Raw genomic sequence first — 144,179 nt, forward strand, 5'->3', positions numbered from 1 at the left:
ATTCTCATTGAAGATATTAGTTAAACCATGAATGAACACATGGGATTTTGAAACGAAAAAATAACTGAAATCATGTTTTATATTCTTCAGAATGGCCAGTCTTTGTTCTTCGAATGAAAACATGAGGTCGTCACCTGAAATGGAGTAAAGCACACATAAATATATCTAATTTACAGAGTAAATCAAAAGCAATTTAGCAGTTTTTTTTATTTTTTTCATCCCTGGCTCTAAATGTTGCATGCATATTGGACACACACTGATAACACTGTCTGTGTGTTGCGTTTGACCCCTGCCTTGTGCTGCTGTATGAGCTTGTGATGGCACTGTAACAGCTGTGGGGGCTATTCTTTCAGCTGCGGCTGCTGTGGATCCAGACACCCCTTAAGTGTGAAGGGGTGTCTGGAGGGAGGGAGAGAGAGGGAGAGAGAGGGAGGAAGGGAGAGAAGTAGGGAGAGGGAGAGAGAGAGAGAGAGAGAAGAGAGAGAGGAAGAGAGAGGGAGAGAGAGGGGGAGAGAGGGAGAGAGAAGGAGGGAGAGGGAGGGAGAGGGGGAGAGAGGGAGAGAGAGGGAGAGAAGGGGAGAGAGGAAGAGAGAGGGAGAGAGAGGGAGAGAGAGGGAGAGTGGGGGGAGAGAGAGGGAGAGAAGGAGGGAGAGAGAGAGAGAGAGAGAGAGGGAGAGTGAGGGGGAGACAGAGGAAGAGAGGGAGAGAGAGGAAGAGAGAGGGAGAGGGAGAGAGAGGAAGAGAGAGGGAGAGAAGGAGGGAGAGAGAGGGAGAGGGAGAGTGAGGGGGAGACAGAGGAAGAGAGGGAGAGAGAGGAAGAGAGAGGGAGAGTGAGGGGGAGACAGAGGAAGAAAGGGAGAGAGAGGAAGAGAGAGGGAGAGAGAGAGGGAGAGAAGGAGGGAGAGGGACATAGAGAGAGAGGGAGAGAGAGAGGGAGGGAGAGAGAGGGAGAGAGAGGGAGGGAGAGAGAGAAGAAGAGAGAGAGGGAGGGATGAAGAGAGAGGAAGGAGAGATGGAAAGGGAGGGAGGTGGAGAGAGTGTCCCACACAGAGAGAGAGAGAGACAGAGAGGGAGAGAGAAAGACACACAGAGAGAGAGAGAGAGAGAGAGAGAGAGAGAGGAGAGAGAGAGAGAGAGAGAGAGAGAGAGTATGGACAGTATGTGAAAGACCCTGTAATTAGAATTTCTTACTGTGCACACTGCAGCAATGAACACCTCTTAAGAATACCCCACGGCTTTTATCTACTACTATTACGCCTACTACTACTACTGCAACCACAACTAATAATACCAAAGCAGTGCTTTTTTTCAATAATTGACTCCCTGTATGTGTAATTGTAAAACATGTGAAATGGTTTGTGGTGCCTGCATATCCTCACTGCAGATTCATTGTGAGGTTAGTTTTTTGGAGCTGGATTGAGGCATTATTAGCACTTAAATACAACTTTAAATAGTGCCTTCTCTCAAGTGCTTTCTGAAACCCCATTCCGGTAGTCCATCACACAAAATGGCCCCAGAATTCCTGCGGCACACTGCGCTCAGTTATTTGTTTGAGTTTCTGGGCTGATTCAGATTTATGCGCGCAGGTCCCCAGGTCTGTGTCACGGAGGTTGATTAATCCTGACTGGGCTGGACTCCGCTGATGTATTTTACCACACGTGTGCCGGGGATCGGGGAACATTTAAAGTGCTAACCTTTCCCCTGTGAATGTGCGCCTTTTAGTTTGAGGACTGTAAAAAGGCCCTGTCCAAATATGTCAAAACACGGCGTGAAAAAGGTCCACACAAATTGTTTTGGAGTAATGTAAGTGGGATCTGTCGGCATGAACACTGGTCTCACCTTTACCAAAACAGCTCTCTAACTGTGTGGGTTAAGAGTGTTGAAAGAGATGAAGTCAAAAGTTGAAATGCTCAGCATATGGGTTATTACAATTAGCCTAACAATACAGGTACATTCTTATGTCGATTAATGATCACAGGTCTGGCCCAATGGTTTTACTAATGAGGCAGAGCTGAGTTCATTGCAATACTGCGTAGATACAGACGGTGTCAGGTCATAGGAGGGGGGCGTGGCTCCGTCGAGGGGGAAAATACAATCTTCTTGGAAACACAGTTTTTCCCAGTTTTTAGCCATTTTCTGTTACTTCTGTAACTTATTTATCACATCAAAATCGGGTGTACTGTATATGGATATATATTCGCAGCAGATCGTTCAGTAGAAGCGAAAAAACGGCAGTCGTAGCTAGCACTAGTTAGCGTTCGCATTAGCACGCTGCTAACATGTAGCATCATGATAGCATTCTCCATTATTTATGTATCTATGGGCTGTTGAACCACATTCCTCCTCCCCATGTCTTTTTATCTTTATTTAGTGGAAAACTATGTTCATAATTCAGCATTTGTTAAAGTAGTTTTTGAATAATTACAGAAAGTTTAGATTTTTCTCCAAATTGTTTCCCCCTTAACTGTTTTCAAACATGACCATATATGGGTGAATCCAGAGATGCCGTCTGTATCTAAATGCTGTAATACATATAGATATTCTTATACACATTTTCTTAATTTTATTAGGCAAAATATTTCATACCATAAGAATTGTTGAACCGAACATACACACAGTCTTGCTACAAAGGAGAACAAGCCACTTAAACATGGGTTTTACAAATTGTGCTCATATACTTTAGCATTAACAGCTGTACGTATTAATATTGTATTGTTATTGTAGCCAACTAATTATTTAACATAACCAAAGAGCTCGTGTGTCTAGTTACAGCTTCATGAGAGACTTGTGGCTGTGAAGCTGGTGTATGTAGGACATGTAGACGGCTTAGCGTATCTGTCAACGTGGAGGCATTTTATTTGGTGTTTCTGACATCCCATAATCCCCCTGGATCAATGTACACGCAGCTGATATAAACGGGCAGGAGCGAGTCGTGGCTGTGGATTGAAACATACAGTGTCTTGTGCCCACAGAAATAGCCTACTCATGATCAACTTTTAAATGCAGCGCAGTCCAAAAGGGACATTTTGAAATGATGTACAGAAAACGAGGTTTGTTAAGACTGTATGTTATGAAACTGCATTGCAATTGGATAATAAATAATTCATGCAATTTTAAACACAGAAGGAAGAGGTTTGGGCACAAAGCCTAAAATTGGATTTATATGTTTAATTTAATGTCTCAACTGCTATTTTAAGTAATCCATCGGCATAAACTAAAGCACTGGCAAACGAGCCTAACTCATCTGCTATAGGCTTGCAGTGTACAATCATTTCTATGTCTAAAAAGCAAGAAGGTACCTCATTTTCGTAGCATTGCGTTTTCTCTAAATGCCAGGCACAGATGGGGCTGTGAGACATATTCCCCGAGAGGCACTTTGACCTTTTCCTGAAGCTCCTTACAGCAGCGTCTCGCACTTTCATTCAAGCCAATCCCCCAAACATGTCATGGAGCAGACCGCGCAAAAAAGGGAGAACGTGCCATTTCGGAAGTGGAAATTAACTCGCGGCCACCGAAAAGTACAGTTTATGCACCTACTTCGCCTCTGGGCTGCACTCTTTCCAGATGGACTTCCTTCATGGTTCAAAGGCCAGCCACACTTTATTGAGCACAAATCCTTGGGGTGTCTGACTGGGTAAATTCATTCACCATAGATTCATATATATCAGGCTTTTCCAAAGAGGAGGAATTGGACTCAGTTCTGTTCATTTTACCTGGGGGCAGACATCCGCTGTTTTTGAGGACCCGAAGCGCTCATAAAAGGTGACAATGTGGAAAACAGTTGGCAATATTAGGAAGCAATTGTATAAAACAGTAATCACAGTTATTAACATCAATGTTTCTCAGTCTGCTGTTTGAGAATGTCACTTTTGAACTAGTTGATTTGTTATTTAAATTTTGAAGACCTTATGGCCCTGTCTGGAAAGAATATTAACTAAACTATGATGATGTCTCAGTATGCTGTGTCATCGTTTTCACTGAGGTTGTATTTGAACAAACTCCGAATGAGCTCACAGTTGGTTTCCAGGATCATGGAGGACATGTGAGGCTTCTAGGGTTCTCCATGGCTTTTTGATAATATCAATATGTGTCATGGTTTTCATCCAGTAGATCGGCAAGGTTGACGGAAATTTTAGCGATTTCTCCATCAAAGATGGCTCCTATTCACACAAACCTACTCAGATTGAAGCCACCTCTTTAACACAGACCCAGCCCTTTTCAAAACATTCACCTACGGAAACAGGTGAATGTTATTATAGAGTGAAAATAATGTGGTGCTGATAAGAAACTTGTGTCCTACTGTATATTGAACGGTTTGCCCCATAGTAATCCAATGACAATCCACTCCTACAACACTATGAACAATGAAACAAGTTACTTTGTCAGACATGCAGAAAATATAGTGGTAAAATCATTTCGATCATACCAATCCAATAAGTCAATCAAACCTATGAACCATGAACAGAGCTGCTGTGGACTGTGTGCCCTTTTCACTCCTCAGGTAAAATCAACAAAACTAATCCAGGGTTTTTTTCATGGGCTAATAGTTGGTCACATGTTATCTCATATTCTGAAAGATGTCAGGCCACATCTTAAATTAATTTGGAGAACACTTGAACACAAACACTCTTTTACATTCAAGTGGTGTCAATTTAAAATATAGAGAGGTCTCCATAAACATGCTGAGTCATGTGACTGTGCAGAGTCACATGACTCCAATGGGAAACTGGGACAGAGTTACTGCACTTCATTGCGGTCATTGTGTTATTCAGATGCCACAGGCTCGGCATGTGCCACTCTGTTCCATTGATCCCCTGTGTTAATCCAACAGCACATGTCATTCTCATCCACTCAAGGGGACAAACCTATGCCCTTCCCAGCGCATGCACAGTTGCACACAACTATAATAACAACCGCACTGAATGTTGCTGTTCCTTATTATTACATGACTTGAAGAAATGCAATCATTTTAATCTAAAAAGGGACGTGCTGGTGTTAGGAGCTTGTACATCGATATGAGATCAATGGGCTCCAACAAATATCCATTTGGTTAAACAGCTAATGCACTCATGCCAAATGCATTCTTAACTCTTTTTCACTTTTTGACATTACAACCATTTACCTGGTCTTTCTCCCAGTTCCGCACACAAAACACCTGCCCAAACCCTGATACACTTTACTCAGAATAATCCATGAAGCTCCTCCGAAGTCCAGACACTGTCACCAAACTTATTCTGATCATGTCTGTGGTCAGACTCTCCTCTCTATTAGCATGGCTGTCAGCCAATATTCATTCTCTCTGTTTCATGTCTTCTGTTAAATCCTAGGGTTATTATTAGAATACAGCAACGAGACTCAACAACCTAAATAAGCCTAAAATGTGTTCAAGTTTTATATTTTTGACACATTACTTTTTTAATAATTAAAGTCAATATCAAGTTACATTATTTCACTCTATTGCAAAAAGTCTTCCTCAATGGACCTCGTTGTATTTATTAGTATATCATTGTATACTCTATTCCTATTTTTAGTTTTAGGCTCTTGGCATTGGCCCATATAACAACACTGTACACACACTGTATACAAACTCTGCTTTACCTCATTAACTAGAGGCATCACCATGGAAACACAACAACAAGGTGACACTGTGCCAAAGGGTGAAGCAGCTGACACCTCGAGCAGGCCCATATAGACGTTATGTTGAAGCGCATCCAAGTCATTAAATGTGAGTGTATGCTACTGTTGTGGAAATGATTATTGTGGTATTCGATGTCTTCAGGAAAGCCTCAGTACACAGTAACAAACAATGGCACCAGTATGTGTCATTAGCCCTGGCACTGCAGGCTGTGAATAGCTGCGCAGTATATTTGAATGCCGAAAGGCTTTGCTGTGTCAGGACAGTGGCAGGTAACAGGGACAGCTGCCGCCGCCTCTGACGCACAAATGTCTCTCTGTAGGTCAGAGTTTCACAATTGGTCCCACAGAGCTGAAGCTTATGCAGACTCGTATGTGGAACACACAGTATCGTGCAAAAATAAAATGCCAGAAACATATTACATTTGGTGAATACGTAACACTATATTTCTCGTCATCGTGAAATGTAATGTGTTCAATTCCACATAAATGGCACATTATTGAAACTTGGGATCATGATGAATTCTGGGTACAGAAGAATATAAAAGAACATAGAGCCGCATTTTGTAATAACATTTTCACTTCTTTATGTAATAAAACCACATTTTGTAATAAAGTCCTGCATTTTGTAATATTTTTAAAATTTTGCTTTAATTTATTGTATAATGTGATCAAATGTGCGATAACACTTTATGATGACTACACATTATTAAAGCATTTGTATACATTTATTTGATCATTTCCTCATCATTTGTTTCTCATTTCAAAGAAGCAAAATCTGTCTTTTATTATATTCTGTTTTCTTAAACTTAACCATTTCTGTCCTGAACGTGACCTGAACCTGACCATAACCAGATGCATGGATGGTGCACATTGTCACTATAATCTCTGTTTAGATGCATTTATACATGTTAACAATGGTTAGTCCATCCATCTATCCATCCATTTTCTTCCACTTTTCCGTTTCCGGGTCGTGGGGCGTCTGTTGGAGCTGCCCAAGTCACATTGCACCAGCCCCTTATGGCTCCTCCTGCAGGTGGTGGGTCCATGGAAGGAACAATGGTTAGTAAACTGTGTAAATGTCTTATAAATCATTAATGAAGTATTTAACAAAGCATTACTAACTGCTTGATAGTGTGAAGTGATCAGTTTTATTACAAAATTATTTGAGAGAGTTTATTATCACATTTGAACAGTTATAACATAATGCGGTGTTATTACAAAGTGCAGCTTAACAAGGCACAACTAAACTTGCTGCTTTGGTTTTGGTGCTCTGCTTTAGCTTTACATGTTTTAAGTCATCAAAGCTGCAACGCTTTAGTTCAAGCGACACATTCATAATCAATTCATGATGAACTAATGACGAGTTGGATTTTACTGTAAGTTTATGCAAAGGTTGGTACTCAAGGTCATGAGTTCAATTCCTTAAGTAACTCTGTTAATTCATGAGTATTTGTTCATGTCTCCTGATGAAATCACATTAATTCATGATGGATTATACATGAATTAATGTACCCTTATTATAAAGCGTTACCAGATCATTATACCGGAATGACGAGGAAACTCTCTTCTCACAGCAAGAAGATCCCGTACGGCGGCAGTGGAGCGGGTCGTCTCACGTTGTTGTGTCCTTGGGCAAGACACTTCACCCACTTTGCCTCCAGTGTCTGCGTACATTGGTGTATGAATGAGAGTGTGACTGGGTGAGTGGTTCTTTGCTGTAAAGCGCTTTGAGTGCCTGATATAGGTGGAAAAGCGCTATATTAGTTGAGACCATTTACCACGCTGTTGAAGTTCACACTAAGCTTTCTCCCATGAATCCAAATTCGCAGTTGGCTAATGATCCAATAAAGAACTTTTGACTTGCCTTTTGGACTTCTCTGGATTAGACTCCCACCTTTGGCTGACACGGGGACAAAAGATTGTCACAGGCCTATGGTGAAGTTTAGTGTTTAAACATGGGCCTGTTGTAGATGCACCTACAGTAGCACAGTGCCCTCCTCTTTCTCGTACCTGGCGTCTGAGCTAACAAGAAGTGACACTAAAGATGTTGCTGGTTTCCTCCACGGCCTAAGCAGTCACTCTGCATTAGCACACATGACAGAAGAGCCACGGGAGGAGGTAACTCACCACGAAGTGAAGTCGAGATTGCGCGACCGACGGGAGCTTCAATTCGTGATCAGTGCTTCTATACAGCTGTTTTGGATCTGCTCTGACCCCCTCGCGGTTTGTAATGGGAAAAAGATGTAAATGCAGATATCGTCCGGTGGGGGATCTATTGTAACTGGGAGGAATGCAAATGTTGAATGCAGTTGTGCTGTTAAAATGATGCAGACGATAAGGTTTTGTATGCAGTACACAGCGGTTAATTGTTCCGTTTTTATCTAAAAAAACAAACTTAAGAAACAACATTGTTAAACTGACTTCTATTGTTGCCACACATGAGATTACTACTCCACAAGTATACATATCACAATGTATAATCTACACACAAGAGATTTAGCATATTGTCAAATCTGATTTCAACTCACATATTACTTTAAGCCTGCAACTGCAAATCTCACAGTGGATAGTTTCATTTAAAGATAAGGGTAAGGATTATTTAAAAGATAGGGATATAAAGCATTTGTTTTCTTTGTATCAGGAGTGTTTCCTTAACTCAAGGGCTAGATTTGTCAAAAGTACAGCATCTCACCACGATTAAAGGCCCAGTTTGTCATTGTGAGCTAATAACAACCTTCCCTGTCGTATTACGCGCATACCGATCCTGTATGAACAAATCAAGTGCCTTTGTCTCTCTGCCTCCGGGCTGCGCTCCATGTTGGCTTTCCCCTACTGTTTTCAGGAAGGGATTAGCCAGTTTATTGTGATTAGCTGTGTATTGTGTTTAACTCGGCTGGACTCACTCTTTTCATCATGTCTAATGCCCACAGCACTGCCTCCTATACGGCCCTCGCCTTAACTCCTTCAATAGAATCCGCATCGCAGCAATAACGCCGGCTAATTAGGCCCACAAACGAACACGGTCCACTTGTGCAAATCAAAGAAAAGAATGCAAAGCAAACATAGCGTGCATGCCACTTCACTTTTCCCATACGTATCAGTTTTCCAAACACTGGTAAAGTGTGTAACGACTGCAGAGGTCAGAGGTCGCGCTGACCTACAGGGCCGCATCCTGCCGTGGCATTTTGGGACAGCTCAGATATGTGTAAAAGTCAGAATCCTTCAACAAAGAGGGCTAACGTTACACCCAACACTGGACTCTGACCTTTGAGCAAATGTGAAGAGAGCTTTTGTTTTACCCCAGGGGCACTTCACTTGTCCGGCTACAAGAGCGATCGTCCTCAAGTGTTTTTGTTAAAGAGAACTTGGTTTTCCGATAATCGTGAATAAATAAAACCTATGTTGATGAAGGAATATGTTGTGGCTTTGTGAGTGTATTTTAATTGGAGTTTAGCATGGGTTTACTGTGTTTACCTCCAGTCTTTTTCTTTCATATAAATATACAGGGAATGTTCATGCGCATGTCAAAAATGAAAACCAATGTAAGAGGTTGCAATGATACAATTCAATACAAGGTGAGCTGTATGTCATTCCAAGCTATTGAGAAAAGTGCGTTTGGAACTTGTAAATAGCATATTGCATTTGACAAGAAAGCATCCAACCAGAGCGATTGATCGAGTAAAGAAGTTAAATATCTGAGGCTCCCCTATAAACAAGAGTCCAGAGCCCAGTGAATGCACGGAGACATAAATCCCCATCATGTTTCATGTGGGCAGCAGTCACCTCTGCAAAGGTCGCCTGACATCATTGACTATATTTCTCAACAGAAAACCCATGTCTGTCTTGACTAACTTTGGCCTTTATAACCGCAGATGCATAAGGCATGACATAGTGGCTGTTGGTAGGTTTCCAACGTGGATCGAATGGGGAATACTTCATCACATCATCTGGCTGCCTGTCACCAATCAAAATGCTGATAAGAGTTATTAAACACTGACAAACTACCTCACACCCCAAGCTCCAGGAAGATTTCACATTACTAAATTGCTTGCACTATTTCTTTATTTTGCCGACACCATATTTAGGCGCAATTGAAATGGACTTTGTGTTACGTCAACGGGTCAACGTGTCGGGGATAGTTGGGAATCCTGCGCTGCTCTGAGTGGGGCAGCCTTGAGCCTGGCATCTTCGTCCTGGGCACCGCGCCATGGCTCTAATACTGGAGATGTGAACTCTTGGGAATGTTGGGAAGATCATTGTGGACGGTTTGTTTTTGAGTGGGAAAAAATGGATAGCGGACCAAATTAGACTTGCATGTCGCGAGTAGTTAATTTATAATCCGTAGTAATGGAAGATTCCCACTGTCATCAAGAGGCAGTAAAACATCTGCCATTTAGAAAACGCAGTGACCTCATTCTCCAGGGACAAGGAAGTGTCAAAAGCAGTAGTTTTGTCTGCGATCAGTGTCTGCCATACATTCTGTTACGGACCCCATTCGTTTTAGTATTCAAGGGACTCTGTGCAAATGCAACACAGGCTCAGTATCACCATTGCTGCAGTGGTGGTCCAGATGGGGCCTTTCTGTGTTCTCCTCGTGTCTGCGTAGGTTTCCTCCGGGTGCTCCAGTTTCCACTAACACTAAAAATATGTATAATAGGCCGTGTTAGGGAGAATACTTTGAAATTGTATTTAGTTACAGAATACTGAATACGTGCCTTAAAATGTATTTAGTAACGTATTCCGTTACTTTGTCCAATCAGAGTACTGCATTCTGAATACATAATATTCATGCATTAAAGTGGCGTATGATTAAAAACATGCAGCTGCACTTGTCACACCGCCTGTCATGAACTCATTTGCCACTAATTCAGAATGCATGAAAGCACTTTGCAAATACCCACAGCCCTAAATATATCGGCCCTATTCAAGGATGAAAATACAGTGTTTATTCAATTTAAACAGCGAAAAGCTCTAGTTTAACTCAGGATTTCTCTTCAACAAAGACCACACAAGACAACACATCTGTCACGTCTAAATCGTCGAATTTTAACAAATGTGTACACGCCGTGATGAAGACACTTTTAAAATGGTGTTCACTGACTTGTTCCGATATTGAGCAATTCTAATGTAACATTGAGCCCCTCTCAGGAGGAGAATGTCAAAATGCAGCATGTCACAGTGTTAATCTGTGTGGCAGATGATAGACGCCTCTCTGTCCATCAAAGTGTGACCCGGAGCAGTCTTTAATGAGATCCATCCCCCTGTGCGGCGTCACCTCTCCCCGGGCCGTCTGCCTCCTCCGCTCCTGTCCCCTTCATCTAAGCCTACATGTGTTGTTGTTTTACGTGGAGGAACCGCTGTCGCCTGCCACAGCCAAGTTCAAGTTCAAAACAAAGCTCTCTCCAAATTGTTTTACCAAATTATAATTTTGTTTAGCTGGTGCAATGGGCATGGGAGATGTAATGTAGATTAGTGCATGTTGAGGGTAGACCCATAATACACTGACTGACCAATAATAAAAAGGTCACTCGCTCCAATATTTGGTTGCCTTCAGCTTTGACCGCTTGACCACTGCACAAAGCCTTCTCCACATAAACATATAGGTGTCATAATAATAGGTGCTTAGTGTAAGACAAATTGCCTGATATATCATCTTAAATTGAGTTGAATCGACTAACTTTGGAAACTGCAGAATTCAGTTTTGTGAACCCTTTGCCTCACAACTCTGTCACACACCTGCATTGCTGCTGCAGTCTAGACACAGGAGACAAGAATATGAAGCTCTCAGATGCTACATGACATCTAATGCAGAGATGCAATAGGTTAAGTGGAGTCACATGAGCTGCATTGTGCCAACATGTGCTTGTAAAAAGAGTTATTTAACACACAATAATGTTTCTGTCCATTGATTCATAATGATACTGAAATCAGTAATATAGATTAATAATATTGAGCCTCCGTACAGCTGTGCTACATTTGAATACGGGCTATAATTACCTCATTGTACTGTTGAGTAGAATTTTCCAGCAGAATTTAAGGGTTGGGTTTCATAGCAGCGCAGCGGCCATAGCAGTAGATAAGAAATGTTGAGAAATTAAGCGGCTAATAGTTTCACATTGGAATGACAATGAGATCAGCAGCTTTAGCTTTTCAACAGCGGGGCACAGCTGCTCAAGCAGGGAAAAGTGATTGTTTTATGATCTTGTGACAAAAAAAAGTTGTGTAGTTTAAAGTGAAAGCTGAATAAAATAAAAATAAAAAGTCAAGTGAACTTTACTGAGTTTCATAGAGAAGCGTTTTAATGGGAAAGTGGAGTTCTTCTGAAAGAGTGAGCGAGGACCGAGGGGACAGTTGTGACAACCCTCTGACAACATTTCCACAGTTAATTAGATTTTGAACTAAGCCGCTGTGAGAGACAAAGTATTGAATGGTCCATTGATGTTGTGATACCGTCTGCAGACAACTTAGAGGGGATTCCTCCGAACACAAGTGGAGCTGGTGAGAGACACTGAACACATGCCACTGTGGACGTGACAACATCACTGACATACAAGAGGTATTTGGATTATACACTGTGTTGGGGAGATTACTCTGAAACAGTATTTAGTTACAAAATACTGAATACTTACAATGTATTTTGTAACATTTTTGTTGCTTACTTTCAATCAGAGCACCGACACTATATTCTGAATACTTAGAATACTTTTACAATCATTTGCATTGACGTTATGTATAAATACTGCACATGATTAAACAAAAATAGCCGCTAGAGGAAACATCTGTGGTGAACTTATTTACCACTAACTAGGAACATAAAAAAGCACTTTGCAAATGCAGCGCTGAGGATCACAGCACATGTGAATGAAGCTGGAATTAAAGGAATAAGTTTTCCAACGTTTTCCTTTGACTTTCTTTTCTAAATACCCTCAAAGGAAAGAGTAACTGTACAGGTATAAATTCATGTATTCAATTACCTAACACTGATAATACAGACAATTCAAACAAAGTTCTGTATAATTCTATTTAAAAGACTTTATTCATATTTTGGAAATTACCTATGAAGCAGGAGTAGGTGCATTTACCACAGGTGTAAGAATACAAAGTCGAAACATCCACAAGCTTCAGATATGATTATAGTGGGCTGTTGTACACATATTATCAGACGTTAATTTTGATTTGCTAAAGTCACTCACACTATGTCTAACTCTGGCTAGAGAGTTTGTCAAAATCTGTATATGAGTAAAATGATGTTCTGCTCAAGCACTACCTTATTTCCACTATCACTATCTACAAACTATTGCTCCATGGTGTCCATGAGTCACACTGCAGTTATTACAAAATGTCACACTCTATTATTAGTGTAGTGTAATGTACCAGCAGTAGACACTAACTGCTGGTACTACTACAGCTTCTCTTATTACCTTTAAAGCTACTTCCTCTGCCACCACCACCACTACTACTACCACCACCACCACCACTACTACTAATACTACTACTACTACTACTACTACTACTGCTACTACTACTACTACTACTACTACTACTACTACTACTACAAGTACTTTGGGGCTACAGTGGTACAGATGGTAGAGTGTGTCCTTGACAGTCTTCAGCCTCCAGCGTCTGACACTGGTGTATGAATGAGAGTGGAAATGCATGAATGGATCCTCCATGTAGGTAGCACAGGCTTGAAAGCGCAATACAAGCTTAAGCCACTATTATTATTATTAAAAGCGCTGTGTAAAGAGAGACCATTTACCGTATTTACTACTAAAACAACTACAAAACTATCAACACACTATTGTCACTTTTGAATCAAATTGGTAAATTTGTTTGTCCTGTGTCACCATTTCATCTTGGTCCAAGTTTCCTCACAAAAGAAATATTATGCCCCAGTCCAATGATTCTACTTAAATGTGATTTTTTCTTTATAATTTGATGAATTCAAGAATGTTTGTGTGGGAAGATTTAAACATAAAATTTAGTTTAATAGCTTATATTTTAAGAAATTATACATAACAATAACCGCTGACAGTCATAGTGCTGAAGTTATGGGTAAGGAGTATTTCTCAAAGCTAAAATGGGTACTTAGTGGGAACTACTGCTAAGGAAAACCTTTTGAATGCACTTAAATTTCCCAATTTTCTATTCAGCGTACTGAACTTACTGTGTGGCTGAGGGTGCTGTGTGATCACAATTGTCCAGTGTCGTCTCCCTGTTCGCTCTGGGCCTGTGTGTCTGGGTGCATTCTGCAGCCACCTGTTTGGGGCCTCGTCAGAGCGGGTGCTGACAGGAGGATGAGTCGTGGAGGAGGCCCAGGGGAAAGGGTGAAGGACAGGGGACTCCTTCCACCAATCACAGCCGCTGCCAAACCAGGGTAAATTAAAGACACACATAGTAATTGTATATTTTAAGCACCATACGCGAGAAATGTTGAACCACACACATGCAAGACAGGGATGGGCAAAGAAACATCGTGCACGACTGTGCAACCCAGTTGGCTTGCAAAGTGCTCAAGATACAATGCTGTGTGGCTTATAGGTTAACTGTTGCAATTTGTCTTTATATTATCTATATAGTTCAGCTGAGGCTGTGTATTTTATGTTACAAGCTTGACAACTTTCTCAAAGTGCTACAGTGGGCCATTTCACACTACTCTCCATCGACCACTTAAGGACACACCACCAGGAGACGCAGGGATTCAAACTTCCAAATATGTTGCCTTAGCATAATTAATATACATTTGGCCAATGCAGCAAAACTATTATGATGGTTTAATGGCTTAATGATTTAATGGTCTAGAAGAGTGATGAGAAATCCTGCACCTACTCTATATTAGAATCTTTGTGCTGTGTACTGACAGTAAGTTGTTTTTCCTAAGTCCATAGTCAGATTTTGGCCCTAGCAATGATTTAAAGTCATCATCAGCAGTTGTGTGTGTTAAAAAAAAGCCCAGTCATTTCCTGCTGCCGTCTTCTTCCTCGACCAGGAGCCAGAGATGTGTGGCTGATGCACTGACAGAGCGAGACCCGCTGAGGCCTGGGAAAACTATTACCCAACACCCACCTCCCCAAATGAACCAACCGCCAGCTGACCACAGGTACCAGCAATCCAGGACACCTCCAGCCGCACAGTCATGCAAAATACGAAGCCATTGTTGATGTTCACAGCCCATTTTACAGTGGTGTGGCCTCAATGAGCTGATGTAATGTAATACGGGCTCCCCTGAAGTCAGTAGTGTTGTCGCCCAAACCCAACAAGACTGAATCAGACCAGTGGAGCCGTGCAGGACATTGTCTCTGAAACCTTTAACTCAGTGTTCCACCACAAACAAGCACAACAGGCTACGTCTGAACTGGATTCAAAATGTCTTTCATTCTGACTGGTAAACCTGTGCTATAGATACAGATGGCATCGCGTCATAGAAGGGGGCGTGGCTTTAATCTTTTACGGAAACACAATTTTCCACTCGTGTTTGCCATTGTCTGTTGGAATATGAACTTATTTATCACACATACATAAAATCAAGTGTAAATCGGGCCCGTATGGATATTTTCTCACAGCAGATTGTTCAGTAGAAGTGAAAAAAACGGCAGTCGTAGCTAGCATTAGTTGGCCGTTAGCATTAGCACGATGCTAACATGAAGCATTGTTTTAGCATTCTCCGCTATTTTTGTATTCATGGGCTGTTGAAAGTGGTTCAACAGCCCAAAAATACATAAATAACGGAGAATCGTGCTAATGCTAACGCTAGCCAGCGCTAGCTACGATTACCGTTTATTTGCTCCTACTAAACAAAAAAGAAATATCCATATGGACCCGATTTAAACTTGACTTTATGTGTGATACGTAAGTTCAGATTCCACCAGAAAATGATTAAAAAGAGTGAAAAATTGTGTTTCCCAAAAGATTCTGTTTCCCAAATTATCCTTCTATAGCGAGATGCCGTCTGTATATATTTTATCAACATTAAACTGACAGTTTGACAAGTCTAAATTCCTGTTATGTGTAACATTTTAAAATATTTAGAATTTGACTAAACAGTTGAAAGAATAAATCCTGATGACACCTGGAACAGACCGGTCAACAGGTGTGTCCAAACCTTCTCAGACTTTCAAGTCTCAGAGATCAACTCTTGGTTTTGTTTGCTTCTTTTTATATATTTATTGTCTTTTATCATAACTATCTATCTCCTGGTGTTTATCTTCAATTATTATTACCCCTCCTCCATAGAAGAGGCTCGAGTGCCCCGTAACAGTTTGAGAACCACTGATAAAACGACTTAATCCAAACAACTTTACCGCAGCCTCCTCCTGCCGCCTTCGCCAGCACCATGAGACAAAGTTATGTTATTTCAAAATGGCAGCTGTCCCAGTTTTCATCCCTGTGAAGCCTGAGCTGAGTCAGAATCCGCTTCTGTGACTAAACAACAAATGCAAACACCTCACAACCTGTCAAACAGCAGTCGCCATGGAAAATATGCTGTTTACGAACGTGCATGTGTTCGTAATCAGCGATAGTGAGGCATCGAGAACAAATCATAACCAAGTCTAAATATTTGCATAAATCAAACGTCCAGTTAACAAAATCTGCTTTCATGTTTTCTGACGTATCTTTTACATGCACATGCGGTTTCCTGGACTGAATAACGCCAACAAAAGTAGTCAAATATTCATCCATTTGAGAGTTTGTGTAGTTTGATCTAGAAGCAGCAAATGAGGGTTACTGTGATCCTCGCACAGACATTACTGGTACAAAAACACCCGGGGCTAGAGGTTCGACTAAGTCTGCTCTAAATCAAACTAACAACATATGGATCTTTTGTTAATAACTGTGTAATGGGAGAATAGTCATAATATTTATTGAGGTTAATCGGGAGAACATGTTCTTTAAAGGTGCATTATGGAGCTTTATTAGTGAGTAATTGACCTTTTAATGACCCCGTGGTTGGCATGGCACCTTTGCTTTCCATCACGGTCGCCTCTATCAATCGTTTTTTGGAGTTCCTAGTTCTGGTTTTCACTGCTGACGGACCCTCTCACCAGAAACCCGACGAAACAAACAAAAGGATTGATCCGGAGTGTCGTTCAGGCCACCCTGATTGAAAGCAAAAACGACACGATAAACACCCAAACACTGGGTCAAAAAAAAGTCACTTACGCACAAATATCAAGTTTGTTTCACATTGCATATTAATAAGAGTTAATGACACAGCCTTAGATTAGATGAAGAGACTTGGCGTGTGCGCTCACAGCAGGTGCCCATGAACTCCATATCTGAAGTCTATTAGTTGAGTTTTCCAGCTCAAATACAGGTTTTATTTTCCTCTTGTGAGGTTAGTGTGACTCTACATCCGCACCATTATCTGTTTCCCATTTAAATGCTAATGAGCGTGCTGCCATGACAGGTAAAGCCCTGCAGAATTTCTAATATCTTTTCAAACTAAAAGGTTGCAGCTCCGGGTAGGATGTTCCTCATTAAATCCACTTTAAGCTAAAGCGAAGGCCCGTCAGTGTCCCTGTCCCCCTCTCTCTCCTGTCTCTCTGTCCTCCTCAGTGCTCAGGCAGATGTTTGCACACTTCGCCACCATCAACAGTATTAATTGCTGTCCCCGTGTGGCGCGGCGCGGCGGTGGCGAGGCCTGTCACAGTCTGTTAATAATTACTTTTCGTGGCACAGGAACCACTTATGGCAAAGGTTAGAGTGTAATGAAACTCATACGAGGAAAGGCCTTTGTGTCTTCATTGTGCATCTGTATTGCTGCTGGCACCTGTTTACTTGAAGAGCAGAGTGTTCATTAAATATACTGTATGTGTCAGTGCACATTATGCTGGGGCTGAACTCACTGGATAACTATATGGAAAGTGGCTTCTGCGAACACTTCGCTCTCAGAACGAGGCTCTCTCAATAATGCATGCAGTGTTACCTTCAGGCCGGCCTGGAAAATGGAAACATTTCCAAATGGATAGGTTGAACTTGAAGTCAAACACACATTGTGAAATCCCATCAATTCAAGGAAACTAAATGTTAAAGTGATACAATATGTAACAAATTCCCCAAGAGCATTTGGATTTATACCCAGCATCTCCTCCGCAGAGCACAAAGCCTAACTGGCCGTTTTTCACAGTTGGTCTAAATGTGTTCCCTGTGTCTGGCGCCGGCTCTGATCTCTGCTTCAACGTTTCTGCTTCACATTGTGTTCGATAGCAACAAGAAACTGTGCTGCAGGAAAAGCTGGAAAGCAAGGGGGACTTTTATGAAGCCGCCACTTCACAAAAGCAGGATTCAATAATTGCTGCCTCTTGTCTCACGCAAGTGACAGATGGTAAGGCCACCAGGGGCCTAAAGATGGGAATAATATTGTTGATTAAAAAGAAATATAGGAAACAACATGCAGCTGTTGGCTTCAGGTCAAGAAAGAGAATCTAAATGAAGGGAAACAATACACGGAGTCAGTAAAGAGAGTTGATGACAGGATTAGACTTGGCTCCGAGCGCTCTCTCTGATTGGAAACTGTTTAAACGATCAGAGTTTGTTCAGATTTCTGTGTTTGATTTGTTGTCGGTGGAACTTCATGTTATTATTGGTCAAGTCTGGTCAACAGACATTTCTCAGAACTGAACCACCTGCAAAGTCTGAACACTGTTGAAAATACCAACACCCTCCAAGACGTTCAATTCACTCTGTTATTTCCATATCCAGCCCATACAAATTATAGTTTACAAGCTCACATGGTAATTTCACCACTTACGGCAATGCAACTGTTGTGCCCTGCTCTCCTCTTCCTACTGTGAGCATCAAAGCCATGTGCACATTGTACAGCCTGTTTTGCATAGATTAATTCAACAATTGTCTTTCAGGAACACCATTCTGTCTTCCTTGGATGACTCATACTGTAGGTAATCATTTTGTTTGACATACATTTGAACCTTAGGTAGGCTATGTAGGATTTAAACATTACCTGCGTCAAATATTTATTTCTGCTGAATCATGTTGCCAGATTTATGTGAAAAAACAAATACAAATTTTAGAATTGTGCTGCTACGACTACCTTTTAGTTCTTAAAGTCAGCTTTGCCGACCGCCCCATGCATCCTCTGTAACACTATCTTTTATAAGATGTCCATACGCGTGAATCACAAGGCTTTATGTTCCAATAATGTAATCTGATTGTGCACAGTAACTGGACAGACTGTGTGACACCTAAGCCTCCATGTTTATGATTTATAGAATAATAATAAGCATGCACGGCGGGTGTCAGCTGCCTTGTGCGGTGACTGGATAAAAAGCAAAATAAGCCTGTGTGATCAGGCGAGGGTTTAAGGCCAGATTAAGAGATTTGAGACTCCATTTGCCCATGAATATCTGATGCCAGTGATCCTCGCTGGAGGGTGGCTGAGGTGTTGGGAGGAATCTGGCTCCATGTGTGTGTGTGAGCGACTGTATTTGTGAGATTTTGGACCGGAGTAATAAGACTAGAAAATGGTAAATGGTCTCAACTTATTTAGCGCTTTTCTACCTGAGGCCCGAAGCGCTTTGCAGCAGGAACCAGTCACCCATTCACACTCTCATTCATACACCGATGTACGCAGACACTGGAGGCAAGGTGGGTGAAGTGTCTTGCCCAAGTACACAACGACAGTGTGCACCTGCAGGAGCTGGGATTCGAACCCCTGACATTCCGATCATGAGCCGACCCGCTCTACAAACTTGCAGCAATGCAGAGCCCGAGGACATAGATCTTAACCAAACAGTAGGATTGAGCAGATCAATACAGCACCTTTGTTGATGTGGTATACAAGTGCTCTCTTTGTTCGGTTTGTTAGTTTAGGTCAACGACCAGTTTGCAGTGGTGCTATACTCTTTCCATTTCCGAATGATGGATTGAACAGAGCTCCGGGAGATGTTTAAATCTTGGGAAATCTTTGTATAACTTAACGCTGCTTTAAACTTCTCCACAGCTTTATCCCTGACCTCTCTGGTGTTCCTTGACCTTCATGATGTTGTTTAGTGACCAATGCACTCCGACCACAGCTCTGAGGGCCTTAAAGGAATAGGCCACCGTTTTTACATACTGAGATATGCTCTTACCTCACTTTAGTCTAGTTAATATATCCCCGTCTGGTCTTTGTCCGTGCGCTCTGCCAGGCAAACGGAGCACATACGCAGCCTCTCCCACATGTCACATAGCTCCAAAAAAGCTCACGATAGAAGCTACCAAGCTCTTCCACGTGTTCCCTATTTAAATAAAGTTACGTGAAGTGTTTTCATGCGAAGTATATTTACACAGAAATGTAGCATGTCGATTTTATAAGCAAATAAAAAGGGGAACTATATTGTGAGGCGTAATGATACGAGGAGTAAAACGTCCGCGCAGTAACTCCTAAAGGTTATTGACGGAAGTGAGCGGGGGAAGTCTTTAGGAGTTACTGCGCGGACATTTTACTCCTCGTATCATTACGCCTCACAATATAGTTCCCCTTTTTATTTGCTTATAAAATCGACATGCTACATTTCTGTGTAAATATACTTCGCATGAAAACCCTTCACGTAACTTTATTTAAATAGGGAACACGTGGAAGAGCTTGGTAGCTTCTATCGTGAGCTTTTTTGGAGCTATGTGACATGTGGGAGAGGCTGCGTATGTGCTCCGTTTGCCTGACAGAGCGCACGGACAAAGACCAGACGGGGATATATTAACTAGACTAAAGTGAGGTAAGAGCATATCTCCGTATGTAAAAACGGTGGCCTATTCCTTTAAAGAACAGCTGAAATTATACTGAGAGTAGATTACACACAGGTGGCCATTTTGCTTTCACTTCACAGTTGTCGGTTACTTGTGTGTGAACGTTCAGTAAACAAATCAAAATAAAATCTTTATGTTTAGGGTTGTAAACATGACAAAATGTGCAAAAGTCCAAGGTGTATGAATACTTTCGAGAGGCACTGTAAGTATCACAGTCTATGTTTCCCCTCAGTCCCAATTTTTTTTTTATGCACAGCTGCAAAATCAAAGTGGAGATACAACTTTTTTTTTTAAACTTTTATCTCATCTCGCCATGTTTTAACAACATAATGAGTTGTTCTCGTGCAAACGGAATAGAGAAGTTTTCATGCTGGCCCACATGTTGCTTTCGATCTGATTGCATTTGAAGCCAGCGGACACAGAAAGGCCACGGTTCTCCTTTTCATTGAAGCCGTGCTAGACCAGTGCGTCATCTGTTTGGATTCCTCCACCTTTTTGGAGCTCACCTGCGTAAAGACGACACAATTACGCGGGTTACAGGATCGAAGGCGGGCGCGCGACGCTTGAGGGATGCTAAAAGGTCGTCGTCCTCCCCAGTGGGTGTGTCCACCAGCGTCGCGCGACACTATCCACCTGCACTAGGCGCTCCTCCGCACTCACTCACTCGCTCCCTCCGCGAGCAGCACCGTGTGGCACACTCTCTCTCTCTCTCTCTCTCTCTCCGCGCAGCGACGCGCCTCATCTCAGCCGCAAGTCTTTTGTTTTCTTCTCCCTCTTGAGTGGAAAATACCAAAAGCTCTTGATGCGATTCGGGACATCACTTCAACTTAAGGCGCCTGCGTCAAGTTAATTGAAAATCCGGGCTTTTTTTTTTTTTTTTTTTATTGTTTCCCCCCCTCCTGTGGGATAATCGTGCGAGATCCGAGGCGATACGAGTGCGTGCGGGCTCAGGGGGCTCAAAGGGATCTAAACCTGCTGCTGTGGGCTGGATGCTTTTAAATGTGGACCGGATTTGGATGAACGCACGACGGTCGTAACGCAGAGGTGGGTCATGAGAGATAGTCACTTGGAAAATGTTTATTTGTGGGTGAGAAGTCTAGTAGTTGTGCGTCTGGTGTGCGCGTAAAACGGTGCAGGCTCGCGCTGGGGGAACGCGTGAGCCGAGGGTGCAAAGAGCAGCAGGATGCCCTCCCGATGGATCCCCGAATAAGACCGCCTATTTCACCGATTAAACTTTTAAATGAGGACGCATTGTTCCTCGCCATTCTCACACTCTCGTCGAGCGCGTGGGAGGCTGGTGTCAATGAGCAAAGGAGTAGGAAAATCTCGAGTTTTGTGAAGGAAAGTTTGAGTCCTTTATGTAACGCAGAGCCGCCTGAAGTGATGGCAAGTATAAGGTGGCTGCTGTGTTTTTTTTTATTTTATTTTTTTTATTTCCACGTTTATTTGCCCGTATAAGTGACACGTGGTCCGTGCGCGTGCCAATAACTCCAAAGCTGCAGTCACGCTTTTATTTTGGTTAACGCTCCGCTTTGGAGTTGTGCCCTCGGGGGGGGAGGAGAGGAGGGGGTGCTGCTTTATGTGGGAACTTGATCTTTGCGCCGCTTGACTGACAGTTTGACCTCCTCAGATCTACATTTACAAGCAGATCAGTCCCCATGCGTGGCGAAGGCGCGCGCAAGGACGCACGGACATAGTTTGATTCTCTTTAAAAAAAAAAAGCGTGATGGATGATGGAAGGCAGGATGTTAAACCCCCCCACTCGTGCGCACAGGCCGGGACAGACAGTGGCCATCTTTCGGTTGACAGCCCAGTCATTATTTTGTGGCGAAATGTGTTGATGTTTTGCAGACCTCCTTACGAAATCGAAAGAGAGGCTCAAACAAAGATTTAATTTCAAACATGGTCCTCTCCTTTAAAACATCTCAAATGATATGCCCCCTTCCTGGCTATAGATTGCAGTGTGTGACATGTTATAAAGTAAATTATACATCAACGCTCCAGACTGTAGTTTTCCCTGACAGCTTTCCTCTCTCTCTCTCAGCTCCTTGTCCCTGGTTGTCTTTACAAACGCTGGAACAATGTTGTGGGACCCTCTGTGCTGGCTCCTGGCCCTGCTGGCCCTCTCATCTGCGGCACTGCCCCCCTCCAATGAGCCCATGTCCGCTCCCAGGATCTTCTTGTCCTTCAAAGGTAAGAGTTGACACTTAATTCATGTTGTTGTGGTGCAAATGTGGTGCAACACAGCTAGAAGGTGCCGGTGGAACAGGCCAAATGGAACGGGGTCTTTCTGTGTGGAGTTTGCATGTCCCCCCCCCGTGTCTGCGTGGGTTTCCTCCGGGTACTAAAAACAGGTACAATAGGCCGGGATGAGGCTAGTAATGCACTTCCACTCAATCCAATGTAGTTACTTTAGAATCGTTTCACACAGTTGTATCCAGACGTCGCTACACACTCTTCCAGCTTGATATTTCAGTGTATTTCAATTTGACCACACGTTTTTATTTATTATCACTTGTTTGTGATGCAGTTACTCCGCCGGTGGCCCCAAACCACAAACCACCAGTTGACAATGCATCATAACCTCACACTTCTGACCTTACAACAAATTTCACAATGTGGCCAAAGCAGCATAACCATAAAAAACCTGCTTAATTACTCCTTTGCAATTAGCTGTTATTTTCTGCTTTTGTTTCGAATCGCAGTGTTTTCTATTGCAATGATGTGCTGGTTTGTGCTGAGGGTGCTATTTCAACTAAATGGCATCTGCACCCTTGTGTTGGACAAACATTTTGAGACACACGAGCAAAGGAAATGTCAATATTTGAGGCTCTTTTTTGTCATTTTTAGACGCTTTTCGTGGTGGAGTGTCAATGTTTTCTTTGGTGTCTTAAGCCTAAAGAGTTACAATAGAGGGAAAACATGGTGCTGCATACTTTGTGAGGGTAAATATAGTTTCAGGACAGCGTTGCCTCTGGTATAGACAGCAGACAGTGGAGTTGACCACAAAGGGCTCAGTGAATGGGAGTAAAAGTTGGGACACTGTCATTCATGTTTACCTCAACCACAGGGTAATGTTATGTGCTGACTTTGTAGCTGATTGTCAAACATACTGTATGTGGCATGCCGGGTTGCTTGTTTTTGTTAAGTCAGAAGTTAAACTGGGTTAGTTTGATCATGATTATGATTTTTCTTCTGCATCAACAGTCAAAGTCGTTTTAGTGAGCTTTGTTTCAGATGCAGGCATTTTAGCGCAATTCTCTGGTTTTCTCTGTTTTTATTTGGTGAAATGTGTTTATTTTGTGTTGAATTGAGTTGTGTTTAATTAGCAGTGGAGAACCAGTAAAGTTATATTGCCTTTGCGTTGTGCCACTAGAGGCAATGGAGTATATACTCACTAAGTAATTAATACAGCCGCCTGTGATTGCTATTGCACACTTTGAGTTGATAAGAACGCTAAGAAAGTGGTTCGCTTGTTCACATCACACTGAATCCTGACATGACCTCATCGTAACAGTGGAATAGTTTATTTTCACTTTATTAAGGGCTTTGAAACACATTTAGATATTCTTGGATTACACCCAAAACACGAACACAAAGGATGCCTAAAGCATCACTGAAGTCTGGATAAGTTCATTGGCAGTCATGGAGGCTTGACTCTATTCCAGCTCATTTAAACACGAGAGAATGAATTCTGGACAATGACCAGCATCTGTTTTACTGTTACTCATATGGAATATGTAGAGTATCACTGAGCCAGGAATATGGCTTTTTGTTAACATAGGTGCGTATTTATTTATTTACACACATTACACGCATTTCATTTCTATAACACAGTGTCCAGGGCCTTCCTGTCTGGAATTTGCATTTCCAGCATGTGTCATACCGTAGGTCTCTCTAACCCTATATCACTCAAACAAGTACAACACGGGTCCAGGACAGCTCAAAAACAATTTTCTTAACCTCAGCGCGGCCCTGGAACATAAAAGCAAATAAAATCAAGTAAACAATGATGTGTCATTTGTCTTATGTCGTTCAAAATTGTGAGCAAATTCATCTCTGCACAAAGAACAAGGTGGGCTTAGCTCAGCTGCTGACCACTCCTATATTTACCTTTTTAAATGGGCTCTATAATCACATGCTATTTTAGTTTTGGGGGCTCTGAAAGGTTGTGACCCTTCAAACAGGAGCCAAAGCCCCATTGGAGGTTAACTGCTTGTCAAAGTGTGGGAGAATAGCGGCGTATTAACAACTAATAGCTTGTCAGTGTAACTCCCAGGCACATTTGAAAGCATTTAAGCTGTTTTTTGCTCCCACAATTGGCAAGGTTAACTTTATGAAGGAGCAACAAAGCACAGAAGTCCCCTAATTGGACTAATACTTGGGACAGTTTAACTCCAGGCGTTGAATTCTTGCCTGCTCCTTTATGTCAAAGGCAATGGGTCAACAGTCGTCACGCTTTGACTCAGACATGACATTTCTTTTCTGCAGAAGCAGACATTGCGCTCCTTAATCTGTACAGCTTTGGATTTAAATGCTCAAATATGTCCAGTCCCAGACAATGGGCAAGTTCACGCTGATTATTTTATGAATTACAGTATCTTGTGTCTAGGAAAAGCTCTGACTATGTGGTATTTTAATCTGAGTAGGTGGTCCTGCAGGTCAGAAAGGCACGGTTGGGTTCACCGCGTTTCCGTTGTGTCCTGGAGATTGAAAAGGATGTCAAACAAGTGCAACGAAAGCGTCTTAAAGCAAACTCTCAAAGAACTGGATGCAGTCGCTCGCTTACGCCTGGTAAACATTGTGTTTAAGGAGCTGTAAATTCCTTTATTAAAAACATTGACCAGTCCTCGATCAGTATCTATTTATGGAACCCTTTCCAACACTAACCAAAGTGATAAAACAATATAAACATCAGGGGGGAAGCATGATAAAGCATGAAATCAGGAAAGAATTATGCAAGAAAAGAAATACAAAAGAATACAGTGAAAATAAGTATCACTGTGTTACTGAGTGCTAAACCGCAGTCTGAATACATTTAAGTTTTGTGTCTGGTTTTAAAAATGCAGTCGATCAATCAGTCAATCAATCAGTTAATCAGTCATTTAATTCTTTTGACTTCTTACAGCAGTACTAAGTAACTTGTGCCCCTAGAGGCCATAAGCGCCACTGCAGGTGTTGTGGCATGTTGCGTTTTTTTACTTATTAATTGTCCGTGAGAGTAAATACTACGCTGACAGAAAAGACAAAGGGAGAGAGGGATATTTTACATCCAATTACACAATGGAGAGGGTTTTTTTTTTCACTCAAACTTGGCTGTAAATACTGTGTAAGTGGTGCTAGCCCGCAGTTAGCTTTGCCCGTTAGCCTGTTAGCTTCTTCTTCGTGATTCCATTAGTGTGTATTGGTGACTCCGGATCGGCGGCAGGAAAGTTGCAATTGTGGTTTTCTGGCCAGAGGCACCAGGGGGAGATGAAAGACCCCCCCAATCATCCCATTCACACTTGTATTACCCCCAGCGGGACTACGAAAAGGATTTATTCAAGTAAACAAGACGCTTAGTACTAGTTTAACCCAGCAACATTCATCAATGTGGCAAGAGCAGAGAATACATTTCCAAACAAAGAAAGCACCAGTATTTCCAACAGTCAGCTCACTTTGTAATGGGAAAGCAAGAGGCTGAGCTAAGTGCCTCAAGTCTGGCCAAATCAATGAGCCCTGAGTGGAGCTGTTTGTTGGAGAAGAACCCTGGCTTCTTCACAAATCATTCAGAGACTGAGCAACAGGGAGTCTAGACACACGGAATACAGTCAATCCATTAGGTGCATCCACGTCTTCTTTTATCTACAACATCTCACATAGTTGTCCTATTTGTCTTGGGTGCACGTCTGAAGTTGTGTCATCCGTCATGTGTCGGTGCTTGGATTCCTTCAGCGGCTACTTTAGTATTGGCTTATGTTGATTTCTTTGCCTCACTTTTCAAGCTCTTATAATTCATCATCCTTAAAAAACTCCAGCTGTGCAGGCAACACGGTTTTCCAAAATAAGTAACATGATCTTCAAATGAGCAACGTTTTGCGACGGCTCCAACTCTTAACTTTGCTCAGCCGTGAAGTACAAACAATACTAAACATGGAAGAAATCTGGAAGCAGCTCGTTCTGTCAAATAACCAACATGTGACGTGTTTAAGATTTCATTAAAAATAACAAGACACTTAACAGTTCTGCCGTGTTTTTATTTTACTGCAAGTATCCCACACCTGTTTGCTTGTGCGTTATACTCACCGACGTTGAGTTTAAAGCATTTTTCCAGTGTTTGCAGTTTCCCCGGTTCGTCTCCTGAGATGTTTGTGTTGATGGAAAAGAGAACGGCGCTTCGGTGCATCCCGGCAACCTCTGCTCTGCTGGATCCCGGCTGTCAGAGCGGGATTATTCAGGAGAGGAGAACAGGAGGCGACAGCTCACGGGCTAAATATAGTGTCTCTCCTGTCTACTGTTTTCCTACATGATCTGTCTCTCCTCGTCCTTGGTCGTCTCGCGCTGTACGTGCTGTGCCGCCCGTTGATAAGGGGCCGGCCGAGTGTTCTGGGAGTAGAGCCCCCGGTGTGTGAAGTGAACCATAGGGCGATGTTGTGTCAGCGCACTGGATAAAGAGGGGAAGGCGATGTTCAGCAGGGGTGAATGAGTTCATGGCGTGAGGATATAGGCTTGGCGATGGTGGAACTGGAACTGCACAAAAAATAAGTTATTTTATAAGTTAGACAAAAAAACTAACACAATGATTAGTTTTATCAAAAGAAAAAAGATCAGAAACAATACTTTGATGTCATGAAAATATATGTTTTATTCAGATTACCAATACCGATACTGGGGTTTGAGTATCTGCCGAGATCCGATATTTACCGATACCAAGACACTTTCTTTAAAGTGGCTTTGGCTAAGAATTAAGTCATGTTTTATAGTCATGATGTTACAGATCAATTATCAATTATAGGCTAACTATTGATAAACTAATGATAAACATTTAACAAGGATCACTGGACCTTTCAGCACTAATTATTAGGGCTGAACGATATGGACAAAATTTCATATCTCAATATAATATAATAATATATTCAGATATCCCATTATCAACACGATATTGGTTAGGTGAAAACTAAACATTTTTCAGAAAAAGAAAATCATAATACAAAAGAGTGCAGTTTTATTGATGAAAATCCTCATCGTTTATATCTTGCTTTTTCGATTTTATTATTTTGAATGTTCATATCTCGATCTCGATACGATAATGATTTATCTTTCAGCCCTACTAATTATCCTTGGGTGTATGACAGGCTTGAGGTTACATTAATATAAACAACTCACATAAAGTGATCTGATCATTACAGCGTTAGATCAGTTATTTCTTAAACTGAAATACAAACACTTGGCTTCAGCAGTGGTTATTTTATTGTATTATGCTTCTTTAAGTATTTCTATCTTAGTTTCTGACCCAGCCTTGATTAGTTTTCGTTAGCATTAGAATGCACCCGCTAGCTTTAGCATGCTATTGCTAGCAGATTCTTAGCTTTAAAATGATATATGCAGCATGCCCATATTCACTTAGATTAATAAAGGTGGTTAAAGTTCTGTTTTTAAGGCGTTGAAAGCCAAAACTGGTATCGATTCAGTATTGGATATTTGTAGCGGATACCCGATATCGGATTTTTTCCAGTATCGGCTCCGATATCCGATGCCAGTATCGGATGGGTGCATCCCTAGATTTACCCCCTGACTCTCAGGTCTGACTGGGTTTACAGTTCATGAGATTTAGATTTGATCATAATAACAGGGCTAGTGTATTTATGTACATTGTAAAGTCTTTTTAATATCTCTGGAATTGCAGGCGGTCTTATTTCCTCTCAAACTCCAATGCGGTAATATGGTAATAATGTCTAAATGAACAACATGTGAATAAAAGGCTAATGATTATTTATTGAGTCTGAGCCATTTGGCTGTTGGGCATTTTAATCATAGATTTAATTATTTGTTCTGAGGACGAGCACATTCAGCCCCCAGACTCTGAACAAACTGCATTAAAATTCTAATGAATGCCACTTGTGAACAGCTGTTCCATTTATTTTAGTTTGGTGCATCTGATTTGTTCCTGTAGTGACTGCAGCGCAAAAGTGTCAATTAGAAATCATCTGAGATATTTTACCCCCAGTGAAATAAAATGTTTCTGTTTAATATTGTACCGTTTAAATAATCTAATCTGTGCCAATTTATCCTTGCAAATTGAGGGGCGTAATAAAAAAAGCGAAGAAAAAAACAGTACAAGAAATAGCTTGAAAGACGAAATGATGTGTGTTTGGCGCTAATGAATCAATCACAAATGCATTCATAGTGAAACTGACTTGCAAATTCAGGCTAATGTGTGGTTTTGGCTGTTAAACAATGGACGTCTTGGTGCAGCCTGGTGGGTGTTAATATTTTGTGCTTCAGATCTTAATGTGGCAGGCATGATAAAAATAGTTACACTCGTAATAGCACAATTCAGTGTGTTTTGGTACTTGTGTTTGATTGTAGCCACAAGGGCCGCGGGATTTCGTCAAAGTATCTCATTGCGATGTGTCTGATTTGAAATAAATAAGAGTCTGTTTCAAAGATTAGAGGGGTTTGTTTTGGTTTTTCCCAGGATAAAGCTTGGTGATGAAGCAAACTGGTCACTAAAACTGGAAATCGGGGGAACAACACAGTTTTGCCGGCACTGTCTGTCCTAAAGTGGAAGAGTTTGTGGAGGAAAGTTGCACACGCTGAAGCCACCTGCGGAGGCGTGCGAACATGGCGGAGGACAGTGCACTTGTTGTGGTCTGAAACATGGATTTAATGGATTGTCGAGGGGTGGCTTGCTCAGATCTGGAGTGACAGCGGGCCTTTTAAGATTCATGCTGAGCTTCCTGCGGCTGCGCTGTAGTTTTTTTTTTTTTTTTTGTGGTTTGAAGAGAAGACGCACTGGGGGCACAGATTTGACAGAGCTATAAAAGACTGTGGTGGATTTGGTTGGGTTGCCATAGCAGCATGTACCTGTCACTACCTGTCAAAGGGAAAGGGGGTTCAAATGCTTCTTCACAAAAGACTAGTTTTTGCATCGTCTGTGTCCAAAAATAGCCAATATACACAATTTAATCATGTTTTTAGCCACTTCTTCTATTCTCACAGATTATGTCTCATTATTAGCTTCCATTTCCATGCAGAGCCGACAACTCCAAAGTATGTTCACACCCACATATAAAAAGTATATTGTGAGAAGAACGCTAAATCCTCCTTTGTTAAGAGAATGGTCCATCAAGGCGTTTGTCTTTTTACTAATTTTTACTAATGACAAGTCCCACACACATGGTCTGTCTCGCAGGCAGTAATCAGCCTGCAAGACCCTATCATTTTGCTTACAAATACTGGGTCTTCCCTCGCCTCGGTATACACAACTGCCTGTAGCTCATGATGTGTGAAAATTGTCTTCTAATGATTGCAAAATATATATATAACACAACAAATGTATTTATTTTGTCATATCATGTTTTCCTTTTTTAATAAATAGCAATTGATTGGTGACTTGTAGCTGTATTTATATATTATGTCTTACTGTTCGGATTCAGACCATGAAACATGTTAAAAAAAACATCCTTTGGCACTGACTTTTGAGAGAATACTAAAAATGAACTGCTGTCACTGTGTTCATAATGTGATTCATTTGATTTTGCGTTGTTTTTTCTTCTCTTTTTTCTAAAGAATTATATCGGCTAATATCCCCGTGTCCAACCCTGTGACCCAACAGCGGAAATAATTAAGATACATACATATGGGTCACAAACCCCATTAAGGCTCGGAGACACTGCAGGCAAAACTCATTTTTTTCAGTTTTCAGGTTTTTTGGCCAAATTGGTCTCTGAACATACAAGCTTTCACCCGGAAACAGAAAACACGCCTAATCTTCACAACAACATGTTTAAATATTGCGCCGATTCAATGTTCCCCCATAGACTTATATGGGAGAACACAATTTCAAGGGCCTTTTTCTCAAAACACATTTTTCTGTCATTGTGGCGACACTATGTCCACGTCAGTAGGACCTAAAGACTTCAGATTTTCCAGCCTTGGACTGAACAATATTTGGAAGATTTTTTCAGAGGGATTTTTTATTATCTAATCCCTAAAGCCCCATTTATTGAGTTTTGAATGTAAAAAAAAAGGCTCTGAAAAAGTCTTGGTAACTCATTCATCAATAAAATGAAACCATAAATTTGAATGTAGCTCTATCCATTATTCAGATCTCGTCGTCGCAAAGTATTTTTTTCTCACATTTATGCCAGCAACAGTTTCAAATTGATATCTGTAAATATACATTTATTCCCTATTCACCTGCAGTGTCTCGCCTTAATTGTCATGATGGGGGTCGTGGCTCCAAAGTGTTGAGACCCACTGGTCTAAACTACAGGTTAGCAGACTTCATGTAAGACAGTGTAGTTCTGCTTTTGTTTGAAAGACAACATGTCCTTTATTCAAGTCTTTAAATGACATTGGAATATTTATAATGCACTAATTACAACCTTTCAAATAGAAATGTTAGTTTGTGATTTGGTCTTAAACGTTCGGCCTTGTCTGTCAGAGGTGTCATTACAATCCACCATAGCGTCCCTGGAGGTTCGCTGCTCATGTGGATATTAGGGAAACCCCAGGGTTCAAGGTTAGCTCCACTCGTGTTTACTCTCACAGCTTCATTCATTATCATTTGTCTGTCAGTGTCGGTGTCCCATTACACCAGTGCCAGTGACCTCTGCATGGTCACCATTTTCACCAAAGAGGGGGAGACTTCACCAACCTTGCAGAATGGTTAAGGGAAACCGGGTCAGCTCCTCACTTTCTGAATGGCTCAGGGAAAGTGACCCAGCTTCTTTCTTTTTTTTCATGATTTCAATGGACAAGAATGCTTAAGTGTGTGCTGGTGAGCTTTGGCTAATCACATGTTTGCTGACCTCAATTGCGATTCTCTCGTTGGGTGTTACACATGGCTGCGTTGCAGTTTTCGCGCTGGAGTGCGACGGCAAACTAAAATAAGCCTGTACAAGAATCATTGAAGTTTATGATAACAAATGGACCCAATATTGACCTTTTAACAAAACAAAAAGAACCAAGTCAAGTTGCTCTTCCTGCATGTTTTGGAGAAAAGGCGATATGCTGGGAGTTCGCAGTTAATGCAGCTTTAAGTAGTCTATCCAGCAGGAGAAGGCAGAGGGGGAGAGAGAGTGATGAGGTGAGTGGTGTAAAATGTGCAGGAGTTGCCAGGGCAGACGCGGGCCCGAGCTGTGAGAGTGCTAATGGACTTGAGGGCATCAGTGTCAGGTTAGCTATCTCCACAGCGCCCACTGAGCGCACGCTGCAGGCGCTGGGAATGAGGACAGGGAGGAGCGGGGCCCGCACAAAGCCTCACTGTGGACAAATTGTGTGTCTGTTTCCCATTAGCCGCGTCTGAGTGTCGGATGAGATGGTTTACCTCAGCTGGTGACGGGCCCGCGCAGTGAAGCTCCCCTGCCCCGGCTGTAACCTCCCCGTTGCAAAAACTCATGTTCAAGTCAATGAAATCTGCTGACTGCTCACTCTGATAGTGCTTCGGGGAGGGGGGAGAGAGAGCGAGATCACTTGAACTGAACACTCAAGTTCACAGTGGTAAGAATATTCACCCACTAACCTTGATTTTTAACGCTTTTCCTTCTAAACTGTGCACTTTTTGTAGGAATAGCCTTGTAAAAACCGCCTGTTGCTCTTGGCTAACTTTATACCTCTAGTTCGCCTCGGCGTCATGGTCTGCGAGGTGCACGAAGGAGTAGACATTAGAGGAAAGAGAAGAAATTCCAGTGGTATCTATTATTTTTAATTCCAGTGGTCTACTGTGTCCTGTGCATACAAATCATAGTGGAAGAAGCCCTGTTAGTAATTTGGCTGAGTTGTGCATTTGGACTTGGGCCCAAAATGCATTGCAGGGGCCATACATCTACTTAGTCACGAAACAAAGTGATGCCAAATCTTTAACAAGCGCCGATATTGTTTCTTGTGCGCAATCAAAACTTCTGCAGATCGTGCCTCTGTGCCCGACGGGAAGCAACTGCTCCGTCTGTCATGCCTAAGTGAAGGGTTTAAGTTGTTTGGAGATTTGGACAGAAGCTGAGAGCCTCAAGCGCCCACATCCTCGTGAGACCTCTCAGGTGTGGGGGATTCGGAGTAGTAGCCCGTCAAGCTGCTGTGCGCTTGTATATGTGTGTTGGTGTCGGCCCAAGTCGCTGTCGGTGAGATTACGGGAGAAATGCGGCCTGCGGTTGATCCCGTGGGAGGAAGAACAGCAGAGCCGTCTCGCGTTCACGTTCAGAACTCTGCCACCGTCAGGAAAGTGCAGGGGTCCGTGTGTTTACATGGAGAGCTTAGACTGTAATCAGGGAAGAAGTGTGACTGGATTTCTGATCTTCGAGTTCGGACGAGAATCGCTGGAATCTGACGTTTAGCAAATGTGGAGAAATTGTGTAGGCTCTCAGTCGTACAGGAGTCCATCTTCAGTGAAGGCTCTTGAGTCATCGCCTGTACTCTGTAGTTGAAGTGTCAAACGTTTCGGCTCTCATCCAAAAGGCTTCGTCAGCGAGACTAAAGTTTGCGCTCTGGCTGCAGACTAAATATAGATTACTGGGAGGAGTTTAGCTTGGCTCAGTCCCTCCCCTCTATTCACGGCTACTCTCACCTGTGTTAGAAGAAGAAGAAGAAGAAGATCTTTATTTATATAGCGCCTTTCACAGACATATAGTCACAAAGCGCTTTACATGAGACAGTTGTACATTCACTCCATACTCAGTGGTGGTAAACTACGTTTGTAGCTTCAGTTTCCCCTGGGGGAGACTGTCAGAGGCGCTTTCGCGACTACACACGTCTGTGCCAACGGACCCTCTGACCACCACCATACATTCACTCACACACATCATTCATCCTGGCCTATTGTGCATGTTTTTAGTGGTAGGGGAAACCAGAGTGCCCGGAGGAAACCTACGCAGACACGGGGAGAACATACAACTCCACACAGAAAGGCCCCGTCCCTGGTGGGAATCGAACCCGGACCTTCTAGCTGCGCTACCGTGCCGCCCGAACTAGAACTAGAACTAGAACTAGAACTACAAAGATGTTTAGCTACAGGTGATAGAGGGAAGGGACCTCCTCCCAGTGGTCTATACCTAGTCTGCAGACTGAGCGTAAACTTTAGTGTACTCGACGAAGCCTTTTGGATGAGAGGCGAAAAGTTTGACACTTCAACCACAAAGTACAGACGTGGTTGTACTATGTGGTTGTGTCACTGAAGACGATTCTTCTGAACACAAATATACATGTTCAGGATGTAGAAAATGTAAGAATTCATAATAGAATTTAGAACACATAGGTCGGGTCCGATGACATGCCCATTGAAAAGTATCTATAGTCTCATGCTTATAAAGACTTTTTACATTTTAATTTGTATTTTGACTTTTGCACAAAGTATCTCCGTGTATCTTTTACACTGGCTTTTAATCCAATCACTCCTTGCCTTAACTCTTCTTAGACGACACCAAAGTGCTTCGTACGCCGCACATTCATGCTCTTTCTTTCACATAATTGCTGAAAAATGACCCACAGTTGGATGCTAACACCATCACCGAGCTTGGAGATGTGAACCACTTGATAAAAAGCAAAATCCTCCTTTTCAGATTGATCTAGCCTCAATCGGCTTTGTATTCCCCGTGCTCCATTTAGCCGTGGCCCTAGGCTATAGTGATGCCTCGGCATGAAGGTCAGCTTAGCTTGTGTGGGCGAAAACCCTGTGAACCCCCAAGCCAAGAAGAAGAGCGTCGTGGTGGTGATGGTAAAGAGAGTGGATGGTTGAGGGGGGGGGGTGTATATATCGGCCCCTGTTTTCTGGGTTCATGCACTTATATGGGCGTCCTGCGTGCTGATAATGTTCTGATTGTGGTGGAATGTATTGAAAAGATGCCAAGATTTCCTCCATGCACACACCCTATACACCACACGCCTCCTTCGCCTCCAGGCTTTGTTTTCAGGCCCTATTCGCAGGAAGAGACCCCCGTAGGTGTCTCGAATGGTACGTTGGCAGCGCTCGCAATGCTAACGGCGCTATATGTCTTTGCGCGCATGTGACTGGGTTTCTACTTTTCAGTGGGTTCAGGGGGAAAAAATCCACCTCATTTAGACGTTACTGTTAGCCTATGTTATACTGTGAGTTTTGCAATAACACATGTTGTTATGGTTGAAAAATGTAACTTTTTCTTTATTCATTCCCCAAAAGAAAAACAAAACACGTACTGAATGCACTGTATGTTTGTGTGCATGTGACTGTGTGTGTCTAAATGGGATATGGGGCGCACGGGGCCTCCTCGGTGCCCGTTGTGTGTGTGTGTTGTTGTTGTTGTCGGCTGTCGACGCCTCGCTCATCCGCTTGAATGGACTGTGCAGACTCAATAGAAGAAGGCCGTTTGTGTAGGTCGGGTTCATCATTCATTAACTTCATTCACGTCGCTGGAGGAGCACAGGGGGCGTGGCCTGAACAGCATCAGCAATAGCACCTTTTCTCATCTTTATACATTTTGGTCTATGCTTTGTGTTTGTGTTAAAATGTGAATTAAAGTTGTGGATGGAACAACACATCTCATACTGTATGTAATTGGAAACCAAAAAATATCAGAAATGGTTATTATCAGATGGAGGAGGAGCTATAATCGTATGAACTGCCAGTACTGTATGACTCCAACTGTATCCCAACTATTGTAGATGTGTAAGCAGGCGTGTTCAGCCCGTGTGCGATCTGCAGGGAGATCGTGAAGGCCTGGCCGGTCGTGTATACAGGACCCTGGCCTCTCAAAGAGAAGGTATTCTGCTAAGCTGTCACTGATGAGTATTTATATCAGCAACATTTATCAAAACTAATTTTATTTGATCAAATTATCAATTGTTTGTTGCCATTTTTAGTCAATAATAATAACAACCTTAAAGGGGCTGGAAGCAAGTTCGCCATTTTATACTCACTACTGCCACCTCAGGCCATATGTGTAACTGCACCTTCTATATTAAGCTCGTGCATGACGGCAATTCGGGCCGAAGTGACACTTTTTTGAGTGACCGTACAGGATTTTAGAGGCAGTTGTGGTGAACAGGTCTGAGCTCATTCTACACATTAGGACATGGCTGGAACATGTAGGGGGAGGAAAATACTTAATTGTAACATTTTTAAACTCCTTATAGTCCCTTTAAAGCAGTACTAAGCAACTGTTGCGGTTTTATTTATACTTAATTGTCCATGAAATCATTTTTTTCACTCAAACTTGGTTTAAGTGACGCTAGCCCACAGTTAGCTTTGCCCGTTAGCCTGTTAGCTTCTTCTTTGTGATTCCATTAGTGTGTATTGGGGCCTCCAACCCTGAGGCAGGAAAGTTGCAAGTGTGGTTTTCTGACACCAGCGGGAGATGAATGACCCCCCAATCATCCCATTAGCACTTGTCTTACCCCCAGAAGAACTACGGAAAGAATTTATTAAGGTAAACAACATATTTAGCACTGCTTTAATAAACGTCATCTGTTGTGCCTGTAATTTAAATCTTTAGATCGGGCATTGCCAACAACTTTACGATATCCCGATACAGAGCCTTATATCGCCATAGTTAGTGTGAATATTGTTTTACGTTCGGGAGAAAGCCTGGGGTCAAACAATCATAAACAGATTTTAGAAAATGATCAAAAATGATGAAGGTGCCTCAACACCTAACACAATATTGCTGATTTGACATATTGGGCACTGCTCAAATCACAAGGCCATGCTGTTATTAACAAAACAGAGCTTCAAACAGGTTGAACACGCCAATACAGTCATCAGACTATCTACTGATATATTTTACACACTTTTTACTTGTAATGTTTGTCAGCAGGATGAAACTTCCAAATAACTATGATTTTACTTTTTTTAAATAGCAGTCAAACAAGTCATGTTAAATGGCTTGTTCTGCTGAATTACAATAATGAAGGAGCAGACAGCCTTTCTAAATGCACCAAGGATGCATCAACTCTTGGCACCAATGGCCAGGCACAACATTTTTGTTCAACGGGGTGACAAATGTACTTTTAATGTGCTCGGTTGAATGGAGAATGGAGACACAGGGAACAAAGACGTCTTGTGACTCGCCGAGAATCTCCAAACTATGATGCTTTGTTCGGCCGTAATCACATTGAGAAGTGTAAAAAGCTTAGCACCCATTAGTCTTTGGCTTTGACTGAGCCAGTGTCATTCATAAAGTGGATTTGGGCACGGCGTGAAATTCAGCCTAAATTTATTTGCAGCAGTGTGGCTGGATTATGCTGTCCTATTAAACCATCTAGGCATGATTAATTAGTCACAAACAAGCTTGCAATCAGAGCATAAAGGAGAGGAACTTCCCTTTCAGACGATGCAGACGCTTTTCCCTCTATTTAAATTCATTACCGTGTTCAACCAGGTTTGCTCAGTGTGTTTCAATGCAGCGTTTAAGGAACCAATGCAAATCAGGATTTCAGATTTAATATATAGATTAGATAAAGAAGAAGATTGCACATTGCTATGAGAAATGTCTGATTTGGGATTTTTTCTGTTTCGGTGGAGAAGGTTTGGCCACTAAATTCAAAGCTTTTTGCTGGTTTGTGCAGTTCCTTCACACAGTTTACAAAGGGTGGCGTTTGCTAAGGGACAATTGATTCGCCGGATCGACCATTGAAAGGAAAAGATTAACAATTGGCAACTGTTTTCCTCAAGAAATTTGCAAACACGCCCAAGAATCCTTGCTTCTATATCCCAAAAAAAAACCATGTCTGTTTTGTGACACATTGCTGGAAGTCTTGGGCTTGATTTGAGAGTCACTTTAGGCATTGACGTGACAGTCCACGGTCGGTTCTTTTGTGCTGGGGCTGAAGGAGCGCTGATTGCACACTCACAGATTCTCCAAAACCTCTTATCCAACCCCTGTCACATAAATCAGCGCTTTGCTATCCTCTCTGCTGCGATAAGGCCAACAAAACTTGGACCGATCCACACCGGGAAGGAGCTTCAGAAGTTCACACTCCTTCATACACAACATTATCTGCTCTTCACTCATCACATCTGAGAGGAAGTCCGTTTTTGCAACTCTAAACTGTCAACATCTGATCCACTGCAGATCCTTGGTTGTGATTTGAAACTCCAAAGATGTTGGAATGATGGTTTGATTGCTCTTTATCGCACTTGGCTCAAAACAGCGATCTGCATCTGCACTGAAAAAACGCTGATAATGTGACAGTGAAACGCTGATTTCATAACAGGGAAATTGTTTTGTTTTTTAAAGAGATATTTCAAGACATAGGGCCTCATTTCCTAGTTTTCCAGAGTGTTGTTGATTTCTGGGGATATATATATTTTTTAATTCATGCAGTCCTTATATTTGCAGAGTTTAGTGGTGCTAAGCTAGTGCTAGGCTAGCGCATGTCTATGGTAACTTGTAGCCTGCATTAAAAACAGTCTGATCCAAGCACAGTGCAGCTGAGGCAAATCACTTGTAACACCAGACTACTGATATAAAGGTCTGTGTTGACTGAATATTTTTTAAAATATAACCAATTTGCATTTAAAAGAACTTATATTTGAGCAGCATCAGCTTCCTGGTTGTAAGCTACGCAGCGGCGGAGTGATCTGCTCGGTTAGCGGATCTACAGTAGTTTGTTTACCTGCGGCCGGCGTTACTACACATGGAATTCACAAAGGATCTTTATACAAATTAGATATGGCAACGTTTTTAATGCAGGCTACTAGTTACCATAGACATGTACTAGCCTAGCACTAGCTTAGCACCGCTAAACTCTTCAAATATAAGGACTGCATGAAATAACTAGGAAATGAGGCCCTTTGTCAAAAATCCTGAAATATCCCTTTAAGCCTGGTCAGCCAGTTTTCTTACTCTGTCCAAAGATACATGGACTGGAACCTTTCTCGTGGACTGAATCACAGGACATCGACTAAATCAACAGGCAAAGCACTAAACGCTTTATGTCAGGGAAGTTATTAAGTTTGCCCTGATGCATAATCGGTGTAAATTTGAGGAGGAAATATCTTCCACACTTGAATCACTCAAGTGCGTTACAAGCGTCTGTAATTTAATCAACACCAAACCTGTGGTAGAAATGATTTGCAGGGAACAGGAACCCAGACACTCCTCCTTAAGAACAGAAAGTACGCCTGACTGACTTGCCAGACTTCCAATTTTTAGTATAAAATGCTAGACTTGGCTTGTTGAACTTGGCTCTGTTGATGGATGGATTTTTTAGTAGTTTATGGTTTTTAAGAGCGATGCTTGGCGCACGGGGGATATACTTACTGTTGCATCACCTTTGTTTAACTTCCTGAATAGTCGCTACAACATTGTCTTTGCTTTTCTTAAATCTATTTCAGCAAAGCACAAAGAGCTCGTTGTCTTTTTTTTTTTGGTGTCTTTCCTATGCCCTTCTGCGCACTTGAGCAGTTTGCAAACAGGAAGTCACGCTGCGGGTCATTCAGGATGGCTAGCTTCATGTCGAACTGTGTTTTTTGTTTTGTTTTTTTTAACCAAATTTCATGTCCGTGTCCAAACTGGAACAAATTGCTGCATAATATCAAAACAAAAGTCTATCAATTTGCCAGCAAAACACGTTCAATTCTCCTTCTGACTGGACTGGAGCAGACGTGGACCTATCCCATTACCCTCATGTTCCCACTGACCCCTGTAGTCACGGGTGAGGAAGAGGCCACAGGGTCAGCGAGTGGGACGTCCCATCTGTCTGTCAAGCATAAAGGAGCCAAAGTGAACATGGCCTGGTGTTTTTAAATGGGAGGAACCAGAGCGTCAGTCAGGGATGGGCCACAGAAAGGCCGGGATTAGGAACAAGGCGGAAATATAGGTGTTGCTCCTTAAAAAATCTATTTCATCGGCAATAACCGCCAACAAGTTTGATTGAGAGTTTCTTTTCCATTTTGTTTTTACCCGTTGGTGTATTTGAGCAGCACTCGGCAAGTACGTTTTCAAGTTGCAACAGAATGAACAAGCACACTTTCCGAGTAAGCAATTCTTCAACAGTTGCACTTTATTGTCAGGGGGGATCACACAATACTTTTACTATATTTCCAGCCCAACCCGTACTTTGGTTTTGACACGTCATATGATGTAATTCTTTACGCTGTTGTAGGCACAATAGAGGCTTTTGTTTGATTTGTAATAAATCTACCAACAGCCCGCGATATAAAATGTATCCCAGCCATGAACTAGTAATTATGGAGCTATACTTACTCTTGTTGCATCATATTCTTTTATGGACAGGTCTCAACTCTCCGCGTCGTAGTGGATGCCAATGTTAAAGTTGTGCAGCCGTAGATAATTTAAGACTTTTTAAATGATTGAATGCCTTTTAAGCTGCAAAGATTAATTTCTACCTTTATCGGGACAGACAATAAAGGCTGTCTGTCTATCTTATCATGTTTGGCTTTTACAAATCTTTAGAGATTTGCTGGAGAGAATTAAACGCAACAAATTCTGGGCAATTTAAAATTCACTCAGAGATCAAACCTCATTTTTAGCATTAACCGTCAACTTTCTAATAAACTTTGTCGCTCATAATAAAGTGGCTCTGCTAGTGGTTTCATCATAAACTAAGTAGCTTTAGCACTTTAGCTTATCCTGCTTTGGGAAAACCTCCCAGCTTGCACTTTACATGGCTGAGGCTCCACCAGATACGTTTCCACATTTGCCGGGATTCTCACCCGGCTATAGGAACATAATATTGTTTTTTTGGGCTTCTCCCAGATAATAACAGACAAGGAATTACCCGCAATAACTTGTTAGCCTCTATTTATTTGTTTTTGTTTTAGAAGAGACCGAAAACTGTTTAGCTATTGGCTGCCTAATGTGTTTTTCCTTACACGCAGTTGTTGGTGCAGAGATTTAGAGACTAGAGGTGCTTTAACGAAATTACCCTCGATGCAAAGAACAAGGGGGAGAGGTTAGAGCCGCATGGACCTGTTGGAGTAATGGATGGGGATTACTAAAGGAATGTTTTGTTTCTAAAGAGGTATGAAGAAGGTGTTTTGGGGAACTTTTGACCCTCAAAAGACAGCTATGATCATTTTGGGTCAAGTAATAATGACAAGGTATGCAATAATTGGTTTGAAAGTTACTATATGATTATTTTTCTTATTGCCCCTTATGACTGAAGACAATAAACCAGACCTGAACCAAGGAAAATGTTAAATTGGACGTCCATTCAGAGCACCTTCCTGAAAACTTTGTTGTGTGTCCAAACATGTGAACATGCAGCCCCCCCCCGAAGGTTTTCCTGGTCCCACTTCAGACACATTACATGACATGTCGGGTGACCTGCCACAAGGCGTTAGCTCCTGGGACTTGAACGGAGGATGTGCGCTGACATGTACCTGCGTGGGGGCTGACCCTGGCTTTGTCCCGCTCGGATGGGGGGGGGGTCAAGAGGGGGTGTCTTTGCTGCGGCAGCACATGGGGCAGACATGGGGTTCAGAATGGGGCAAATATAGGGGGCAGATGGGATGCTGGGCGCGGCTCATTAGCGGCTTGTTGTGCGATAACTTCACACATGCGGGTGACTTCAGGACTAACTATGTGGAATAACTGGTCACGGGGGATTAGGGGACGTCACGTCAGAGGCCTGTAATTGACAGCTGCGAGCCTCAGAAGAAGGCACCGTGCACCGCTCAGGACCTATGTTATGTTAGCGTCATCAAGGAGCCACCGCCTCAACCTTTTTGGGAAGTACAATGGTCTAGACAATCTTATGAATGAATTCACTCATCCATCTTTGTTAGAGGGAGCGGGTGGTTTGCAGCACATCCTGGACAAAAGCCGGTTAGTTGCAGGGCAAACATTTGGGGAGCGCGACAAGCATTCACTCTTATTGTCTTACCAAAAGGCAATTTCGATTCTGCTGTTAACCTTCAGTGTTCTTTGGATGGTGGGAGGTAACTGGAGTTCAAGGAGGAGAGCCATGATTGTACAGAGAACAAAAGGGAAAACAAGGCTGTAAAAGTTTACCACCATTTTTCTTTTTTCGTAATTGAGCATGTTTTAGTGTTTTTGGAGGACGCAGAGGTCGGCAGTCACGAAGTAAAGTACTACACTTAAGTAGAGGTTTGAGTGTCTGTACTTTACTTCAGTTGTGTTTTTGTTTGCGTTCTCTTTTGTTTCAAAAATATAATACTTTAAGTTTCTACTCCAGTATACCTCTATAAGTCGTTGGTGTTTTGTTTATTTAAAAGCCTTGAAAATGTGCACTCCAGAACAAGGGGTAGCAGAGCCGTGGGAAGACATGTTAGTTAGGGGGTGCTGAGGGAAAAAATGTACCCCAGAAACGCTTTTTCTGTGCACATTTCCTATTTATTAATATTGCCTGCAGTTCACAAACTATCCACCAGGGGGGTGCTGCAGCGCCCTCAGCACCCTGGGTTCCCACGGCCTTGAGGGGTAGCGATTTTGAGATGCACTGTCAATGCCATTGAGACATGACAAGGAAAGAGCTTTGTCCCCATCGTGTTACTGATCGTGAATTTGGGCACAATTTTTGTGTTTTTCACGCCACTTATGTAAAACAGACTAGGTGCACGATGTGGCTATGCTAGTTCTTCTAAACTGAAGTTGTGAGCGCCAGTACTTCCTGTCTGTATACAATAATTATATTTTCTAAAGACAGTAGATGATCACTTACTGTGTGTTCAAAACTTGATATAGGATGCAACGAGTTCAGATGAGACACCTGTGTTCATAAAGGATGGATAGTTTGTTTCGAAGCTAAAGGCTAACATGCTAGCAAAAAATAATAATAAAAAATAAATACCTTAAAATGTAAAGACTAGACAAGACGATTGTTTTAATGCAGATTAGTTCATATTTGTGCCAATATTTCTATTTTCATAATGCATGAAATTAATGTTAGCCTTAAGCTAGCAGCTAAGACAAACTCTCTTTATAAACGCAGATGTCTCCTCCACTGAAATATTTACATCCTACATCTACCGGGAACACACTGTCCACAGAATCTTTAGAAATATGATTATTCGAACGGGTCTAAGCTAATCTTAATGGAAATTAATCCGGACAGGAAGTACGGCCGCTCAGAGGAACTAGCGTAGCCACATCGTGCAACGAGCCCATTACGTTTCTTCTACACAGCCAATACTTTGGTACTTTCACTTTAATCAAGTACTTTGACCACCACTGCTTAACCGTCTTCAGAATTGACTCAGCTACTATTTTGTAAGTCCATAGTGTATAGTTGCAGTCAGATTGTTGTGCTCTATTTTCAACAGTCCTGCTTCACTGTTCACAATTTCCTTGGAGAGACTGTCATCACTATTTCAATCAAGCGCTCCCGATCCTGAAAGAAACATCCCATACATCATGTCCTTGTTCATTAAACCATGCATCTCCCCCATGTCCCCACTCCCGACTGCCTACACCTGTGGCTGCTAACCCAAAGGGATAGCAAAGCACAAAATGGTATAAAGCGCCTTATCTCATCGGATTGGAATGCAGACGGCGGCTCACAGACACTGGCAGGATCAGACAAGCTGCAAAAAAAAAGGAGGAAGGTGTTGTAGGAAGTTTGCTAATAAATCCACACGGCATTAAGAAGCCATTGAGAGCGAGATGTGGGATAGACAGACATAGATAGAGAGTGAGTGAGGATGTCGTGACAAGGGAAAGGTATGGATGGGGTGAAGAGATGGCGGTTCATGCTATATGTGGGTATTGATGCGGGTCAGTTTCCTCCTCATCACTCATGGCACCGATATGATTATTACAGCCGCAAATCTTGTAGAATATGTAAATAATAAGGTGCCGAAGCATGTTATCTCTCCTTGTCTGGTAAATCAAACCTTGGTGCTAAAAGTTCAGTCTCTCATTCACAACTTGAGAAAATGATTACCTGCATATTTGCGCTTGTAGGATGTACTCCCTCGTCGAAACCTCTGCTTCCTCCTCTGCACGATGCTCACCAGACCATGTTGACTCGTTCTAATAAATCGAAACTTGACTCATTCCCTCATCCCCCGCGGAATATTGCCAAGATAAGAGACAATGGTAACACTTAATGGCAAAGACGGATGATACACATGCGGATAGATAAGCGGTTTCACAATATTTCCTGTGAGTAGCATCATCTAACTTGGCTACTCCTTAAGCCCAAATTTTGCACATTACCAATTCATAATACTAATACACAGGATCAGAATCAATCCTCTTTGCGTCTTATTTGATCTTAACAGTCACGATAATTACTATATTGAAATATAGTTCAATAAATAACAGATAAACGATACACTTTTGGGCTCAATATTTATCATCTGTACATTTATTTGCATTATTCCTTTTTTTTAATACATTATATTTCATGTTCATTGCAGCTTGTGTGGCATTATATGATTATCGACTTTTAGAACAAAGGTTTGCTTTATTTTTATGCTTTAGAGTTGACAGTTTCTAGTATCTTTGTAGTCGATAATATCGTTTATCGTGATATTTTCCTGCCTCAATATATTGAAAAATCAATCAGGGAAATGTGCTATCGTGACAGGCCCATTAACAGACAAATTAAACTGTTTTATTGTAATTATATACCAGTGCAATACCAACCAAGGACGGTGTTGACATTTTCTATCACGCCCGTTTTTTTGTCTCTGCATGAATGACTTAGTTTAAATGATGAAAGCCGTTGTGCCGCTTCTTGCTACTTGGTTGGTACTTCTTCGCCGTTTTCCCAGTTTGCCATCGATTCACACATTATTCTTTTATTTCCAAAGGGAGACATTTGTATTTTATTCGCGCCATCTGTTTGTTTATATTCTAAAACTTTTTCGATGAACATGTAGCATCTGTTTTCTGAACGCACAGCACAAACATGAGTTTTCGTCGATCTACAGTAAGTGCTGGTTTCATTATGTTTACTTTTCCTCATCATTTCCATCGAGTTGCGCAATGTTTTGTATTAAATCCCAGTGTGTGTCTGTTTTTCTTTTCTTTATCCCTCTCTTGATCAGGAAATACAGGGCTCTGGAGGAGGTCTTAGCGTTTTGGCCCCTGTGTCTCGGCTTTATCCACTCTCCACAGCTCCCCTTGTCGTGTGACGAATGGAAGTTTTAGCGCTGTCGGGCTGCCCTCCCCGCGGGGCGCCCTCACTATAGCAGGACTATCTCTAACCGCGCCATTTGCTGTTGCGGTTGAAAAATTACCTCCATGGGGGAACACCCAGAGAGGGGGGATATAGAGGTTGTGGCTCCTGTCCCCAGCGGACGCCGAGTCTACATTTGCTGCTAATGGCATCTCTAAATTTACCCGCTAATTACTGCCCTCACAGCGAGCACCACCGCCAGCCTTTAACCTTGATGGAGACGAAAGTGAAAGGGCATGCTCAGTAAGTCTAGGTGAAGATTTATTATATTTGACTACACGTACCCGCCAGTGTGCCCCTTGTGTCAGTCCCAATTAGAGATGCACCGATCCAGATACCGATACTGGGTGTTTGAGTATCTGCGGATCCCCAATATTTACCGATACCACTTTCTTTAAAGTGGCTTTCTCTGAGTGAAAAATTGACGTGACACTTTTCTCCATTTTAAGATCAATAAAGTCATATTTTATTGTCATGATGTTGCAGATCAATTATCAATTATATCTATTGATAAACTCTTGGATAAACATTTAACAAGGATCATTGGTCTTTTCTAGACTAATTATCCTTGGGTGTATGTCAGGCTTTAGGTTACATAAGATAAACAACTCACATGAAATGATCTGATCATTACAAATATGTTAGATCAGTTATTTCTTAAACTAAAATATAAACACTTGGCTTCAGCAGTGGTTATTTTATTGTATTAAGCATCTTTAGGCATTTCTACCATAGTTTCTGACCCAGACTTGATTAGTTTTTGTTAGCATTAGAGTGCACCCGCTAGCTTTAGCATGCTATTGCTAGTGCGGCATTTTGTGCAGCAATCAAAAATACATTTGGAGAGATTAAAACTAAATCAGAGATTGAATTCTCCAGGTTCTTAGCTTTACAATGACATACAGCATGTCCATATTCACTTAGATTCAGGTGGCAAAAGTTGTGTTTTTATGGCGATGGTATTGGCGATGGTATCGGTTCAGTATCGGATATTTGTAGCCAATACCCAATATATTTTATTTTTTCCAGTATTGGCTTTGATATCTGATACCAGTATTGGATCAGTGCATCCCTAGTCCCAATATTCAATTGCTCAGACGGATAAGGTCTTTTAAAATATATTATTATAACATGACATTATAGCAAACAGATACTAAAGGTTTGGCTTGTTCTCGTCTCACTTTCCTTTTAGCGTTTCTGGCTCAAATCAGCAGGACGCCGTTTTATCGACATCCCGGTTCAAGCACTATGCAAATGCTCAGCGGGGATTACGAGGCAGTGTTGGTGGTGCAGCTGACAGAAAAGGGAGAGTATTTATTTTAAGGTCCGGGGTCAAAGGTGGCTGAGGGAGAGGTGGATTTTCCTCTCATTCACACCCACGTCGCCTCATTATTTAGCTTGTCCCGTAATCCTCCAGCCCAGACCGTCACCGCTGGCCACACCACAGCGCTGCGAGGGCCCGCTGCGAGTGACCGGGGCAGGCTTAACAGAGGCACAATGTCACTCAAATCCCCTGTCCTTGTGCAAAATATTATATCACAAACTCCTTGTACAATAAAAGCGTACATCCTTTTTCTTTCTTTTTTTAAAAATCTTATCTTTGCATTTACTCATTTGCCGGCATTCTCCAAATCTTTTCCAACATCACAAGTGCTTCTTATCTATTGTGTCCACACTTTTGTCCTTTTGTCTCCATTTGTGTCATTTCAGTTTTATGACAGATGCCACTTTTCTTTTGGCCGCCCTGCTCTGCCTTAGATAATCCTGATTATGGAGACGAGCATGAGAGGGGTCAGGTGGAGCTTTCACCCCTTGCGACCTGTAACCTTTCACCTGCGGCTTGGGTCGGCTCCGCTACGCTGCCGAGCTCATGAAGGCAATGCTTCGACCGTCGCGATGAAATCAAGTTATTTTTTACTCGAAGTTGCACCAAAGTCAATGGAGTTCGGTTATTTGTGGCCAGAGGTAGCGTTTGCCCTGAGAGTTGTGTTACTGTCACGATAAAAGCCTTGTCATGTTAAACCAAGGAGCCACTTACGTCCTGCCCCAATGATCACCTAGCCGCACACACCTAAACGACGATATGAACCGAATGAAGGCTTGCGCGGTTTCAAAATAACCCGTGCTGTCGCTTGAAGCAGGGGATCCGCCTTAATTAACCTCTCCTTCCATCCGAAACTGCAGAAATAGCTTCGCCATAATCTGCGGTTTGCGTCTCAGGAAGTGAAGTCAACCTTCTGCTTTTCATTATGCGAGGCTGCGAGGCAGGTGTGTGCGATCAGAAAAAAAAGTAAGACATCCACATACAGTATATACGAAGACGCCGCAGACGCTCGGTATCAAAGGTTAGACAAGTGTGAAGAGGGTTTGAGTGACAGGATCCGCCAGATAAGACTTAGTGCGCTGCCAATTATCCCCCCCTCGACAAACGCTGGTAATAGGGCAAGCAAGATCGATGGCGAGTGGCAATCAAAACAAATTCTGACTACGGTACAGTTTAGAGCCAGCTATGAAGCATTAAACATCATTTCTTTGCAGATGTGGTGGAGTATTGGTGTCTTTGATCAGCTATTGCCGAGGACTATAATCTCAGCGTACGTCCTACTGCTTTATAAGACACGCTGTCAGGGGATGTAAGCTTATACCTATGAATGTGGGCTATTAGGGGAGCAGTGCGTGCATGACTAGAGACAAGCTGCAGCGCCACACCTCTGCTTTATGAGAAGTGAGGACGAGGCAGATTCAGAAGTGGAGACGCATAGGGGAGTGTGCGGGGTTTTCTTGCTTTCTTACGCAGGCACTTACAAATGGATCCCCACGGACCTTTTGTTATCGACTTTGGACTATCACGTCTTAAGCTATATCTGAAAAGAGTGATGTTTCTTATCCCGAAGCGCGTCAGGGGCTCAGTTCATCCACAGATCCGAGGGTCAGCGGTTTGAGTCCCAGCTCTGACCAGGATTCTTGCCACAGCATTGTATGGAGTGAAAGAAAAATGACCAGTGTGGGGCAAGTTAGTTCAAAAATGGAGTATATTCTATATTAGTTACACTAGTTTGAGTTACTCTTGAGTTACTTTTGGCAAAATATAAACTGAAAATAGTAATAGTGCCACAGAGCAAAAGTGCAGTCAGAGATTTCCTTTTCTTTTGCTTTCCCCGTACTCACATGTTTTTTTTTAACTACATTAACTACAGACTGCAGATCTTATACACCAATGTCCAACTTGATTTCTTATGCTGCATTTTATTTGGTGGTAGTTTGGCATTTTTTGTGGAATACATTTAGATGCTCTTGTATGTCAGGTTACTTGAGTAAAAATAATAATACTTCCCACACACTGCCAACCTTGCAAAAATAGCTTATTAAGATTAGGTCAACGTTTCGGTCCTGAGACCTTCATCAGGCAAATTCCCTGATTGCCAAACTCATATACGCTGGGATTATCCCTCATCTCATACGCACCGGCCTCTAGTAATTGATGTAAGTTTCTCTTCAGCTCAAGTTACTTGAAATGTAATGACTAATATATCCCCGTGTTTTGCATAAGTAATATGTTATATTCCTAAGTTACTGAAAAAAGTAATATATTTTTGCAACTCGTTACTTTTGTAATACGTTACACTCAACACTGATAATGACAGCTGTATCGAGCATTGAGAAGTTTGTAGACTCAAGTTTGTAAAGCACAGTACAAGTTAAAAAAAACAAAAAACTGAAACATAAGAACAGACTGAGAGTTAAGTATTTACTGCATCTGTTGTATAAAGCTACATCTATATCACACTTCCATCGCAAGTAACATCAGCACAATTGTCGAACTCCTGCATAAACTTACATAATATCTGTATGTGCAACTGTGTTAGATCCCAGGCCTGAATAAAGGAATGGAGGGTGTCAGGGAGGGCACTTTGAGGGGAAACCTATGTCTTTTTTATTTGCATGCTGCTAAATATTGTAAACTTTTAGGCACCTGATTTGTTGCGGTGACCTCGCAAGAAAAAAGAAAAATAGAACGAAATGCTTTTGATTGACTTATTTGTTTAGAGCTATTGTGTGTGTACGCTACTTTAAAGCCGTAAAGTAAATGTATCTTATTACTTCACATCGCAGCCTTTAACAATGACCTGGAAAATCCCACAACATATACAAAAGCTTATCGTCGCTGGACACCCTTCGGTCACAGAGATCTCCTCAACAGGTGGACGCAGAGGCAGCTCAGTTTACCAGCAGATGTGGGTCAGATTCAGTAAAGACAAAAAAAAAAAGACGTTGGGGTTTGATCCAAGAAAGTCATTGGAGTGAAGACAATCCCAAAGCGGCGAGAGAGAGAGAAGGGGGGGCTTCTGAACTGCATGAGTGCGGGTGGATCTGGCAGCCATTACAAAGGCCTTGTGAGGAGAAACGCAATGATACTCTCCAGATCCTGTTATCCTCATTGACAGACACTTGTGCCATATTATTGCAGTCTTTACCAGCTGCTCGCAAATACAGCCATTTAGCACCGTGTCAAGGCTGGGTTCGCTCGGAAAGTTGTTCCTGGCTCGTCTTCGGCAGCGGTTCTCCAGAGTTCCCACGCCGTTTAAGATCGTCTCTGAATTTAATCAGCTTCTTTTTTTTTTTAACACCAAGACCTACCGATGAATCTACACAAGCCAGAACTAATTCACGTTAAACCAAATCCAAACATTGCAGGTCAGGGCCAAGACTAGACGAAGACTTATGAGAGAATATGGAGTAAATTGATTATCAAGCCCAAAAAAGGGAAGAAACCAAATTAAAGGTGCACTATGCAACTTTTGAAGCGCAATCCCTTCTTCTCGCAGATTGATTTCTGATTTATAACTCTAGTGCAAATTTAGATGAGCTCTTAAAGGTGCACTATGCAACTTTTGAAGTGAAAAAACAAACAAACCTTTGTGTATATGTGACCTTGTAGTGACTCAGTGACTTTATGGGTGCAGCGTGGCACCTTTGCTTTCCCTCACTGTGGCCTGTATGACACTCCAGGATCATTTTTTGTGTGTGTTCTTACCAGAAACTGGCCAGAAACCCCAAAACAATTGATTCTGGAGGATCAAAGACGCCACTGTGAGGGAAAGCAAAGGTGCCACGCTGCACCCATAAAGTCACTGAGTCACTACAAGGTCATGGTCGATCACTGGCATAAATGTGACAAAAAATACATGGCAAGTTTTCTGTTATTTTATCTTTTCATATCAGAACAAGGTGTTTTATACCTAAAAATGCCCCAAATTTCCCATCTTTTCGGCGACAAAATCTGAATAATGGATAGAGCTACATTGAAATTTCTTGTTTCATTTTATTGATAAATGAGCTGCCAAGACTTTTTCAGAGGGGATTTTGGATTTCTTGTTTAGTTTTAAAATAAGCTGTTTTTAGTGGAAAAATTTGTAAAATTTATTTTTCGCCTTATTTTTTGATATTCAAAACTCAATAAATGGGGCTTAGGGATTATGTCAGAAAAATGTGTTTTGAGAAAAAGGCCCTTGAAATTGCATTCTCCCATATAAGTCTATGGGGGAACATTGAATCAGCGCAATATTTAAACATGTTATTGTGAAGATTAGGTATGTTTTCTGTTTCCGGGTGAAAGCTTGTATGTTCAGAGACCAATTTGGCCCAAAACCTGAAAAGTGGAAAAATTGAGTTTTGCCTTATTAAGAGCTCATCTAAATTTGCACGAGAGGTGTAAATCAGAAACTCTGCGAGAAGACGGCATTGCGCTTCTAACAGAGTCGAGCTCGTGCGACAGACTCGTGAGCGCTACCATAGGCCGCCGCAGTTTGAGAACCGTTGCTTTAAAATCTGGGGGAATCCAGGAGCAGCAGGAATGCCTTTGAAGGGATGAGTCGCGGTGCTGACAGCGGGATCAGGAGCTCCGAGGTGGGCTGTTATCATAGCTTCAACCCTTATCTCAACACGCCACCGGCACAAAGTCAAAGAAAATGTGTTTTGGCCTGCCGTGCTTTGGAAATAGTTGACATTTCCCCAGCTTTAATTAAGAAATGGTAATTGTGTTTTATTTGTAAAGTTGAAAGGCTTGGACGTGGACATGTGTGTTAAAAGGATAATTGTAACAGCAATGGTTTCGCAGAGAAAAATGAAATACACTTTCATCTTTTTTTCACAATTATTTCAAATTAGCCAAACCCATAATTGCAGATAATGAGAAACTTCAATCACAATAAACAGGGTAATTATTCTTTTTTGACTTTTTGAAAGGAGAGGCTCCTTTTTGAAAGGAGCCTCTTTATTTGTTTTCCTTTCTTCCAAAAAGAGACGTCTTGTTGTAATTTGCCCGTGATAATGTTATTAAAGCAGACCCCAAAAAACATCTTGCTAAATTATCTGCATCTCTGATCTTTGGTTGACTCAAGGAAACCTCAAGTGCTGGAAAAACAATGCTTTTACAGGGTTCTTGATCAAACACAGGCCAAGCATGACCTCAAACTGCACTACGCATTTGCATAACGCTCATTGCTCAGTGTTTGCTCGTTTTTTATCACAAGCCTTATAAAAATGTAACGACTTTTATCGGGTTTTTTCCAGAGCAAGGGTTAGATTGATGGACTTTGTGGCTGCTAATCTGCGCCCTCCCACCACCACTCAGTCAGACCTCAGACTGAGCGCAAGTGGCAGAAGCATCTCAATCGCAAAACGCACGTCATGGCCAGATAAATTGAGTATCGATCAGACAGTCAGGCTGAAGGACGTGGGGAAGGAGATGCTCGGAAGCCCCGGCGGATAATGTGTTCTGAAGAGTATTTGATTGTAAAGGCGGTGTGTCTGTCAGCTGGTCCGCGCTGTGACATGAGCTGCAGACTCCTGTTCAAAGTGAGAATGTGAGCGCGGAGGTGATAAATGCGGGCCGTCCAGGGGCAAGTCTGGGTCTGAGAGTGTCTGGGGTCTTTGCGATGTCGAGGCCGATGGTGTTGGGTGAGCAGCAAGGGGTTTTCGATGGTGCAAGGTGTAAATGGATTTTTCTCGGAGCCAGAAGTGATGTCAGATATTTGGGGTGGGCGACGTTGTAAAATATATATGTGTTTTTTTTCAGACTTTCTCAGCAACCGGCTAAACATTACACATCACCGGTTGAAATGAATGTGTTGTCAAAACGAGAAAGTTCCCAAATCAGTTATCAATTCTCCGCATGTTAGGCGGTTTATTCGGCCAAAAATCTGGTGTGAAAAGAAGAAATTTCCTAAGGTTGTGCTAACAGATCCACGACATAAATCAAATGTGGAAGTGTGATTTGTAAAGGGAAAATAGCATTACAGTGACTGATGTGTTTGAATGGCTTATCCACCACAGTGCAGTAATGCTCTGGCGTGACAGGAGCGTTTCACAGTTTCTAAGCTTTCTTTCCATGAAGCTTCCTCTTAAGAGTCACATCCACATTTCAACGTGGGCAAGTGGAAAGGATTATGGCGCACTTTGCTTTGGATCAAATACAGTTGTTCATTTTGTCGTGGATATTGTAGGTTGGGTTCATATTCTTGAATCAAGTATGTCACAAGTTCAGATGGAGGGCAATACTTTAGAAATGTCCAAACATAAAATCCATAAATCCCAACGAATTTTCAGACCACATAGCCTTTTCTATAGCAATCAGCATTAGCCATTAAATACTGGCTAATGCTAATTGTTATCAACCACATTTAGAGAATCTACTTTAAATAAGAATTAGTATGTCAAAGTAACATCTGAACCTAATGCTGACGGATGGTGAAAACACAGGCATGAATCAACATGCCATACTTTAAGGGCCTATCTCACCGGCCTGGAGACTAGGTGAAGACTCGAGTTGCCGCTGGTCACAGAGATGTCTCCGAGACGTCCCCTGGCAATAAGGCGAGTCTCCAGGTAGTCTTGGTGAAAACATACAGGTACATACAAGTTCAGCGGAGTCTCCGCATGGTCTCCTGGAGGCCTCTGAGAGGTCTATGTTGTCAAGCTGTTGTGGCAACGTTGCAAGCACTATTTATTGTCTTCAACCAAGGAGATCTCCAAGAGTCGTACTCTTTGAGATCTCTTTGTGTTGTTCACGACACAGCTGCTTGGGACCGCATAGACCTCTGAGACCATGCAGAGACCATGGGGAGACCACATAGAGACTTTTTCAAGTCTCCCCTGAAATTGAACCTGTACGTTTTCATCAAGACTACGTGGTGCCTTATCTCCAGGGGACTCCTGGAGACACCTTCGTGACCAGTGGCAACTGAAGTCTCCAAATAGTCTCCAGGTCGGTGAGATAGGCTCTTAAGGGACTGGTTTCACTCTTCATTTGTATGTGAAGAGAGTCCAGATGCCTGGCAATGGGAGTTTATTTTTATAGTTTATAATGGTATGATGTCACATGTAAACTGCCTTTGATAATCGGCTAATAGTTTGGTTTTGGCCTTGGCGAATAGGGAGTTGGTGTAACATGGGCAGATTCATCAGATCCTTACGCTTTTCTCTGCGAGGACGACTGCAGCTCTCGGGTTGCACTTTCCCAAGCTCAGTCTGAAAACATTAGAGCAGCACGGAGGTAATGGGACAACCAGGAGGAAGGCTGTTTCAACACCCTCCTCACACCTACACTTCTGCTTTTCTCGTTTAAAAACACAGCAAGGATAACTCTGGTGTACAGTAATGGGATATTAAGTCAGTGGCTTACAAGGTGCAATACAAGAGAGGATTATGTCAAAAGTCTCCTTCTGTCATATGAAAAGAATACAATAGGGACCTTATCGCCTGTTATTTCGAAATGGATGTACATTTTTCCAGTCCAGACATAATCCGTCTACTGTATATTAGTGAGGCCAAGTATGGTCCAAATTTGTTCAGTACCAGAGCAGTTGCAACCGTCTAATGTCACATAGTTTTGCTTGAGTTTTGCCCAATTATATGTAGATGCAGTTGCATCTTTCTGTAATTATCCACACGTTAAATCTTACTTACATCAGGAGGAAAGTCATTCTTGGTACGGAACAGAAAGGATTATGGGTGACTGCTCCAAGGCAAAGCAATTTAATTATTTTCATATTTCAACTATAGGAAGCCAACATTGCTTCAAAATGCTGCTGTGCCAGAAACATCAGGATTGCACATCTGATCTTTGTATCTAAAACTTGGCTTTTCTGTGGTCTTTTTCTCTGGTCTTAATAAAATAGTAGAATGTTAGTATTCTGAAATAAACTCTCTTTCTCTAAAGTCTGTTTGAAAATGTTGATGGTACTTTTAACTTACTTTTAGCAAAGCAACTTTTGATTCCAAACTAAGATTCACCAAAGCTCTGATTCATGTTTTGTTTTGTCTTTCTCTTCTTGCAAGGAATCATAAAGTTTGTAAGTAACTCATTAGTTTTGACTTGAGGTGGCATTTTATAACCTGGTCGGTTGGTGACTCGATCCCAGCTTCCACCAGTGCATATTGTCCTGTGTCTTTTGCCAAGACTCTTCATCCACCTTGCCTGTGTGAATGCGTGAGGGTGATAGTGTGATCACAGGTGGTCTCCGTCCGTCAGTAATCAAATACAAAGCTACAAACTAGTGCATCTTAATCAATATTTCTACGTCTCTCCACAGAGCTGAAGTCCACGGGCACAGCTCATCACTTCTCCTTTCTGCTCAACTCCACGGACTATCGGATACTGCGCATGGACGAGGACCACGACCGCATGTATGTGGGCAGCAAAGACTACATCCTCTCTCTCGACCTGCACGACATCAACAAGGAGCCGCTCATTGTAAGAGAAAAACACATTGACACGGTACAATTTCATATATCCATTTCATGGCAAACCACAATCTGTATCTTTTTTTCTCTCCTGTAGATCCACTGGCCTGTAGCTCAGCAGAGGAGGATGGAGTGTGTGCTGTCGGGAAAAGATACCAATGTAAGTACACTGAGAGATATTTTTGGACTTGCACAAGTACAATAACTAGAAGTTTATTTTTCTTTCATTTGAAAACCCATAAGAGTTATAAGAACATCAGGAGATGTCTTTTGGGCTTTAGTATTGAGGATTACTATTCAGCTTTATCTGTGGCTGCTGTTCAACATTGGGATAATGTATTCCCCTGTTACAGTCTGCTTACACATCAACATTGCTCATAATAAACATAATGGTTGTAAAGATGAATGAGGAAGTAATCTTAAACAGAGGTTCTAGAGTTCCACCATCACACTGGAAAATATTTAGGCTTTTCTTCAACTTTAAAAAGCCTTCTTATACTGTATGTCTGTTGATTCAGGCATTGATGATATGGCTGAAATCCCTTTTAAAACAGGCTCGACAACTCACAGTAAACAGAAACACACTTTTGGGTTCTGGCGCACCAGCTGAGATCTCTAATGTAAAACAAGTATTTCATTTTGGGACTACTACAAGCCCAATCAAGGAACTACTTACAAGTCCAATCAATCAAACCAGCTGAAATAAATTTGACTTTGGCAGAGATTGCCTTGTGACAGTGGAAACTTCACCGGTGCACTGTCTTGTTATACAAGCTCTGTTGGATCCTGTGGGACACAGTCACTGATCCAGCCTTAGAAGACGCTACTTAGTTTTGTGGCAAAAAACTGGCTTTTAAGTCAATAATATCTCGCTGGTTCGATTGATTGTTTGATATGGTAACCATTGGTGCCGATTCATGTTTTTCTCAGTGGGTGCCCAGTTAAACTCACCAAATAACATTGGTCTGCTTCAGACTCAATCCCACAACCAACTGCTCTTAAGTCGAGCGCTTTCTTTATTGAGCTAAACAATGGCTAAGCAATACCTCTGTGTTGATGCCACATTTATATATGAATGTACTGCACTGACAGTGCTAGGGCTGAAACGACTAATCGATTAATCGACGACTAATCGATTATTGAAATAGTCGACAACTATTTTAGTAATCGATTAATCGTTTTCTGGTTCACACAGACTCAAATAGAGCAAAAATGACATGAAAATGTAGTAGTTTTGATGAAAACCTACTTTGTCATAGTAAGGGTCTGTAGTGTTTTGTATATTGTAGATTTCATAAATATCCGTCTGTGTCTCGTCCAATCAGAGGCAGAATTAGCGCCAAGAGCCTCCAACAAACATTTACTTTAAGTTTCCTCCATCAACAACTTTATGAGATAATTTTTTTCTTTAAAAATCCAATTTTCCTACACCACTCACAGCCAAGCGATTAATCGATTAATCGTAAAAATATTCGATAGATTAATCGATGACAAAATAATCGTTAGTTGCAGCCCTAGACAGTGCTGGGATGTGAGAAGAGTAGAAAGAGAGACGGCTCTCTTGTGATCACATGGGTGCCTAAAGCTACAGGAACAGTAACTATTGCCTGTGACTTTTTGTGCTGTGATTTGGTTTGCAATCATCTTAACCAATGTTGCTAATGCAGTCATTCACAGCATATTATATTTTCTTGAATTATTGGTGTCTTGACATTGATTGAACATATGTGATGTGTTAATGGGCTTTGGACCAGACGACCCCCTCGGTGCATTGTAAAACTCTGCATTAGAATTCATACAGGAGCAGATTCTCTCACACATTACGAGGTGTGATCAGGCTAATACCTACACTCTCCCTGACAGCACATGATTTGATCCAATCTGTACTCATAATGTCTGTACTTGGTAACCCACTCCGCTCACCACCTCCGGCCACATCGTATTACTCGAGTACATGGGGCTATTTTGGAAGGTCCTGGTTTGAAATTTCACCACGAAAAATAAAAAATTGGCTCGGAGGAAACATGTTGGCAATCCTAGCTGCTCTTTAGGGAATGACAGATGATGACAATTGGAAAGCTATCCAGAAGGAGACGTCGGTTCAGCCAGGGAGGTCAAAGGCAATCATCCCCCGTGTGTGCTCTCTAGAGGGAGGGGCGGGTGCAATGAATAATACAAGACGCACACAAAACACACTATCCCAAAAACCTCTGACCAGGCTGCATCTGTCGCCCCGCTAAGAACTGCCAAAATGACTCCTCTAACCAGCCCCTCCCTCCCCAAAGTCCTGAGCACAATCCTTTTTATGACGGGACACCCCTTTCTTCAACACCAGCTGTCACTATGGTGGACGAATCAGGGAAGGATATCATCAGCTGTAGTACATTTTAGAGAGTTTTAGAAGCGGAGGAGATTGAGAGAGAGAGGGAGGGACCTAAACAGACAGCTGGACAGATAAATAGAGATTATAAAGTTGTTTTTACCAGCGGTTCTTAGAGAGCAAGCTGTTTTTGTGTCCCATATTTGAAAATCCAAATCAGCAATCTCTTAAAAGAAAATTACGTAATTTTTTGTATTAATCCTGTGGGTTTTTATGTCAAAATATCTTTTTTTTTTTCTCAATCTGCTGTTTTCATTTGCAGTGGATTACTTGAGGCTGTTTGTTATTGGGTAGTTATTCATCTCGTTTGTTGCCTCAATTTCCAAGTCACAGTGAATGCCGCTGGTGGCAAAGATGTAGCAAAACAAAAACAAAATGGCAGAACTATAGCTCTCTTGTTTTTCCTTGTCTCTCAAGGTTTTTTTTTTACAATTCAATTGCATTCGATTCAATTTTTTATTTGTCAAACCATGTGAATGATTTGATTATATTTCTCTCATCCTTGGAAAAAAACAGCTCCCACAAAGTGTAAGTAGTTACCAGTCATGGTATTTAGGGTAAATGTGACATGTTATTGTAAATTGTTGTATCAATGGGACCAGGAGACCAAGAGACTCAAGAGAGTCTATGTTTTTGGATTATGTGCTCCAAAGTTGATGCACAGATCAACTACTGACGGACAATAAAGGGCGGGTATATGACTTTAGGGAGGGCTGTGTTTGAAATTGAAATAACACATTATTTGATTGGAAAAGAAGTATATGTCCTAGGGTTTTGTATTTTGTTTGGTTCAGTCCTGAATGATATACCAATAACACTGTAAAACAATGTTATTGTTAATTTTAGTGTTACAAACTTTACCTTGGTGAAATGTCTCCAAATCTCAACACACCAGTACAGATGACTACTTTCTGAAAGCTAGAACAAAAAACTCTTGCACTACTGAGAACTTTCTCTTCTATATTAACAAAATTGCCTTTTAGTCGCTATTATTTTGCATCCAGTCTCTACAATATTAGTGTCAGTTAAATGCACCACAGTGAAACACATATTTCATTGAGTAAGAGGATTTCTCCACACTCGGCCATTTCTCTTCGATCATAATAAAAACATCCTTCACTTCAAGGTCTAAAACCACATTTGTATTTCAGAACAGCATCGGTGTATTTCAGCCTGACCCAAGTGATTTTCTTTTACTGACTCTGACAGGAGTTTGACGAGGGTTTTGCTGAGTCCCACTGCTCGGACTCAGAGGCCTCGCTGCTTTTCTTGGTCTGTCCCGCTCAGTTTGGGTGTTGGGAAACATTGACAGTGTGGTTCTAGTGAGTTGGGAGCCAGAGCCTGAGCTGCCAAAGACAACGGAGGCAGCAGCAGAGTAATAGATGGACTGGAGCAGAGCCAGGCAGCACGCCATTAACCATCAGGGGGCATTACTTTAGAGACAAGACCCCCGTTACCAGTGCATTTTAAACTCAGTGAGAGAAGATTCAATAACAGGGCCGTAGCACAAAGTCTTCAAAGCATAAAGTCAATTCATTGTTTAAAAAGTTAATGTTCTTACTTTTGGTTTGCCCTGCTGAGTTGTTTGCAACCTTGGCTTTTGTAAACTGTAAAATTCTCTGACAAACAACAACAACCTTAGCAAACCCTTACCCAACCTGCTTCCCTGAAGAACATTGTGCATGTCTGTGTTTCAGGGTGAATGTGGAAACTTCATCCGCCTGATCGAGCCATGGAACCGCACTCACCTGTACGTGTGCGGGACAGGCGCCTACAACCCCATCTGCACCTACGTGGACCGCGGGCGCAGGTCTCAGGTAACCGCAGAGACGCACTTTGACCCCTCCTGACCTCTTCATATGAAGCATATCTGTCAATCAATCTCTAGTCAGACAGACTCCGTCTGCCCCTGAGCGCTGCGTCTATTCTTCATTTTCTGCTTCTTGGCTTTCATCGATTTGCTCAACTTCACGGTCTGGAGGTCTATGAACAAAACCCAAGAGCTTTTCCTTTCTGGAGTTCAATTATTGTTGTAAGATTGCAGCCAGTGAGGGACCTAAGTGGCCTATCTCAGAGACACCACTCTTCTCTCACTGTTGAGTTTAGTCCAGACAGTGAATTTCCTGCTAAGACAGTCGTGCTCTTCATGGAACTGTATCGTCTATATTCTTACCCTTCGATATAGAGAAACAATTAGTATTTTTGAATAACGTGCGTGCGCACGTGCGTGCATGCGTGCGTGTGTGTGTGTGTGTGTGTGAACTGTATGGGAACTGCCATTTAACAATGTTGAGAGAGGAACATAATTTAAACATCAGATCACATGGATCATTGTACAATACTGTATCATATAGATCATTTGCACTACAGTAGTTCTTTGGTCAGAGGATGGTTCTACATAAAAGTGTCATATGCAATAATGGTAGTGAGATGGCCTGTTGTTGAAATACATGCATGAAAAACAATACATCCATTCACAGAGTTGGCACAGAAGATGTATAAATAAGCTCGTCTTTGGGTTAGGTCCAGGGGAAAAGTAGGACTAAACAAGGACTTTGGAAACACTACAATTTGTTTCGGTATAGAATATACAGTATTTTTGTCATGCAAGGCTCTAGTGTTATTGCAAAATACTGTGTGTAATACTTTGTGACACATGTAAACTAGCAATCAACTCTCATTGTCCAGAGTGTACCCCACCAAATAGAGTAGTTTAGTTACATACAGGACAGGAATCTGGCACAAAATCTTGACTTGTTATTGCATTTTCATCAATGTCAAAGCCCTAATGGACAATAGTTGTTCTTATTCTCTTTTCCCTTTTGTTTTTACTATATTTACCGTGTAAGAAAAAAGTTTGTTTTACATAAATGTTTCCTTCACACTGCAAGAAACCCAAAGTGCTTTATATTGCATCGATCATTTACTCTGCTGCTGTGGCGAGCTGCTGTTGAAGCCACTGCTGCCTAATGGACTGACAGAGAGAGCTTAGCCCTGACCGAAGACTGACTCCCAGTTTGTGCCAATGGCCTCTCTGACAACCACCGATCACTTACTCACACCCCATGTCCACACTGGCAAGTTGGTAAAGTGTCATGCCCAAGGACACGAGGATATACTTAGGCAAAGGAGCTTCAGCTGAAAATAATACCTCTAAAAAGTGCGCTGCCCTATTTCTAAACAGTCAAAAACACACACCCACATCCGCCCCCTCACCTGTTTACGCCGGCGAGCCTGTAGCATGTCCCGTGCAGAGCCCATCAGCGCTGATAGACTCTCTCATCCATCATCGGCCTTGTTCCCCCGGCCTCCCCGGTCCACTCAGACCGGAGCAGCTGCCGCCCCTGCGCTCGTCCACACTGCGCCTGTTCAGTCTCACCATTCAAATGGACAGCTCGGGTTTCAACGCAAAGGTCAGAGCCCGTCGTGTCATGCGGCTTCTCCCCAAAGGCCCCGAAGCTATGCAACGTCGCAGTGTAAAGATTTATGCCAGTAACAGTAGATGTAAACACAAATCCTCATGAAAGTCTCGGTACAAAATGCTCGGTGGCTAAGTGGTGAATCTGAAGCACGCACGCAGGGGAGCTCATCATATGCTTGTAGAGAAGTCTTAGAGTAGGTGAACATTGTGCATCATCGGGTTTATATCTGCATGTAACATCTCCCCAAATACCCATGCTGTTCATGTCTTATTGTTGAAGTTTCTTTTTCACAGTTGCACGCTTTGCATGACGCCTCCAGCTGTGTTTGCACGACTCTTATCGAACTCTCTCTAAACAATAGCAGCCTTGCTCTTTAATCCTTCCCCTTTCTCATCCATTTTTTTTCTTTCAGTTCAAACATTTTCCTTCTTTCCCAAACACTTTTCTTCGTTCCCCCTCCTTTTTCCGTGGCCATGGTGCACGTCGGGGTAATGTGGCCTTGTTGTGGGATGTCCCGTGTCAGTAACGCCGTGGCCCGCTGTCCCCTGTGTGTGTGTGTGTGTGTGTGTGTGTTTTAGGGCTCCCAGTTCCTACAGCCGTCTCTGTCTGGAGGAAGGACGAGCCGCGCCGCAGACCTCGGCACCACAGCAGAGCCCATGGAGGCCAAGGTGGGCTCAGGGGAGACACGTCGGTCTGGTGCCCACCTGACACTCGTTCCCCTGTCTCCGGGATACTTTGCTCCTTTTTATCTCTCTCTTTCTCTTTTTTTCAACTTTGTACCTGATAAAGAAGACCGTACTTAATTTATAACCAAAGAAAATGAAAGGATAAAAGGATATGCAGAGTTTAGTGGTGCTAGGCTAGTGCTGGGCTAGTGCATGTCTATGGTAACTAGTAGCCTTGCATTAAAAACAGTCTGACCCAAGCACCGTGCACCTGAGGCAAATCACTCCTAACACCAGACGACCCATATAAATGTCTGTGTTGACTGAATTTTTTTTTTTAACACAACCATTTTGCATTTAAAAGAACTTATATTGGAGCAGCATCAGCTTCCTGGCTGTAAGCTACGCAGCGGCGGAGTGATCTGCTAGGCTACCGGATCTACAGTAGTTTGTTTACCTGCGGCCGCCATTGCTGCATGTGGAATTCACAAAGGAGCTTTCTACAAATCCGATATGGCAACGTTTGGAGGACGACCCGATGATTTTGAAGAGGTTTTTAATGCAGGCTGCTAGTTACCATAGACATGCGCTAGCCTAGCACTAGCCTAGCACCACTAAACTCTTCTGGATAACTAGGAAATGTGGCCCTTTGTCAACAATCCTGAAATATCCCTTTAAGGAAATTGCCTCGATCTCTGAAAACCAAGAAATTTAAGTCAATCAGGGATTTTTTTTTTTTTTTGACAAACTTGGATAAATGATGAAAAAGATCCAACAATGGAAAAAAGAAAAGCTTGGCCCAGACGCTCAGCTTGTCTTTCACAGGGAAATAATGAACACAAGGCATTCTTGAACAAATTACTAACATCAAACGCATGCTGAACGAGTGTTGGATTGTCCTCAGCCTTCTTTTCCCGCCTGTGTGATAACTGATGCATTTTCTGTTTTCCTCAGAAGACCTAGGGCCCTGCCAAAGAGCGGTTTAAGTGCCTTTAGGGTCGCACCCTGGCAGTTACTTCCTTCAAGTTAATTATTGATGTACACCAAGAGTGCTTCTATCACTCACGTGCCTTCAATCAACCCCTTTACTCGATTACTGAATTACCAAATTAACAGAAGACAAAGCAACCGTTTTAAAGACATTTCTGATGTTACAGGAGTACATCTTCAGACTTGAACCCGGCAAAGTGGATTCTGGGAAAGGAAAATGCCCGTATGACCCCAAACTCAACAGTGTCTCGGCTTTGATCAGTAAGTACAGCGTCTATACAAGTCTTCACATAGTATTTCGGTGTGCTGTAGGTGTTGCAGTTTGGCTTTATGTGCCCTGAGGCTAAGCAACTTTCCTCTCCTCCATGATGTCACCGTGTGTTTAAAAAGTCTGCAGTAAATTACAACGGAATATGGATAGGTGTTTAATAATAGTGCTGAGGTAATGCAACATGTAAAGGCTTGATCAGTTTAACACTTTTCTAAAGCAGCCTGTAATAGTTCTTCCACTGGCAATGGAAATGTCTTTAGTCGACAGCATCTTAAAGGAACAGGCCACCATTTTTCCATACTGAGATGTTCATACCCGAGCTTAGACGAGTTGATACGTACCTGTCTGGTCTCTGTGTGTGCCCGTGGAAGAGCGTGGTAGCTTCCAGCAACATCTTTGGTCGTTTTGTGTGACTGAGGGCACGCACAAAGACCAGACAGGTACGCATCAACTCGTCTAAGCTCAGGTGAGAACATATTCCAGTATGTAAAAACGGTGGCCTGTTCCTTCAAGTTTTCCTCTACAAAACTTGCAAACACCTAAACCTTTTAAAGAGGGGGTATTATGCTTTTTTCAATCACATAGCACCAGTCTATAGCACACTACAATGATGACCAAACCTTCTGTTGGTCTGTAAATGCAGTAAATTAGAATAACTGCCTTGTATAAAATTGCTCTCTCAAAATGGCTGTAGTGAATGCCTTGAAATAGGCTTCTGTCTCTTTAAGAACCTCTGACTCTTTCCGACACGCCCCCTCCACACGCTGTCTGTGGCATCAGTGGGGAGGGGGTTCTGCTGAGGAGCAGTGGTTGGTTACTCGACTGGTGACGAAAGCTCGGAGGCGTCTCCAGGAGGTGGGGGCGTTCCTAGGAGGACTCAAAGATTACTCAAAAATACGTGAATGTGCCAAGGCAACACTTCAGGCATGTTTTTAATGAGGGAATGACATAATAACATGATGTAAAGCTTGAAAAAGTCGATTTTGCATAATACCCCCCCTTTAAGTTGTTGCTCACCACTTTCAATTTTAGAAGATCTTAATAAATGCTCTTGATACAAATTCATTCATAGTTACTGTCGTCTTATCTGAGCTTAAACGTCCTATCAGTGCAAACAATGAAGGGAGTGTGAAGCTGTCTGTTTAATTGTTACAAAACTCAATTCTTTACAGGGATCCGCTTATATGTTTCACAACTTTCAGGGAACAATACTGTCACTGTGATGTAAACAATAACAACACACAGCTCACAATCGATAAAAATGTTTTAGAATTAGCTGCACAAAGGTATTTTTTCTCAAATGTCTGCTACAATATACTGAGGGACAAACGCTAGTAAGAAATCAGGGAGAGGGCCTGTAAGTATTGCAAATGAGATTTATTTAAAAAAAAGATTGAAGCTAAGGGTGACCTTTTAAACTACAATAAAATGAGGTTATGAAGCCCCGAGTAGAGACAAAATCTTTAACACAATGACACCGTGCGACCTTGCCTTGTCGTGTTGTTGTGCCATTGTTCATTGGGTGGTCTGTTGTCAGTGGATACAGGAGGTCTCACATACTCAGAATTTATATCATTCTCATTGAGCCTGCTGCACCGCTGTAGTATGTGACCACTGACCTGAGCAACATTTTAACCTTTGTTTCCCTTCCTCCTGTTACCTCCTGAGCAAGTGGATTTTCTCTGTCGCCATTATACGCTTGCCTTTTCACGTGGTACTGTTTAAACCGTAGAGTTTAAGTTATGACATTACTGTATTTCTATATGGTGTAGGTTTTGGCAGCCAGTAAACATTATGTCCTTAGAGTGGATTTAAAAGCACTCATGTGTAAGAATGTGAGAGAGTTTTAAAGATTATGACTAACCACTGGATCGTAGCTTCTCCAAAACTGCTTCTCTAGACTATGGTCATCAGGGGAATTACCTCAAAAATGTGTCTAGATACTCGGAAAGGTAGTGGGAAGACTTATTTACTCCCACCCCATTGGTTGAGGTTTGCCAATCCAAGAGGCAAGAAAACAAGATATATATTTTTTATATCTATATTTATTTCATAAACAGTGGGTCAGACCATGTGACATTCTGACAGACAGGTGGGTATATAATCATGTTTACTTCACTCGTAGAGCCAGCTGTTCTTCAGTTCACGCAGTCTGATTGTAACATAACTATGACATAAAGCCAATTGGGAGTTTGTATAACTTTCTCGGCCCCTATTCAGAAATTATGATGATTGTAAGGTCATTAAATAACCACTGCTGTGCGTGCCGGATTTTGTCTCTGAGAGATGAGGCAACTTGAAACCGGCGCTTCAATCATGCTGTATATATATCTTTCTTAACCTGCGAGAGGAATGACTTCACCTCCATGACAACCTCCTGTGTTTTTGTGTTTGTGCGAATGACAGATGGGGAGCTCTACGCCGGCGTCTACATCGATTTCATGGGAACAGACTCGGCCATCTTCCGCACACTGGGCAAGAAGACAGCCATGAGGACCGATCAGTACAATTCCAGATGGCTCAATGGTAAAGGCGCCACTCAGTATCTCTTATGTTGTCCCCTTTAGAATGTGTCCTGCAGAAGCGCCCGTTTTCTAGGAACCAGAGTTATCGGTCTTTCCGGGCTGTTTCACGTGACCCAGTGATCATTCGATACCAAAGCAGAAAATTGCTGATAGCGTGCAGTCCGCAGGGTTGGACAGTGGGGTCAGTGGCCCATAGCTAATTACAGCATGTCAATAATGACACTGAGTGGAGCTTGTAATTGCAAATGAACCGTGGATGTTCAGATGCTAAAATGCTGGTCAGCAACAGTGGAAAGGAACTAGATACTTTAGCTCAAGTGAGGCCAACCAAATTTATTTTCCAGTATCCTTGATTGACATTTTCAGCTGGCAATGTGGATTATTGTTGCAGTGTTACTGGGGGAAATGACTCACATGTTTGAGAGGTCATCTGTCTCAAAAAGAGAAGGTTTGTGGTTCGATACCAGCTTCTATACCGACATATTGTCATTCTGCAAAACACTTCACCCACCTTGTCTCTGTGGGTGAGTTTGTGAGGTGGTGGTTGTGGAGGAGGTGGGAGAGGAGTGGGTTAGATTGACAGCTACGTTTGAGTCAGTTAACCTCAGCTGTGGTTATAAACACAGCTCATCACTACTAAATACAGAGAGTGAATATGTATTGGGCGGCATGGTGGCTGAGTGGTTAGCACACTTGCCTCACACCTATAAAGTCCCGGGTTTGGTGCCTTTCTGGGTAGGAACCACCACTACAAACATGCTGGTCTGGTTGGCCCACTGTGGCAGCGGCTCAGGATAAACCCTACATCTGCTCTATGCAATTTCATTGTACATTTGTATAATGACTAACAAAGCTTCTTCTTATTGTTCACCTTTCATGCTTTGAAAAGTCTTATAAAGCACAATATAAATCATTCTTATAAGAAGTAGAAATAGTCAGTGAATGTTGTAGACGGTGCTTGTCCCAGAGGTGGACATATTCCATAACTTTTTATTTTATTTTATTTTGGCAAGCAACAGTGTTGTTCATTGTTCGTACTTCCAAGAGAAAGTCATTTGTTGCAGTGCTTCAGGGGACTAGATGGAAGTTCACATTTTTATACTTGCTACTGCCACCTCAGGTCTTACGTGGAACTGCAGTATCTATATTAAGCTTGTGTATGACCTTTTGAGTGACAGTGCAGGATTTTAGAGGCAATTGTGGTGAATAGGTCTGGGCTCATTCTACACATTAGGACATGCTGGAGCAAGTACGGGGTGGAAAATACATAATTTTAACATTTTTATACTCTGTCTAGACTCCAGTCCCTTTGAGTGGGCAGTAATAGTAACATTGATAGCAGTAATAGTTTGTCTCTTCCATGTCTGCTTGTTATGCTGATGTAGGGCCATGTCGCCCAATCAATCATAGCATTGTCAGACATGCCGCTATATTGTCTTTACCTCTGACCTCGTTGCCCCCGACAACAGCAGTGATGTGAGAGCAGAAAAGGGGGGACACCTGAGGCCGGCTAATCAGCTGTCCAATCAGTGCGGCACCCTGCCTCCCCCGGTGCACGACTCCTGGATCCTCTTGATTTGGTTTGGCCCCTTTTGGGACTGTGGCCGCCCACCGCTGTGCAGTGTCCTACTAAGCCAGTCAGCTGAAGCATGCTGGGATACCATATTGAGTGAGAGCATTAGAGAGAAAATAATCGTCGCTAGCAGTTCAGAGGATTGTGGTGGTACTTTTTGCAGTTTGAGTTTAAAAACACAACGTTGTAAGGGATTTTTTTCCTTTATTTTTTGGTGATTTGGTTATTATTCTTTGATTCTCTATTACTTGAGTCTTCATTTTTCTTTGAGAGGAGCCACAGACAACCATTCCCTTCATAACTTTCCAACATTTGTACAATTGCAGATACATAGAATTTATGAAGTATGTCCTTAATGACCAAAGTTTATGCATTTACCCAAACTTGACAGAAATTCACTGACTGATGACTCAACGGTTCACATTTCATCCTGTTCAGCTTGTAGAAAAATACAATATAACCACGCCCGCTCCAGCTAAATCTGACTGAGGGTGCATCAGAGTTCGAAAGGGGTTTAAATACAGATTCTCATCATCGTTGGAAATGTTTTCACGATAAGTTGCTGTTGCTTGGAGAGTGATATAAGACGTTTTCCTGCACAAGCTTTATAATTACTCTCAAAAACACATGCATTTCAAAGCTGCTACTTAAATGCATCTTTCTTGTCTCCTCTCTGCAGATCCAACCTTTGTCCATGCCCACCTCATTCCCGACAGCGGAGAGAAAAATGACGACAAACTTTACTTCTTCTTCAGGGAGAAAGCCGCAGAGATGGGCCAGAGTCCGATGACCCAGTCCCGGATCGGCCGAATCTGCCTGGTAATCATTTACATACTGTATCTACATATCTCTGTCATTCTCAAGGAGGTCCCCGTGATCATGTGTAATTGCTATACTTCACCCACTACAATTGCACAGGCTCCAGCATCATCTTTAATGTTTGGGCTCCGACGGCTAAGTTTGGATGTCTTTGTGGTTATTTTTGGTGCTTTTGGATTAGGAGTTAGAGCAGAGCAGTGCCGTTTGTCTACATCTCGGCACAAATAGTTTGTACAGTTTGTTTTTTCCAGATTATTCAGCATTTTCATTTCAAAATGTGGAGCTTTGAAACATATCGGTTGTACAGCACGTGCCTCATTTGAACCCAGTTAACCATCGAAACATTAATTTGGGTATTTGTTAACTTTTAAGTGATAGTCTGTAAGATTACAAAATGAGGTAAATAAACCATCAAGTCCAGAGTATGAGTGGAGCCGCTCCAAAACTCCCTATTTCAGCTGGACGTGGCTGTTTAGACCGGCTTAAAGTGCTGCGGTTGGATTCACACTATTCCAAAAGAGGTCGAGAGCCACTTTAGGTCGACCTAAATAGAACATTTGTGAAAACATCCCAAGTAAGTTTCACATGGAAGTGTATACTCAAGCTTATACAGTAGCCTTTGGCCATAAGCCTATATAATGTATTCTTCTAATTTACTGGTTCTGTTTGAGGTTATGTCATTGTTATGTTCAGTTGCTTTTAATCTGCATACATGCCTTTGTTCTGAATATCAAACTTGAATCAGCAGGGACCAGGGTCTTTCGTGTAGAATAGTATTACATGCACAAGCTTTCCAACAATATGTCAGCTTAACGGATGAACGTATATTGCCTTCGCACGTATCTCATAACACCATTCTCCCGGCTCCTCGGTTTGACTTTCCTGCGTGTGTTACTCGATTCTCACATCCATTTTCCCTCTCGCAAATACCGCCACATCGCCCGCAAAGCCAAATGCATTTCGCAGTGCGTTGTGTCAGACACACCTTGTATTTTTCTCCAATTGATATTGACCCTTTAACGGCCTGTGAGTCACTTTCCCATGTCCTTTCCTCCGCCTCAGAAGTAAGAGTTGGCCGTGCGCTCGTGCATGTGTTCCAAGCAGTGACAGAGACAGGCAGAAGTTTAGCCGCCCCGTCCCAAAAACAATACTCACCTTGGACAGTTGTTTCAGGCAGATGTAGAGCGCGAGGCACGTTATTTATCATGAGCTGAGCTTGTCCACCAAAACATTATGACCACCACAGAAATGCCTGGTCAAATATTAACCGTTATGCACTGTTTATTGCTTCATTGGACCACCGTGGACAGAAGCTGATGTGGACAAAGGCTGCCATTTTAGAGATAGCTGATGAGGTTTCCTTCTAATTTGTTTTCTTCCGGACTCACCTTGTTGAAAGTTAATTGTTCTGAATGAGATAAGTCTGTGCTTCATCTTGTAGATTTCCTTGTCTTAGTATGTGGCCTATTATTTAAAGGAATAGGCCACCGTTTTTCACACAGTTGCTGGATACATTTGCATGATGTTAAAGGTGCACTATGTAACTTTTTAGGTGGAAAAAAAAAGACTTGATATTTGCGTGTATTTAACCTTTTAGTGACTCGGTGTTATGCGTATGGGAGCAGCGTGGCACCTTTGCTTTCTCAGTGGCCTTTATGACACTCCAGAATCAATTGTTTTGGGGTTTCTGGCCCGTTTCTGGTACATACCCCTAAAAACAGATGACCCTGGAGCGTCATAGAGGCCACTGTGAGGGAAAGCATAGGTGCCATGCTGCACCCATAACGCCACCGAGTCATTAAAAGGTAAAAAGTGCACAAATATTACGCTTTTTTCTTTTTTTTTTCACCTTAAAAGTTTCATAGTCCACCTTTTAAGGGCTGGATAATGCTGTTGGAGATGAGGAAAAATTATACTCAAACCTAAATTAATAATAAGTCTTTCTTTATGGAATCTTCAAACAAGTGGCATTAAAAAGAAAAACTGGGAAACATCGATTAAGTGTGACTTCACCTTACAGTTGTCATAATGTTTTGGCTGATCAGAGAACGTCTCCTCTCCACAGAATGATGATGGTGGACACTGCTGTTTGGTGAACAAGTGGAGCACCTTCCTCAAAGCCCGTCTGATCTGCTCTGTGCCCGGATCCGACGGCATCGAGACGCACTTTGATGAACTGAGTGAGTTACAGATATTCTATCACAACAATATGCATGATGAAAGACTTTATCTCTTTGTCCACACACAAAACAGAAACATATTCCAGACAAAAGAGTTTCTGTACACGTTTACTTGCGATATAGAATATGTATATTTGATTCTTATGTTCTAAAAAGAGACATGTGGGCAGGTTCATGAAGATAGTAGCAGCTCACATGAAGTTGAAAAAAGGTTACCAATCTGCACGCAGCAGAATATATACATCTCCAATATACAGTATCAACAAGTACAGTGTGTATAACCAAAATCTGACACCGCTTCGAACATTGCCATGGCTCCTGTGTGAAATAGCTACAACTTGAGACTCTACAGATTTAAGCGCCCTTCAGTTGTACAGCACGGAGCAGCTGGCATCAGTCCAGCCCTCAGAGATTATCCCGACCTGCCCCTCAGTAACATGAATGACAAGATTAAAAAGGGATTTGTTCTTCAGGCCTTGAAATTACAAGAACTAGTGGAAAGAGCAGCAAATCTTTTTTTTTTTTCTGCACAGCGTGGATTGTATGAGAAAGACATGAATTTATCGTTTAAGAGGTTTTTTTTTTTTTCATCCTCCAAATACTGTATGTAGTATCTTTCTACTGCTATCAGCTGTTGGCACTTATGGGGCTTGTGGTTAAGCAAACAATGTCCGCCCAAGTTTTGAGAATTGAATTACTTCACTAAGTAAACAAGTGAGGGCCATATATTAGATATGTGTGTTAAAAAGAAATGCGTACACAACTTACTACAAGAAATGCAGAGGTTTTTTTTGTTGTTTTTTTACATCAGTTTGCATACTATTGCAGATCATTTTACACTGAGTAAATACCGATTGAGTTTGCAACAAATCATACAAGTGAGTCCAGAGAGATAAAGAGGGAGAATTAGGGAGACTTGTCCAGGGATGGGGCACAAAAAGACAGACGAGCGTGTCTTTTAAAAAGTAAACGTGCAAGCAACCAAGCAATTAAGTTTTATTGCCTTTTCCCGATAATGTCAGAGTGAAGCATTGTTGTTTCATTGGATTATTTTGAAGTGAAAAATCTCTGTAGATAACTCAGAGGACGGGGTCATGTTCTTTCTGCTTTTAATTCTTTTTCTTGGTCATCATTTACCCCTGTTTTTGACTTGATTTCTAATTGCATCTGCTTTCTTTTATTAGTCCTGGTCTGATGCTCGTTTATCCTCCGGCTTTATTCCTGGCTTTGGTGCTCATCCTAGTCTGTTGCTACTTTGTAAGACAAATATTCTCATCGGTGTCGTGAGCTTCACTGTTCTATCATAATTCCAGCTGCTTTGATAAGTGAGACAATGATGGTGTTGACGCCCTCTTTTATCCGGCTTCACTTTGCAGACATTACCCTAATATTTTTCATGCCTTTCTTCATCTTTGCCTCTTGTGTTTGCCTCGGCGCTTCGTGACGGATAGATAAAAGACTCGAGACCGCGTTTGATCTGACACTTTAGAAACAAGTTAGATTTGAAGCAACACATAATGATTTATATTCTGCTTTTATCGCTTTGTTGACAAAACCGTCTGTCGAAGACCAGGCATCTTTTTACTTGAAGCACTTTGCTGGCTATCGCATAAAGCTCGGATTTATAGGCTCGAGTCAAAACAGTAAGTTCATGCACTTCTCGTTCTCCAGTCCATGCATCTTTGCCCCGAGTGCTGGTATATGTTTTTCTCATTGACATTTGAGTCTGAGGCCTCTCCGGTCCTGCCTGCTTCTTGTGTCAGAATCCTGTTTTTACAAATTACTTCCACAAACACGCCAGGTTACTTCACAGCATATAATGTTGCATGTCTGTGCATAGTAAGTAATATCGTTCTCCCATCTGGTGTTGACTCGTACCTGTTCCTATAACAATGCTGGAAGAGGGTACCTGAAGGCTAAACAAGTGAAAGCTGAACGATTTCAACATAAAAAAGGAAAATCAGGTGGTGGAATGGTTGTTCTTTAATGCTGCGCAGTTACTTTTAATTGAATCAAAATCGCAAAAGGCTGTAATTATTTAGGGTGTACAGCATCCTTTGCAAAAGATAAAATATCCTATCCATGTATTCTTATAGACATTATGTGTGATCATCTGTTCATATTTCAGTTTTCTGCTCCAGGACTTAAAGGTGCAATATACAGCTTTTTATGTGAGGAAAAAAAAGTTTATGTTTGTGCGTATTTGACCTTGACCCAGCGGCCGTATGAGTGGTCATCATGGCACCTTTACTTTTGATCACGGTGGTCTCTACAACGCTACAGGACCCTGGTGAGAGGGTCCGTCACCAGTGAAAACTCTCTTGACAATTGATCCTGGAGCATGGCGACGTGTAAACAAGCAGCAACCTCCCTCTCTTCTCGGTACAGCTGCTTTTTTTTGTGTGCCTTTTTTCTGTGAACTGCATTTGTGGTTTCTGTGCTCCACATTGTTTAGCCGGATGCTTTTGTACGTGTTTGCCGTGTTTTTGTGGGGCTCGATGGAGAGTCCTGAAGAAAGCAGCTTTTTTTAAAGTAAACTAATAAGCTAAAGACATTTGAGACCTACAAATTTCTTCTTCTGGAACACGGAAGAGGCACCAGAAGCCCCCCACAGCTGCAACACAGTGGAGGTGTCACAAGAGGTGCTACAGGAAACAAGGAAGGGACAAACGAGGAGGTATCCGGGCAAGACTCAAAGCTAAGCCACAGCTAATGGACGTTCACTGGAGAATAAAACAGATTAACTAACACGCCGGTCAGGTTGGCCCACGGTGGCAGCGCAGCTCAGTCGCAGCGGCTCAGGACTAACATCTGCACACAATTTCGTTGTACAATGACAAATAAAGCAATACTTACTTACAAGAGACCGCCGTGATGGAAAGTAAAGGCACCATGCTGACCCACTCATACAGCCGCTGGGTCACAAGGTCAAATACACTCAAAAATCAATATATATTGCATAATGCACCTTTAAACTGAATTAATTTTAAGTAATAAATTGAAAATCGAATTGTAAAAAAAATGACTATTAGATGTATTTCCAGAGTGGTGTAACATTATTGCCTTTCAACAGGCTTAAGGCATTTATTGTTGTGCAAATCTCTGCAGTTTTGCTATTCCGTTTCAACAAAAGCAGGAAAAGGCGAGTTGTGATGTGGTTGGCGGCGGGCACTCGGTCTGGGAAGTGGTGTTTCGCATAAATATGAATCCATCAAACCGCTCGTTGCGTTTCTATGGAAGTTTCCCAGAATCCACCTGCGCTCGGCTCAGAGAGGAAACGTTCTCGGGACATTGAAGTGAACAGCGAGTGGTTACAAGAGCCTCGGCGGGACCCGCAATGTAAATACGGGGTGATGTTTAAAACTACAGTCCCTGAACTCACCGGGGAATAGATGTGAAATTATGTGAAATGGAGATCTCTGGTGAAGCATGGGTTTAATAAGAGCCATGTGTGTAGCGCTGTTAAGTCCCGAGACTCGAGAGCCAAGGCTGAGACAATCGAGCTGTCTGCGTTTTAATGATTTAGTGCAGAACGGTGTGTGGGGCCAGGGGAGCGAATAAGAAAGAAGCGTGTTTGAATGAGACAGGTTGATAAAAGATTGCACCAGAAAAGAAAAGTGAGCATAAACATATCAGTGGAGTGCTACTTTTTGCAGATATAAGACATTTGGAAGAGGACCTGCTGTGTTTGAAGCTCTTGTCTGGCTCCCTGTCCATTGTCGACATTCAAGATATGATTCCAATGAAGCCAGTGCTCAACCAGACATTTTTTCTTTGTCTTTCATTATTTCAACTTTATATTGAGGTTTTATCTTTTTAATAAGGTTGTTTGATTCCCATATCCTTAGTGTCAGTGTATAATTCCCACATCCTTTCCCTTCGTTTCAGGGGACGTCTATATCCAACCAACCCAAGACACCAGGAACCCAGTCATCTACGGCGTCTTTTCAGTTTCTGGGTGAGTTTCTTGACATTTTCATCAAACTTCGCGGAGTGGGAAAAGAAACACCTGGGTGTATATTTGGGCTCGCTTCTGCAGTTTTCATACAGTACCTATTCCTGCACCTCAAAGTGACATCCTCCTCTGATATTGAAATGTTTTGGGCCCGTCAGATCCAGGCTACAAAGTAAAAAGGAAGTGGATGTGCAGACTTTTGAAGGCGTTTGTTTCATACCGCGTGGGCGAGAGATGAAGGCGGAATTTTAAAGGCATATTTTGGAGGGAGCATAAATGTATTTTCTGTATTGACTTTGTTCTTGGCAGCTTTGTACTATCCACGTCGTGTCATTCAGTGTTGATGCTCCAAAGTGTAAGTCGTTTGACCTCCCTCGGTGCGAGAATGTTTTAGCTCTGCAAAACTTAAATGTTCTGTTACATTTCCAAGTGTCCTTGGGCAAGACACATCACCCACCGTTCTTATGTATGAATGTGGCGTGTGATTGATTAGTACCCACACCTTAAACAAGCACATTCTCTTGAGAAAAAAACCCAACAACTTCAAAATAGCGACAAAAACGAGACGTAATGAGGATGAACAAGCAGCGAAGCAGTTGACAAAAACGCAACAAATCAGGCGATAAAAAAGTGATGAAAAAGCAACAAAACCAAACAATAACGTTGCGAAACAGGCAACAAAAAAGTGACCAAAACATGACAAAAACAATTGACAAAAAAAATGATGAAAAAGCAACAAAAACCTTAGATCAGTTTAGTAGGTTTTAGCTTTCAAATGAGGCATTACACTGGTCCATATAGGCTAAGCACCAGTCAAGAAGCTTCTAGATTTGGGTTGAACTGGAGAAAATGTGCTCAGTTAAGGCGGGGGGGTAAGAGGTGAATATACTATGTAGCGTAAAACATTTAGGCGTTTGCGTTTGCTCATATGCAAAGTGAGGAGCACAAGCAAAAGTAGATCAGCAGCAGGGTCGATAATGCATTTTCCATTCACGTAGCATTCTGTCGCTTACATATCTGATTTGGGGCCCTAAAACTGTAACACACGCAACATCAAATGGCAAATTTAGTCCAACATGGCAACAAAATAGAATAGCACACACTACTTAGCACCTGCCTTGATTAATGCCCCCCTTTTGAGTATCTTGAAAGGTGTTGCATGAGCAAAATATTTAGATTTTTGAGAAGTGCGTAGCTTTGTCTGTAATGTTATTGTTCTTGTACATCCCATCAGGGAATGTAAAAATAAAGATATGCTAAACATGCAGTAAACCTAACAATACGAAGTGCAGTCGTGCCTAGGAGCAGTAGATACGGTTCATTTATCCATCGTCGTCTCTGGCATCAGTTAGGAAGCAGCTAAAAGCACTAATGACAGGGCCCTGACAGGAGCCTCAGCCTCGCTACAGCAGGGAGCGTATCCTCTGGCCATTCCCCTCTATCTCCTCCCTGTGTCAGTGTGTCTGACAGCCACACTATAGTTTGGGAGCTCTGGTGTTGACATGAATTTCCCCTGAGCCGCAGCGTGGAGCACTATATAATACAGTGGGTTCAGAAAGTATTTATTCCTGTGTTATTATACTGAAGTCTGTGACTGAGAATGTTCTTTTTTATGTACAGTGTATAGACTTATTCTGTGTCATGGGCAATGAATGGAATCTACCACAGACCTAAACTTTTTTTGGTAAATGCTCATGAACCGCATTATTGAGAGGAATGGAAAGCAATCCATGATGAATTTAACCAACAGAAAATTCACGTAAATGATTTAGTATCAGACTGCTGCATAGTGAAATAGAAAATGCTCTAAATTCACTGTAAGTAGGAATTCAGTAATTATCCCTTTGCGTTCCTCCCACAGAGCGGTTTTCAAAGGATCCGCGGTCTGCGTCTACTCCATGGCCGACATCCGAATGGTTTTCAACGGACCTTTCGCTCACAAGGAAGGGCCCAACTACCAGTGGGTAGCTTACAGCGGGAAGATCCCCTACCCACGGCCCGGCACGGTGAGCAAAGTCAAAGCCTTTATTTGGACTGACAGCAGAAAGTGGTTTTTTTCAGTTCTTTTTGAGGATTTTACTCTAATTGGGCTCTTTTTGACCTGGCTTTTAACATGAACGCACACGTCTTGTTGTGAATAAGCCAGACTTTTGTCAAGTGTAACTGAACAAACGCAAGGAAGAGGATGACGACTTTAATGATGTGTCCTGCTTCTTTAGTTGTGGCTCCAACTTTTATCAACCTACACATAAACCAGGCTCAGTGTAAAGTTTGGATGGTTTCAATCAAAAGATCCACAAAGTCAAACAAAACACCCCAAACATGTTTTTAACATTTTGGGGGTGAAATTGTGTATTATCTGGTGACACAAGCCTAGTACTATTGACAATGATGGAGGTATTCTTGACTAATGCATGACAGATTTGTCTCATTAGGTAGAACTAATCACTGCTTGCATCGACAACACTGTTATAAATTAATAATGATCATTCAGATAGCTAATTAAAATACTACCATCCCATTTTATCTTTCTATAGTTGTGTAATTTCGGTGTATTGAGACTGTATTTGATGTGCTGATGTGTTTTGCCACAATGACCATAACACAATACAAAATCTCTTCAATCGCTTTACTGATATAGTTATTCCTAATTTCCTTTTAGTGTCCCGGAGGCACGTTCACCCCCAACATGAAATCCACAAAGGATTATCCAGACGAGGTGATCAACTTCATGAGAAACCACCCCACCATGCACAACATGGTCTACCCAGTGCACAAGCGCCCTCTGGTGGTCAGGACCAACGTGGACTACGAGTTCACCACAATAGCAGTGGACCAGGTCGCAGCTGCAGATGGGAATTATGAGGTTCTCTTCTTGGGCACAGGTCAGTGAATGCATGACAAACTGTACGTGTGTGGAATTAGGGATGCAGGATAATATATCAGTCAAATCGGAGCTCAAAGTCTGATGTAAAAACATGGAGGAAGAAATACGTTGTCTGTTTTGAAGAACAATTGAACTGGTTACATGTGAAATGAACATTGTTTTAGTTTGTTTTAGGTGTTTTGATCTTGAAGGATGGTTCCTTCGAAAAATTGGTAATATGTTTAATGTAATGGTTTACGTTTTTGTGCGCAGACCGAGGAACCGTCCAAAAGGTGATCGTTCTTCCGAGAGACGACCTGCTGACTGAGGAACTGGTGCTGGAGGAGGTCGAGGTCTTCAAGGTCTGTCCATTAATCCTAACAGATTAATTGTCTGTCACATTGTGTACACTTTATTATGTCTTGAAAAGATTACCTTAAGTGTCAAGTAAATCATAAAAAAATCATAAATTGACCTTAATGTTTATCACCACAGGTCCCTACTCCCATTACCACAATGAAGATTTCCTCCAAACGGGTAGGTCATCATGCGGCGCGTCTGAAGTCCTATTTCAGATGTAACATAATGTGTGTGATGATGATTTACCCATTTGCCTCTTTCCTTCAGCAACAACTGTACGTGAGCTCAGTGTTGGGCGTGACCCACCTTGCACTGCATCGCTGTGATGTTTACGGAGAGGCCTGTGCCGACTGCTGTCTGGCCCGAGACCCATACTGCGCCTGGGACGGCAAGTCCTGCTCCCGCTACTCCGCCTCCCAGAAGAGGTCAGTGTCTGCCCAATCCAAAACAACAAAGAAGACGACGAGTACATTCATTGTTTTTTACACAGCTCTTTTTAGAGGCTGTGATCAGGTTGTGTGTTGCAGTGCGCTCAAGTACAGCATGTTAAGATAAAATGTACACTAAGCACATTTCTGTGACAACTTTAGACGCAGTCGACGACAGGATGTCAAATACGGCAACCCAATCCGTCAGTGCAGAGGCTATAACTCCAATGGTGAGTGAAGAGTGCAGATTATTGTTTCACCACCACAATGCAGATAAAGCAAAGAGTCGTTTCCTTGAAGTGATGTGAATTGTGTTTCCTGATCCACAGCCAATAAGAACACCCTGGAGTCAGTTCAGTACGGGGTGGAGGGCAGCACCACGTTCCTGGAGTGTCAGGCCCGGTCTCCGCACATGTCTCTGAAATGGCACCTGCAGAAGGAGAACAGCGACAGGAAGAAAGAGGTGAACAATTTGATTTACATCCTAGCTCTGTGCATCACTGTGAGAGGGAAAAGTCTAACCACAACTAAATGCAGTGCTGCAACCAGATCAGACAAAATGTAAACATGTTCATTTTCTGGTTTGATTGTTGGGGTTGGATGTGGGTCCTTATCCTAAAGCAGCTGCGAGTGAGAATCACTGGTCCGTATCTTGCGAGATGGAAAGAAATAGAAATCAGTATTTCAGGAGATTGTCCGATACAGGCCAGACTTGGAGACAAACGGCTTATAAAGGAGCAGATGCAACAAGGCAACCAGTGGATCAACCTATCATTAAAACTTAACTAAAACTAAAATAAACTAAACTAAAATAAACTGCAGGAGGAGATTAAAGTATTGCGTTGGGCTCCTTATGATCATGATTTTGCACCAAGTAAAATAGATGTGACATTCAAAAATTGGCTAGACCAAGGCCTATCTTCATATTGCACTTATTTTCCTAATGGGACCATGAGAAATTTTGAATCAGTAAAGAGACGATACCAACTACAAAATAGTGATTTTTTCAGATTTCTACAAATCCGTCACCATATAAATAGTTTTATACCAAAGGACAAAAATGTTCTAGATTTGCCTATTTTGAAGATCTTCACTAAAGCATATGGGGCGGACCCAGGTCTTAAATTGATTTCTAGACTATATAAGGACTTTCAAGAGAGTAAAATGATAAACACTGACTATATAAAACAAAAATGGGAAAGAGAATCAAATAATTTGATACTGGATCATATTTGGCTAAAACATTGCGTTTTTCAGTGGAAAATCACTAGTTCAAACTTATGGAGATGTTTTGGATGGAAGAGCCTTTGTAGATTCTTTATTACTCCAGCACAGAGTTCACATTATTCAGGCATTTCCAGTTGTTGGAGAAATTGTGGTGCCCGGGGGGTGTCACAGTACCACCTATTTTGGTCTTGCTCATTATTACAACACTTTTGGAATGCTGTTAAAATTGAATTGAAAATCATGCTAAAGCTACAAACAACTTTAAACTGGGACGAATTACTATTTGGCTCATTATATTCTATTGACACAGATAAAGAGACGCAACTATTGTTTGGTATGTTGAGTTTAGTAGCACGGAAATCGATTACAAAAAGATGGTTGAGTTCAATATCTCGGAAGATTGGTATAATCTTACAGCAATATTTGTTATGGAACGAATTACATTTCATAAAAGACTCCAAATGGACAAGTTCGACAAAATATGGGCGAAGTGGAGAACTTATATCTTGCCCAGGAGACCTGACTTTGTTTGATTCTCTATATCACATGTATAAATAGCACAGTCATATAATTGTTGTATGTACACCTCTTGTTTCTTGTTTTTCTGTATGGAAAAATTCTGAAAAAAATAAAATTATAAAAAAAAAAAAAGAGAATCACTGGTCCAAACAGATCTTTAATTGTCCTGTTTCGTCCGCTCAGATCCGCTCCGAGGGCCGGATCCTGAAGACCGAAAACGGGCTCCTGATCCGCTCCCTGCAGGCGTCCGACAGCGGCATCTACCAGTGCACCTCCACCGAGAAGAACTTCAAGCACTCCCTGGTCAAACTGCAGCTCGTGGTCCTGTCCGGACGCACCGTCAACAACGTCCTGGTGGAGACCGGCAGCCCCGCTCTGCCCCCTCTCCAGTCCAGCGCATGGACACCCAGCGCGGGACAGTACAAGGACATCCTCACCATCCTGAGCCAGCCAGAGATGGGACTCATCAACCAGTACTGTCAGGATTACTGGCAGCTTGGCGACAGCGGACTTAGCGAAAGCCCAGTGGTAAAGGCTAAGGGTTTGAAGGAGTTCAAGGAGCAAAGGAAGCCACGCAACCGCCGGCATCACGACGAGGAGACGACCCCGGCGCCGCTGACATGAGGAGACGGACTCTTACGGAGTGTTTGGAAATCTCAACACTGCAACCCCACAGAAAGGGAAGGACAAGGAAAGACTAAAAAACCAAAAGCGACAGCACAAACACACATATTTATTGTATGCTGTAAAAAGTAAATCTTTGTTATCTAGAAAGACGTTTTGTGAATAGGTACTTGTGCAAATATGGTTGTTGTATATTAGTGTTACTGTGTATTATGTTGAACATGTTTATGTTTGATGTTTTTGGGATGAAGCTATAAACATCTGAAAGGACTTTACGAGACAAGGTGGACAGTTTTCTAGACTGCTGGCAGTATTCAAGTCTCTCGAGGTCGAGCCGTGTCATTTTTCAAGTGAATTCCTGGGACTTCCGTAAAACTTTTTTTCTACCGCTACTGTCCTCCGCTGCGATTCACGGGACGTTTATGGATGCCTGAATCGTGCGGCTCTCACAACACAGACGAACATCCCGGAAGCTAATCGGCCGGCAGTCCCGTAGCCCCCACCTCCTGAGCGATCACATGACTATCTTCCAATTTTCAATACCGTTTTGTTTATATGTGAATAAGACATCCTTGTGTCTTTGTGACTGTCGTGATAAGCTGTTTGGGAAAGGGTCTTATAATAACACATTAGTCATTTCATTTCCTTCATCTTTTTAGGGATTAGCAACTCCGACAGGCAGCTAAATATGATATTTTCAGATTTAAGAGACCCAACTTGTGGTCTTAAAATTTCAACAATTGTGGTACTTAACTCATTGGCGGAAAAATAAGTTTGCATTCCTAACCGTACATACAATTTAAGGCCATCTTAAGGGTGCTGTAATTTCACAGTATAAGATTTTAGCACCAAAACGGGCATAAGGCACACTAAATTATTGTTACAAGCACAACCACTATAAAGCTAAAGAGAAATGTAGCCTATTGTTACCTTTCTTTGTGCATGGCATGTACAGTGTTTGTAAATGGTACTTGTCTAATGTTGCTGTGGATGTTCGTGAATGTCTTATTTCATTGTGATGCCAGAATCACCTTTTAAGGTCCGAGATGCAGAGGAGTTGGATTTCATGTCAGCTTTTTTCCCCTTTTCCCCCGCCCTGTACGTCGTTTCTCAAGCATCATTTTCTCCATCTTTGTCTCCATTGGAGGTGAAGCTTTTTATTTTCTGAACATGCACCGTGGATGTTACTGTAATGTAAATTGATTCTCTTCTCTTCCTCCATAAATGTTGACAACTAATAAATTAAAGTTCTATATTTTATAATAACACGCGTTTTCTGGTGATGATGGCCTGACGAGAGGTTTTTGTGATCAGACACGGACACGGACACAGATCACTAACTGTAAACCTATTGCCCAGGTTACCAAATATACATCTACGGCTAATTAGAGTGAGTGGATTAGGATCCTTCACCAGGGCCAGATTGAGGTCAATGAGATGTGTCAGGTGAAACTGCAAATCTCTTTAATCACTTTAGAGCTGCACATTATCCATCTGAAATACATGCTCTGTGAGTCTGAGGGCTGTTCCTCTGCTGCATGTGCCTGTTATAGAACTGACCCCTTTACCTGCATTTAGTTTAAAGTGCACATGACAGGTTTTAATGCTTTTGAAAATGCTACTTTTTTAGAAGGATAACATCAGTTGCATAATTATCTTTATTGTTTTGTATCAGTGAAGCAGCAGTTTGAAATATAGGGCACAAAAGCTATTTTTATTTTAATTGTTAAGCTGCTGACAGGAAGTGACATAGACGACGGTAAGTTCCATAGCAGCTGGACTCAAACAGTTAAGGGGGAAAACAATTTGGAGAAAAATCTAAACTTTCTCTAATTATTCAAAAACTACTTAACAAATTCAGAATTATGAATATAGTTTTCTACTAAATAAAGATACAAAGATATGGGGAGGAGCAAAGGGTTCAACAGCCCATAAATACATAAATATCGGAGAATGATAACATGACGCTTCGTGTTAGCTTCGTTTTCCGCTTCTACTGAACAATCTGCTGTGAATAAATATCCATATGGGCCCGATTTAGACTTGACTTCATTTGTATGTGATAAATAAGGCTATATTTCGCCAGAAAATGGCTAAAAAAAGTGAAAAATGGTGTTTCCCGTAAGATTCTGTTTTCCCCCTTGGCGAGGCCACGACCCCGTTCACCTTATTCCGTCCCGCCTACTTTTGCCTCTTTTTGCTTTGTCTCTGCACTTCCGTCGTCCTGACACTTCCGGTCGAGTGCGAAGCCAGTTCATTAAGCGGAGAACGAGGGGAAAAGTTCACCGCTCAAATCTGATGTTTAGTCGATTGATTTGTGTAAAATATTCATTCACAATATTCATTTGCACCAACAAGTCAACACTGCAACGTTTCTCTGCGGCTTTGTTTTGGTGTAGTAACTGATTTTATCTGGACTTCTCCAGCCCCATGTTAACAGACATGGTTGGCACGGCAACAGTTTAAGATTGTTTGCCTTCATCTATGTCACTTCCTGTCGGTGTCCAATAAGGAAGTGAAACTATAAACATCACAAAAATGGCCAAACTAAAGAAAACTGGGTACAATCTCCAAAATCAAAATCTTAAATACAATCGTGTTAACAATGATTAAGCAAAAATTGTGTCTAATGTGTCATATGCACTTTAAGGGTAGTATTATTTCCATAGTTAAATAACTTTAACTTGTATCAAAAAGGGTTTGCATTTCTCAAAACTAAAGGCATATTTCTTGACATTATGTTCAGAACCTGATTACTTATTGAGAGTATTTGCACCCAATTATACCTGTTGGAATCTGTCGCTAGTTTGAGGCCCGCCTGGTCACATGCTGTCATTGTGTCCCATGGGCAATACACTTAACCCCCATTGCCCACTACAACCGGATGACCAAAAACTAAGAACAATGGGTATGAAGTGAAAGGCTGTTGGTTTAATAAATGGCTGAAATGCAGCATAGACTTTATCCCCTTTAGTACAAAATGAATAATGCTCTCAAACTAAGGATGTCACACTTCTGTTTTCACAAAATGTATATACAAGTGTCTTTGAGCCAGAGGGAAACCTGTTGAGGGCCACAGAGATTAGCCCCTGAGCCGCTGGGCTCTTCCGCTGAGCACAGCAGTCTCCTAAAGGTGAGCCCTGTGCTGCTCTGTCTGTCACACTTTCACTGCTGTCCTTGTTCTCCATTGGTCCTCTGGGGTCAGGTGGACAGAGGATCCCCAAAATCCTCTCCTAAGTTCGGCAAATTCTCAGACCTGGTCAAACGGTGTCTGCAGCCGCTGCCGGGCACATTGTGGGCCATTGTCTGGTGCCTGCTTCCAGTTTTCGGGAGTTTTTTTTTTTTGTTTTTAATTGGGAACAAGGGCCTAACGTGGGGGAAGCAGGATGGGTGCCGGAGCGAGCGCCGAAGAGAAACAGTCTCGGGAGCTTGACAAGAAGCTCAAGGAAGATGCAGACAAAGATGCCAGGACGGTCAAACTGCTGCTGCTAGGTAATAATCAGACATTCATCATGTAAATTCATCAAGTAGGAGAACAAAATAATGACATATGATCAGATCACACAGACACAGAGCTGCTGGGGCTTTTCTGTGTTTCTGTGTGTTTGGACGTTGTCCCCATGTCTAAGTAGGTTACAACATGGAGCCTGGACACCCTGAAAATGGTTTGAATTGGAAAATACTGAATTGGAAAGAAGATGTTGCTGTAGTATTCGGATACCCTGCATCTTAGTATGAAAAAAACAATCTGATTCACAAACTGGTAGAAGTCATTGAAAGTCAAAAGAAGTAAAATAGGATCAGGGGGTCTTATAACTGATAAATAAAAAGCTAGTTTGATTTAGACGAGATCAGATTTAACTGTCCCTGCTCAAACAGAGGTATTAATCCAGGTTAATCCTGAAACAACAGCACATCAATACGACAGGATTATCACTGAAGGACAGGCCTTTCAAAGGGGAACAACATATATAGAATAACATAGCCAATTGTGGAAATACTTTTAGAGCTACAGTCATTGATGTAGTAGAAAGGAAATGTGCTTTGTCATCACTTATATTGATCTAGGTCATAGGTGGTCACGAACCAGATTACACGCATTATTAAACTGATGTGAAAGAAGGTCACTCGTATTATCCCGGACAAAATTAGTACTATTTAAAGCAGAGTAGACGATATCTATATATATATAGATACACATATAAATATTAGATACACAATGGAATAATATGCATTTGTAGTTTGTAGGTACATAATGTAATAAGACATAACTCTAACCCTAACCTTAAGCCCTAACCCTAAGGGGCTCACGTCCTATTACACTATGTACCTATAAAGTCAAATAAAGTGATACATATACATATACATATACATATACATATACATATACATATACATATACATATACATATACATATACATATACATATGCATATACATATACATATACATATATACATATACATATATACACATATATATATATATACACATACACATATATTTATATATATTACACAATCCTATTAGATTACAAGTACATAGTGAAGAAGTGAAGGACATCTTATGTATGTTTGTTTATATATTTAACTTTATAGGCATTTATTTACACCACATAATCATCATACATCATAATCCAAAGATAGTTTCTGTTACATTGCATCAATATTTTTTGTTCTTTCTCTCTTTTAGGTGCGGGAGAGTCGGGTAAAAGCACAATTGTCAAACAGATGAAGTAAGCTTTGTTTGCTCGATGTTTCTTTGAGCCTTGTTTTTGACACTAAAGCTTCATATTGTCTTGGCAGAATTATCCACAAAGATGGTTACTCACTTGAAGAGTGTTTGGAGTTCATTGTTATCATCTACGGTAACACTCTGCAGTCCATGATGGCCATCGTCAAAGCCATGAACACACTAAACATCAACTATGGGCACCAAGACCAGGCGGTAAGGGCTGAACAACAACAGAATAGGCCTCAGGGGTTTTGTTTCTGTTACTTACATTATCAAATTGTTCCCCTAAAGCCACTTCAGGTATTTTACAGGATACTATTCTGTGTGGAGCCTTAGTTGGCTCCACACAGAATATACATGTGCATTATTGCACATGTATAGACATGTGCAATAATGTCTATACAAAGTGTATAGACATTGTTGCACATTCTAAATGGCAGAGCAATATTTTTTGTCAGGTCTTGGGTAGAGAATATTAGTCAGTGGCTTAATTCAAGCAATACACATTTGAGGAGTAAGTTTTGTTGCTTTATGTCAACGTTTGTCTAAGCTCTCAGTTGTGCAGGAGTTCTCCAGATATAATTTAGTGCATTTTGCAATGGGACAAAGTTGAGCAGGATTAAGTTCAAGTTATCGTTGGTGTGGCCCTTAAACTCAATTCAGGTTACTCATGTGGCCCATGCCTGTAGGCTAATGCCGCATTCACCCGCTGTATAGATCCGTCATGTAAATCGCTTGTGCAGGTAATTATTTGCTCATGTGCGCGACTTCCTATAGACAATACACAGTAATCACCTGCGCCTGAAGCACGTTTGGTCCAAACGTACCTTTAGTTTTGGTCAGCAGGCATTTTAAGCTCCAGAATATACAACAACTAACCATCTTTGATCTAAATTAGAGCTGCAAAATTAAAGCTTTAACTCATGATTAATCGAAAAAGTAATTAATCACGATTAATAATTGTTTTGATGGCATTAAGTTTTGACCAAACACACTCCTGTTTCTGAGCACACACGACCTGAAAGACAAGGCTCTTGTATTAACTACATGTTGTGGGGTCTCCAACCTTTTTACACAATGAGCTACTTATATGTAACAAAAGCAACAGAGAGCTATTAATGGATCAAAGAGACTTGTCTAATGATGCTAATTTGTCCTTATGTACATTCAGTTCAAAATGTTCAGCACCAAAGAAAATGCATCTAAAATGTGACTTATCAAGTCTTGGGCGACTGAGAAATGGCTGGAGAGATCCCTGATATAAGCTGTTGGTCTTTTCCCATAGAAACATGAAACTGAATATTCTGTGAATGAAATGTGAGCGTGTGAGTGTTAAACGATTTCACAAGTGCGATTAATCTTAATTTAAAAACAATAAAAGAATTAAATACTGCTCTCAAATTATTCAGAAATGACAAAAAAAAATAGCAAGGAAAGGAAAGGAAAGGAAAGGAAAGGAAAGGAAAGGAAAGGAAAGGAAAAAGGAAAGTATCTGGTAACCATTAGTCTTAGGGCTACTTGTTACTTTGTTTCTAAAGAATGTTATGGGGAGTTTTGTCGTGCCGCTGTCGAAGCTTCTTGGATGAGAGGCAAAACATCCAAAAAATATGAAAACAATAAATCATAAGCCATCATCTATATGAGGAAGCAACATTGAAATCCTTGTGCTCATGTCTCGACTCATTAAGACATAACAAAAACCTGTCTTGTGCTTGGCTGTGCTGCACGCAGGACGATGCGAGGAAGCTGATGCACCTCGCAGACACCATCGAGGAGGGTACGATGCCCAAAGAGATGTCAGACATCATCCTGCGTCTGTGGAAGGACTCCGGGATCCAGGCCTGCTTCGACCGCGCCTCCGAGTACCAGCTCAACGACTCTGCTGGATAGTAAGACTGGATTTAAGTTCAAATATAAATGCTCTAAAGACGGGTTTCATTTTGCTGGAGGTCATGAGTCACGGTTAATCAAGGGCCTCTCAAGAATATATGTTTTTTTCATGTAGGAGGCAAAGCTCAGAGCATCGACGACTGCTCAGTGCTTTTGTCATGTGGTCTAGTTTTCATCACTGTAACGTTAGTCTTCAAATGCACACGGCTCATTGAAGACTGTGTCACTTCTCAGCTACCTGAATGATTTAGAGCGACTGGTCCAGCCCGGGTACGTGCCCACGGAGCAGGACGTGCTGCGATCTCGAGTCAAGACCACTGGTATCATCGAGACCCAGTTCTCATTCAAAGACCTCCACTTCAGGTAAAAATAGTAAATACAAAAAAAAATCTTCACAAGGGATGGAGATCTCAGCAACACCTTCTGATGATGCGTCTGCTCAGGATGTTTGACGTGGGTGGACAGAGGTCAGAGAGGAAGAAGTGGATCCACTGTTTTGAGGGAGTGACCTGCATCATCTTCATCGCCGCTCTGAGCGCCTACGACATGGTGCTGGTGGAGGATGACGAAGTGGTGAGGAAAGTTTTTACAAGGGCTGGGCGCTGTTACACTTTTTGCGATACCAGTGCGTTAACGAGACTTGGATTCCGATACCGATGCCTTAACTATACTTTTGTCGATAAGAGACAGAATAATAATGTGTGAATCTGCAAATATATAATATCGGGTAAATCTCCGATGTCAAGAAATGTGTGAAAAATAGGGAAGAATTTGGGGGGGGGTTGGGGAATCGGGGAAATTGGAAGAAAAGGAAAAATTGTGTAAGGAAAAAAATGGGGCAAAAAATCTGAAGAAAAAGGGGGAAGTGAGGGGATAGGAAAAAGTAAATTATGAGGAAAAAATTGGGGGGAAGCCCCAATTGCGATTGACTGCGGAAATGCGGGAAGCAAATGCAGAAATTGCATAAACTGTTCAAATTGCATAAATTGCTTAAATTGCATAATCTAATTTGCATAAACTGGTAAAATGCATAAAATGTCATGTTGCATAAACTGTATAAACTGCATAAAGTGGTAAAATGCATGAATGGGTTAATTTGCATAAACTATGTAAATTGCATAAGCTCTTTAAAATTCATAAATCCTAAATGGCATAAACTCTTAAGTTGCATAAACGCTTTAAAATGCATTAACTGGTTAAATCCCATAAAGTCGTTACTTTGCATAAATTGTTAATATTGCATAAACTTTATATTCCATAAACTGGTCAAACTGTTGAAATGGCCTCAGTGCTTGATTGGCAGAAGCTGCACAAATGGCTGAAAGGCCTGGAGTCTCCCCATTGGCTGGATTCCCCCATACACACTAATGCAAAAATGTCAAACTCTCGTATAAAAAAACTGGAAAACTGCAGAAGGACAATTTTTTCTCAAAACCCACAAGTTGCATAAGCTGAACATGCACAAAGTGCAGAAATTGCATAAAATGCAGAAAAAAGTGCAGAAAAGCATGGATTTGCAGCAGCCCCATTATAAGTCAATGGGGAAAATCTCCGACATTTTGGCCGATTGCGGAAAAAACGTAAGTTGCAGAAGTCCCAAAAGTAATAGCACCCTTCTCCTCAACATGCGGAACGTTTTGATGCATAACTTGCATAAATTGCACAAAGCATGAAGGTGCTGAAAGCTCTAGAAAATCGGGAAAAAGATGGAAGAGGAATAATAATAAAGAACATGAAAACCAATAATTGACTGCGGAAGAATTCCGCAGTCAATCAAAAAGGAAAGAAATTGGGAAAAATTCTGAAAATGCTGAAACAACCAGGTCACTTCCTTACTGTCCCTGGACCAGGTACCTGCTTTCGATACGTTAATTTCTCCGATTCCAGTAGAACCTAAACTTTTTTTTTTATTCCATATCATTTAACGGTACCCGTGTAATGTATTGTACAAATCTATAGTGGATTCAGACTATTACTATAACTATTATGGTCAGTTCTTTTTGTTGCCTCTGACACAAAGATACAGCCTCTACATAATCCTGAGTGTAGTTATTTTACCCCAAAAAAGCAATCAATAAATAAAATTTAAACTGACGTTGACATAAGCAAGGCCTAAATAGGGCCATGAATATTTCCTGAACCCACAGTAAAAACTATGGGCTGTTCCCTAACACTGACAGCACTAACATATTAGGAGTGTGTTTCAGAACCGGATGCACGAGAGCCTGCACTTGTTCAACAGTATCTGTAACCACCGTTATTTCATCGCCACCTCCATCGTGCTGTTCCTCAACAAGAAGGACGTGTTTACGGAGAAGATCAAGAAGGCCCATCTCAGCATGTGCTTCCCCGAATACGACGGTGAGTTTAAGGTGTTTGAAAGAATGTGTCACTCTAAACTAAACCTTCAGTGACTAGGAGTGGTGGGATGTGATAAAAGAAACATCAAGTCATGATCTGACGCTGTGGCAAACTCTTCAGAAGTTTTGCTAAGTAAACTAAACTATAAGCTTGCTCCCTGTCCAGGTCCGAACACATACGAGGACGCAGGTCACTACATCAAAATGCAGTTCTTGGACCTGAACATGCGCCGAGACATCAAGGAGATCTACTCCCACATGACCTGCGCCACAGACACGGAGAACGTCAAGTTTGTGTTTGATGCCGTCACCGACATCATCATCAAAGAAAACCTCAAGGACTGTGGGCTGTTCTGAACGATCCACAGCAGAAAACAGGTACAATGCACGTCATGGACAGAGGGGTGTGGATGAATACTTTCTGAAACCACCCATTGTGCTTCACAGGTCCAGCATGCCACCTCCTACACATCCGCCCCGTCTGCTGAGGAGCCGCCATCGAGCTTTAACCGTCAGCCGTACACTGACACAAGAGTTCACTCAACAATTGTAAATGTTAACTTAAATGAAGAACTATATTATTTTGTATGCATTCAGTCAGGAGGGGTGTGTAGGATGCACTTTTAAATGTTTCCAAACTTCACAGCAACTACAAGTGAAAGCTTAGGTCCTCCAGAGTTCAGTTACTGAGCTTCAGCTGAAGGAGATCTGCACTTGTACTAATGCAGACTTTAGGGGCAGGTTCAGGGAGAAATCCTTCTTTAGCTGTAGGATATGGCAATCCATAATGTGGGACTCTTTCTGCTTCCTGATTCAATATTCGGGTCAAAAACAAACAAAACATGAACTTAAACACATTTTACATCCAGAAAATGTATTTTCAATTTTAATTGTAAATAAATCAATTATGTAATTGTTATGAGTAAAATTTAAACATGATTCATTTATATCTGGGGTCAGAGAATAATGTCAATGAAATATTTATAGACCATCCTACACACCCCTAACCCTAGCTATAATTGAAAACAACAGTTTTAGGTTTACATTTAAAGGTGCATTATGCAACTTTTTATATCTATATAAAAAAGTTGATGAGTGCGTATTTGATCTTTCAGTGACCCAGCCGCTATATGGGAGGTCTGCAAAGCGCCTTGACTTTCTATCCCAGTGAGCCCTATGATGCTTCAGAATCAATTTTATTTCAAGTTTTTTAGGATTTCTGGTACATTTTCGGAATGAAATGCACTTGTAACCATGGAGATGGTTCAATCTGCAGTGAAAACCTGCCCAAAATCCCCCAAAAACAATTGATCATGGAGCGTCTGGGATGGTGAGTAAAGGCACTGCATTCACCACCCAAGCAGCCACTCCGTCTCTGAAAGGTCAAATATGCACTAACTTCAACTTTTTTTGTGTACATAAAATGTTGCGTAGTGCTCCTTTAATCTACTGAAAATTGTTACTTTCAATTGACATAAAACAATTGCACGAAAAAACACATTTAATTAAAGTCGACATTTCATCTCATGTTTTGAGTGCTGAGGGCAAAGACTAACCTGTTTGTGACAAACATGCGGTTCTGTAATTCCAACCTTAAACTCAGGACTAACTTTTTTTTTTTACGTATAATTTTAAAAATCAATAAAAAGGCAATGACAAAAATATTTTCACCACCTGCAAATGCACTTCTGTCAGTGTCAGATTATGTGTAAATAAGAATAGAACTGCTTTTATGTACATTATGTTAGAGGATACATACTATAGTCTAAAACAAGAAAGAAAAATACATTACCCACAATACCCAAAATACAAAATTATGGTTCGCTTTTCTAAACAAATCATATGTACCCTGGGTATTTGGGATAATGAGTGAATAAACTATTACTTATCTAATACTTTGTTTGAACTTGTACACATAAAGCTTGTATAGTACTTTGATGTTGTTGGAATAAAAAGCAACACAAACCAGTGTCTTCTTTCAATATGCTTTATTAAGATACAAAAATGTAGCCCTATTTTGATACCTAATGTTACACAGATTTCAGAAAACCTGAGACATTTGTAAAATCAAGGCTTTCTAAAGTCAATGAAGAGAACTAACATTTTTATGAGTAATTAAGAAGTAAAGAAAACCATTCACCATATACAGACGAAATGAACCTGCCTATTTGGAGCGATTTAGGACATTCACAGTTCCTCAAATCAGTGCAGTCACTTTTCAGCCTAGAAAACAATTTTGGCAACAACAACAAAAGTGAGATTTGAGACATTAAGTTAATTTGTCAGCCCTGAGTTAAACCCACATGAGAAGGATTGTGCAAAACTGAACCAAAGGTTTGAAAGCAAACTGAAATGCTACTAAAACTAAAATGATTTACCTAAAGCTATGTTGGCTTGTCTTGTTAAAAAATAATAATAATTCACACATGCCATGGACACTTCTGGAATGACGTGTGCAAGATCAATGGCTTTAACGAAATACCTTAAAAGTAAGTTTGAAGGCACTTTAAAAACACAGCAACCATCCTAACATACAGTTATTTTCTCATCCTTTAGCGGTACATCTACAAATTTCAATATTCACAGAAATGTTTTTAATAGTCTGAATATACTGCAACAGTGGTTTATATTTCAAAACCAAACGTCATCAACTTTAAAATGCCACACTGCGGAACATTTCAGGTAAAACGTACCACAAGCCTGTTGCAAAATGCTGATATATGCCAGCAATGCCAAGCTGCAATGGATCAGCAAAATACAGCGTGTGGATGAGGATGTAATGTAAGTGGCTCTCTGTATTCAAAGCAACAGCAGAAAAGTCCCCAAACCAGCCATGTCACGCTCCCAGGAAAAATATTATTGTATTTATTGAGTGAAATGTTCCGCAGTCTGGCTTTAAAGTAGAGCGAATACATTCAGATCAACTAACCTTTCAGACACCGCGTATTACAACCGGGCTTATGAAAAAGGTGCATAGCCACGTTTGTTGTTTGTTGCAGCCCTTTTTACTACAGGTCAATGGTTCTCAAACCAGGTACACTTGGTGATACTGAAGTTTCAAGTCTGAGTTTTTAGTTTTAGGCTTGTCCAGCAGTGTTCGCCACTGCCTAATGTCAGTTTGAATCTGGGTTAGCCCTCTCATTTTGCCCTGGTTTAGTCCTTTTCTTTTTTTTTCTTTTTTGACCTTTATTTAACCAGGAATGTCCAACTGAAATTAGGAATCTCATTTCTGGGGGAGTCCCAGGGTGAAATCTATTGTACATGTTTTTTGTCCAAGGGGAGACCAGAGGAAACCTGCGCAGAGACAGGGAGAACATGCAAACTCCACACATTGTGTTACTTAGACCTATTGAGAACTTCATTGGTTAAATTCTAGTTTTCCTCCAGGGTAGATGTGATTTTGGCCCAGATTTGGCCCAGATGAGTTTATTGGCTCAGTGAATAAAATGCCTGGTGATGTCGTCCTTCATGTAGTTTGAGAATCACTGTCTTTGTTACTTGACTTTTTAAACTTCGTAACGTTCATTGTGTCTACTTGTGTTCTAGTCTGACAAAACGAACCTAAAAAGTGATACTTGACTGTTTATTTGACTTGACCGACGAGGCACCTGTTGACCACAGTTTTTACACTTCACTGGTTTGAGGTGTATCTGGTAAAACGGCCACATAATTCATTGTGGCGAATTGGCACTGTTCCCACTGTTCAAAAATAACATTCACACAAAATACAGTTTGTCATATTCATTCACTTTCCTCATCCCTCCTTTGTCCAGCAGCAAAATTAAATACTCAAATAGACACTCTCACGTAAACTTAAAAGAAAAAATGCTTTCTCAGGTAATCCTAGAGCCTGGTCAGTCAAAGCCTATTCTGACCTCCTTTTAGGGACAACAAGTTTACGCGAAAAGACTTTCACATATTTAAGACAAAGAGATTTTTTAAGTGAGTAAAGTAAGTGAATTGTTGGTTGGGAGGATTGCTATTGATGGAAGACTGCTACAAACGTTTGCAGACACGCTTCGTTTAAAACGAATGTAGACCGGTGGCAAAATCTGAACAAAGAAAATCACCTCGGTATTGACTGAATGTTAGGGGGAAGCATCCATTATTTTATGTTAAATACTCTCCAATGAACAAATCTATGCCACTGGATTAACACCTTTCTTTGTGTTGAATTGAAAAATAAGGAAGTGGCATTCTTGCAATACAAAAATATAATTAGATTTAAAAAGAAAAAAGAAAAAAAAAAGACATGGATGACTGAGAACTCCCACTGTTACATAGTGAAGTGGCTTGGTATTGTTTGACCAATATTTATCAGTTAGTCATAAACAAAAACATCTCAAATACATTCAGTAACATAGATGACAGCCCCGAACACTCTTTTCAGATATTGCCACCGGGCGAATTGGTTTGGCTGACCAGGCTTAGCTTTTTTTTTGTCTTTCTTTTCTCCAAAATGGTAGTATTTCTTATGTTGATCCCAAGCAGCAGAAAAGATGCAGTTTGGTTCGGTACTGTTCCCTTCTAACCTTGTTCCTTCGGCTTGTGTTGTTCTGAGGTGACGATTTGTAAAGAGTTTGGCGATTAAAATAGTCCCACCATGTGATCGATCTGCCTCATGTAGACGCTCTTCAAAGGCAGGTCGTAGCGCTGCTCCTCTGGTATTCTGTTACACTGGAGAGAAACAGATACATGTATGAACTTAGCACTTGCACGGCTATACAGTATGACCTGACATTGATAGTTCATATGCACAGTAAAATAAAATATGTACGCAAATGGCTCTGCATCAAAGTGTAATGATGATAATAACAATAACGCATTAGTCACAGCGCTTTCGTTGCGAGGCTGTCGATCTCCTCCAACCTCAAATAAGACACTCACCCGCATTCTTACAAGGGCAGGGCCGAGGAAGTGTGACTCACGTTGCTGGTGTTGCTGTGATGCCAGCTGTTTGACTGCGTCTGGCTGAGAGCTCCGTCCTCGCAGGGGCCCAGGTCGCTCCACTGACTCTCCCTGAAGCGTTTGTCGATGGGCACAACATGTCCCTCTGTGGTGAAGATGTACTTATTATCCGACCTATGCAGCGGGTTGTCCTCATCAAACAGCTGGGATCACAAAAAACAAACTTGTTGGACAAATGGACATGGGAAAAGACTTGCGTATTATGATTGATTGATAACGCATTGACAGTAAAAGAAAAATATCTACCCAATGAATTCAATCTAATGCAGTAGAAGGGTTGTTTGTGGACCAGTTCATAATAACAAACCATTCGACCTACCAGATACAGATATTTGCACGTTTCGCTGAGAAAGAAGCTCTCCATGCGATCTTCTTTGGATTTGTCAACAACGTGGTGGAGAGTGGCATACCCACACCTGCAAACACTGCAGTTAGTGTCTATAAGCAGGTGTATTAAGAATATATTAAATATATTCCACAGACACACCTGACTTTGGCATTTGTCTCAAGGCTCTGAAGGATGTCCATACCAACGTGAAGATAGAAAGGGTTTTTGGTTGCCTGTGAGAATAAATAAGCAAAACTTGTAATTCTTTGAGATGAAACAAAATGGCACAAAAAAAAAAATCACAATTAAAGGGGACTATACGGAGTTTAAAAATGTTAAAAACAAGTATTTTCCTCCCCCTACATGTTCCAGCCATGTCCGAATGTGTAGAATGAGCCCAGACCTGTTCACCACAACTGCCTCTCAAATCCTGCACTCACTCAAAAAGTTGTTGCTTCGGGTCTAAAGTGCCGTCATGCATGAGCTTAATATAGAGACTGCAGTTACACGCAAGACCTGAGGTGGCAGTAGTGAGTATATAATGACCAACTTGCATCTAGTCTCTTTAAAGGCATGATGAACTACAAAGACCATATTACTATTAACCATGGTTACGGGTTGCTTTTTTTGTGTGCTTTTTTACATGATTTAACAAAATCTTACCACAATATTGCTAAAAGATATAGTATGATAATGATTTAATAGAACAATCCTAGAAAATCTAATCTTCATACTGCACTGCGTAAGTGGGTTGTGATACCTGATAGAGAAGGTAAGTGGACTCCACCAGTTCAGGCCTGAGAGGGTAGAAGAGCACTTCAGGGGCCTGCAGCTGCCAGTTGTACCGCTCTGGCAGAGCCCCAAAGCGCTTCCAGATGGCATAGTAGAAGGCATGCAGACAAATGGCGTTATCCACATCCCCATTCAACACCTACAGCAACAAGAAGCAAAAACATGGGCTCACGATCTGACAGAAAACACATCTCGCCGTGTGTTAGCGCTGGACAATTCATGACAATAAATCAAAATAGTATAGTTGAATTTTTGAGGCAGAACTATATCTGCAAGTATGAAGTATAAAAATATTCTAGTACTATGTGAATACAATAAATAAATGCAGGAAGCTGAAAGAGTGCATCAGATAATGCTTTTACAATATCATATATTTAAATCTGACCTGCAGCCCGGGGAAAAAGGCCTGGAGTGAGTCGATCCATGTGTTCATGATTTCTCCACTGAACATGTTCACATTCACGTACAGAGGTGGGTCTCCCTCTCCTTCATTACACGACTCACGCCTGGGGATTAACAACAACATGGATGATGACAGTTTACACTCTGCCCAAAACGAGTTCATTCTTTTCCATTTAAATTATTAGTTATATACATTTGAGTCTAGCAACTCACATCTTTGTTCTATATAGTATAAAACTGTAGAGAAAAAATAAATAAATAAATAGTGCTTAAACATATAAATGCCAAATTCCTTCAAGTTTTTAAGCCAACACTACTCCCTTGAGAGGACTGGGAAGAAGAAATACTTAATATATTGTTATATACTATACGTTTCTATCAATTTGTGCAAAGTGGCACTATACACAAGCTAAAACTTTTGCCATTTTATCAAAATATAAAATATTTATGCAATATAAATGCACCAGGTGTATATTTCTTGATCAAATGAGATTACATTATCTATCTTTTTATCCACTAAACCTGATATCCAAGTCACTGCCTTTTAAAACAGGCCTCACCCTCTCCGCAGGTGGATTTGGATGCTCTCATACGCAGACTGGAACATCCTGTAGTCCTCCTTCTCCCCAAAAAGGATGTACGACTTCAGTAAATATTCATAAAATGAGTCCATGCCAGCGCCAAGGCCACTCTGCTTCGAAACCCACTGGCCTGTTTGGATGTTGACTACATTTCCTGCGAGAGGAGAGAAGTATCTTGTCATTTCAAAATGTTACAATGTCCCTTAAATACACAGAGATTTAGAAGTATGGCTAGCTGTTTGTGACTAGTATATCCCAAAACTAAAAGTATGATTTTGTGGTTGTATGTGGTGCTTCACATGACGGAGAGTATGGACTGTACCTAACAAGCCAGTTTCGTTGCTCCGTAGCTTCCACAGAGCTCGGACGGCTCGTCTGGCCACCCACTCAAAAGTTGAGTCGCCAATAAGTCGACTCAAGATCCCAAATTCCACTAGCAGAGAGCCAGCTCCAGCCGTGCAGGTCTCATTGATGCTGTCAGGGGGGACACCAGTCTTCAAGTTCACCTGTATTTAACATACAACCCAACATTAGACAGACAGCTTCTCTAATTCTTTCACTTTCACATCAACAAATATGTTAATTTTTTTTGTCCTTACCCTGGGATAAGGAATGCCTGTGTTGGTGTTCTCAAAGGCCGGCAGCAGGCGAACAGCCAAGTCGTGAGCCAAATGCAGCAGTTCATTGTCGTAGTCTTCAAAGCCCACTTCTCCAAACGGGTGCCTGGGGTCAGTCAGGAGGATGTGTGCTGAGATAAGGCTTCCTAAAATCCTGCAGAAAGAAAGAAACAAAAAAGCAATAAGACACCCATACCCAAAAAGCATCGGATTTCATAAAAACAATATTTGTACCTGATGTTTGCTTCAAACACCTGAACAGTCGAATCCTTGTCAAAAGACACAGTATCTATAACCAGCCTCACTGCTCTCTGGAACTCTGATGCATTACCAAGCACCTAGGGGACACAGAAGAAATAGGCTACAGTATTTAGCTTTTTTTTTTGGTACTATTGACCTGGTTTGCATGAGATCTCAGGAAAATACAAAATGTCTCAGTGTAATTACAGATCAACACATGTGTGGCAGTGGAAATACATCACATATACGTGTTATCTTTGCAGGTAATGATGAATCTATAGAAAACCTCTTACCAGAAGAGTGTCAAGCGTGTCAATCAGTGTGAGTGAATAATTTCCCAAAACATCATTAATGTTGATGTTCGATCTGAAATAGTAGGGGGGAAAAAGGTATTTAGACAAAAAACACAACTGAATATAAATTAGTCAGATCAAACCATCATTGAAAAAAGAATGTCCCACAGCAACACATATTTCCCAGTGGTCCCAAATAAAGCGATTAAAACCCTGTTTGTGTCAGGGTAAAAAGCATTAATAAGGAAGAGTGTGGTTGGTTGGGTCATGGTGAGGGTTGGGTCTCGCAGTGACCTAATAAGAGAGACTAGGCTATACTGAGAGGTCATGATCACAGAATGTGACACCACTTACGGTTTACGGATGCTAGACGGCAGCTGCCTGCAAGGTAAGTAAACCGGAGCAAAAAACAAACAAACTAAAACAAACAAACTTTTGTAAACTTTTGGTTGTTAAGTGTGAGTCAGCTTTCACACTGAAGAACTTGACTTTCATTTATCATCATTTCCAGGATGACTAATCATAATCTAAAGACTAATTATGCATCTTAATCATTGGGTAAATGCCATGTGTTTTTTGGCTGGAGGTGAATAAAATCTAACTCAGGTCCTGGGGCGGGTTGGGTAAAATTATTGCAATCATTAAAATTGGTATTATTAATCGATTTCTATTGAATATTAAGGCCTCATACGCATTGTTCTGGGGAGTGTATTGGCAAAATGTTGAATGCCTTGGCAGTAAAGCTCAGAAATGTCTAATATGACTCAACCCATAACACATTTCTGTACATGTTCAACACACATAATGACAATAGTCTTGCCCCCGATTTGTTTTGAATTTAGCAATGAGGTGTGACTGACCATCCTGGTACAAAGCTGGCAGTGGCACCATAAACAAACCGTCGCATGTAAAGCAGAGGCAGAGCTGTGACACTGGTCTGGCCTGCAGTGTGCGCAGAAGAGCATTTGCCTCGTTGAGCCAATGCAAATATCCACAGTTAGAACTTAGAAGTGTGTCCCGGGAGACTCACGGGTTTAGCACGTCTGGTCCCCTCCCTTCACAGTCAATAGGGTTGAGCTCATCCTTGGGAAAAGCATATTTCATATAATTGTCATAGCCGAAATAGAACATGTCTCTGGCCATGTCCCTCATCTTTGTCTTGAGAGAGTCCGGGAAGGAGCTGTATCTTCGGGCGTACTCGTCCTGGTTCCCCTGGAACAGCCCCAGGTAGGACCGCTGTGGCTGCTGTCCCACCTGAGCGCAGGTACTCGCTGGCTGCACATATCTCTTCCCTTGTATTTGTTGGGACCACGTTTTGCCCTTGGACGCAGTCCCCTTGTCTTCCCTAAACAATAGGTCTAGTTTTTGCAAGTTGAAACCAAGGTGGAAGTTAAATCCAAAGCTGACGCCTGGTCCGAGTCCAAACGTTAGCCACAGCAAACAGCTGAGAGACAGTCTCAAAACCACGAGCCCCACAACTAACGACCTCCATTGCATCTTTGCCGCGGGAATATGTTAAAACGCATTCTTTAGGTTTGCAAATCCTCACTCTTTTTAGATCTAACTAAGTACACTTGGTTCACAGCTTGGTCGTAGCGGTTTCCCTTGACACGCTTCCTGTCAACAAATCAGCCCCTCCCTAATCTCTATTCTGATTGGTTCTCTGGAGGTGATGTCCCGCCCACAGCGCACAGCCATTGGACCATGCGCTGTCCTTCACTTATGCTTCTGTCATCGTTTACCTGACGTGTCTTACAAGTCTGTCATCCACCAATAGGAAAAGGCCACAAAGATGATACACTCATAAGGCAAGCATTAGTTCTGTTCTTCTTTCCGTTTCTGTAAATGCAAATTAGTTTCGAGTGTATTTTGGCAATTTTATTACACACTTTTTTTGTTTTTTGAAACAATAAAGTAAGCCTATTGTGTATTGTTAATAAAAAGGAGTCTCTACCGTTGCAGAGTTATCTGTCTCAGTCATATTTTAGTTTAATTGATTGCAAGACATGGCAATTTATAATGCAAAATGACAAAATGACTAAATTAAAACATTTGCCTTTAATTGTGTATATTGAGTTGGTGACTGACATAGCCCGAACAGCAGGCCCCTTTGCTTTAAGATGTGAGAGATATTGCACAAGGCACTTCATATTCTGCCACTCTTTAAGCTCAGAGGCAGCACAAGACATCTTTACATGAATGCTAGAGAACAGAACCACCCATCCAACCCAGTACAGCCGACTTTAAGTACTATTACATTCAAACTTTTAAATAGTTTCATACACAAATTCACACACATCAGTAAAAATCATATTAGCAGTATTTTTGTACATCTGCATAAACTGACCTTTCTTAAATGCATCGCCTTAAATCAACAAACCATCATTGAGGAAAAATCATATACTTTACAAAATAGTTATGACATTTCTTGGCATCATCTATGAGCAAAAATCTAATTTATGGGAGGCTTTGCAAATTCATCGCGTCTTTACCCTTAGTGTCAAACGACCAAATATAATCGACCAGGAAATGCCTAACGCTGTTCAGAAACTAACTTTCATTTAATAACTTACAGTATTACGCATTACTGATTGTAAAACATAACTGCTCCTTCAGTAATGTACTCTTGGGCCTTGTGAGAGAAAAAACAAAGCTAAAAAACAAATGTTGACAAGTATAACAGTGCAGCACATGATTTGAAAACTGTACATAATTGCAGTGATGCGTGTGTGGCTTGACAGAGAAATAACATTTGGAATCAAAGAGATTTTTCAGCTCCTTCTTGATTTTGAGTGCTGGATGAGCCACTGAAGAGTAATATCTGAAAGGGGGGTGAATAAGGTGATAAATACAGAATTATGTGTGAAACTGTTTAAAATGTTATTAGTATACTCCACTTACCTATGTTGTCTTTTTCTTTGCAGGAAATTGAGTAGCAGCAAATTTCTCTGTCTTGAATAGCTGACAGGTTCCTACAGAACAAAATCATAACATTAATTGAAATTATTGAAGTATTTTCTGAAGATGAAAGCAGTTATTCTCCATTTCTTGAAAAGTACGTCTGCTGCACACCCTGCCTTAAAGTTTTTACTGTAGCAGACATAATTTCTGTTTAAAATAGCATCACAGAAATAATAGTAAGCTGAGGTGCCTTAACCTGTCATATTTAGGTTTATTGTTAGCTGGTTTTAGCCGTAGGATCTGGCCACCCAAAGTACCGGCCACTTGAACAATTGACAATGGGTGCCAAAAATGTCCACATGAACAATTCGTCGTAATAAGTTTATATATATTATATATATATATATATATATTGACGCGTCAACGCAAATACATTTTAACGGCATAATTTTTCTAAATTGTGCGATTAACGTTGTTTGTGACCTAGTGAACTTGTAGATTCTTTATAAGCTTTGGTCACTGCTAGGCTGAGCACAGACTACACAACGGTTCATTCTTAAAAGATTTTGGGGTCCACACTACTATTTTCGGAGGAGAAAAACTGATCCCAAATCAGCAAAGATAAGCTTCAGTTTATGAGCGTGGGAAAGCTGTTCGTGTCCCGATTGGTCAAAAGTGTCATGTGATCACTGTCGGCACAACACAGAGCTACGAGTCTTCCTGAACTTCATTATAGTTCACTCAAATGGAAATAAAAGTTGAAGATTTTCCAGTGGAGAAAAGGAGATGGACATCAGCCCTGAGACGGAGGAGACAGTTGAGAGAAGCTAACGGATAGTAGTTAGCTGAATAGAAGTCCGACACAGTAAGTGCTGCTGTTAAACTGTTTGTGGTTGAAATGGAGCTGGAAAAGGTGGTTTGTGAACTTTTAGGGATATAATGGTTTTGCTGTTTGGCGTGGTCTGCGTGGGGCTGTTTGTACCACAGTTATGTCAGAGAAATGAAAAGGTATCATGGGGATTTTTCTGTCTGTATTTCACCGTCATTGGCCGCTGCATTCTGTGTCCACCTTTGGGACCGTAAAATCATCCACGCTTCTCCTGTGCATTCAAAAGCAGGCTTAAAAATCAAACATGTTTGATTTTCTGAGTTTCTACGACTGAGGTTTTGTCACGTCTTTCTGCCGCCCACATTCCTAATGAATATATTATAATATTTTAATCAATTGACAGCACTAATATATATATAAATTAAAGTCAGTAAAAGTCAGGATTTGCTTCGAGCATGTTTAACCTTCCACTGGGAACACAAATAGGGGAGAACATAAATGAAAGAGTATCTAGAGCCATATCTGGTTGCTCCTCATCATAATTAGAATTGGTTCAGTATAAACGTCAGATAAACAGAGCAGAAGATACTACTCATTACTGAAGATGCAATGTAGTCCTTCGCTGTGCCATTTTTATACTTACATTTTCTCAATAAGCTGCTTTTCATCGAATGCATTAGGAAGATCCCTTTTGTTGCCAAGAACCAAAACCTATGAATACAAGTCATTAATCCATGAACAAAAGCATATCCAGAGGAAATGTGGCTTTTTGGTAAATACTTACAGGAATTCCTTGCAATTGAGGTTTGTCTAATAAATTATGAAGTTCGTTTCGCGACGCCTCTACCTTTTCTCTGTCTGCTGCATCAACCATGTATCTACATATAATATAAAATGTTATTTTCAAGTGTTTCAGAACCACATTATCCATAATTCAGACGGAAATGGTAAACTTACACGATTGCATTGACTCCCCGACAGTACCGCTCCCACATGCTCCTGAACCTGGGCTGCCCTCCTATATCCCATATCTGGAAGAAGAAAATTAAGGCTCATCACACTTTCTTTAGAGCAGTATTTTAAGAGGAAAGGAACTGTACAATTAAATACTTATAAGCCAAGAATAGTAGTATTACTAGGAGTGTACCTTGATGGTCACATTCCCTTTGGTGACTTTTCTCATATTGAATCCGACTGTTGGTATCATGTCTTCACTGAAATGTCCAGACTACAAAACAGACAGGGGAAAAAGATATTTACAAAGTTACAAGAAACATATTTATAGAGTAGAATGTAGTTCACTATATATGGAATTTCCAAACATAGGGGGAAAAAAGAAGCTGATGTCTTTATAGGCCATTACTCACAGTAAAAATGTTTTTCCAATAACAAAAAAGCAACAATAACCCTGACTTTCTTAATCTTCAAAACTAATACATAATAGTGGCTTTAGTTTGTTTTTCCACATAGATTTGATTGAGAATATAGGATACAGTGTAGGTGATCTTTAATTGTTCTACAATGTGTATTGCAGCAAAAAGTATATTTCCATCCCATTTTATTTTCCTATGGCTTGTTTTTAAACTCTGGGTCTTATGTGGTTAACGTACTTTTCATTTGTCATCTAATTCAGGTAAACAAAGCCGGGGCAGAAGATACTCATTTCAAAATCTCTCTTCTGCACTGCTTTTATTCACAGTCATATCTCAGTTATAGTAACATTTTTGATGTGGCTTACACACACACACACTCACTGCACATGACTTCAGAGTCACCTGACAAAGCTAAGTGGAAATGGGTGCAGTGGTCTTATGACTGAGGAGGAAGGAGGAACCACCGGTGACTGCAACAACCCGTCAAAACCAACCGCACACTGACGAAAACACTCACACCTCCACCAGACGACTGACACAATTCAGGGACTTCCTAAGTCACTTCACTTTCAGCGTCAAGACGCTGGAATGTAGCTTCACCACTGGTTTGTTAGGGACTTCCTGTAAATGTACACTTAGCTTGTAGCTCTTGTGCATGGACTATTAGAAACCGTGTTTCATTTTCATAATTAGTTTCAGAGGAAAGGCATGCACATTCACATCTCTAACCCAGTGTGCTGGATCAAAAAAACAGTACAGTGAAAAACTATAGATCCACACGACTGTGATGCTTTTAATGCCCTTCATCAGATATTCATTTTCCTCACTACTCCCCTTTGAACAGTTTGGTGAAACTTTAAAAACATGATTTAAAAAACATTCAGTTGTCAGTTATTCACTCAAAAAACAGCTGTCAGTTTAAAAATCAAATTTCTGATATTTTTGCATCTCTTTTGCATTTGTTTCAATCACTATTTAGAGTTTTTTCTTTATATTGCTTTAAGCAGGGGATTTATTAGCGTTCCTTTATCAGGTACAATTAGAAAACAAATCTAATCAGGATAATCATTTTCAAGAGCCAATTTCTAATAGTTTATTTACTGGGCAATATTTATTATATTATTGGAGAAATCTCGAGCCGATCAGGAGCAGTAGCGCAAAGCCACAGTCAACAAGTCACAAGAGGTGTGAGACCAAATCCACCGCAGTTTACACGTCTGAAAACTGTGTTATGTGTCTGTGTTCCTGAATGCTACAAACATACCGGAAAAAGTGTGTCAGAAGTGGGCTTACAGATGTGCTAACTAGTTTCAGCGTGCTATACAGTCATAATAACACAGTCACGCCTGACTCACACAGTCGTCGCGCAGGTGAGCAGAGAAAAGGAAAGCTGACCAGAGTTGTATTGTATTGTATTGTATTGTACTAGGATGTATAAGTGCGGCCATCATCGTTTAATCATATCAAACGTCATGATGCAAAGTGAAGCTATGATTTCTGACACATTGTTATGCTAATACTCAAGCTAGGAGCGTTAGCATTTAGCAAGGTGGCTAGCGGCTTGAGACTTACAGCAATCACGTTTACAAATGTTGTTTTCCCTGAGTACTGGAGCCCGACCAGCGTCAGCTCCATCTCCTCCTTCCAGAACAGAGACCGGAACCAGTCCAAAAGCCGGTTTATTAGCGCCAGCATCTTGTGATCGGTGGACGCTTTCCCTTGTGCTTTCTGTGTTTCTCCTCTGCCCTGTCTGGAGCACTCAGATGTGGCGTTTTGTCCAGCCAATACCAGGAAGGGAAGTGGGACGTAGTAGTCGGTCATATGATCAACCAAAACGTCCAACAGCGACCCCACTGGCCAGTCAGAGAAGTGCAGCTGGAAATGTTACAAAAAGCCACAGCGTGAAGGTGTGATCGTTTATTTAGTTTAGTTAGTAATAATACAACAATGTTACAATATGCACAATGCATTGTAAAAAGTAACACAACTCCCAAGTGATGCACACCTGTGGTAATTAATTAGGATGACACAATGAGTGCTCTATGATCTATTGCAACTACATTTAAAATGCCTATTCATTCCCCTCTGTCACATTGGCAGATTATTAATACAGTGACTGAAAATACAACCTGAAAATACATTCTGCAATACTGCATTTAATGGCAACAGTCTGTGCGTTTGCATCAGTGAGCCAGGATTGCAAATTCTGTTTAAATCATGTTATTATTGATCATCTGGAAGCTGCCATACAGCACAACTCAACAAACCTATAACCTGGTCTTGCCTTTGAATAGTTTTTTCCATTTTTATTTGTCTTTGAGTAACCCAATCCTTACATGAAATACCGACATATAGTGTGCACTATTATGTATCTCTATTCCAACTCTCTGGACAGACCACTGTAACAAAATCCCATTTGACAATATCTACATTTTTATCCAAAGCTGTCCTCTTTGTGTTCAGTTTCGACGGGTCCTATAGTCTCCTCCATTGACAGTGGACATGATTCGACAGTCGTGACCTTCATGGCTTGAGCTAAAAAACAAGAAGGAAAGAATATCGTATTTTCAGGTGTCACTAATATTTGAAGAAAGAGTAAATGGGAAGGGAGTTATAGTAGTAGTAGTGTTGGTTCCAGTGGTAATGGGGGTGCTAGTTGTAGCAAAATTATTATTTATCTATTTGTGACTGGGCTACATTATCAACCTCTCAACCTCAATGCTCATGTACTTACAAGCTTTCATCTTTTTTATCTTCTTAGCCGAGTGATAGGATAAAACCAGGGCAATGGTGACCATGACCAGGACAAATCCAGCGATGACAACCATGTATAGCGTCTGCATTTCTGCCCAAAGCAATTCCACGTAATTATAAGTCTACATTAAACATTAGTTGTATTCTTTTGGATGATGAGACTCTTACCAGGTGACTGGCATATCGCATTGTGGGTTTTATTTCCTGCAAAACGTTCCACAAATCCGTGGGCACTGCATCTGTTAGAGGAGAACTGTTACGTACTTTGCGGTTGGAGAATATATGAAAAAACAGGGGGAAACACTGTCTTACAACGTCCGTGGCATGCACACCATATCCTTCTCGTTGTAGTATTCATGATTCTGACATAAAGGTTCACATTTATATGTGTATTCAGTCCGATTGTTGAATTTGTTGATAACAACATCTGTAAAAAAGGATATGTTCAACACAAATACATCACAGCAACGGTCTCAGTTCTGAACGGATTTATTGTTTTTTGTTTTTTTTACTAAATTTAAGAGCCTTTAAGGAACTTTGAACTGTGCCAAAAAAAATTGTCTATCAAAAAACAAAAGGCCCAAAACTGACATGAATTACTACTTTTGTCTCACAAAGAAGGGAATTAAAACATTCAATTGAAACAACAAAGTTAACATTTTCAGGAACAGCAAAAATGGCACATGATTTCTGCACCCATATCAAATGTAACCATTGACCATAACTGAACTAAAAAGCACAAAAAACTTTCTTTAAACATGCCTAAAACGTTTTCATGCTTTAGAATAATTTAGTAGGATAGTATGGTTGGTAAATTTACCGGTTCTGTTGAGTCTTTCTCCACTGACGCACCTGAATTTCTCACACTTAGAGCAAAAATTGTCGGAACACAGGAAGCCAGGGCCACAAGAGCACTCCACGTCTGTGGTGGGGGTGCATTTCTGAGAATACTCTGTAGACACAGTACAGACCCCATGGGCTTCAGGTTACGTCATGACGAGGTTATTTGTAAAAATTACTGTGTTAAATTAGTGATACCTTGCTCACAGGAGCGGCACTTTTCACAGCGGTCAAAAAGATTGTGGTTATCAGAGAAGAAGCCAGGAGGACACAGTTTACAGATGGTTTGTTGTTCTCCAGAGCACTGTGTCACTACATAAAATCCTATGGAGACACAATAATATATATTGTAACTTCATTACAATTTGTATTCACTTTCAACAGATTAAGTACATTTGTGTATTACTGATTTTAATATCAGTACATGTTTACAAATAAAATGACTTCCTCCATGAACAGTCAGCTCATTTCAAAGTAAAAGCATTGCAGGACATGAAACTATCCTCTGTTCTTACCTGGTGCACACTTGTTGCAGCAGTCTCCACTGATAATGAATCCAGTGATGCTGAGTAGACAGAGGAGCTGGAGGCTAAAGTGCAGAAAGTCCATTGTGGCCAATGCTGCGCTTGTCCCTCTCTGATTTATGTTTGCTGAATGTGACGTCAGAAGCACTGTGGTTTAGGCCAACGCTTTACATTTGCATTTAGGAAGTGGGAGTGAGCAAAGACACTATATAGAGTTAGTCAACTCATGTACAGAATTATGTATATATACATTGTTTTGTATAGAATATATAGTCAACATAGCATAATACACTGTCTTTAATAGGTTTAATAGGTCATCATTTCGAATGACAAGGAGATTTATTTATTTTATCTAAAAAGACAATCCACATATGTCGAGGCTCTCTTTTTACAAAGGTTTCACAAATTTTCCATTTATTACATGAAATCCCTTTAACTGACAGTCGACCCTGTATAATTGATTAATTAATGCCATCATTTTGTGAAAAACTATAGTTAATTTTTGCTGACAGATTGGACAATGAACTTTATGCCAGTTAACAAACCAGGTCAAAACAAGCATGTAGACACATTTTGCCACAGATTTCTCCAGCTCACTACAAATGTGTGGTAAAGTTTCTTGTTATGAAAAGTAGTAATAAACCCTCTTGGTCGCGGTGGTAACTGTTTATGTTAGTTAAAGTGATGATGCAGCGGTTTATGACTAATATGAAAACCACTGTCAGGAGGATGTTCGAAGCTTGAAAATGTGGCATCTTTGTTAGTAAATTTCCTTAAAAGTTTGTTACGTTTAATACGGCTTTCTTGCATCAGTGTTTGGAATGCATTTTTCCCAAAAATATTAAAATAAATATTAATTTATGAAACAGAACTTTTCAGAACTTACATCAGGTCAGTTCTTAAGAGCTACACGTATACCCTATTTTTGCTTTTTAGCTTATTAATGTAATCCAGCAGGGCTTCTATGCTAAGGGTTGATGCTGCACATTATTACATTATTACATTACAACATGAAACATACTGACTATGATCGAGCTGAAGGGCACATGCTCTTGATATGCTTCTTCAGCTGGGTTGAAAGATTCCTCAAATACAAATTTAATCTTTTGACAGAATGATATGATGTTGCATGAACGCAATCTGTTGTTAAAAAAAGAAATTCAAAACATTGTAAAAACATTTGGTAACGCGTTATATTAAGTTGTGCTCATTAAGTACTAATAAGCTACTAAATTGCGTCAATAATATGCTTGTAAAGTATTAACACACTGCTTATTATACTTTTATCTGTTAACATACTAATAGTATGTTTTTTCATCGCCAACCCTAAACCTAACTCTAACATTAACCCTTACCCTAACCCTAAAATGATTACTAATGCTTATTAATACTTATTGAGCACACCTTAATCTAAAGCGATCCCAAACCTTTTGGTTATTTTAAAGCATAGTAATAATAAAATCAAGCCTTGGTAAAAAGGCTGAACAGGGATGATGCATTATGCAGTCCTACTTTATTGCTTAAAAAGGTACTAGCCATATTTCCTGGTCATTACAGTCTTTTAACTGGGTTAGGGATACAATTAATTGTCATACCATAAATGAAATGAGTGTGTCTTGTAAGTAAGTAAGTGCTTTGCAATGAGGTGTTAATAGGATGAAAACAGCCTAAAAGAAGCCTGGTCATTACAGCTATAACATGGAGGCAAGAGGCAGAATAGGAAATAAAACAGCGACAAACGAGGTAGGAGAAAATGTAGCACCCAGAGGAAACATGGCTGCCTTCAGTCTCCTCTGATCCTCTGAAACGGTGCAGCGTCTCCTGGGTTTGTCCGTTTCAGAGCGTGGTGTCCTGCACTGGTCAGCTCCACCTCCTCCGTCCTCTTCCTCCTGCGCAGCTCCCTCCGCTCCACAATAGTCTTTCACTGTCTTCTAAGAGCTCAGCAGTTAATCTGTTGTATTCGACAGTGAACGTCCTTAAGCCAGAGCAGTAGTCGGGATAGAAGGCCTGTGTGGTTTAGCTTTGAGTCTTTTGTTTCCTGTTGCGTTTCTTGTTTACATGTTATAACTATAATGACCAGGCTACTTTGAATGTATTTATCTTTTAATTACTGCATCCTGATATACAGAAGGAGACGGGGAAGTAGATGAATGTGATCATTGAGAGTGCAGTGGTAACTCTTGTATGGTCAGAGTAAATTAGAGTCATGATGGTGCTGTGGTTTACTGACGAATATGAAAACTACTGTCAGGAGGTTCTTAGAAGCATGGAAATGTACGCATCTTTGTCAGTACATTTCCTATTTAGTTTATTATGTTTCATACAGTGATATCATGCATTAGCGTTTAGAATGGATTTTTCCACTCAAGAAAATCAATCAATCATCGAACTCAAGTAAATCTTAACATTACTGTTTAACTTATGAAACTCTTCAGAACAGACTTCAGTTCAGATCTAAAGAGCTACACATGTGAGTTCACTTTTTAGCTTTGCTTGTGTGTTATTGAGGGAACAAATTGCCTCTGAATTATCTTTATTCACCAGCCGTTGTTAATGTAATAGTTCATATCTAGCAAAGTTTCTATGCTCAGTGTTGAGTGACACTTGCCGCACATTGCCACGTTTTTTTTCTTCTTTGCAACATAAAACATAGAAGAGATAATGAGGTGATCCCCACTGATATATACTCCTGACAATGACCTATCCGCAAAAGGGCACATGCTCTTGACACGTTACTTCAGCTACATCGAGGGGGGTCAAATCCAAACTACAAATTTCCCCGAAAGGGACAGAAAAGTGTACCTTAACCTTTTCAATGCATCTTGATAATAAGTGAAGTAGGAGTTTGCAATCGCATATTCAGCGACGTCACTCTCGGCCGTTTACGTCACACACGGATCAGCAGTCTCACTCCTCACGCTCCTCACCCACAGCATGAGGGTGGTGTGGTCTGGTGGGGGGGAGAGCCCTACGTTGTTCGTAGTCGGTATAAAAAAAGGGTTAGAAGCACGCGCGCACATGACAGTGGTTTGGACACGCGTGGAAGAAGTTCTCATGGTGGTGTTGGGTTACCACAATGCTTTGCTCCTGATGAGAACCACTCCTGTTGTCATTGTATCTGTCTGAGTGCTTTTGTTAGTTCTTCAAATGGTATTGTAGGTTTCAACTTTGTCCTCTTTAACTCATTTTATTGTCATTTTTTATTGTATTCTTTTGTTTGTAACTGCTCATCCATGCAGCCATGCCTCTCTAAATAAGTCTATACGCTGCCATATTTTTGTCTTTTACTGTACTTTACTTTACTTTACTTTACTTTGCTTTACTGTATTTTACTTTACTTTACTTTACTTTACTGTATTTTACTTTACTTTACTTTACTTTACTTTACTGTATTTTACTTTACTTTACTTTACTTTACTTTACTTTACTGTATTTTACTTTACTGTATTTTACTTTACTTTACTTTACTTTACTTTACTTTACTTTACTTTACTTTACTTGTGTCATCCAAACATGCTTTTATGCATATGCAGACTGATTTATGATTATTATTATTTATTTATACAGATGTTCTCTTGAGACTCGATGTTTCATTTGCAAGAGAGACCAACATTTTACAATATAACAGTCAACAGTAAGACAAAAGTCAAACAACTACAGCAACATTAACATAATACTTAAAAAACCTATCACCGTATCAAAGTTAAAAACAAGAGCAGCCACATGGAGGACAGTCCACTCACAAAGTCTTCTGTGCCAGACAGCTAAAGGCCGTCTTCCCCCAGTCTGTCTTTACACGATGTGACTCAAGAGAGAAAGTCCTGAGACTCAGCTGTAATATTAGACCTGACATAATAAACAGCAGACAGTGATTCTAGAGATGTGGTGAATCTAATTGCTGAATGGAAAATTGCGTTCAGAGGCTTTAACGCTGATGCAGGGGAATGCATATGATATCACTGTTTTCCAAAATAGGGGGGATTTCTGTTTCTATAGAAAAAAGACAGTTTTGTTCCTGAGTATATTTACTAAATGAGAGCCTCTCCTCGATCCGAATGCTAAGATATTTAAAACATGGCTCCTGCTCAATAATGGAGCCCTTTAGAGCAGAGATTGTTGCGCTATGTCACAGAACCAAATGTTTTCTTGAAAACAACATGCATTTTGTTTTAGATGAATTCATTAACATTTTCAAATCAGTAAAATTGTTGAGTCAAATGTAGGCCTAAGTCATGTTGTTTTGAGTCGCTTGTGCAGCAGAGGGCGACATACAGAACAAAATGGCATCGTCTGCATGAATGGAGGAATGTTTTAGGTTTTCATATTATATCATACGGTGGCGCAGTTGGTAGAGCGGGTCGTCTCGTGATCGGAAGGTCGTGGTGAATCCCAGCTCCCGCAAATGCACATTGTCGTTGTGTCCTTGGGCAAGATACTTCACCCTACTTGCCTCCAGTGTCGGGGTACATTGGTGTATGAATGAGAGTGTGAATGGGTGAGTGGTTCCTTACCCTATATAAGTTTGCAAAAATATGGGCCGCCCTTTAACTTTTCGACATTTTGACCATAAACATAAATATTTAATTGACATTTTATGTGAAAGACACACACTCAGTGGCACAATCGTGAAGTGACATGAAATTTATACAGGATTTAGATTTTTTTTATTATTATTATTAAAAAACTGAAAAGTGTGATGTGCAAAAGTAGCTACAGGCCTCTTTCCTTTTAGTGCAACCAATTGCCTTCAGACGTTTCCTGATGATTTCTGAATGATCACATGTTGACCCACTGACTAAATAGCAGAGGTGGGAGACTTGAGTCACATGACTTGACTCGAGTCAGACTCGAGTCGCAAAGACTCGAGACTAACTTGACCAAAGCTCCAAAAAGACTTGACTTGACTTGACTTGACTTGACTTGGGACTTGCTGTTTGTGACTCGAGACTTAACTTGGACTTGAGGCCAATGACTCTCAATGACTCGCTGTGACTTTATAGTTATTTATTTGAGTGAAACTGTCGAAAGATCAGGATTCATTGCTCATCTATGTTTACATAGGCTATAGTAATTACACAACACAGCGCTTCAAAGGCAGGAGGAAAAAAAAGACCTCGAAATACTGTACGTGCATTAAAAGTTTTCTAAACAGAGTGAAGAGGTGGAGATTTACGGACAGGAAAATGTTTGAAACAATGGACTGGACCTACAGCGCAGACGGAGCCTCCAGAACAACGATGCATAAGAACTGATTAATCAACAGAAATCTTGGGGCTTTTCGATGTTTTAAGGTGTTCACACAAAGTGTACAGCATTTAGTTATATTACACATCCGCACACAGCCCAGTGACAGCGGGACTGAAGGCTACGCGGAATCTACTTTGAGCAGGGGCGAATCCGAGTATACAGGGGCTGGGGCATTACAGGGGAACCACTGACAGAAAAACTGCCAGAAACCAAAAAAATATATACATTATTTTATATTTATCTTTCAGACTGCAGGGAAAAGCAGCATATTTAAAATACTATATTTCATATTTTTTAAGTCGCCCCCCCGGGCCCCCTTCCTTAAAATGCTGTCCCAGCAATTTTGTACTTAGACTGTTTATTTCTAATACATATATTTTGAATGTTGTGGCGTTTAAATATTAATTAGACTTTAAATCCAAATCCATGAGATTTTAAAAAGTTTGATTTTAGCCTAAATTACGGTATCTTGAGAAAGCACTTATTATTTTCAAGATTAAACACATGAAAAGTAGACACGCTGGCGTTTGTGACTTGAGGCGACTTGCCGGCTAAAGCAAGACTTGACTTGACTTGACAAAAGCTATGACTTGACTTGACTTGACCCCATGACCGATTGACTTGGACTTGCTTGAGACTTGGACCTTCACGACTTGGACTTGACTCGAGACTTGCATTTAGTGACTTACTCCCACCTCTGCTAAATAGAGTCTACCTGTGTGTAATCTCATGTTAGTTCAAATACAGCTGCTCTGTGATGGTCTCAGAGGTCTGTTAAAGGAATAGGCTACTGTTTTTACATACTGAGATATGTTCTTACCTGAGCTTTGACGAGTTCTTTAGGACCTGTCTGATCTTCACCCGTGCCTTCAGTCACGTAAACACAGCGCAGACGGCGTTAGCATTTAGCCTCTCCCTCTCTCCTCTATAGCTCCAAAACAGGTCAAGATAGAAGCGACCAAGCTCTTCCACGTTTTCCCTATTTAAATATGGTTACGTGAAGTGTTACACTACAAAGTATAATTACACAAAATTAAACAATGTGGATAAAAGGGGGAACTATATTGTAAGGCGTAATAATACCAGGAGTAGTTCGAAATCCGCGCAGTAATCTTCACTTTACTACTAATCTTCACATTTAAAGTTGAATTACAGAAATAAATGGACTTTTTTACGCTATTCTAATTTTCCGAGTTTCACGGTGAATTTTCGGTGAATAGAAGAGAGAAAAAGGCGTTGTATTTGTCTCAAATGGGAGTTGAACACAAGGTTCTCATGAGCGCTCTTACTTTCAGTAGTGCACTGTCTAAAACTAGGCTTATTCTCAGTGGTAAGATTATAACCGTCAGGTGCAGGTTTCAGTTAGCTTTAAGTCAGTGGTTCCCAAACTGGGTCAGGGAACGGAGGTGAAAGAATGTTACCATTTACTATTTACCATCTTAAAAAGCTCCACTTCTGCCCTGCACTACTGCACAGTATAACTGTTTTTGACCGTAAATTTATCAAATAGCCTTGGGCTGCGTACTGTAGGGCTCCTGAGTGGATTTTTGCTTAGGGCCCCAGAAGGGCCAGCACTGGCTCTGATTGGAGAACAGACAGCATCATGAAGTCCAAAAACACCTCACCACCACATCACTGCAAACCTACCAAGACCCGGCCTCCCTCCTAAACTTACTGACCGAACAAAGACAGCAGTGACGAGAGCTGTTAAGAAGCCTATGATGACCCTGGATGAACTGCAGAGAGCTACAGCTCAGGTGGGGGAAATTGTACAACAACTCGTACACTGCACAAATCTTTTTAAAAGAAAACCAAAGTCACATTTTCTGTTTGCCAGAAGCCGCCATGTGGCCTCCATGTGGCTTCTGGCGAACAGAAAACGGGACTTCTTATGGTTTTCTTTCAAAAATGGCTTGTTCTAGCCACCCCCACCTGAGCTGCTGCTCTCTGCAGTTCATCCAGGGTCATCACTTCTGCTTCTTGGCAACAGCTCTGGTCAGTGCTGTCCTTGTTTGGTCAGTAAGTTTAGGAGGACTGTGACGCCCTCGCGTAAGCCCTCATCCTCTCCTCCACCTGTGGGCGGGGGTGATGAGTGCTCTGTTAATCATGTTTATGTTCAGCAGGCTGCATGGCGTGGAGATGATTGGCTGCAGTCAAGGCGGCGGCCCTTTAAGGACGGCGGAGGTGGAGTGGCCGCTCTCTTCCTCCTTGTCGGCTCCTGGGCACGTCTCCTCGCCCGGGCTGCCGAACCATGCCGCCCGTTCATGATATTTTATATGTTACTCCTACAATAAAAGCAACAACCCTGTGGGGTGTAAAACTCGTACTCTGCGTCCTGCTCCTCCTTTGTTGCGGCCTCACGGGCACGGGTCACAACAAGGACGGTCGGGTCTTGGTAGGTTTGCAGTGATGCCATACTCTTTGATGTATTTAACTGTACACTGAGAGATGTTCAAAGCTTTGCACATTTTTATATAACCTGGCACAGCTTTATACTTCTTAATAACTTTATCCCGGACCTGTCTGCTGTGTTCTTGGACTTCATGATGCTTCTGCTCCACAATAGTCTCTTAACAGCCCTCTGAGACCATCACAGAGCAGCTGTATTTGAACTGACATTGCATTACACACAGGTAGACTCTATTTAGTCACTGGGTCAACATTTGATCATTCCTAAAAATCATCAGGCAACTTCTGAAGGCAATTGTTTACACTAAAAGGAAAGGGGGGCACATAAAATTTCAATTAAATATATTTATGTTTATGGACCATAGTACGGCAAAATGTCAAAAAGTTAAAAGGGGGCCCATACTTTTGCATACCACTGTATATTATATTATATCTATGTTCATCACCAATAGAGTTAAGGTAAATTGTAGGTAGCTAGTAGCCCTCAGCAACAACCGCCTGGGCTCGATCCTCCTGATCATTTGCAAACCAATTTCTTGAATTTGAATTAAAGTCAAAGATATTAAGACATTCTAACAAAAACAATAATCCACTGAATCAAAAAAGAGCAATTACATTTATCCAATTAATTATTGCTGTTGTTGTGGCGCTGTGCCCTGGTCTGAATGAGACTGATGGGGACTTAATGATGAGTATTTAGAGAGATAAGAGCCACGTGCACTGCCAGAGCGTGCATGTGCCTATTGACGTACAAGTTAGAGAATGACAAGATCATGTTTTCCCCTTTCCACACATATGCACACACTCAGCCCTGTGGGTGTGCACCCTACAGTTATGTTATTGCAAGTGTCAACAATACAACTGTCAACAGCATTGATAAATATAGAACAATAATAATTTCCCAAGATGAAAATGTGATGAGACTTACAAGACTTTCTTTTCCCATTCACATGAAACCACATCCAATCATTACTTATGAACGCCAGTCACCGTTCTATTTATTTACTTATTATTTACTTAGAACTTTACTAGGATTTTTAAAACAACATATGCATTATTATTGTACTATTATGACCATTATAACAATGATAAAGCACATATTGTTATTATTGTTGTTGTTGTTGTTATTATTATTAGCATTATCTTTACAATCAACAGCCTTATTATTATCGCATTACATATTCTCAAAAATATCATGTTTCTCCTTGCTGTCATTCCCATTTCCACTGCAGTAATATTGGTCGTGATCGTTTTATTAGTTAATATTAATAATTAGATTCAGCTTTGAAGGAGCACATCTGGTAAAAGTCTGTCATTTATTAAAAACGTAAGACTGCATAATCACGGATATAGAAACATGCTGTAAAACCCATATACTGTCATGCAAAGTGTTCAGCCTCCACCCTCCGCTGCGGGGAAAACCTGCAGGCTACCGTTTAAAATGAAACTTCACCCTTACGACGTCACGGTTTCCAAATGTGGCATAAAAAAAACCATCAGAGGAAGTGTGTCAGTGAATCTATATTGTTTAATAAAAGGGAATCTCCCTGAACCACAGACAATGAAGGCATGTTTTACAAATGTTCAACATCTTTATCAGTATATACTTTCACACACTTATACGTTTATTTCTCAGAAAAATGTCAGTTGCCCACATACTAAGAGCAGCAATACAGCAAAAACAAATGTATTTATCACACGTTACACAACACAACACATAGTTTAGAAAAGAAGAGTACAAAAATATTAAAATGATATGTGGTGTAATACTGGAGGCCTCCAATCTATGTGTGCGTATCTGAGGTTTACAAAACTATTTCACAGTTACTCCTACTGTTGTTTAGGTACAACATCAAATCACACTTTCAAAATCCATCAGTGTAAACATGTCAGGTATTAATGGTTATGCAAATCCTTATATTGAGTAAACAACATTTAAAACATCAACATAAATATATAGATTGTAAAATCCCGGAGAAAGAATGAAATCAGTGAAAACGAGTTAAATAGTTTGAAATAATTGCTATGATGAATACGTTTTTTATAAATGTCACGTCAAAAGTTTCCTCATTGAAGATCAAAGCCACTGCAGGTTTCCGTTACAGTCGTTGAACTGTTCTGTGGAATCACAGGAGAATTTTACTTGATTTTTCACTATTTCTTTGTAAAGATATTTTATTTTATATTATGGCTTTGATTTTCCGCCTGATCAGCTTAGTCCTTGAGTAAAGACGTCATGGCTCTTCTTGGTTCTGTTTGAGTGGGTCCTGGCTGCCGTCTCCGCTCTCCTCCACTGGGACTCTAAACGAAGTCTCTCTCGCTGTAAATTCAAGTGTTCTTTTTTACTTAGTGCTTAATGTTTTCAAATTTACACTCAAGAATGTGGTGAAGAAACTTACATTGCTCTGTTGCCCTCTTCGCGCGTGAAAGTACATTTCGTCTGCAGAACAACGCGGTCAGCGCAAGTAATAGAACCATCAGACATATAAAGCCCACAACTGCAAACAGATGAGAAAAAATACATTCAAATGATGACTCAACATTAAGAAGAATATAAAAGTAGGCTACCCTTGTTTACCCTTAAGATTATGCCAACTATTACTAAAAATATCTATTGTGGTGTCATTTTACCAATACTGGAGCCATGTGAGCCCTTCTTCTCTTTTGTAGTAGTGGTGGTAGTACTGGTCTCCTTCGCATTTGGAGCAATAGTAATAGCAGCAATAGTAATGTTGGGAGCCGGCTTTTGAGTTGGAGTCCCCTCTTTAGGCCGAGGAGAAGTCGTTTTAGCCGGGGGCTTCTCTTCCACTTTGACACAATCTGTGAATATGAACGTAACATAAATCAGTCATAGACCAGACCAGTTGGTTGCACACCCTTTTAAAGTGGTCAGTGAGTCAGTTGTTATGAAGTCACCATTTGAGTTGCCCGTAGTAAAAGTGTGTCCTATCCTAAACAAATTTGAATCAGCGGCACGCCCCCCCCCCCCTCTATACGAATACAAGAGCTAATATCTTGTTGAAATTTCTGGATATGAGGCCCATTTGAGTCTAAATTGATGGCAAATCTCCATTCATGTCAAGTCACCACCCAAATTTGAATGATTTGGACATACTGAATATAAATCAAGTGGAATGGAAGCTTCTCTGTAAAGCGCATTTCACATGAGACAAGTCACCCAAAGCGCTTTGCACGGTGTAGTGGATTTGTTCTTCATTCACTCCACACACGGTGGTGGTGAGCTACATATGTAGACCATACCGCCTTTGCTCTGCCCAATCCCGTCAGACCTTGGAAGCTAAGCAGGGAAGGGCCTGGTCGGTGCTTGGATGGGAGACCGTTTGGGAACACCAGGAAGCCTAGCGAATGTAATGCGTGAGTGTGTGGTGGTCGGAGGGGCCAATGGCGCAGACTGGTTGCCTCGCTTCCGTCAGTCTACCCCAGGGCAGCTGTGGCTACAATAGTAGCTTACCACCACCGAGTATGGAGTGAATGAATAGTGCAATGTAAAGCGTCTTTGAGTGTCCAGAAAAGCGCTATATAAAACCAATGCATTATTATGTAACCCCGGTTTCCCCTGGGGAAGACTGTCAGAAGCACGACTGCACACATCCACGCCAACCATCATTCATTCACACACATCATTCATCCTAGCCTATTGTACATGTTTTTAGTGACAGAGCCAATCTGTGAATGAGGTGCGAGTGACTGGAGAGAGTCGAAAGGGCCAATGGCACAGTCGACTCCAGGGCAGGATTAAAAATGTGTACAATGTAGCGCTTTCAGAAGCTTTATGGGTTTTCTGTTTTCATCACTCATTTCCTCATTCCTCAACGGTCTCCATAGTTCCACTCACACACCAAGTGTCATCCTCCATCTTGATTTTAAAATACGTATTGAAAAGGTTTGGATCCCTTAACATCGACATTTCACAATGGTCCTACCAAGTGTTTATCAGTGCTGAACATATAAGACACACAGTTGTATATCTCACTGTACCTTCACCCTGCAAAGTAAATCCACTTCCACATTTGCAGGCACTGAAGTCTTTTTTCAGGTGATAAAAATTCTCTCGACATCTGCATTTTCTGTCACTCACTGGGGTGCATTCTTCCCTCTCCTCACTGCCTTTAGCTGGAACAAGAACCACGTCAAAGAGATTCAAGATCAAGAGCATTTCAGATTTGTTTTTTAAAACAACTTACTTCTAAAACATTTGTTGCATGGTCTACAGGTTAGGGAGGTGTTTTCTTCAGGCTGAAAGGAATCTGTTGGGCAAGGACCACAACGCTGATTCCCATATTCATCCTCCAACACTCTCTGACCTTACAAATAGAAATGACAGAAATGTCAAAATGCTGTCTATCATTTGATAAACAATGCAATCATTGGTTCTCAAAAAAAAAAAACTCAAACTGAACACCACGAGTATGGGGTGAATGTACAATTGTCTGAATCAGAATCCGTTTTATAATATAAATATAATAACTATTGCACCATGTGGTATGTCCGCACTTAGATCCACTGCTATCACTTATCACTGTATCACTTTATATCACTTTATCACTTTATCACTTTACACACCATATGTAAATCCAATCCCATTGTTGTTCTATGTCAATTGTGTTTGTCTTACCATATTTTACCTCTTATTTTTTATCTTATTTATTTTAATATTCTTATAGATGCCCCTAAAGCCTTATAGTTTAAAGTTTTATAGATTATTACATCTAAACTCTGTGTTATATGTTTTTATGTTCAATGTTGCCAAAATTCCTAGTTTGTGAACCTGTTTACAAACAATGGCAATAAAAACTATTCTGATTGTGTTTCTGATTCTTTGTGACTGTGTCTGTGAAAGGAGCTACAGACATAAAGTTCCTCTTCTTCATATGGTGGTACAGACACTGTATGATAGTTCAAATTTAGATTTTGGATTAATGCTCATCAATTAAAACACATTTTGACAATTTAGCCAAAATTGAATAAGTGAACGAACAACCTTCAGTTAGAAAAAAATCAGCATGAGAAAGATCGCTGTTAAATAATATGACTTACACTATATGAAGCCTGAATGATCTGTGTTTTATAGAGAAAAGGCGGTAGGAGATATTATAATCTTACCTTTTGGGCACTTGAGGGCATCTGAATACAGAGTTAGCGCATGTAGAGACCAAACGAACAAGGCAAATTGAGGAAACCACATGTTCACAGCACAAACAGCGGATGCTTCCTGTGTGAATGAAAGACAATCAAAGCCGAAATCCTCGACTACTTAAATGAGTGACGTAATGGTGTGATCAGTGACTCAATTCGTTGTAAACTGAATCACATTTACATGAACTGGAAATATTGATCAGGCAGATGCAAATGAACAGTGGAAAAATACTGAAATGTAAATTAAAAAAAACACACACATAATTATAGGCTACAGCAGAGTTATTCATTATCATAATCATAATCAAATCCTCACTGTTGCACAGCTTAGATCTCAACATTTTGAGTTTATGGATATTATAGGTATTTCAATTCAAAACTCATACCTGTTTTTACCTTTTATACTATTTATTAGATTGATTGATTGATTTATTGATTCATTCATTCATTCCTTCATTCATTGGCATCAGAATCATGCATTCGTTATGCACTCATCCTTCAGCCTTGTGGTAAAGTCTGTCTGCAAGTCTGTACATTTTGTTTTGCCAGTAAAAACAGTGCAGCCCGTCGCTCTGCAGGTGGAAACAGCCACATATTATGATTATTCTGCAAGATACAACCACACACACAGGCACAGGCTGTTTTTGAAAGCGGATGTCAAAACACCTCCACTTGAGTTTCTAAGACGTTTAATGAAACGTCTGAGAAAAAAAAAAAGCCTACATTTTTTTTCCATTGACTCCACTTCACAACAATTCTCATTTAACCGGCATATTGTGAATGTGGTTTTAATTTTTGCTATCTGATTGTCTTCTTTCTCTAGGGATATAGGCTTAACTAATACTGCATGGCCCATGACAAGTTATAATTCATATAATGAATTGATACAAGGCAAATGAGAACCATCTGCCTTGCCATTTTATGTAGTTTAAGTAGAGCTCTGTTTCTAATTGTATGGAGCCTGGGATCTTCACAGCTAGAAGGTGTGTGTAGATCATTTATGTGTCACATACAATGTTAAAACACTTAGTTCGCAACATGTAGTGAAGTGTGTGCGTGCGTGTGTGTTCTTGTACTTACAACATTGTGAGGACCAGTTTGAGTTTTAACCAACAGAGTGAGGACATTTTTGTAAAGTGAGGACATTTTGTGTGTGTGTGCGTGCGTGCGTGCGTGCGTGCGTGCGTGCGTGCGTGTGTGTGTGTGTGTGTGTGTGTGTTTGTCTGGAAGTCCCCATTTGTCTTGATTTACGTGTGTGTGTGTGTGTGTGTGTGTGTAAATGAATATGAATCATGTGTATGAATAATGCAAAATGCGCTATATCAGACAAATCCATTATTATTAAGCGTTTTTGATTTATAAAATTGAATTTAAATAATTAAAACCCTGCGTACAGTTCTCTGTACGCAGGGTCTTGTGCTATCACAATGGTGGCGGCGGGACAACTATTTCTGCGTTTTGTTTTGGTGCAACCAACACCACCTAGTTCAAGCAGATATGGGCAAACTTCTGTAAGTCCACCTACCTGGAGGTCCGCCACTGCACGATCCAGACCATCATGTTGCCTCCACGCGGCGCAAATTCAACTACCACTTAAAACATGTACAATAGGTTAAACCTCCAGCCAGGTGATTCTGACCATTAGCCTGGCTCCACATCTGGAGATGGGTTCTCGGGTGCCTGCTTACTGCGGCTGCCCACTGCTCTTACAAGTTGACCCAGCAGCATTAAAAGATGGGTCAAAGGCAGAGGACAAATTTCCCTATGGAGATCAATAACGTATATGATTAAGTCATAGAAAATGGATCGCACCAGATGGACGGACAAAGAATGAAATTGACTACATCTCTATTAGCTGAGAACGGAGATCTATAGAGGGTTTAGAGGAGCTGAAGCCGATACCGACCAGTATCTTCTAGGACCAAGGACACAGAAAAAGATGAAGAAATGCTTAAAGAAGTCGAATCGACAACAATCACTTGACACGTGGACAAGCATAAGAATGAGCAAATCAAAGAGTATAAAGTGATGTCCATGAATAGCTTTGACATTCTGAGTGCCATTGGGAATGATGTGGAGACCTACTGGAAAAAATGTACGAATACAATAACAATAACCATTAAAGCCGCAAGCGGCATTTAGAGGCCCTCGCGAGCAGCGTTGGCCGGTTGGCGCACGCCGTCGCACGCCACCGCAATAACCGGGGGGCGCTGCCGCGCCCTACGTGGTTATGCCGTCCCTGCCACCCTCGGTCGAGTTTATAAAAGAGCAAAGGCAAGAAATGCGCCTTCGGCGCCAGATCACGCGATATTTCCCAAAATGGCCGACTTTGTGTGGGTTGCCTAGCAACCACGTAATGTACTTTTTTGTTCGGACAGTCATGACGAAGGTGTGTACAAATTTTGGTTTGGCTACGCCAAACTTTATTTCGGGTCGTTGCCATGGCAACGCGGTGGGAAAATGGGCGTGGCCATAATTTACTTTTTGATCGGGGTCACGTGACGGACGTCTGTGCCAATTTTTATTTGTCTAGGACAAAGTTTACTTTTTTTCTCCATTCATTATTATCTGGTGCTCTGCAGGGGGCGCTATCGCGCCCATTTTCAAAATTCCTATATCAAAACATCCGGGGCCGAGGACTTGACCAACGATTCAAGTTTTGCTAAAATCGGCCAAAGTATGTGCGAGATATGACTCTTCGAAGGCGACGGCGAACGCCGAAAACGAACGCCAAATTCATGGCGTTGCCATGACAAAACCGGAAATCCTATTAGAAAGTTTTTAATAACTTTTAATGCCCCACATGTGTAGATGATCTGGAGCGACCGGGGAGTCGCTGCGTTCAACGCCCTAGGACGAGTTCGTTCAAATGCGAGGGCATGAAATGGCGCCTTCGGCGCCAGATCACGCGATATTTCCCAAAATGGCCGACTTTGTGTGGGTTGCCTAGCAACCACGTAATGTACTTTTTTGTTCGTAAAGTCATGACGAAGGTGTGTACCAATTTTGGTTTGGCTGCGCCAAACTTGATATCGGGTCATTGCCATGGCAACACGGTGGGAAAATGGGCGTGGCCATAATTTACTTTTTGATCGGGGTCACGTGACGGATGTCTGTGCCAAATTTTATTTGTCTACGACAAATTTTACTTTTTTTCTCCATTCATTTTTATTTGGTGCTCTGCAGGGGGCGCTATCGCGCCCATTTTCAAAATTCCCATATCAAAACATCCGGGGCCGAGGACTCGACCAACGATTCAAGTTACACTAAAATCAGCCAAAGTATGTGCGAGTTATGACTCTTCGAAGGCGACGGCGAGCGCCGAAAACGAACGCCAAATTCATGGCGTTGCCATGACAAAACCGGAAATCCTATTAGAAAGTTTTTAATAACTTTTAATGCCCCACATGTGTAGATGATCTGGAGCGACCGGGGAGTCGCTGCGTTCAACGCCCTAGGACGAGTTCGTTCAAATGCGAGGGCACGAAAAGGCGCCTTCGGCGCCAGGTCGCTCTTCTGGCCAATATGGCCTCCGTACAGATGGTTGCCTAGCAACCGCGTAATATGTTTTTTTTTTTGGTTCCATGTGACCAATCACTGTGCCGAATTTTTTTCGTCTACGACGAACTAAAATTTTCGGGGTTTTCGGGATTTTGGGGGGTCTGGCCATAGGCCGCAATGTTAACGTGGTTTTTCCAGGGGGCGCTGACGCGCCATTTTTTTGAATTTTTGAAATTTGGAGATGTGAAAGTTTTTTTTTTCACCGAATTGAATTTTGGGCAAAAATTCAGGACTTTTCGTCGGTGGGAAAGTGGCCGAAACGGCCTTCGGGGGGGAGAGGAAAAATAATAAGAATTAAAGCCGCAAGCGGCATTTAGAGGCCCTCGCGAGCAGCGTTGGCCGGTTGGCGCACGCCATCGCACGCCACCGCAACAACCGGGGGGCGCTGCCACGCCCTACGTGGTCTTGCTATCGCTGCCACCCTCCGTTGAGTTAATAAAAGAGCAAAGGCAAGAAACCGCGCCTTCGGCGCCAGATCACGCAGTATTTCCCAAAATGGCCGACCTCCTGTTGGTTGCCTAGCAACCACGTAATGTACTTTTTTGTTCGGAAGGTCACGACGAAGGTGTGTACCAATTTTGGTTTGGCTCCGCCAAACTTTGTTTCGGGTCGTTGCCATGGCAACACGGTGGGAAAATGGGCGTGGCCATAATTTACTTTTTGATCGGGGTCACGTGACGGATGTCTGTGCCAAATTTTATTTGTCTACGACAAAGTTTACTTTTTTTCTCCATTCATTTTTATTCGGTGCTCTGCAGGGGGCGCTATCGCGCCCATTTTCAAAATTCCCATATCAAAACATCCGGGGCCGAGGACTCGACCAACGATTCAAGTTTCACTAAAATCGGCCACAGTATGTGCGAGTTATGACTCTTCGAAGGCGACGGCGAACGCCAAAAATGAACGCAAAATTCATGGCGTTGCCATGACAAAACCGGAAATCCTATTAGAAAGTTTTTAATAACTTTTAATGCCCCACATGTGTAGATGATCTGGAGCGACCGGGGAGTCGCTGCGTTCAACGCCCTAGGACGAGTTCGTTCAAATGCGAGGGCACGAAAAGGCGCCTTCGGCGCCACGTTGCTCTTCTGGCCAATATGGCCGCCATACAGATGGTTGCCTAGCAACCGCGTAATATCTTTTTTTTTTTGGTTCCATGTGACCAATCACTGTGCCGAATTTTTTCCGTCTACGACGAACTTAAGTTTTTGGGTCTCTCCATAGGCGCAATGTAATCCTGATTTTCCAGGGGGCGCTGACGCGCCATTTTTCAATATTTTTTAATGGGATTTATTGACACTGTGTATCGCCGGGATTTTTAATTTTGGGCAAAAAATGGTGACTTTTCGTCGACGACTCGTCGAGTTATTCCAAAAAAACACGGATAGATGAAAAATAATAATAATAAGAAAAACTCTTACAATAACAATATAGCGCCGCCTGCGGCGGCCCATATTTATATCGTCGGAAAGGTCTCACGTCCAGTAACCCACCCGGGAGGTTCATTGTCAAATACGAGCGCGTTGCGCTCGTATTTTACCACTTCTTTGTCAATATTTCTTAATGCGTTTTTTTTTCAGATTTTTATGCGAGCAACTACAAATATGCCGCTTTCGCGGCAAACACCTATATCATTGGATAGGCCTTAATGCCCTGAGTCACTCTAGTAGGGTTTTAGGGACTGTGGAGTGGCCATGGTCGATGACGAGCGCGTTGCGCTCGTCATCGACTACTTTCTTGTCAATGTTGCGCCTTCACTGGATTTTTCACCTTTTTTCACACGAGCAGTTACAAATGTGCCGCTTTTGCGGCACACGCCTAATTCACCGGACAGGGCGTGGTGCCGGGAGCCCCCCCATTACTGTCTAATGCATGGGAAGCGCTCCGCGCTCTGTTTCTTGAGCGCTGTGCGCTCTTTTCGGGACGTGCGCTACGCGCACGTCTTTCTTCAGTGCGCTCCGCGCACTGCCGTACAATTACAATAGGCCCGAGCCCTGCCAGGCCGCTCGGGCCTAATAAGAATAAGAATAAGAAAAACCCTTACAATAACAATATAGCGCCGCCTCCGGCGGCCCATATTTATATCGTCGGAAAGGTCTCACGTCCAGTAACCCACCCGTGAGGTTCATTGTCAAATACGAGCGCGTTGCGCTCGTATTTTACCACTTCTTTGTCAATATTTCTTAATGCGTTTTTTTTTTCAGATTTTTGTGCGAGCAACAACAAATATGCCGCTTTCGCGGCAAACACCTATATCATTGGATAGGCCTCGATGCCCTGAGTCACTCTAGTAGTGTTTTGGGCACTGGGAAGTGGCCATGGTCGATGACGAGCGCGTTGCGCTCGTCATCGACTACTTTCTTGTCAATGTTGCGCCTTCACTGGATTTTTCACCTTTTTTCACACGAGCAGTTACAAATGTGCCGCTTTCGCGGCACACGCCTATTTCACCGGACAGGGCGTGGTGCCGGGAGTCCCCCCATTACAGTCTCATGCATGGGGAGCGCTCCGCGCTCTGTTTCTGGAGCGCTGCGCGCTCTTTTCGGGACGTGCGCTACGCGCACGTCTTTCTTCAGTGCGCTCCGCGCACTGCCGTACAATTACAATAGGCCCGAGCCCTGCCAGGCCGCTCGGGCCTAATAACTGCCGAGAAGGTCCTAAGAGGCACCTAAACCACTCTGAGACAATGAGAAATAAGAGTCTCTGGTCTGATGAAACCACAATAGAACTATTTGGCCTAAATGCCAAGCGTCAAGTCTGGAGGAAACCAGGCACCGCTCATCACCTGGCAAATACCATCCCTATTGTGAAGCATGATGGAGGCAGCATCTGTGGGGGGGTTTTTCAGTCAGGATAAATAATTATTCAGCAATGTATAGAGACATCCTGGGTGCTCTAGAGCGCTCAGGACCTCAAACTGGGACGACAGTTCAGTACACAGCTAACGTAATAAGAAGTGGTAAATCTATGTCCTTGAGTGGCCCAGACAGAGCCTGGACTAAAACTGAAATGAATTTCTCTGGAAGGATCTGAAAATAGCTATGCAGCGACACTCCCCATCTAACGTGACAGAGCATGAGAGGATCTGCAAAGAAGAATGGGAGAAATACCCCAAAAGCAGGTGTGCCAAGCTTGTAGCATCACACCCAAGAAAACTTGAGGCTGAAATCCTCGCTTCAACAAAGTACAGAGTAAAGAGAGTAAATACTTATGTACACGCAACATTTCAGGTTTTTCTTTTATGTTAATAATTGTGTGTAGATTGATGAGTGAGGAAAATAATCGCATCCGTTTTGGAATAAGGCTGTAACATGACAAAATGTGGAAAAGGTGAAAAGTGTCAATACTTTCCAGATGCACTGTAAATAATTATTCAAAAGTTCCAAATCCTCAATAGTATTTGAATCAGGAATCAGTGAGAGCTGAGGATATTTACACGAGGAACATCAGGGTTGTATACTATCCCCGTTCCTGTTCAGTCTTGTGCTTGATTATGGATCGTGAATGTGACAAATGTGGAATACTGTGGAACAAAAGTTTATTACTTGATTTGGACTTTGCAGATGATATTGTTCTTGTAGAGAGAAACCGAGATAAGCTCCAGGAGTGTATACCAACATAAGCGCAAGACATTATGCGCAAGGCAGGACTTGATTTTAACATTTGAAAAAAGCAAGATTATGGATATATCACCTGCTGACCTAAAACCAATAAACGTAGATGGCGAAAATCTAGTTGAGAATTTCACATAGCCTACTTCAGAAGCAACCTAAATAGAGCTGGATCAGGCAGCCAGAGGGTGAGCGTTTGTACTGGTGAAGCCGGTGCCGCTTTCAATGAACTGAAGAACGTGTGGGAGAAGAAAAAGAACGAAGATGTGGCGCAAGTGTATGACTGATATGCAATGCGCGAGCTAGATAAGTGACTAAAGTAATTAAATTAAATTGATTTAATTTGATGAATAAATAATTGGATTATTATTATTTTATTTTTATTTTTTTGTAAATATTAGCACTTTAAAGATGGATACAATTTACGTATGTGTGCAAACATGAGCACAGAATTATTATTCACTTTGACAGAACACTGTCCCATCAAAAAACAAATAGAAAAAACAGAAAAACAAACAAACAGAAACAGAACTTCAGGGAGTGACCACTACATTGTCTTTAACGTCGGACTCACAGAATCAAACCAGGCTTTTTAATTTTTATATAGGTGACCCATTTTCCCCAATACTCTAAGAACTTCTCTTGTTTTTGCTATACAAATGCCGTCAGCTCTTCCATTTTAAAAATATTCATTGTTATATCCCACCATGTAGATAAAGTGGGAATATCTTGTGATCACCATTTCTGAGTTATGCATTTCTTGCTTGCCACCAACAGGATGCTTAACAAATACTTATCTTTTTTTCTCCATTCCTGTGGTAAGCATCCAAAGTAAACAGTTTTTATTTTCGAAAGGAAATATACATTTGAAAATGTCTTGTAATGCTCTGTGAATGTTCATCCAATATTGTTTGATAAGTGGGCAATTCCATAGGATGTGAAAGGGATTTGCACGTTGGTCCCCGCATTTTCTCCAACAAATAGGAGGTCGTCCGTCAATGTGTGTTTTTTGACATGGAGTGATAAAGAATCTTATTATTGTTTTCCAACCATATTCCTTCCATCTCTGTGAGTTTGTACATTTCCATTGGAGTTTCCATATTGTTGTCCATTCTTCCTCTGATATTGTCATCCCTCCCTCTTTTTCCCACAATGTCCTCACATACTCAGTTGAATGGGATTTACGATTCATCAGACATTTATACAAGGTCGAAATGAGCTTCTTATTTGATTTCCCATCATATGCATTTCTAAACAATTGTAACAGGGAATTGGATTAATTTTGTTCATTATTAGACTTGTCATTTGATGTATTTATATTTTGGCTTCCGTTTAAAGTATTTTTATTCATCGTTCAACCCTCAACCTTTTCGTTATCTGGACATAAATGTCGAAATAACGAAATATGTAAATATATAAATGGCGAAATAAATAATAATAAAATCTTTGAATTGAATTGAATTGAATTGAATTGAATTGAATTTGATTGAATCGAATGTGATCAACTTTAATATTAATCGATAGGTGGCGCAGTCCAGGCTTCTGCAAAAGTTAACGCACGAAGAAGAAATGCTCACGACATGCCGTAAATCGATTCTTAGATCTATAATCAAAACCGATACCGATGTTGTTTTGCTTGTTGTTTAAACCCGAAACTCACTAGTTGCTTCAGTCCAGTGAGTGCGAGCCAAACGCTGACGTCAGGACATTCCCTTTCGTTGACAGAATCAACACATTTCTTGGATGAAACGCGATTATTGTTCGGAGTTCCTTTTGTTTTGTATCCCAGGGGCTACACTCACTCCAGTCTGTTGCAGCAGCGGGTTTGTCCGGTGAGTCTGTCCCATCAAAGCGATGCTTGTCACCGTCTTCTGCACACCCAGGGACCGTCCCGAGACCACCTTCGCCCTGGACGTGTCCCCGGAGTTGGAGCTCAGAGACTTCGTGGCACTTTGTGAAATGGAGACGGGCATCCCGACCGAGGAGATCCAGGTGAGGAGGAGTGTGGAGCCGCCGAGCTAACAAAGCTATAGCCACTTAGCCCATCTGCTAGCATGAATCGGATTATTTTGAACAGGTATTTGTTTGAAAACCTGATGCTAAAGTGTCACGAAGATCGCAGGACACTACAGAGAATCGAGGGTGCTTTACACATGTCTAAATATTAACTGCAGTTACTCCCACAAAAATGTTTTATCTGGGGGCACAAAGCATGTTTAAACTCATGTTTCACTTTCTATTTGTCAAATCAAACTTGAGGGAAATGGATGAAACTGCAAATGATCTACTATTATACATATAAAGATATACTACATTTACATCCTCGTGTGTTGGCATTGTGTTTTATGTTCCATATAGTTTACTGCAGATTTGATTAACTAGTAACATCAGCTCTTACCATTTACACTTCCAGATCATCTATGTAGAGCAGTCACTGACAGATCCAACCCGTGCCTTGGGGAATTATGGAGTGAAGGATGGAGATGTGGTGTTGCTCAGACAAGCTGACAGACGGCCACCACCCACTCAGCCAGCCTTTCCAGGTACAATGCAATCGTTTCTACATTCAGGACCGTAAGAAGTTTCTGAAGATTTTATGTCTAGAATTCATATATTGAATTGACAGATCACTTAAACATTTAACAAGATTGGTATTATGATAATGACCGAAAGGACAAGATCGCGTATACAAGCGGCCGAAATGAGTTTCCTTCGCAGGGTGTCTGGGCGCACCCTTCGAGATCGGGTGAGGAGCTCAGTTACCCGGGAGGAGCTCGGAGTAGAGTCGCTGCTCCTTCACGTCGAAAGGAGCCAGCTGAGGTGGCTCGGGCATCTGTTCCGGATGCCTCCTGGTCTCCTCCCGCGGGAGGTGTTCCAGGCATGTCCTAGTGGGACAAGGCCTCGTGGAAGGCCCAGGACACGCTTGTGGGACTATGTCTCCGAACTGGCCTGGTGTCGCCTCAGGGTCCCCCCAGAACAGCTGGAGGAGGTGTGTGTGGATCGGGAAGTCTGGGCATCTCTGCTGAGACTGCTGCCCCCGCGACCCGGCCCCGGATAAAGTGGAAGAAAATGGATGGATGGATGGGTATTATGATAATGAAGGAATGCTGCGATATATTTATCCTTACAATGTATCCACTATCATATTATACTAATTGGAAAACAAGTATAGGTTTGGTTGTGTTTATATCCCAACGATGCTATTTTACCATGTCATTATCTTCACTGACAATGAGCTCTTCATATGTCTAGGTCTGCCCCAGATTGACTTTCGCTCCATCTCAGTCCCGGGCACCTCGAATTCAAATAACCAGCGTGTTACGGCTGTGAGGCCTCCACAGCCGACTCCGCAGCCACCGCAGCAGCAGCAGCAGCAGCAGCAGCCGCGCAGTGCACAGCCTTCCACACCAATGGCCTTCCGCGGCGGCTCCTCTTCTCAGGGGCTGGACGACCCTGCCTTACTTCAGCAGATGCTGTTAGCCAGTCCACACGAGCTTTCCCTCCTAAAGGAGAGGAACCCCCCACTCGCTGAGGCCTTGCTCAGTGGAGATCTAGGTGAGCTCTCCTTTTTTTTAACTACCTTATATCATTGTATTCTTTTTCCTCACATCATGCTGTACTTATCTTTATGCAACATTTTATTTTGTCAGAACGATTTACTAAAGTGCTATTGGAGCAACAACAGGATCGAGCAAAAAGAGAACAAGAGCGAATCAGACTTCTCACTGCAGATCCCTTTGATTTAGAGGCTCAAGCAAAAATTGAGGAGGAAATTAGGTAAGTTTGTTCTACTCTGTTCAATTTCATGGTCTGCATTCAAACATTTTAGATTTTAAATTTGTCTTCATGACTCTACTCTAATGTACTTCTAATAGTAATGGACATTGGAGTTACTGCTGTTTGTAAATTTGTATTTATGGAAGTACAGAAATAATTGTGTTTTTTGTTTTGTTTTTTTCACACCAGGCAGCACAATGTAGAAGAAAACATGACGATTGCAATGGAAGAGGCGCCAGAAAGCTTCGGCCAAGTAGTAATGCTTTACATTAACTGCAAAGTCAATGGCCATCCGGTGAAAGCCTTTGTGGACTCAGGTAATAAAAGTAATGCGTCTTCTGCAGTAGGTCAGATGTCAGCCGTATTCAGATCAATATTGTCTTATGGGCACAGGAGCTCAAATGACCATCATGAGCCAAGCGTGTGCCGAGCGCTGTAATATCATGCGGCTGGTGGACCGGCGCTGGGCAGGCATCGCCAAAGGAGTGGGAACCCAGAAAATCATTGGCAGGGTTCATTTGGGTAAGTATAGACATAGCCAAGTCATTCTCAAACAGCTGTAGGTTTTTGCTTTACTGCACAAGACATCCGTTTTATTTTGTCGACGTAGTGTAGTTCTGATTTTTGTCTTGACCTAAGCGTGTCATTTCAGTATTAGTTTCCTCCTACATTTTCCCTGGTTTGTTGTAAATTAAGTTTCTGTTATTCCATAAAATGATCAATAGGCATGTAGAGATGTGTTAGAGTGTATAAAAAAATGAAAACCAGTGACACATCCAAACTTAAGTAAAGCGTGTCATTAACATCTTATTGTTTGCGTTTAGCTCAGGTCCAAATTGAGGGAGACTTTTTGCCTTGTTCTTTCTCCATTCTGGAGGACCAGCCAATGGACATGCTTCTTGGTTTGGACATGTTGAAGAGACACCAGGTATGAGCCCCCTCCGAGTGAAATAAGTCACTATTATTACTGTTGTTTTAAATGTTTTTGGGTGTAATTTCTACTTTCTTTTGCAGTGTTCTATCGACTTGAAAAAGAATGTGCTCCTAATTGGCACCACGGGCACAGAGACCCGGTTCCTGGCAGAGGCCGAGTTGCCGGAGTGTGCTCGTCTGGCGTACGGGCCGGAGGGCAGAGAAGAGGCCCGTCCAGAGGAGATGGCTGACAGGGAGCTGGCTGAGGCGCTGCAAAGGTCCATCCAGGAGAGCGGTGAGGAACCACTCTGAACTGTAGCCTCTTTTCAGTTTGCTTTTTCACTTTAGTTAGAGCAACATCTGCATGTGCCACTTGAAGCTTTTTACTCTCAGTTTCATCAGTGCACAACATTGAAAACAGTTTGTATAGAGACATGTGTAAGATGGCCAATATATTAGGATTACCCCGGGATTCCACATCATCCGCCTGTGCGCTCAGCTCCGCTCCCCCCCGACTCCGAATGGCTGCGTCATCAACGTCCACTGTCTCCGCTTCAGTCCGCCCCGGTCCTCTCCGCCAGTGCTCCAGCTCCACGAGGAGCACGTGCACAAAGCAGTGACTTTGAGAAATAAAACTCCCAATAAAATAAGAAACAACTATTTATGAGCATGCGAGCTATGCCACGTTGAAGCATGAAGCCTGTGCACCCCTCATGCGCGAGGGAGAGAGAGGCAGGAAAAAAAGTTCTGTGAACGAAAGCAACAGAAGCTTAATCGGGTCGTGTGATTGTTTTTGTGATATCAAACTCTCTAGAGAGAATTATCGAGGTCACTTTGTGTGAAATAGTGACATTTTCGTTAAAATAAAGTCCGCTCGGAGGGTATTTACTTTGAAAATACGGAAATTGTTGTCGTTCTCTTTCCCGTTTGGTGCGGTCTGAACAGTGGAGCTTGATCCGTATTTTTATCGTGGAGAGGCGACGCAGGCCCCTCGGAGCGGAGTGGACGATGTGCAATGTTTCTGAACGTTCAACATAGCCACGCATTTGCTGCGGCGGTCGGGGCGGAGTGGAACGGAGTGGAGCGGGGCGAGCACGGAGAATGTGGAATCTGGGGGTTAGACTATTTCTTGAGAAGAGATTTGGCTTCATATAATGTCCAGCTGTCAAAAAACAAATGATCATGTATCAACTATTTTTAAGGAGTTAATTAGTAAATATGGGATAATACTATACAGACCTAGCCTGGTTAATGCGAGACTAAAATCACAAGTGATATTTAGTCTGGGGACCACCAATTAATTTTCTTGTAGGAGAAGTGTGGTTTACAATTGTCCATAGCCGTTTATTGGGCGCTACGAATGTCTATCATATGCGTCTGCACGCAGCCATAGCCAATCGTATCATAGTGTCAGATATAACGTATGGCGTACCCGCTGTAAACTTTCGAGCGAAACTATTTAGAACATGGTCTAAAGCTTGATCAAAAAATTGCGTTGCGTCTGCTGCTGTCATGTTGGATCTGTAAACAAACAACAAGCTTCCGTATATCGAATAGCGCATCATCGTCTTGCCGTCCCTCCTCGTTATGTGATTGATCCCTAAATCCATGCGAAAATTTCGCCCATGGTCCCAAGGCTGCTGTGCAGTTCAAAATGATTCGAGCGCACACAGCAGTCTGGCTTTAGCCAGGCTAATATAGACCTAGTATTTTCCGGACTATAAGTCGCTCCGGAGGATAAGTCACGCCAGCCAAAAAATGCATAATGAAGAAGAAAAAAACATGTATAAATTGCTCCGCAGTATAAATCGCACCATTAGTAACTACCTGGGCATGGAGGCGTAACGGCACCATTGACAAAGCCTCTCTCGGCATCACGTTGTTCATCACGTTTTTGCTTTAATTTGCGAACTTGTTGCCATCTAGCTTTTAGCCCACGATTAGCTTTTGTTGTTTTCTTCATTGCAGTGAGATAACAGCGTTTTTAAAATCTTCCGTGGTACAGGAGTAGCAGATACTGGTACATAAGCCTAGAGCTCCCTCTAGCGGCTGTCGGTGGAAAAATAACAAACATTGTGGGATTATATATTTTGATATACAAGTCGCACCCCATGCCATATGAAAAAGAAAGTGCATCTTATAGTCCGTAAAATACGGTATATCTTTCGGTGAACTACAATAAACATCTACGGAAATTGTTTCAAAAACCCCACACTTTCTGTTTTAGAATAGGCTGATACAATACATTCATAAACAGCACAGTGCTTGTCAAGATATGTCAGTGTCACATAGTAACTCCATAAAAAGACCATCTCTGTCAGTTGTTTAGAGGCTGGCACTTTTCACCTCAGCGCGTGAAAAGGCTGACCGTGTGTTGCATGCCCTGTGTTTGACTGCTAACTCTCTCGTCCTTTGCATGATGTGTGTGGTGTGCGCCTAACCTGAGCAGGACAGCACTGATGCACTGGAGGCGGCTGGAGAGGGCCCTACCAACAAGGTACTGCAAACCACAGTCTACGGCCAGTGCTAAGTCCATTGCCCTTTTTTATTTCTTACATTTCTGGTTTATTTTGCTGCTGTTTTTATTATGATTACTGTTCTAGTTTGTACTTTGGGTCTTGCACAGCATTTGGGATCTATTGTATATATTGCCCCTGAAACAAATAGCCTCAGATAATGTAATAAATCCCTAAAAAGCTAAGACGGGCTAACTTTTTCATGGGCAATTTATTGAACAAAGCAAAATTTTGTGAAAACTATCGATATTCTTGTAATGATTGTTTCTAAATCTTGGGGAGCTCAATTCATTCTGGCAATCTAATTCACCTGTATCTCCTCTTAGACACTGCAGATGGACAAACTACCTCACCCCTGCCCCCGACTCCGCTCTCATTACCTAAAACTTTAGACCAAATGTCGTCCACTTGCTCACAGCCACAGATCCCGGGTCAGTCATCCATGGTCCCAGCAGAGACGGCCTCAAAAGCAGGGCAAAACCAGGATGTAGGACCGTCCCAGAGCCATACTGCCCCCATGTCAGGTCAGAGTGTCTCCGATGTGCCCCGTGTAGGTAGTCCCATTACAACAGATGCCCAAGAGGTGGGAGACGCAGGTCGCACAACAGAACAGGAAGTGAACAGCAGCACAAACCTCGAGTTGTCCCCGGTGCAGCCCATGGAGGAGGAGATCCCAGACACCAATACCCCAAACCAGCTGGACTCTGTAGAAATGGCGTCGCCCTCTGGCTCTGAGAAGAACGAGCCTGAATCGGAGACTCGCGCCCGGTCCAACAGCATCCCGTCTTTGGCTGCTGCTTTGAAAGAACTCCATGAGCTCATTGTGTCCAATAAGTCCAGTCAAAACTGCAGCGCCTCGACTTCCCCTGCGCCGGACTGTTCCGAAACATGCCAATCTGAATCATCTACTACTGCCATTACTCAAAAAACTGATGCCAAAGCTGACCCAAGTAATACGACTGCGTTGTCAGATGAGGGACTATCCGATCTTGTAGAGCGATCAAGCAATGAGGACAACACTGCAGCGGAAGTGGGAGAGAGTTTAGGAGAACGGAAAGTGCAGGAATGTCAGGCGGAGGAGGCAAGGGCGGAGGGAAGTGTCCAAGAAATAACCGATTTAAGCAATGTCCCGTCTTCTGAGGCCAGTCTAGAAATGTTAGGTGATGAGTTTAGGGAAGATCTCAGCACGCAGCAAGATGTAGAAAGGGCTCAGAGCAATATCAACTTACAAACTGTTAGCCCTTTAAGTATGGAAGTTGTGAACGATCAAAACGCCATTGCCGCAGCGCCAGACACTACCCAGGCCCCGCCGAATTATCCCCAAGACCCCCTCGCTGCCGTTTTAGCCCGTCTCTCATCTCAAACCGTGACCCCACAAACCATAGTTGGACCTTACCCCGCGGAGCACATCCAGAGAATCCAAGCGGCTGGTTTTACGGCCCGGGAGGCTGCGGAGGCACTGGAGAGAGCCAACGGAGTCGTGGAAATCGCCCTCTTCGCTTTGTTGGCCCGTAGTATCACTGTGCCAACCTAAAAACCACTCAGGCCTGGGGTGCTTCAGCAGAAGTCTATACCAGAGGTGGAAGGAGTGTGAAGAATGTGTACTCAAGTATTAAAGCATATATTATATACAGTATAGTAATTGTAAATTATAGAACTATGTTAAAGATAAAGAAGGGATGGGAAAGATGGTATATAACGTTACAATTTTCTTTTTGTTTTGAAATAATGCAGTTAGCAGGTAAGTCAATGGTCTGCTTTACTGAAACATTTCAACACAGCGTGCTCCATTAAATTGAAACAAAAATTGCAAGATTCAAACAAAGCTTAAAATGAAAGTTAATCAGGAAAAGGATGAACACGACTGAACTTTTGCACATTTTTAATTTACCATGCCTTTTTGTATTGAGTTAGCAAAAAACATTGTCAAAATCACTGAGGAGATTTACAGTGTGTCACATAATAGAGCAATAATAGTAATTTGGCAATTGTTATGCAGCCCCCGCTAACACTGCACATACATAGCAGTACTAAGTAACTTGTTTACCTTAATAAATCCTTTTCATAGTCACTCTGGGTTAATACACGTGTTGATAGGATGATTGGGGGGGGGTCTTTCATCTCCCCCTGGTGTCTCTGGCCAGAAAACCACAATTGCAACTTTCCTGCTTACGGGTCGGAGTCACCAACACACACTAATGGAATCACAAAGAAGCGAACGGCAAAGCTAACTGCAGACTAGCGCCACTTAGACAGTGTTTACAGCCAAGTTTAAGTGAAAAAATGTGTGTTTTTGGATGTACAATATCACGGACAATTACTAAGTAAAAACAAAACGCAACTCTAGGGGCATGAGTTACTTAGTACTGCTTTAATGGAGTATAGGGCTTACTTTACGAAGGGCTCAAACAAGAGTACACAAGACCTTGAACCGCAAAGCTACTAATACAGTATCTTCCTTAAGTTTCCATGTATTGTAGTCATCGTTTCTTCCACCTCTGGTCTACACTGCCTCAACCCTGACTTCTGGGCCTCAGCTGAACAGGGAACACAGGGAAAGGCTGTCTCTCAAATTTCTCTCACGAAATATCTGAGGAAAATACAAGTGGAATAAACTTTTTTTTTCTAGGTTTTGCGAATATGTGAGGTGTGTTTGCATGCATGCAGGTGTTGTGGGAGCCCACTGAGTAAATTGTTTTTAGATTATTTTTTTGTCTTTTTTTTTTTACCATGCCCGACTTGACATTATTTTAATTTTCTGTATAGAGAATAAATGATTTTTACTCACGCGAGCCCTGTCAAAGTATATTTCAGTCGATGAGCATTTGAATGAATTCACAATAACTAAAGGATTTAGTGCGTCGAAATTGGCCTGCCATTTACAGATTTGTGAAAGAAAAAAAACAAATATTGGGAAAGTAGTTTTATTTGTCTCTGTATGGCACTGAGATACCAAATGAGTGTTGAGAAGAAGATGTACTATATGGGATTGTTTGCAAAGTATGGGAATTATCTTGTCAAGATATTGTTCTCCATTGTTGCCATTTTAGTTTCTGTTTTTATTACTTAATGACAAATCGTCTGCTGATTTGTGCAGATCTGTTAGAATAAGGCCATCTCATAATTTTTGTCTTTGTCTTTGTCCAGGATTTTAATGGCTCTTTCGGAGTCAATAATATTCATGCAGATTGAATTATTTACTTTTATCTTGTATGAAGTTTTAAAATTGCAAATAAAATGGTAATAGTATTTGTACAATTTCCACCTGTGTCTGTGAGAGATTTTTTTTCCCCCAACAAATTGTTTTAACCCCACCTGAAACAACCATATTTTCTCCAGTTTGGTTTTACCCAAACTAGAAAATTATTGACAGGCGCACATTGGTAGTGGTAGCTATCATTTTATTTATTAGTTTTTTTGACAGAGACATACACATTAATGAACATTTCTGTAAATATGTCATAACTTGAACTCTGTTATGCCCAACAATGCTAGCTATAGATTAGTTTACTAGATTTTCCCCATAATGCAGCTAAAACCCAAACTCTACAATTTACCATAGACTGTAAAACACACTAATGCTGCCTTCATGTGCTCTGGTAAAGATGATCCTTTCCAGTTGTGAAGTGTAAATTACGAGTGCATTATGTTCAAGTGCTTTTGTGTATGGAGGACTGTGGCTGCCAAAACAATAAATATATATATAAATAAAATAAAGATCAAATTTGCAAAGACATGGATGCATTTGTTATAATAAGTGCATTTATTTATTTATATATTTATTTATGTATTTTTTATACATTTATTTATTTTTGTTTTTATTTATTTATGCATTTCTCTTAATGTCTGCAAATCATGGGGTGGGTGGTGCTGTAAGCTCATTGGTTAATCTTTCTTCATGCACAAAGACTGATTTCAGACGCCTTATCCAGCTCAGACACTGCCAAACGTGAGCTCTGCTTCAGTCTGACAGTGGCACAGATAGTAGGGCGGGTCATCATGTGACCGGCGGTTCAAATCATGCAGGGGCACACTGTCATTGTGTCCTTGGGCAAGACACTTCACCTGCCTTGCCCCCAGTGTCTGCGTACATACGAGCGATCGCTGTTATTGTTTACTTCCGCAATTTTCGCCGGATGTTTTGGTGAATGGTCGGCAACAGCTGATGCATACAGGCCTCTAACTCGGTTTTATAAAATGATAGATCTGTTACAGCGCAAGAGAAGCAATGCACTGTTTATGGACATTGTTTTTGCTGATTATAGGATTTTAATAAAATGTTTATCAAATATGAAAATGTAAATGTAGGTTTTTTCCACCTTCATTAGGCACTCAAAGAGCTTTCCAGCAAGGATCCGCTCACCCATTCACACACTCATTCATACACCAATGTACGCAGACACTGGGGGCAAGGCAGGTGAAGTGTTTTTCCCAAGGACAAAATGACAGTGTGCCCCTGCAGGATTTGAACCACTGGTCACAAGATGACCCGCTCTACTATCTGTGCCACTGTCAGACTGAAGCAGAGCTCACGTTTGGCAGTGTCTGTGCTGGATAAAGGGTCTGAAATCAGTCTTTGTGCATGAAGAAAGATTAACCAATGAGCTTACAGCAGCGGCCTCAAGACCCTCCCCATGATTTGCATACATTAAGAGAAATACAGAAATAAATAAATAAATAGATACAGAAATAAATAAATGAATACAAAAAAAGAAATACAGAAAGAAAGAAATACAAAAATAAATACATGAAAAAATAAATATATAAATAAACACAGAAATAAATAAATATATAAATACAGAAATGAATCCAAAAATAAATAAATGCACTTATTAGAATAAATGCATACAATTCTTTGCAAATTTGACCTTTATTTTATTCATTTATTTATATATTTATTTATAGATATATTTATTGTTTTGGCAGCCAAGATCCTCCATATTTGTGTGGTAGCAAAGTAAAATATGAAAAATAAACACACACACGCAATGCACTTTAAACAAATAAATGCACATGAGAAAGTTGTCTAAACCGCTACTGCTTTGCATCTGTGTTTTTTGGTTTGTTTGTTGTTTTTGTGTAGAAAAAGAGATATTGAGTAAATAGTGAAATGCATAGCAACAATTAGCCGCCGCGCTTCTGTTGTGGTGAAAGGTCAAAGGTTTTCTCTTCTCGGGAACTCTGGCGTCATACAGCCTTCCCAGTTTCCCAGTGGAAAATACAAGATGGCTTGGTGTTCATGTGCAATTTCCCACTCGACAGGTGGTATTTACCATAATTACGAGACCACATGAAGGCAGCAATAGGCCTACGTACATACGTACAATACACTTTGACCTCTGACCCTCTGTGGGCAGGTCCTCGCAAACACACACCTGCGTGGAGTGTATTTAATTGTGGGCACCTTTGTTCCCCTTGCCGCCCAGTTTGTCGACCACCATGGCTGAGTTAGACTGCAATAAAAAGTCAGGAAATGCATTAATGTCACCGATATTACCGAGCATGAAGCTTCCACAGCAATTGTTCTCAAAGTTTTCTTTTCCAACTAGCAGTGAAGCAGAGTCAGACTCGAGCGACCACGACGACAGCAGGTATATCTTCCATTTGCCCATGTATCAGTATGGTGTGTTTGTAATGTATCTAAGTAAGCACGGTTTGATTTACCTTATATATAAACTTTTACTCTGGGTGCAGTTGAAGTTGACTATCACAGTTGTTGTTGTTTTTTTGTTCTTTACTATACCATATTTTTAAGCCCCATTTCATAAAATATATCACTGATTTGTAATGTGTGTGATTTTTTTTATTTATTTTTTATGATTATTCAATAGCCCTGTCACAGAAACGTTGTCATTTCTGAAATCAATGGCCTTCATGCGAACATTGGCTTTTGAAAAGATGAGCTCTCTGGGGGAAAAGGTGCTCCCTGACCCTTCAAAAACCGACGAGATCAACGATGATGATGATGTGAATGACGCTGGGTATGAAAATGATTTGAAAAATAATTCCATGGGGAACACAATGTTTGCAAACGCTCATTTATTTTAGGTCTTCGGAGTCTGATGAAGAGCAAAGGACACCATTTCATTCAAAGTTTGTTCGTAGTTGTGAGTCTAAAGCCTTTGTCTTTATTTGCAACCGTCCATATTGATATTTTCACTCTTGCCCTGTTTGGTTTGTCAATTGTACTAATATTTTGCTTTAATCTGTAGTGCCCCTCTACCAGGAGTACCGCGGGCTGGATGTGAGGGAGAACATCAAGGGATTTCTGGAGAGCTCTGAACTCATTATCCCTCAGTGCGTCCGGGGTTTACAAGCTCAGCTGGGGCACTCTCAGTGGCAGGAGATGTACTGCATTGAGGGGAACACGTCCGTTTGCTCCACTCCTTCCCCCAGTGCCAAACCCACCAAAGTGACGTCCGGCACACTGTGGCAGGACCTGGAGGAGGTGAAGGGGTCGGGCCTGCTCCAAAATGTATGCTCAAAGGAGATCAGACTACATGAGGTAATAACTGCAGTAGCATGCAGTACAAAAATGAAGATTAAAGGTGCTGAAGGAGTGTAAGCTTCTGCCAAGGTACTGGTCCCATGTTGCAATTTCCACTGTTTCACTTTCCTTGCCTGCAAGCTGAATTCTCGCAGTTTACAAATACACGAGAATTCATCTTGAACTGCTCCCGCCTTCATTGTTTGAAACCGAACCAAAAGTGGTTTGGGCCAAATAGATACTAAATCACAACGTGACAAAACACTAGATATGTTTGTGTATGTAGCAGCCTGACAGTTTTCAAAACTAAATAAAAGCGAAACTAAATTGGCGCCTGATCCAATCCGCAGCAAATACTGCTCTAAAAGTGTGTCCCCTCCCCGAATGTTTCAAGCCAAAGCCATCACACGATCTTATCAGTGATAATGTCATTGGCACGTAAAGAATCAATCTGGCTCTCACCAGGTTATGGTTTAACTTAGCACATCTGATCTCGCATTGATAAGACACTAAGAATTCAACTCGATACATCAATTTTATTTTATTTTTTAAATATACTTTTCACTTGTGAGGGAGAGCGGAAGAGAGCTGTCGAAACATGACAAGGTAAGACGACAAATTCCTAGTTTTAGAATAAAAATCCTCTTCAGTTAATTGAATGAAGGGGAATGGAGTCTAGGATTTATTTGGATTACTATTTAAACTGTCATTAAAATGGCATTTCTAGATTAAAATCATAATTCAAAACAAATGATAAACTTTGCAATATTGACTCAAAGTTGTTTTTCCATACTGAGATACGTTCTTACCTGAGCTGAGACGAGTTGATGCGTACCTGTCTGGTCTTTGTGCGTGTCCGTGGAAGATCATGGTCGCTTCTAACTTCACCCCGTTTGGAGCTGTAGGAATACACTGGGAGAGGCCAAATGCTAACAACATCTTTGCTCTTTTTGTGTGACTGAGCGCACGCACAAAGACCAGACGGGTAAGTATAAACTCGTCTAAGATCAGGTAAGAACGTATCTCAGTATGGAAAAATGGTGAACTATTCCTTTCTGCTCAAACCAAACATTTTTATGCTTTGCCCTTCAGACTGCCTTTGAGCTGATCCGCTCTGAAGTTTCTTACTTAAGAAGTCTGGAAATCGCAGTGACTCATTTCTATGGATCTAAAGTCCTGAAAGAGACACTGACACGGATGGAGCATCACATTCTGTTCTCCAATATTCAGCGGGTGATGACCACCAGTGAGAAGTAAGTTCAATAATGATGAAGCCTCAATTTTGGCTGTCTTTTAGTCCCTATAACGTAAAATGGGGGTAGGCAATGTAAAGCCCGGGGGCCAAAGCCGGTCCTCCAGCATAGAACCTCTGGCTCTCCAATATTATTTTGAAAATTATTACACAAGTCAGAGAGGATGGTTAAAGTACTCAAAAATGTAAGTAGTACTGTCCTTGACAGTCCCCACCAAGAGAACTTGTAGCTCTGGCCTAAAGTTTATTTTATTTCTATACCTTCAATATCTTCTCCTTCTTGAACTTAACTTCATTTCTATCAAATAAAGCTATTCACGGTGAGACTTATCCACAGAGCTTCAAACATGAACTTTCTTTTCCCCTAATTTTCAGTCAATTCTCATCTGTCTTTCCTCTGTGCCACAAACGTTGTCGAGTCAGCAAGTTGTACACAAGGCGCATTAAGTTGCCTTGTGTACAACAAAATGTGCGGTATAAATAAAGTTGCCTTGACTTACAGCTATTTGAATTGTCAAATAATTCTGAAATAATAATGCCGTTATTTTCTTTAAGATTTCTTATAGATTTGGAGCTTCGACTGGAGGAGTGTTTGCTGATTGGTTCAGAGGTTGGCGATGTCGTTCTTCGACACTGCCCAGCCTTTCAACGCCTTTATGTTCCTTATGTAACCAATATGATGTACCAGGAGGCTTTGATCAGTCAACTACAGTAAGACTTTGACTTCTATGACCATTTTAGTAATCACTGTGCCAATTTCCACCCATAAAACTAGACCAAAATGTTTTTTGTGCCATGTGCTTTTTCCAGCACATGGCACACTAGTCAAGTTGTCCATTATTTTATCTAAATAGTTAAATAATGACAGTATAGCGCTTTGAGAAACTTGGTAATACAGGGTTGTAAAGCGCAATACAAATATTATTTCATATTTATTATTGCAGTCCTTCAATTTACAGTGAAGTTATCTTTTCATAGGCAACAAAACAAAGATTTCCAGTTTGTGCTTTCTCTACTTGAGAACAGTCCCCTTTGTCAAAGGCAGAATTTAAAATCCTTCCTGGTGCTGCCCTTTCAGAGAATTACTCGTATTAAACTCATCCTGGAGGTAAGTCATAAAGACTATTGTCAAGTCTCTCAGAACATAAGAAGCGGGCGCAGACTGATTTAAATGTGAATTAACATTTGAATTGGAGTAACACCTTTTGTTAAATTTCAGGATATCATGAAATTGACCAAAGCAGTATCCAACTCCTCCAAAAATCTGGAAAAAGCGATTCAAGCTGTGCATGAGGTAAGCTTACAGACAAAATGGTCGAATATTGTATAAAAATTGTTTGAATGCAGCAACTCTTCTGTATTCTTAATCAGGTAGTGCAAGAGTGTGACAATGGTGTACAGAAAATTAAACAAATGAAGGAGCTTGTCTACTTGGAAACGTGCCTGGATTTTAACAAAGTAAAGGTAACGCACTTCCAATTACACACAATAGAATACTGTAACTTGTGCTGCGCATCAGTTTCTTTCAATGTCGCTTCTCTCTTAAGTCCATTCCCCTGGTCATCAGTGGGCGTTTCCTGAGGCACCAAGGCCCAGTGAAGCAGCTGATTTTGGAGAATTCTGTTCACTTAAGAATGTCATTCACAGACATTTACTTGCACCTCCTCAGTGACATGTTGATCATGTCCTTAAAAAGGTTTGCCAACACAATCACAACAAAAATCAAATTCAAACTGTCCTACTGGTTTAACTCTTACTCAATAGGAACGAGAGGTTTGAAGTGCTGGATCACGCAGAGTTCCCCACACACACTCGCTGTGAGCGCTTCAAGGCAGAAAGCCTGGGTCTACCTTCAAATTCTTTTTTACTTCATCTGTCCAAGAGGAAAACTGGGCCAGCCACTGTTTTAGTGCTGGTTACTGACACACCGTAAGGGATGACGTGTAATGTAGCAAAATGTATAAAAGTTAATCAAACTCTCATTATCTTTGAAATTGCAGATCGGCCCAAGAGAGATGGATTCAAGAATTATCTTCACTGGAGTAATTTGTTTCTAAAATAACTTTTTTATTCACCTTGTTTAAATTCACAGGTTCATGAGTTTAATAAGGCACTGTTATTCGTATGTACAGCACTTAAACACAAAGCGTAATGTTTTGCACACATTTTAGCAAATTTATCATTAGCAAATGTTGATTGATTGAATGTTTCTTTGTTAAATAAATTACATTTATTTTTTAAATGTGTTTAGGTGTATGGGATTTTTTTTTTTTTCTTTTCTTTTTGACAAACACTGAGCCGGAACTGCAATTATAGACACAAGTTTAACATGTGAACGTGACATTCCTCATCTGAAAGCTAAGAACCTCCCAGAATTAACTCACAGCAGGAGGCCCTAGCACTAAGTCTTACACATTTTCCAGGAGCAGCAAAAACACTACATGATTTCCATTAGAAATGCAATATTTTCATATATCATCAAAAAAACGATCCATAAATGAACATAGGAGTGGGTGGAGGAGTGACAGAAATGTGAAAGTAAACAATCTTACCCCACTTCCTAATTGGACCTGAAAGCCACCTATTCTTTGCAAAATGAGAGGGAAGTAAACGAGCTTCCTTGTCTGCTGATTGGACCTGAACGTCTCCTTCACAGCTCATCTCATTGGTCAAAGTTATGGCACTGGGGATTTTGAATAGTTGCTTAAATCAACAAATGGCACTCTAGAAAAATGATTACATTTTAAAGACATCAACTTGCAGGTTGAGGCAGAGCAGCACAATAACGATAGACAATGTTCTAAACCCTGATATTAATCGTGTGTGTGTGTATACACCCTTGTGATACCTAAATGTAAATGGGGTTTGTTGGGCAGGAATGTTTTTCATCTGTAAAGCATTTTGTTTCACGCTTGAGTATGAAAAGTGCTTTAAAAGGTTTGGTTGAATGAACATTACAATTATCAGTATAACCAATATTTGAACTATTTATAAAATGTTCACACAATTCATTCATACTAAACCTTTAACATGCCTATAAGAAGAATCCAATATCCATGCAGAAATTGATTGCTTGATTAGGAAGTAAGATACCTGTCCCTGCCCACACAAATACAGTACAGTATCAAAAGAGTATGCACGTACAGCAGTCTTCACGGTCAAAGATAAGTCTCAGTCTCTATCTGAGTCTGATCTTGATTGGCTCCTGCTCTGAGACAGTCCAGATGCCACAAGTTTTCACAAAGGCAGTTCAGGAGCGGGGCCACATCGCCCAGACCATCACTGACCTCTCCACCCACGCGCAACACCGGAAACCCCCAGGATGTGCGGAACGCCCTCACATCTCTCTCCGTCACATCACAGTGCATGAATAGGTCAAATCTGGAGCAAAGAGTAAAGGAAATGCTGCACACATTGAGTTTCAGTACATAGCCTGGCTATATGATGAAATTAGTTAATGTATGGTCTTTTGGACAAACAAGAAAAATGTAGCTGTTTCCTGATTATGAAAACAAATTGGGAGGGGAGATTTTACATACTTTCACAGCTTTCCTTGTAGGAGCAATGTAGGAGCAATTCTAATTTAGTACCAAGATTAAATGTATCAACTAA

The 144,179-nt window shown here is 41.4% G+C and overlaps 7 protein-coding genes across 8 annotated transcripts in view; 3 read left to right on the forward strand and 4 right to left on the reverse strand.

The window, feature by feature from the left end:
• The first annotated feature begins 21,101 nt into the window (after window positions 1-21,101).
• Window positions 21,102-80,441, forward strand: LOC306979309 (semaphorin-3F-like). The gene is made up of 19 exons (XM_079578195.1): window positions 21,102-21,426; window positions 22,427-22,575; window positions 54,258-54,418; window positions 54,506-54,568; window positions 58,486-58,605; window positions 60,789-60,878; window positions 62,033-62,126; window positions 64,543-64,662; window positions 66,914-67,053; window positions 69,119-69,233; window positions 73,122-73,191; window positions 75,050-75,194; window positions 75,851-76,073; window positions 76,328-76,416; window positions 76,550-76,591; window positions 76,682-76,839; window positions 77,005-77,072; window positions 77,172-77,305; window positions 78,772-80,441. Exons 2-19 carry the CDS (start codon window positions 22,464-22,466, stop codon window positions 79,210-79,212), a joined length of 2,385 nt encoding a protein of 794 aa, XP_079434321.1. The 5' UTR covers window positions 21,102-21,426; window positions 22,427-22,463; the 3' UTR covers window positions 79,213-80,441.
• A 2,157-nt stretch (window positions 80,442-82,598) lies between these two features.
• Window positions 82,599-88,553, forward strand: gnat1 (guanine nucleotide binding protein (G protein), alpha transducing activity polypeptide 1; the record flags this gene model as incomplete). The annotated part of the gene is made up of 8 exons (XM_079578216.1): window positions 82,599-82,704; window positions 83,905-83,947; window positions 84,018-84,159; window positions 85,678-85,835; window positions 86,071-86,199; window positions 86,280-86,409; window positions 88,044-88,197; window positions 88,363-88,553. 8 exons carry the CDS (start codon window positions 82,599-82,601, stop codon window positions 88,551-88,553), a joined length of 1,053 nt encoding a protein of 350 aa, XP_079434342.1.
• Window positions 88,554-92,570: 4,017 nt separating this feature from the next.
• Window positions 92,571-98,026, reverse strand: edem1 (ER degradation enhancer, mannosidase alpha-like 1). Its single transcript, XM_079579160.1, has 12 exons — window positions 97,448-98,026; window positions 96,418-96,490; window positions 96,119-96,222; window positions 95,867-96,038; window positions 95,590-95,773; window positions 95,247-95,421; window positions 94,670-94,790; window positions 94,253-94,423; window positions 93,652-93,725; window positions 93,484-93,580; window positions 93,125-93,307; window positions 92,571-92,873 (listed from the first exon to the last, which is right to left on the reverse strand). Exons 1-12 carry the CDS (start codon window positions 97,912-97,914, stop codon window positions 92,784-92,786), a joined length of 1,911 nt encoding a protein of 636 aa, XP_079435286.1. The 5' UTR covers window positions 97,915-98,026; the 3' UTR covers window positions 92,571-92,783.
• A 431-nt stretch (window positions 98,027-98,457) lies between these two features.
• Window positions 98,458-103,311, reverse strand: arl8ba (ADP-ribosylation factor-like 8Ba). Its single transcript, XM_079578224.1, has 7 exons — window positions 103,093-103,311; window positions 101,295-101,375; window positions 101,105-101,178; window positions 100,932-101,025; window positions 100,791-100,858; window positions 99,319-99,389; window positions 98,458-99,238 (listed from the first exon to the last, which is right to left on the reverse strand). The coding sequence occupies exons 1-7, from the start codon at window positions 103,213-103,215 to the stop codon at window positions 99,189-99,191; spliced, it is 561 nt and encodes a 186-aa protein (XP_079434350.1). The 5' UTR covers window positions 103,216-103,311; the 3' UTR covers window positions 98,458-99,188.
• A 382-nt stretch (window positions 103,312-103,693) lies between these two features.
• On the reverse strand, window positions 103,694-105,723 carry tnfrsf18 (tumor necrosis factor receptor superfamily, member 18; the record flags this gene model as incomplete). Its single annotated transcript, XM_079578671.1, has 7 exons — window positions 103,694-104,055; window positions 104,255-104,365; window positions 104,443-104,513; window positions 104,587-104,701; window positions 105,095-105,226; window positions 105,313-105,438; window positions 105,630-105,723. 7 exons carry the CDS (start codon window positions 105,721-105,723, stop codon window positions 103,955-103,957), a joined length of 750 nt encoding a protein of 249 aa, XP_079434797.1. The 3' UTR covers window positions 103,694-103,954.
• Window positions 105,724-127,222: 21,499 nt separating this feature from the next.
• Window positions 127,223-134,506, forward strand: ddi2 (DNA-damage inducible protein 2). Of its 2 annotated transcripts, none has more exons than XM_079578372.1 (10): window positions 127,223-127,615; window positions 128,037-128,166; window positions 128,876-129,178; window positions 129,274-129,400; window positions 129,590-129,717; window positions 129,794-129,922; window positions 130,225-130,328; window positions 130,415-130,607; window positions 132,762-132,809; window positions 133,155-133,256. In XM_079578372.1, the coding sequence occupies exons 1-9, from the start codon at window positions 127,478-127,480 to the stop codon at window positions 132,770-132,772; spliced, it is 1,263 nt and encodes a 420-aa protein (XP_079434498.1). In that variant the 5' UTR covers window positions 127,223-127,477; the 3' UTR covers window positions 132,773-132,809; window positions 133,155-133,256. The 2 variants fall into 2 exon arrangements, with proteins under 2 accessions (XP_079434498.1, XP_079434497.1); XM_079578371.1 differs by lacking the exon at window positions 132,762-132,809 and having other exon boundaries at window positions 127,241-127,299; window positions 127,413-127,615; window positions 133,155-134,506.
• Window positions 134,507-143,689: 9,183 nt separating this feature from the next.
• The window catches only part of cplane2 (ciliogenesis and planar polarity effector 2), a 1,393-nt gene continuing 903 nt past the window's right edge, over window positions 143,690-144,179 (reverse strand). The window contains exon 5 of the mRNA XM_079578402.1: window positions 143,690-143,948. Within this exon, the coding sequence (XP_079434528.1) occupies window positions 143,726-143,948 (223 nt within the window). The 3' untranslated portion in view covers window positions 143,690-143,725. The remainder of the gene's footprint in view (window positions 143,949-144,179) is intronic.

The sequence above is a fragment of the Gobius niger genome (genome assembly GCF_951799975.1).
Source record: "Gobius niger genome assembly, chromosome: 20".
NCBI lineage: Eukaryota > Metazoa > Chordata > Actinopteri > Gobiiformes > Gobiidae > Gobius > Gobius niger.

Coding starts and splice junctions, on each gene's coding strand:
- LOC306979309 (XM_079578195.1), top strand. CDS start 22,464: ATGTTGTGGGACCCTCTGTGCTGGCTCCTGGCCCTGCTGGCCCTCTCA. Junction 76,074..76,327: donor GGTTCTCTTCTTGGGCACAG/GTCAGTGAATGC, acceptor TTTTGTGCGCAG/ACCGAGGAACCGTCCAAAAG. Junction 76,592..76,681: donor TGAAGATTTCCTCCAAACGG/GTAGGTCATCAT, acceptor TCTTTCCTTCAG/CAACAACTGTACGTGAGCTC.
- edem1 (XM_079579160.1), bottom strand. CDS start 97,914: ATGCAATGGAGGTCGTTAGTTGTGGGGCTCGTGGTTTTGAGACTGTCT. Junction 95,774..95,866: donor CAGGCATTCCTTATCCCAGG/GTAAGGACAAAA, acceptor TGTTAAATACAG/GTGAACTTGAAGACTGGTGT. Junction 93,581..93,651: donor GAGACAAATGCCAAAGTCAG/GTGTGTCTGTGG, acceptor CAGTGTTTGCAG/GTGTGGGTATGCCACTCTCC.
- arl8ba (XM_079578224.1), bottom strand. CDS start 103,215: ATGCTGGCGCTAATAAACCGGCTTTTGGACTGGTTCCGGTCTCTGTTC. Junction 101,376..103,092: donor CATTTGTAAACGTGATTGCT/GTAAGTCTCAAG, acceptor TCTGTTTTGTAG/TCTGGACATTTCAGTGAAGA. Junction 101,026..101,104: donor CGGGGAGTCAATGCAATCGT/GTAAGTTTACCA, acceptor TATTATATGTAG/ATACATGGTTGATGCAGCAG.
- ddi2 (XM_079578371.1), top strand. CDS start 127,478: ATGCTTGTCACCGTCTTCTGCACACCCAGGGACCGTCCCGAGACCACC. Junction 128,167..128,875: donor CACTCAGCCAGCCTTTCCAG/GTACAATGCAAT, acceptor TCATATGTCTAG/GTCTGCCCCAGATTGACTTT. Junction 129,923..130,224: donor CATTGGCAGGGTTCATTTGG/GTAAGTATAGAC, acceptor GTTTGCGTTTAG/CTCAGGTCCAAATTGAGGGA.